The 131,288-nt window shown below is 43.5% G+C and overlaps 15 protein-coding genes, 1 non-coding gene and 3 pseudogenes across 31 annotated transcripts in view; 7 read left to right on the top strand and 12 right to left on the bottom strand.

Annotated features, from left to right (window-relative positions):
* Window positions 1-11,838: 11,838 nt before the first annotated feature.
* Window positions 11,839-35,599, bottom strand: LOC117861118 (uncharacterized). 13 transcript variants are annotated; one of them, XM_034744610.2, is made up of 17 exons: window positions 35,382-35,598; window positions 34,191-34,288; window positions 33,534-33,787; window positions 33,230-33,396; window positions 32,832-33,111; window positions 31,101-31,323; window positions 30,878-30,998; window positions 30,226-30,405; window positions 28,151-28,618; window positions 26,748-27,236; window positions 26,589-26,650; window positions 26,402-26,450; window positions 24,964-25,359; window positions 24,753-24,878; window positions 20,594-20,739; window positions 19,952-20,029; window positions 16,968-17,507 (listed from the first exon to the last, which is right to left on the bottom strand). In XM_034744610.2, exons 4-17 carry the CDS (start codon window positions 33,392-33,394, stop codon window positions 17,252-17,254), a joined length of 3,039 nt encoding a protein of 1,012 aa, XP_034600501.1. In that variant the 5' UTR covers window positions 33,395-33,396; window positions 33,534-33,787; window positions 34,191-34,288; window positions 35,382-35,598; the 3' UTR covers window positions 16,968-17,251. The 13 variants fall into 13 exon arrangements, with proteins under 13 accessions (XP_034600504.1, XP_034600512.1, XP_034600506.1 ...); XM_034744613.2 differs by lacking the exons at window positions 16,968-17,507; window positions 33,534-33,787 and adding an exon at window positions 11,839-12,026 and having other exon boundaries at window positions 35,382-35,599; XM_034744615.2 differs by lacking the exons at window positions 16,968-17,507; window positions 33,534-33,787 and adding an exon at window positions 14,615-14,929 and having other exon boundaries at window positions 35,382-35,599.
* On the top strand, window positions 13,294-16,125 carry LOC117861121 (histone H3.3). Its single transcript, XM_034744623.2, has 6 exons — window positions 13,294-13,728; window positions 14,207-14,418; window positions 15,132-15,209; window positions 15,301-15,380; window positions 15,500-15,590; window positions 15,720-16,125. Exons 3-6 carry the CDS (start codon window positions 15,132-15,134, stop codon window positions 15,888-15,890), a joined length of 420 nt encoding a protein of 139 aa, XP_034600514.1. The 5' UTR covers window positions 13,294-13,728; window positions 14,207-14,418; the 3' UTR covers window positions 15,891-16,125.
* Window positions 35,600-50,835: 15,236 nt separating the features above from the next.
* LOC117861688 (uncharacterized) lies at window positions 50,836-57,336 on the bottom strand (annotated as a pseudogene).
* A 1,584-nt stretch (window positions 57,337-58,920) lies between these two features.
* LOC117859583 (protein STRICTOSIDINE SYNTHASE-LIKE 10-like) lies at window positions 58,921-60,043 on the top strand (annotated as a pseudogene).
* Window positions 60,044-70,305: 10,262 nt separating this feature from the next.
* On the top strand, window positions 70,306-71,253 carry LOC117861687 (protein STRICTOSIDINE SYNTHASE-LIKE 10-like). The gene has a single exon (XM_072294713.1). It carries the CDS (start codon window positions 70,306-70,308, stop codon window positions 71,251-71,253), a length of 948 nt encoding a protein of 315 aa, XP_072150814.1.
* Window positions 71,254-73,075: 1,822 nt separating this feature from the next.
* LOC117859871 (basic blue protein) lies at window positions 73,076-74,079 on the top strand. Its single transcript, XM_034743057.2, has one exon. The coding sequence runs from the start codon at window positions 73,291-73,293 to the stop codon at window positions 73,864-73,866; it is 576 nt and encodes a 191-aa protein (XP_034598948.1). The 5' UTR covers window positions 73,076-73,290; the 3' UTR covers window positions 73,867-74,079.
* Window positions 74,080-74,487: 408 nt separating this feature from the next.
* On the bottom strand, window positions 74,488-77,388 carry LOC117859870 (transcription factor ILR3). Its single transcript, XM_034743056.2, has 5 exons — window positions 77,165-77,388; window positions 76,169-76,231; window positions 75,997-76,074; window positions 75,744-75,906; window positions 74,488-75,063 (listed from the first exon to the last, which is right to left on the bottom strand). The coding sequence occupies exons 1-5, from the start codon at window positions 77,311-77,313 to the stop codon at window positions 74,770-74,772; spliced, it is 747 nt and encodes a 248-aa protein (XP_034598947.1). The 5' UTR covers window positions 77,314-77,388; the 3' UTR covers window positions 74,488-74,769.
* Window positions 77,389-82,057: 4,669 nt separating this feature from the next.
* On the top strand, window positions 82,058-84,165 carry LOC117859868 (pentatricopeptide repeat-containing protein At5g50390, chloroplastic). The gene has a single exon (XM_034743051.2). The coding sequence runs from the start codon at window positions 82,099-82,101 to the stop codon at window positions 84,163-84,165; it is 2,067 nt and encodes a 688-aa protein (XP_034598942.1). The 5' UTR covers window positions 82,058-82,098.
* Window positions 84,166-85,159: 994 nt separating this feature from the next.
* Window positions 85,160-86,345, top strand: LOC117859873 (protein VASCULATURE COMPLEXITY AND CONNECTIVITY). The gene is made up of 3 exons (XM_034743058.2): window positions 85,160-85,300; window positions 85,488-85,693; window positions 85,982-86,345. The coding sequence occupies exons 1-3, from the start codon at window positions 85,199-85,201 to the stop codon at window positions 86,163-86,165; spliced, it is 492 nt and encodes a 163-aa protein (XP_034598949.1). The 5' UTR covers window positions 85,160-85,198; the 3' UTR covers window positions 86,166-86,345.
* Window positions 86,346-86,763: 418 nt separating this feature from the next.
* On the bottom strand, window positions 86,764-91,655 carry LOC117859869 (calcium/calmodulin-regulated receptor-like kinase 1). 4 transcript variants are annotated; one of them, XM_072294677.1, is made up of 9 exons: window positions 91,297-91,655; window positions 90,519-90,936; window positions 90,027-90,431; window positions 88,828-88,981; window positions 88,607-88,733; window positions 87,985-88,070; window positions 87,835-87,906; window positions 87,405-87,608; window positions 86,764-87,316 (listed from the first exon to the last, which is right to left on the bottom strand). In XM_072294677.1, the coding sequence occupies exons 3-9, from the start codon at window positions 90,347-90,349 to the stop codon at window positions 86,978-86,980; spliced, it is 1,305 nt and encodes a 434-aa protein (XP_072150778.1). In that variant the 5' UTR covers window positions 90,350-90,431; window positions 90,519-90,936; window positions 91,297-91,655; the 3' UTR covers window positions 86,764-86,977. The 4 variants fall into 4 exon arrangements, with proteins under 4 accessions (XP_072150778.1, XP_034598945.1, XP_034598943.1 ...); XM_034743054.2 differs by lacking the exon at window positions 90,519-90,936 and having other exon boundaries at window positions 90,027-90,434; XM_034743052.2 differs by lacking the exon at window positions 90,519-90,936 and having other exon boundaries at window positions 91,297-91,653.
* Window positions 91,656-95,330: 3,675 nt separating this feature from the next.
* LOC117860189 (uncharacterized) lies at window positions 95,331-96,293 on the bottom strand. Its single transcript, XM_034743443.2, has 2 exons — window positions 95,739-96,293; window positions 95,331-95,642 (listed from the first exon to the last, which is right to left on the bottom strand). The coding sequence occupies exons 1-2, from the start codon at window positions 96,029-96,031 to the stop codon at window positions 95,585-95,587; spliced, it is 351 nt and encodes a 116-aa protein (XP_034599334.1). The 5' UTR covers window positions 96,032-96,293; the 3' UTR covers window positions 95,331-95,584.
* Window positions 96,294-99,238: 2,945 nt separating this feature from the next.
* Window positions 99,239-103,369, bottom strand: LOC117860625 (organelle RRM domain-containing protein 2, mitochondrial). Its single transcript, XM_034743973.2, has 4 exons — window positions 103,169-103,369; window positions 102,272-102,340; window positions 102,087-102,193; window positions 99,239-99,732 (listed from the first exon to the last, which is right to left on the bottom strand). Exons 1-4 carry the CDS (start codon window positions 103,287-103,289, stop codon window positions 99,607-99,609), a joined length of 423 nt encoding a protein of 140 aa, XP_034599864.1. The 5' UTR covers window positions 103,290-103,369; the 3' UTR covers window positions 99,239-99,606.
* Window positions 101,259-101,389, bottom strand: LOC117862276 (small nucleolar RNA snoR113). Its single transcript, XR_004641932.1, has one exon. It is a non-coding gene; the product is annotated as a small nucleolar RNA snoR113 (small nucleolar RNA).
* Window positions 103,370-104,218: 849 nt separating the features above from the next.
* On the bottom strand, window positions 104,219-106,608 carry LOC117860624 (multiple organellar RNA editing factor 9, chloroplastic). Its single transcript, XM_034743972.2, has 5 exons — window positions 106,227-106,608; window positions 105,146-105,243; window positions 104,992-105,057; window positions 104,721-104,894; window positions 104,219-104,651 (listed from the first exon to the last, which is right to left on the bottom strand). Exons 1-4 carry the CDS (start codon window positions 106,565-106,567, stop codon window positions 104,722-104,724), a joined length of 678 nt encoding a protein of 225 aa, XP_034599863.1. The 5' UTR covers window positions 106,568-106,608; the 3' UTR covers window positions 104,219-104,651; window position 104,721.
* Window positions 106,609-108,332: 1,724 nt separating this feature from the next.
* On the bottom strand, window positions 108,333-109,592 carry LOC117861438 (cationic peroxidase 1). The gene is made up of 3 exons (XM_034744997.2): window positions 109,227-109,592; window positions 108,948-109,148; window positions 108,333-108,848 (listed from the first exon to the last, which is right to left on the bottom strand). Exons 1-3 carry the CDS (start codon window positions 109,491-109,493, stop codon window positions 108,582-108,584), a joined length of 735 nt encoding a protein of 244 aa, XP_034600888.1. The 5' UTR covers window positions 109,494-109,592; the 3' UTR covers window positions 108,333-108,581.
* A 10,182-nt stretch (window positions 109,593-119,774) lies between these two features.
* LOC117861686 (peroxidase 70-like) lies at window positions 119,775-121,129 on the bottom strand (annotated as a pseudogene).
* LOC117861302 (NAD(P)H dehydrogenase (quinone) FQR1) lies at window positions 120,994-122,484 on the bottom strand. Its single transcript, XM_034744834.2, has 4 exons — window positions 122,199-122,484; window positions 121,960-122,053; window positions 121,601-121,866; window positions 120,994-121,530 (listed from the first exon to the last, which is right to left on the bottom strand). The coding sequence occupies exons 1-4, from the start codon at window positions 122,219-122,221 to the stop codon at window positions 121,296-121,298; spliced, it is 618 nt and encodes a 205-aa protein (XP_034600725.1). The 5' UTR covers window positions 122,222-122,484; the 3' UTR covers window positions 120,994-121,295.
* A 5,717-nt stretch (window positions 122,485-128,201) lies between these two features.
* On the bottom strand, window positions 128,202-129,992 carry LOC117862224 (U-box domain-containing protein 8). Its single transcript, XM_034745757.2, has one exon. The coding sequence runs from the start codon at window positions 129,801-129,803 to the stop codon at window positions 128,733-128,735; it is 1,071 nt and encodes a 356-aa protein (XP_034601648.1). The 5' UTR covers window positions 129,804-129,992; the 3' UTR covers window positions 128,202-128,732.
* A 948-nt stretch (window positions 129,993-130,940) lies between these two features.
* Window positions 130,941-131,288, top strand: part of LOC117862223 (LEAF RUST 10 DISEASE-RESISTANCE LOCUS RECEPTOR-LIKE PROTEIN KINASE-like 2.3) — a 2,080-nt gene continuing 1,732 nt past the window's right edge. The window contains exon 1 of the mRNA XM_034745754.2: window positions 130,941-131,288. This exon is cut by the window's right edge and continues 98 nt beyond it. The gene's annotated coding sequence lies outside the window, so the exon portion shown is untranslated.

The following is a 131,288-nucleotide window of genomic DNA, read 5'->3' as shown; positions in this document are numbered from 1 at the left end:
GAAGATTACAAGAAAACATGCTTGCAATCCTTTAGTCGTACCAGAAGCGGGAAGATAGTCAAGAAAGCTCCTCTTCCAATTCCCCGCCACATCACCATCGCTGAGGTTTCGGGAAAGATGTCTGACATGATTCAACAGTCTGTTTACCAGGCTATGATCGACCAATCCTCAGTGATGACCAACACGGTATACAACGCCGTCATCAGTTCCTTGGTCAGTGGAGTCGCTCAGGGGTATTAGGGACCTGCGTACGCCCCGCCCATCGTAGCTCTAGTTAGAGGCTTCTCTGCGTTACCAGGCACATCTCACTCAGCTCCTCAGCCGACACCAACACAACATGGAGGATACAACGCTTCAATGCCCTTAGGGTACAACGGCACGCCATGCTACCAATCGCAAGCGCCGTCTCACTCAATGCCTTGGGGGGCAACAGCAATGGCAGCCGGACTAGATCAACCAATCAGTTATGGGAAGTCTCCGGGCCAAGCATCATTCCAGTCGGCCAGTCAGCCGACGGTCCCACAATATCAGCCGTCTTCGTCAGATTTCAGTAGGGGGGCAGACTCTGCAGAAACACTCAGGGGTGCGACGCCAATGATACTATACAACGGAGCGGCAGACCCCCTGCACCATCAACTATCGGCTACTCAGCCGACTATGCAACCGCAAAATTTGCAGCACGCTCTGATCCAACACCCGGCCATCGCACCACCGGTCCAGCAACATGTGCAGATTCCTCAACCGGTCATACATCAGCAGCAGATGGATTGGACCGCAAGGATAGTAGAGGTGATTCAAGATCAATTCAGTTTGAAACCGAAGGTGCAAACCTATACGTACAAGATGCCATACCCGCCTACCTACGACTTGTTGCCATTTCCCCATCGGTACAAGGTTCCTGACTTCACCAAGTTCTCGGGACTAGATGATACATCAACCGTGGAGCACGTGAATAGATTCATTATCCAGTGTGGGGAAGCCGCTACACAAGATACTCTGCGAGTGCGTTTATTCTCGTCGTCCCTATCTGGATCGGCCTTCTAGTGGTTCACTACGCTGCCGTCCAGTTCCAGCATCACTTGGGCTGATCTGGAGAAGCAATTCCATAAATACTTCTACGCGGGAGTCCACGAGATGAAGCTCTCAGATCTGACTAGTCTCAGGCAGAGGAGCGACGAACCAGTGACCACTTACGTGCAGAGGTTCAGAGAAATCAGAATCAAGTGCTACACCCTTGTCTTGACTGACGCTCAGCTCGCCGATATCGCCTTCCAAGGTCTCCTGCCACACATCAAAGAGAAGTACGCCTCCCAGGAGTTCGAAAGCTTAAGTCAGATCGTCCACTGACTGTCCGGCCAAGAGGTGCGCCCTTTCAACCAACGGAGGAATTTTCAGAAGAAGATGGCATACTTGGAGGGGTCTAAATCAGAGGAAGAGGCGGAAATCAGCCTAGTAGAATGGGTAAAAGGGAAAAAGCTGATATCATGCCCGTTCAGAAAGAAGGAACCAAAAGCATTCGGCTTTGACACATCAAAGGCCGACAAAATCTTCGATTTACTTCTCCAGGAGGGGCAGATCAAGCTTTCACCTTATCACACGATTCCATTGGCCGAGCAGCTCAAAAAGATGAAGTATTGCAAATGGCACAATGCCACGTCCCACGACACGAACGAGTGCAAGATCTTCCGACAGCAGATACAATCGGCCATTGAGCAAGGTAGGCTCAAGTTCGAAGTTTCTGCAAAGCCAGTAAAGCCAATGAAGATCGATCAGCACCCTTTCCCTACTAATATGGTCGATGTGGGAAGAAACGCACTCCAAACCAAGGTGCTAATGTTAGAATCGGCTAAGAGAAGCGGCGCCGTGGACCCCAGAAATCAAGCCACGGTTGAGGATGTCAAAGGAAAAAGACGGGTCGAAGACGAGGGTGAAGGATCAGAGAGATCGCGTAGACCTATCACCTCCCAATTCTTACTTAGCAAGTATCAGTGGCAGCAGGAAAGTTCGAGACACCGCGAAGAGATGATGCGCCGACACGAAGATCACTAGCGGTGCCCGTTCTTCATCCACTGCTGGGAAAACAACCTTAGGTTACCATCAGCCGATAATTGCCCCGAGTGCAACGGTCAGTATTGAAACGGTCACCCGTTTAGGAGGTCATGCTCCAGGGATCGAGGATTAGAACCGATCAGCAGAAACTTGCGCGAACAAGAGGATCGGCACCTTTCAGTGCGTGATCGGCTAGGGGGAAGAGTTGACCAGTATGATCGGCTGGGGGGCAGAGTTGACCAGCGCGAACGACTAGGGGGCAGGGCCAGTGCATGTGATCGGCTAGAGGAGATGGCCGATGCCAGGGTGTTGGATGAAAACCCCCTAGGGCGAAAACCAGACTGGGAGCGCGCAAAACTGCCGGTCAAACCGGTGAACCCCAGATGGTGCCCCGACGGCTTGACCAAATCCTAGAAATAAAGAATCCAATATCTGCGCCAATGGGAACACCAACAAGAAGAACAGAGGCAGATGATGGATAAGAAGGACGACAGGTCTCGAGTCTGGCGCCCCAAAAGAAAAAACAACAAAGAAGACGACGATTAGGGGTCAGCAGCAGACGTCAGCATGGTTTTCATCTTGCCGATGGAGTTTATGGCTCCTGCCGATCGGGATGACGCAACAGGAATAGAGGAGCAAATGGCACAATTGGGTTTGGAGCCAATGATAGCCACTATTGAGAAACTCGAGGATGAAAAACGACAACATCTCAAAGCCCTATTCCTCAAAGGGCACGTCAACGGGCAACCTGTCACTAGGCTACTGGTAGATGGAGGCGCTGCGGTCAATATCATGCCGTATGCTATGTTCTGGAAATTGGGCAAAAGTGATGAAGATCTGACCAAGACGGACATGATGCTCAAGGATTTCGAAGGCAACGTGTCCCCATCGGCAGTAAGACCCTACCCACTATTTTCTTTATCATTAATGGCAAAGGGTCCTACAACATGTTGCTTGATCGCGATTGGATACACGTGAATTGTTGCGTCCCATCTACAATGCACTAGTGCCTCGTCCAGTGGGTCGGTGATAACATCAAGATAGTCACCGCCGATTCTGCCTACAATGTTGCCGCGGCCGATACGCAACAATGGAGCTATGAACACGTCAAGTGCATATCTAGCCGAACCTGGGACACCGATTTCCTAAGGGTGTCCGATTTTGGTCTACAGCTGATCCAAGCAGCCAGCTCTAAAGAATCAGACTAGATGGATCAATTCGTCCGGGAAGATGGGAAGCTTGGGCATGGGTTTACGTCAGCCGATTCATTGGAGATGGTGGACTTAGGAGATGGTAGTAAGCCAAGGCTGACGTATATTAGTGCCAATCTAGACCCCGAGTATAAGCGTGAATTGACAAGTTTGTTAAAGGAATTTAAAGATTGTTTTGCTTGGGAATACCATGAAATGACTGATCTAGACCGGTCCAGGGTATTGGCCGTATCAGCAGCCCGCACGACGGTGCAACCCTAAAATCCTACCTGATATAAAGGCTGAGATTACAAGATTGATTGAAGCAAGATTTATTTGGCAGTGCCATTATGCCGAGTGGATTTCCAATATTGTACCCATATACAAGAAAAATGGGAAGCTGCGTGTGTGCATTGAGTTCAGGAATCTTAATCAAGCTATGCCGATGGATGGGTATCCAATGCCGATAGCCGATGTTTTGATAGATGCCGCCGCAGGACATAAAGTCATCAGTTTCATGGACGGTAATGCTGGGTACAATTAAATATTAATGGCTGAAGAAGACATTTCAAAGACGGCTTTCAGGTGTCCAGGCCACCTCGGTTTGTTCGAGTGGGTGGTGATGACCTTCGGTTTAAAAAACGCCGGTGCTACATATTAATGGGCTATGAATTATATTTTCCACAAGTTTATCGGTGTCCTGGTGGAAATCTACATCGATGACGTTGTGGTCAAGTCAAAAGGATATCAAGAACATCTGGCCGATTTGTGAAAGGTGTTCGAATGCACAAGGAAGCATGGATTGAAAATGAACCCAAACAAATATGCCTTTGGTGTGTCGAGTGGACAATTTCTAGGATTCATGGTCCATGAACGTGGGATAGAGGTCAATCGGAAGATTATAGCCGCTATCAATAAAGTTGTGGCCCCGCAGAACAAAACTGAGCTACAGTCCCTAATCAGCAAAGTCAAATTTATCAGAAGATTCATATCCAATTTGTCCAGGCGTATTCAATCCTTCACCCCTTTGTTGAAATTGAAACCCGACCAGGAATTTGTGTGGGGAGAAGAACAGCAAAAAGCGTTGGAAGACATCAAGCAATACCTGATTTCACCACCAGTGTTGGTCCCGCCGCAGGCTGGCAAGCCGTTCAGACTATACTTGTCAGCCGATGAACAGGCTATCGGATTGTCGCTGGTACAGGAATTCGAGGGAAAGGAACAAGTAATTTATTATGTCAGCAGAAGGCTCCTGGACGCCGAAAGAAGATATTCTCTAGTAGAACGGCTGTGCCTTTGTCTGTATTTCTCATGTACCAAACTCAGGCACTACCTGTTATTGGCAGAGCGCATAGTCGTTTGCAAAGACGACGTGGTAAAGTACATGCTGTCATTGCCAATTTTGAAAGGAAGGATTGGGAAGTGGATTGTAGCTCTGTCAGAATTTGACCTGAGGTACGAAATGGCCAAAGCTGTCAAGGGCCAAGTAATGGCCGATTTCGTGGCTCAGCATTGTGGATCGAAAATCGCTGTTGTTGAGCTAGCTCCATGGACTCTGTACTTCGACGGTTCTTTGTGTGGGGCCGGATCAGGAATCGGCATCGTCCTCATATCGCCTCGGGGGGCAAGTTATGATTTCTCTCTGCCGATAGAGGCGTCCGCTACCAATAATCAGGCAGAATACCGGGCTGTCCTAAAGGGTATCCAATTATTGAGAGAGGTCAAGGCCGATGCAGTGGAAATTTTCGAGGATTCCATGCTCATCGTCGATCAATTGATGGGGAAATCTGAATGTAAAGATGATGTCTTAAGGATTTATTAGAAGATTGCCTTCGGTTGTTAGAAGAATTCAAGTCTGCGGTTATTGAATATATTCCCATAAATTAGAATGAAGAAGCCAACAAGCTTGCTCAACATGCTTCCGGGTATCGGCCGATTCAAGGTGCCATGACTCTGGAGCTTGCGGCCGACGATCGGCGAAAAGAGATCGCCGATTACTTAAAAGATCCATCCAAGAAAGTGGATCGGCGAGTACGTTTTCAGGCCACGAAATATGTGTTACTTGAGGATGATTTGTTTTACCAAATGATTGATTGGGTTCTGCTCAAGTGCCTTGGAACGCAAGAAGCAAAGGTTGTGATGGGAGAAATTCACGAAGGTGTGTGCGGGGCTCACCAATCGGCTCATAAAATGAAATGGATGATCACGAACAACAGTTATTATTGGCCGACGATACTCGAGGATTGCTTTAAATATTATAAAGGATGTCAAGATTGTCAGAAATTCGGCAACATGCAGCGTGCACCAGCCTCGGCTATGAACCGAATAATCAAGCCATGGCCGTTTAGGGGTTGGGGAATAGACCTCATCGGACAGATTTATCCTCCATCAAGCAAGGGACACAAGTTCATACTAGTAGCCACTGACTACTTTACCAAGTGGGTGGAGGCAGTTCCCTTGAAGACCGTGACATCGGCCGCCATGGTCGATTTTGTGAGAGACCACATTGTTTATCAGTTCGGTATCCCTCAAACCATCACAACTGATCAAGGGACAATGTTCACTTCGGGAGAGTTTGAAGAGTTCACCACCGATATGGGGATTAGATTGTTGAATTCTTCTCCGCATTATGCTCAAGCTAATGGTCAGGCTGAATCATCGAATAAGGGGATAATCAAGTTAATCAAGAGAAAAATAGAAGAGCAGCCCGAGAGGTGGCACGCATCCTTGAATGAATATTTATGGGCATACAGGATGACCTGTCATGGAGCTACTAAAATATCTCCTTATCAATTGGTGTACGGCACGAGGCAGTATTGCCTTGGGAATTAAGGATGGGGTCTAGACGCACGTCACTTCAAGATCAGTTGATGGCCGATGATTATTCCCTCCTCATGAAAGGGGAACTCGACGATTTGATGGGTCAGCGATTAAGGGCCCTGATCAGCATCGAAGAAAATAAGAAAAGGGTGGCCAGGTGGTACAACAAGAAGGTCAAAATCAAGCAATTCTCCCAAGAAGATTTGGTATGGAAGTTGGTGCTGCCGATAGGGTCTAAAGATCCCAAATTCGGTAAATGGTCACCTAGTTGGGAAGGGCCGTATAGAATCGGCCGATGCGCTCCGGGAAATGCGTACATACTAGAAACTATCGAAGGAGAGGAATTCACAAGAGCTTTAAATGGGAGGTATCTGAAGAGGTATTACCCTAGCATATGGGTGGATGCGTAACCGATGATATAACATGTCGAGACGCTGTGGCCGACTCCTATGGACTCGTGTTCAAATAGCCGATGCAAGGAGACATCGCCTTGAGGACGGAATCTTTGACCAGTCCGGCCGATTTATTATTCGGTACAGCAATAGGATACATGGCTGACATGGTACAAGTCTCCCTTAGACTAAAAGTACCAATACATTCATTAATCACACTTCAGCTAAGCTTTATTCTTGTTGATCTCTCTCTTGACCCGGCCTAGTTCTATTAGGAGGCGGATGCTCTTTTCCTCCAAATCCTCCATGGCGGCTTCAACAGCAACTTGACGAGGGATTTGATGGCTTCTGTTGAGAGGTGGTTGGGATGTTCCTACCAAGACGTCCTCAAGTACGATCTGACGGGGTAGCTGGTGGCTCTTCTCGATTGGCGGCCGCCTGGAGCAGTTGGCTTCCATATGAACCAAGATCTTCTAGACATGAGCGGGGATATGATCCTTGAGTTCTTCGCGATGGGCCGCAATCAGATCTCTATCCGCCTGCGTCAGTGGTTCCTCTTCGGCTGAGAAGTGACAAACAATTACTCATCGTCAGATTGATGAATGTCGGGTGGAAAAACGAAGGGAGATTTCGTACCTGATTGATGGAGGAAGACGAAGACATCTCGACGCTTGGCCTAAGAGAATGGAAATAACACAACTTGAGGAAGGGAGGCTGGGCGAGATGTGAATGCCCTTAGAAGCGATACGGGGGTCTCATACTTATAGAAGGAAAAGGATGAAGGGTAACGGTTGGTAAAACGCGTCCCATCGGAGTAAAGGATCATTAAATGAAAAGCTGCCACAAGGATGGTCCAAGTTTGAATTCGTACGACAACGACTAAAGAACATTAAATGTTTATACAAAAGCATTCAGTGTTTTTTACAATTCACCCTAGGAGAGCATTAATGGCCATGATCGCTCGCTACTGAACTTGATCGGCCGAATCTAAAATTCTTTGGTCTTCGTCGGCTGATCCAGGGACTTCTGGTATATTGCGGTGAAGTCAGATAGCTTCATGGGCAAGGTTCTACCTCTCCTGCTTTAGATTGGCGATAATAGACGGGAGGTCATGGAGCTTCTTCTCTTCAGCAGCTATAGCTTTGGTCACCTGCTCCATTTCCTTGGTAAGCTCTGCCCTTCGCCGTTTAAGGCGGTCTATGGCATCGACAATGTCCGGGTGAGAATTTTTGAGAACGCTGATCCGCTGGTGCACTTCTTCAGCTCATTGTTTGTAGGAGTCCTCCTCTTCACGTGCCTTTGCTAGTTTGGCACGATCAGTCATGTACCGTAAAGCTCTGAACACTGGGATTTGCATGGACTCAATATATGCGACGGGTGCTAGAGCTTCTGCTGCTTCTTCTGGAACTCAGCCTCTGATTTCGATAAAGAGCTGCCGAATCGGCGAGGCATCTTCCACCAATCTGCTGATATCATCCTAGAGGAGGATCCGTATACTCTGGAGCTTGGTGCGAACTTCATCGGGAAGTGAGCTCAGAGCATCCTAGCACGAGACGACCTCCTCGTCATCGGAGATTGCGACCGCGAAAGAGAAGAGGCTGTTGTTGGGAGAATCCTGCTTCTGAAATAATAAATAATAAAGAGACGGATTAGCCGACGGTAATAGAAAATCGGCCGATTTGGACGTCAAGTCTCTTACCTCTTTAAAACGGATTTTTCTGCTTGTGCCGGTGGGAGTGCTACCCTCATTTCAGGAATCGGTGCGGTTGGCTCGTCGGAGGCAGAAGATTCAACAATTATTGGCGCCGTGCTCGGGCCAGCCTCCTGAAAAGGTACAAGAAACGGATCTCTATAAGTATGAGGTAGATGATTAAGTTTGACGATAGATAATGACTGCTATACTTCTGCGAGTCATCTGGCCGATGGTTGTTGAAAGGGCACAATCGACGTACCCAGAGTAGCCTACATTAGAAATCAGTTAGATTTTGATTAAGGATTAAGAAATTTGAGTTAAATAAATATTCTCTACCTAAGTGGGAGGGATTGCTGGCGTCTCGGTCTCCACCTAGAGTGTGGCCGATTTCTGCGGAGATTGCTCTGGGATTATTTGCGTAGCCTGGCAGAAAGAAGAAGTTAATATTGACAGAATACTTAGAAAAATGCGAGGCGTATGAAGTTACCTGAACGGCTTCTAGCAGCAATGACGCAGCTGCTGCTCTGGCTTGTGTAGCGGCATGGGGGTCGACTTCTTCGATAGTTGGCGGAGTCAGTGCAGCTAAAGATTCAGTCGATGCCACCGCTGATTGATCGGCCGATTCTATACGGGTGCGCACCCGGCGGCTCGTTTTCTTTGAAGAAGTTATCTTCAGCTTCTGTTTCAATCGGCTGGTGGTGATGTCTTCAATGGACGGGGCCTGAAAGCCGATAAGTGGAAATGATGTATACGGATGGCGATTTTCTATCAGCCTACCGCTTCAGCTGCACGTTGGAGGAAGTTGACTTCCAAACTGTAAGGGAAAATGAAAGTTAGCGGTAATCTTGTAGCACAAAAGGAATGATATTGAAATCGGCTAAGAAGAGGGTAGTACTGCTGCATTTGGATCAATGTTGTAAGGATCCAGGTCGTTGCAGTATGTTGCGGGGGATACACAGAAGAGATGTTGCTTCCATTTTCCCCACCATAATTTGAGTTGTTGAACAGCAAAAGGAGCCACCACCCAGTTGTTTAAATCAATGGTACTGGAGTTTGGGACCAAACTGCATAGCCGATTATAATCAAGACCTTTAGTGAGCTCGTCCCGAAACTTTGCGCGGCCGGCAAAGTAAATCTGAATCGGCAATTGACCAAGGCCAAACTGCCATGTTGCAACTGATGGATTATAAAATTCATAAGTTGGAGAATCTTTCCCGAAAAAGAAGTTCGCTGGTAAGACCCCTGGTTTGATCAAGACATCTGTGAGCTCATTGTCGAAAGAGTTGGTCGTCGAGTCGAAGCAGAAGGGATGCTCAAAAACTGGCTCAGCTCTTTGGTATGGGTACCAACTCGTGGTTTTTTCACTAAAGCCGTCGTAGAAGCATCTCAAATACTCGGCTGTCTTGGTGGGAGTAAACTGGCTACCAGGAAAAGCTGATGCTGCTTCACCAAAAGAGGTGCACCGTTGTCGTACTGTTGGGTTTTCCTCTGACTCGATATTGGGGAATGTTTTGGTCTCTATTTGCTACCGGAAAACCTTACTCATGTATAAGTTGAGCCAGAGAGTAATGAACCACCAGGGGCCACCAGGATTACCAACCAGCTCTTCGGTTGACAGTTTGACGGCGATCTGATGCATCATGTGTTAAGCCGATCCTATCAGGTGTTTTCCTAGAGGGATAGTGGATCCTCTTGCCAGGGCTTCGGCCAAAGCTTGTGTATTAGAGGAAGGGCCAACTGCTTTACTGCAAAAGAAGTGCTTCTCTAACCACATTGTTAAGAAGGCTGTATATTCTCTGTCTCCAGTCGGCCCAGTCTTCATGTTTTTATTAATATATCCTTTCCTCCCGCCGATTCCTTTCGTCTCCAACCGATGGGTCGGCTTGATCAAAAAATCAAAAGGTGTATCGGGGGAGGATATGTCGAGGCCGGTCAGCATCAGAACGTCTGCCAGAGTCGGGGTCATGGGTCAGTGTCCAAAAAGAAATGCATTAAGTGCGTCGGACCAAAAATAAGAAGCTGCCATCACCAGAGGTTCATTCTTCTCCATCTGGGACAAGGATAGATTTATGCATTGGCCGATTTTTAGTTCATCCCAGAGAACTCGTTTGGAGTTGGACATTCTTTGAAACCATTCTTTCCAGCCGACAGTTTTGTTCGGCCACGATCTAAATGCGCCTGTCCACTGGTTCAAATCCATGGGCGACTGCTTAAAGGGAATCCTATGGGTTTCTAGATTGATCAGATCAGTGGGGTCTGGATTTCCCATAGGGCCTAGGCCGATGAGGCCGGGTGCATCAGAAATGCGGATGGTGATTTGCTATCTGACCGCCTAAGGAAGATAAAAAGGGAAAACTAAGAATAGATCTAAAAGATGCATGAGCAGTAAAAAGTAAAGGGTAAGGCTTCGGGTGTTTACCTCTGGAATGAAGCTCATGGTCGCCAATGGAGCCACCATTGAAGAGAATAAAGCGGGATGAAAACGAAAGAAAGATCGCCGGAGAAATGCGATCGGGAGGAAAAGGGGTGCTGGGATATGATGGAAGATGATTCGCCGGGGAAAGGAGAGTTACTGAGTTCATGGAGAAGAAGCGGCAGAGAATGCTGGTATTTAAAGACGGTTCGAGAGAAGGGGTAAAGGCGGGATTTTTACCGCGCCGTCTACACGAATTTCGGAGGAGCGGTTGTCTCAGGCACCCAGTTCGAAAAGATTACAATCATCAGGTAGAAGACTGCAAAACCGAAAGGAGTTTTTGCCGCGTTTGTCTCGGAGAGAAAGTTAAAGAGAATTTCGTAGTAAAAGTTATGTTTTACTCCGAAACTGGGGGGCATGTGTTGACGCCGGATTTTGACACATGTTTTGAATCAGCGTCAAGGGAGGAAAAGATTGGCTGACGCGGCAGGCTAAAAGCTACAGTTGGGAATCAGCCGATTGGTGCTACAGTGTTTCGGCCGATTGGCGAACGGAGTTGATGAAGGTCGGCCAATTGGAAGTTGGAGTGGCTTGGCCAGTATGGGCCTAAAGTGCGCCGGAGAAGAAGATTAGTTAAGGGAGAAGGTTGGCCCGTGGAATACGATAACCAACTCCGATACGAGTTGTGTTTGTAAATATTTGTTATCATTTAAAATTGGAGATAGATTCTAGTCGGTTAGGAAATCAGTTGTAACAGGCTATAAATAGCCGTCTCTAGAGATTTGTAAACACATCAATCAATACAACAAATCTACTTATTCCTCGCACTTTAGTTTCAAGTTGGCGACTTTCGCCAAAAACCTTTTTTCTTTTCACGAGTTCATACGGGTTGGCAGGGCTGCATCGACACGATCTCCGGCCGATTTGTAAGTTCCGTTTATCGAGTAATATCTAAGCTTTAACTTCGGGCGCATTGCTATCATTTTATTTAGATTTATTCACCAGTTATTGATATTAACTAGAATTATAGGTTTTATCTATTTTTCTAGTTTTATCACCAGTTATCCAGCTTGAGATTCAAACTGTCGGCTTCATTACTGTTATTCTTATTTATTGCCACATAGCTAATTAGATCTATTTCAAGGTCATATTTGTAGTGTTGTTTAGTTTAGTCTAGTAATTTCTTTACAATTACTACGTGATCATCGGCTGTTCTGTAGCCGGTCATCCTCACAGTAAATCGGTCGATTCGCTGATACGCTTTTTGAGACAGATCGGAACTTTAGCCGATTGAAACCTCTGGAATTTAATATGTTTCTTTCCTTGTCAATCAACAGGTCAGATTGACTGGCACGCCACGCGGACCGCACCAGGGTGATAACCTGAACAGGAGTTAAGCAAATTTTCCGGGGTCGTGTGTCCGACGCTGAAGATCATCGGCCGATTTTTAGCGCCAACAGGTTCAATAGCTGCAAAAACTGTAGGTAATGAGTTTGTGGGGGATTACATTGTTGGTAATTATCAAAACTGTTGGAAAAGATAGAAAATTATACAACTAATACTGTTGGGAACTTAGAAAATACACTAGTGATGCTAACACTGTTGGCCACTAGGAAAAAACTGTCGGGAAAGATGTACACTCTTGTAGTGATAAGCGTTACCTACATATATGACCGGTCCTTGATGAGTTGTTGTGTGTGTGCGTGTACACTGTGACAAGCGATCTGTCCTAATCCACGTGCTCAATGTGGCAAGCGACGTTTATTTGTGGCCGTGTGTCCCTATCACAGATGTTTGTGTTACGGTGATAAATAACAACTTTATACTTGTGACTAACCCGTGTGTTTTGAAGCAGATATATCATTGGTTATCTCATCACGAGTAAATTAGAATGTAGACCCCTAATTTGAATTACAATGACGGACATGGAGCTAATGCGATAAGGCTAAGGACCTTTCTAGAACTAAATATCACAAGGAGATGAAGGGCACTTAGTGTAGTATAGGTTTTGTTAGTTTGTAGCTCATGGACCGTACTATTAAGAGAAATTTCGATGATAGTAGCTTGATCATGTGAAGCTAGCCATGAAAATGATGCACACTCAGTACTCTCTAGCACTTGGTAGCTTAAACAACTCATGCAAGAACTCAAGAAGCGAAGAAATCGATGAAAAACTCAAAGGAGATTGAATTGGATGAGTTATACAGATAAAGGGACCGCCGGATGATCCGACGCCCTATTTTTTAGTTGCATCGGATAAATTTTCTGGGACTGGAATTTCTGAAGGACGACATCCTTTGTTCTGATACTACCATTAGATGAATTGGTACAGAGCATCGGACATAGCATATTTTCAATTCCAGCTGACAGAAGGTTTTTGAGTTTTGGACCTTCAGCACTGGATGATCCGACACCTTGTGGATGGCCGTCGGATGAATGCATCGGAGGAACCATATTTTCAATTGAAGCTGACAGAAGGTTTTGGGCCAACCTCCCTTCAGCGCCGGATGATCCGATACTTAGCTCAAGACTGTTGGAGCAAACGCTGGATGAACTTTTCATTGTTACTTTTCTAACGGCTAGAATTTGGTCATGTGAGTGACTGGATGTTCCGACGCCCCGAGGATGGAGACCATCAGAACATTCGATGATGTGCTTTTTCTGCATCACTTACCTAACAGCTAGCTGGTGTTCCCTAGCCTATTTATACCCTTCCCTGGGTCATTTGAGTTGCTCTTGACACCCTGAAGATTTCAAGAAGCCCATGAGAAAAATGAGAGTATGCTAGAGCAAAAAAAAGTGATTTGTGATTTGCAAGATTAAGGACTTCTCTTAGTGTTTGAGAGTGATAAGTGAGCATCTAGTTCATGGCGGAGCTTAGTGCTGGTCAATTGAATCATTGAGGCTTATTACTCATGGTGTTTGACGTCACCTGGACGGTCTTGGTGATCCAGAGGTTCTTGGTGAGCTCTTGGAGATTGTGGGAGCCCCAAAAGGTTGATCTTGTATATGGTTTGAAGTCCGCTGTTCCGAAGATGGAGAAGGGACATTCTTAGTGAGCACTCAAATCTTGGTGGTTCGAGGCGGAGCAAAACCCTTAGTGGGTGCTCCAACGTGGATTAGGGGGAGCGTCAACTCCTCAATACCACGGGAAAAAAATTCGGTTGTCTTGTATCCTATCTCTTTACATTTGAGCACTTCCTTTGAGCATTTACTTCCTGCAATTTACTTGTTGTTTTGCTCTTGTTCAAGTTGTGCTTGTTTTGCTTATATCTTGTCTTAGGAAATGATGATCATGATAGTTGCTCTCCTAGCTTGGTTCCTTGTTTGCTAGTGTGTTTAGTTTTTAGGTTTGAACCTTGCAGATTAGGCAACACTAGAAATCTAAGTTAAGGTTCGCTTTTACTACTCTAGAAATTTGAAAAAGTCCCAATTCAACCCCCGGGCCACCGTTTCAAGATGCCAAGCTTCACCTTGAATATAGTCACTTTTCTCCGGCTTTGGAGGGACAGCAGGGTTGTCGTTGTAGTCGTTAGCACCAGGCGATGGCTCCAGTGGCGATGGAAAGACTTTTGATCCAACTTCAAGGAAGGAAGGCTATACGTTGTAAATGATGCTCTGGTTAATTCCTTAACGATCCCCGTCACAGGGCCCCCGGCCAATAAGAATCCAGCATTCGCCTACAATGATCCGCAGCACAACGCAATCAAAGCCGTCCGATCATGCAGGAACCGACCTAAATCCGCTGTGCCCTCTCGCGTAGGCGCCTATAAATAGCGCCCCTCCCTACGGCCAAATTGCACCACGGCAGACCAACGAGGCATCAAAGTGAAGGTTACACACACGATCTGTGAAAGCGAGGTAAATAGATCCATCTCCTTCATGTTTACCTTTTCTTCTTAGTGCTTCAATTTGTGCAGTACCAACAGATCAGGTGACCTATATTCTGTACATGCTGGCCATTTTGGCAGGTTTTAATTATAAGTGTACATGGTTAGGGTTTTGATGTTGTGAAATTATGGGTGTGATTATATTGCAAATCTTAATATGGTTAAGGTAGACAGTAATCCCCACTCTCGACTGGCTTTATTCATGATTATTTCGTACAAGTTGATAACTTTCTTTACATGACTTTGTTTGGGGTTCTGTTGTCTCATAAGGGCGCCATTATGCACTGAACTCACTGTACTTCTTTTCATATGAAGCAACTCTATCCTTCTCCGTGTTAAAGCAAGCCCTTTTTCTTTGCATCCCTGTGATGAAATTGTAGCTTATTCTCCCCTCTGAAATCCTTTGTACCCATCCGATGTGGCAATGCCCTAGTCCTCATTAAGCACTTTTGTTTGTCTTTTATTTGCGCTGTAGTCATTATCTGCAAATGAGTAAGCCACATGCCCACATTTCAATTCATATTTTTCTTACATGTTCTCAAATTTTCCTATTACGCGATTTAGTTAGACAACATGTGCACATATCAATTAGATGCAGATTACTGGTTTACACAAGTATTTATTTTCTGTTTCTAAAAGAGTATTTCTATACTGATGATCATGATTTACCATTTTGTTTGTAAGATGGCTCGCACTAAGACGACAGCTCGGAATTCAACTGGAGGAAAAGCCCCTAGGAAGCAACTAGTTGCAAGGATGTTTGTATGTGCATGTAAATTTTGCATGTTACTTATCCTTTAATAATGCATTTGCATGTTAACAGTTGTTTTCTATTATGGTTTTGCGACGATAGGCTGCTGCCCGTAAGACAGCACCGGTAACCGGAGGGGTCAAGAAGCCTCGCCGTTACCGCCCTGGTACCGTAGCTCTTCGGTATGTGCAGCTTTCTATGATTGTATTTCATGCAAATAACTGTGTATGAATTTCATCTCATCTTTATATTTAATTTCCTGTTATTTTCAAATGATCCATTTTCCTCTCTAATGTTCCAGTGAAATTCGCAAGTACCAAAAGGGCACTGAGCTGCTCATTAGGAAGATGCCCTTCCAGAGGCTGGTGAGGGAGATTGCCCAGCTTCACAAAGTATATACCGTTGCTTTAATCACTACATGTTTTTCTTGTTATCTGAAACATTTGTAGGATGTAGATACTAATAACTACTTTTTTTTCGCATTGTTCTTATATTCTATCACTTCATGACTATTCTTGCAGAGTGATTTGCGTTTCCAGAGTCATGCAGTGCTTGCTTTGCAAGAGGCGGCAGAAGCATATCTTGTGGGTCTCTTTGAGGACACCAACCTATGTGCCATCCATGCCAAGCGCGTGACGATCATGCCGAAAGATGTCCATCTGGCTACAAGGATCCGTGGTGAAAGACCATGACTGTATTGAGAAGGGAGCTATACCGGCCACAACCTGCTGCATAATTTCCAAACTGCTGCCTTTATGTCAAGAACTGTTACCTTATTAGTTTGTGCCAAACATTACAACTATCTGTCAAATAATTAGTTAATGTTGGTGGAAGGTACCTTCCTAGGTTTTCTTTTGCTGAATCTGTCAAATAATTAAGTTCTACATGACTGCAATGATATCAATTACGATTTTCTGATTGTTTTCCTGGCTGTTTAACTTTTTTATTATGTGGAAGCTGTGTGATACAATGCAAGAAACAATGTGACCTTTTCAATAATCTTGTATAAATGATCAGCTTTTTATTCAGTCCCCACAAAGTATTTTTAAGAACGAAAAAAGCTAAAAGTTTTTAATGCGTCAGATTAAGATAACTGTTCTATCTTCTGATAAGGAACATACATCAGCGCATCTGCACACGATTTAGGCAAACCTTTGCATTAACCTTAGTCAACTTCATGGTTCATGGTGATATTCTGGCATAGTTAGATTAAGGGAAACCACCAATCAATGGTGAAATGTACAACGTACTACCTCCATTTTTTGTTATTTGACGCCGGTGGTTTCTGGAATATTTAACACTATAGTTTTCTGAAACAACATATAAACAAACATAGAGTAGTAGTTTTTTTTGGGAAAAAATATATGAAATAGATGACCGGACTTCAGTTCTTCAGACAGTTTATTTCAGATTGTTTTGTGCAGGCATCAGCAGTTTATTTTTGTATACTCTGTGCAGACTGCGATGCCCACACCCTGATACCTGAAGGTTTCTCTTACCTGAACCAAATAACACCAAAAATATTTGACTTGAAAAAGTTTGCTTGCAAATTTGGTCAGTGGCTACTAACACAAAAGAGGCATATATGGGCAGAGTCTAAAGCAATAAAATAAAAATGATAATGAGTGAGAATGCATATCAAGGACTGAGTGGTGAACACGTATTTGTGCAGCACACATACGTATATGGGCAGAGTCTAAAGCAATAAAATAAAAATAATAAAGCAAGACTGCTACACACACACATACACACACACACATGCGTTTGAATAAAAAAAAGGAAATGAATACATATAATTGATATTTTTCTAATATTTCTTCCAGTGCTTCAAATGAGCTTCAAACTACAGGACATGAAGTAAGATGCTGACGACTCCGTATAGCTAGGTTTATTATGGAGTTGGTGTTATTTCTGAAGTTTCAACAATAGCTAAACTACTCCTTCCGTTACATTTTCAAAATGTAGGTCGTTTTAGCTTTTCTAGGTACATAGATTTTACTATGTATCTAGACATAATCCTATATTTCGGTGCATAGTAAAATTTATATATCTACTAGAAAAGACAAAACGATCTACATTTTGAAAAGAAGATTGCCTTTGTGGACGCTGATCTGTCACCTACAGCTTTATTGCTTTCCTTGTTCTCGGTGAGGAGGGAGTCTTCAGATAGTTTGGAAGGGTCAATCTTGCATATCTTCTCGCTCTGTTTGGCATTGTTATCGTGCCAGAAGCGTGGCCTATGTGGACTTGCTAATGTTTCCAAATCAATTACCACGTGTGACACCATATTCTTACGTCCGATCATCACGCTACAAAATTAATTAAGATAGTTACTGTTAGAAGACTAAAGTTCGGCAAAAGAAGAGTCTACTATGCATTTGGTTTCCAAAAAGAAAAAAGAGACGGTACTAAGTATAGCTTTGAATAATAATCAGCGGGAAGAGAGCGGACAAGCAGCAGAGGCGAAGTGTGTGGAGCGAGGAGCACTGGCGAGCAACGCTGGCGAGGGCGGATGCAAGCCGACCGACGAATGCCCAAACGGCAATACCTCGGTACGATCGAACCATGCATGTACAATACAAGCCCCCTGAGTTTAGATTAATACTCTATGTCATGTTTGCAACGGGTTGTATTGATCCGTATGAGAATCTAGCCTATTAAAATGGGGTGAGCTTCTTGGCGAGATTGCAACCAAAGAGCATTGTGTATTTTCCTTATGCCTTTATAGTTGAGGATCTCCTTCTTTAATTCTACGTTGAGTATATGTGAGCATACATAGAGTACTCTATGTGAACATACTAATTTTTATATACTATTATCAAGGTATAATTACAATATATTAAAAAATAGGAGTATTTTTTGAATTCTTGGTATAGTTCACGTTGGAGTATCTTAGAACTAGTGTATAAACATATACATGATGGTATAATGACGGTGGAAGTAGCTCCATGCGCATGCACACACATAAACACACTCCTTCATATCCCGCAAGTATGGAGAGTCCTGGCACGGATCGATCCAGGAATATCAAGGCATCTTACTTTATTAATGAGCCAAGCATCTTGGTCCAGGACACACGAATCTAGGTACATATAAAGATTAAATGGTTTAAATTATATTCCCACTATTTTAAAATGAAAGTAATTTTACTTTTTTTCTAAGTTGAACTTCTCTAACTTTAATCATGTTTAGTTTATAGAAAAATACACAACATCTACGAAATCTAGTTAGTTACATTGAATACACCATTAAATATATGACATGGGTTGAAGTTAGAGGAGTTTGACATAGGACAAAACTTAAAGGGGTATTTGTGTTCTGGCCCCTACTTTGATTTGTAATTGTGATTTTGCCCTCATTTTCTCAACTTTGTGATTTTACCTTCAACTATTTACAAGCCAATGCGATTTTGCCCCTAGTCAATGATCAAAACATGGGTAAATACGCAAAGATCAAGGGTAAAATTGCATGGACTTGTGAATAGTTTATGACCTTTTTTGGTTTGATAATGACAAAAAAGAGCATCATAAATTAGTGAAAATAGAAAAATCATCACAAAATTATTGACGAATAACTTGTTTTCATCATAGAATGCCTTTTATTACAGGGTATAGGCAATGGACGAATTTTCGTCATGCGAGCGTCATAGATTATGAAGCATGACGAAAAACCAGTTTTTATGATATAAATGAAATGTCACTGAAGGCCACATGTGTTGTAGTGAAAACAAGGATAAAAACACAATTGCACTTTAAAGTAGGGCAAGATCACAAAAAAGGCAAACTTAAACCATCTACGTTTTGGAATGGTGGGAGTATTTGTTCAAAAATAAGAACTGTATGTGTCAACAAAAGATTCTTAATCTAACTACAACTGTAGCCCTCTAAGAATTTCTATAGTTAGGGATGACCAGTATTGCCAAACAACCCCACAAATGACAAAGATGCAATTAACAATATGTTTCCTTAGTAGTTCACCATATGTTATTCTTCGGGAAAAAATACACAAGTGTAATATATCCGAATAGTACATTTTTATTACCTTTATACTAGAAAATGAGAATAAAAATGCAAATTTCTATTTGCCTCCGAGTTAGTGTTGCGTGGTATATCTCTATTTGCATGTCAAAAATGTTACCCCTCCATCCATAAATATATGACGTTATGACTAACAAGATTGTCCTAAACGTCCTGTATTTATATTATTTATAGACGTAGGGAGTACTTGCTATGGTTCAAAATAGAAGCGGTTTAGGACATCAACATGGTCTATAAAGGAAAATTTGGACCAACAATATATCTATATATATGTTGTCTCAAATATGCATAAGTTATGTATCAGTATCGCTCCCTCCATAAAAAATAAGTGTATTTCCGACTAGATGTCTGTAGTCATAAATGGACTTACTTTTATACGGATCGGAGGGAGTATAAGACTGCTACTTTTCATGATACATCTACTAGTATCAACCTTATACTGTAAATAACATCTATAGACTTTTTAACTTTCGTGGTCAAACTAAAAAGTTATGACTTAAGACAACCTTAGAACAATCTATACTTAAAATCGAAGGGAGTATAGTTTATAAACGTAAAGGACGTTTCTTTCTGTATTTTGTCCACTTTTATAGAAATATTTTGTACTCATGACATGCATGGGAGTTGCGCAAACCATTCCAAAGCTAGCACGCAGTCCAGCCGTAGGTAAACATGCTCGTAGGACTTTAAAAGTAACATGATTATATATTGTTTACCTTTTGTAGCCTGCTATGTCGCTGAATCCCAAAGCAATCAATGGGTCATTGCCAACTGCTGGAATAATGTACTCCACCCTATAAAAGAAGGAAACCGACTCCATTAAACACAATGTACTAAGGAAAAGATGCATTAAACAGGAATTTTGTGAAGAGCAAAATTAAGTCAAATACCATTGATCCAGCATTGTTATGTTTAATTCAAAAATGATTAAAGAGTTTCACAGGCCAATAGTTACAGGGACCTTTTGGAATACATAAGAAAATAGAGATTCGGTAGGATCAGAAAGCGCAAGAAGTTGTATTCTACTGTGAAGAAAATAGGAGGATTTGGTTGTTTAGATGGAACATAGGAAAAAATAAGAATTGGGAAGAAGAGAAAGATTTAATAGAGATTGGACGTCATTTTAAATTTCCGATAAAATTCCTATGTATATATTTAGATATCCTAGCTAGGATAAATTCAAAGGATGCCATAGATTTGAAATTTGACCTAAAAAATCGAACTCAAAGGATTCATCTTAAAATCCCTTGATCCAAAAGGTGAAAGCAAGTGTACAAGAGACGCAAACTTATGTGTCAAAAGCTGGACTGTAGCAAGATGCGGGTAGTAATAAATAAACAAATAGTATGAAGCATTACCTGAACGTATTGAGGTTAATGATACGAGTAACCCCCTTTTCATCGCCCGCAACTACGATTGGAAGCGTCGGGTGACAAGCCACTTGCGTGTGGACGCCAGCACATATAATACTGTGAACGCATCTCTGTTTCTCCATATCCCAAATCTGACGCAAACCAAACAGAAGAATAATACTATATATCTCCATTTCAAAAATAGGTTTTCCTTTTAGATTGCGTGAACTCCAACTTCCAAAAGTTTGGTCATTTGTATACACATAGATTCGACAAATGCCAATGATATAGAAGCAGATTTATTATGAACAACAACCCTCATAAAAGGTACTGACGTTAAAATATCTGAATAGGAGACCATATCTATGCCCTTGTTAGAGGATGAGTAATAAGAAACTAGAATTAGGATATTGTAGTCTGAGTATATCATCTTAACATATGTAATTCAGAATGTACTTTGTAATTATATAGGACTTATATGACCCTGAACTATATAATAAAAGTCCAGGAAACCCTAGAGGTTAAGGTGTTCCCGTATGTTATATGGTGACTCATCAAATCCTACTTGGGGGCAAGGACTCAAAAGGGTGTGCTATTACAACTTATAGCTCTTCTAGGACTTAGCGATGGATCCTACTAGAAGCATGACTCATAATTTTATGTTTGGTGGTTTTGGAGGGGACTATGTAAACAAGAAGGTGGGGGCTCTAGGAAATCAATCAATCCAAGGGCAAACAAAACCAACACAAAGTTCTCATCTAAGACTTGTAAAAGATAATTAGAAATGCTCAAGAGAGATAGGCTCGATATGTCTACATCACTAGATTCTTGTACATGATAAGAATCATAGGGCTCTAGAGGGTTAAGTATAGGGTTGTTGGAGAGCAACAATCACTTGTACACTTGTGGAGTTGTGCTTAAAGAATTTGCGATTGATTTTACTAAAATCCTATATTCTCTTGTCGTGGTTGCTCCAACGCTATCATTTAGGATTTTCTACAAGATTCATTTACATTGTTCTTGATCGGTGCAAGCTTATGTCGTACTTACAAGACCTTTCAAGATTCAAGGGTTCTTGCGGATAATTAGGGTATTAAATTGTAACAAGTGGTGTCAAAGCCAAGTTTGATTGATTTGGTTTTATAAGAAGGTCAACAATGCTAGGGAGCACAAAATCAAGATAATGTTAGGGATGTGGGATCAAGTAGAGAAATTTGAAGGGATTTTCAGTGTGTGGCAGTACATTGTGATTTCCAACAAGGGTTGAGATTGGTACTCTTGAGGGGAGCAAACCAGACAAGATAACTAACAAAGAATAGAAGGTGATGGACCAAAAGGTTGCTAGTACAGTTTGACTATACCTATCCGATCACGCAAAGTACTAGGTAATTAAAGAGAATCCACCGAAGAAATTATAAAAGAGCCTTGATGAACTGTATACGGAAAAGTCACTAACATATCGGTGGGTGCTGTCGTACATACATCTATGGGCCTACCAGAAAGTTTTGGACAGTCCCAAATATGGGGCTGGACACTGAGATGCATCTAACATGGAGACCATGGTGCATAACGGCATAGTCTACATGGAACTAGTCGAGAATTAGGAAAGTACTCATTGTAATAGAGTAGGACTCCTCTAGTCGTATCCAACTAGTTCTCTAGTAACCAACCGACCTGTAACTGTGCTCCTGACTATATAAGGCGAGGCAGGGACCCCCTCCAAAGCAATTCAATCCAACCAACATACAGGATGTAGGGTATTACGCAATCTAGCGGCTCGAACCTGTTTAAATCATGTGTCTGCATTTACCATCGAATTTCTGATCTCGACGAGCCCCATTAACCAAAACACTACCTCGGGCACCCCCCTCAGTAGGTTGCCGGGTCTAAACACCGATACATAGTATATATGATGCTTAAGTGCCAAGATAGGCATTACATATGGGCACCCTACAACTTCCAGTGAGTCTAAATTTCTACCACTTGTTATAATATATACACTTACTCTTTCATGCTTGAAAAAACCTTATACAATATTTTTGCAGGGGTTACTAGATTGCTTTTATGATACAGCCAAAGAACGGAGTTGTGACCGTATTTGATTCATTGGATTATGACCAGTGCACCTACAAAGAATTTATATTCATCCTACAAAAGTTAGTGAATTTCTTGTTGTGTACGCTTATATTGTGCAAATTGTACACTTATAGGGGCGAGCCTTTTACCCACTCCTACAAACAGTTATTTGTAGCTGATAAAGCTAGGAGCAGGTGGCACGTCCGCCCCTTCAAATACCATTTCAACCGTCTCCGAAAACTGTTTTTTAGTAGTGACAGGGAGCATGGTGGCACCGCCTATTGCCTCCTTCCACCCGGTGGCGTGCACTGCAGCGACGCAACCTGAGCATGGGGAATTGAGACACTCTTTCATCTTCTGTTGGAATGCTCGTTTGCACAAGACTGCTGGATCCATTTAGGCCTTTTTGCAGATTTGCAACTGGATCCTTTTTCCATTATGAATTCTTTCAAAACTCAGCTTCAGGTACCCTTCCTCATGGAAATTATCATCATTATGAGCTGGTGCATCTGGATGGCAAGAAATGATTCAATCTTTCGGGACATACCACCAATAACTCAAGGAGCCATCGCACGCTTCAAGACAATTTATTCTTTAGTTTTGCATAGAGTAAAAGAGGTCTGGAAACAACCAATGGTTGAATGGTTGGAGCTGATGTTGTAATCTTCATGATTTTCTTTTTAACCTTTTTTCCTTAGTTTCAAACTGCCTTGTATCTATCCTCTTTCTTTAAATATATAATCAGCAGGGATAAAACCCTCCTATTTCATAAAAAAAATCTAAGCATGGGGAGGACCAGAGGAAAGATGATGTGAGGAGCGGAGGAGGAAGTAGCCATGGGCGAGCTCACGAGAGCTCTCGCTCCGGCAGCCATGGGTGGCCAGCACACCAGGCAGTGGCTGCGGCGGCGACACCAGCCGAGCTGTCGCGAGATGCATTGTCCGACTCGTAAAGAGGCGATGTGAGACGACAGGTGAGGATGACGGCTTGAACAGCCTGCTCTGTTGTGATTTGATTATTTGCTCTATCGGTGGACTGTGCCTATCTTTTTTAGACCATAAACTAAGGGGAGATATTAGAGTATACTAGGTCAGGACTAAGGCCTCCTCCAATGGTATGAGTTAGTACCTAGCTCTAAGCACTTCAGGAGACAATCATTCCAATGATCTAACTCTTAGCATATAGCTCATAATATAAATGACCTCACACGTCATCTCCACGTAATCTTGATGTGCATGTATGAGACTATCTCTTAATCAAGAGATAGCTCTTCTCTCTCCTATTAAAATATGAGAAAATATTTTATGAACTAGCTCATATACAACCATTGGAGGAGGTGTAAGGCTCGGGTGGCCCTAGGTCTAGGTCCTCCAAGCGAGGCAGAGTCCCATATGCAATCACGAAGGAATAAAAATAAAAGGACGACGGCCCCTCCTTGTCCCGGTTTACGCGGCGCTATCGCCATGACGTGCTTCTGGCTTGTGGGCGTATCCGCATGGGTTGCAGAGGTTACACATGCATGTACAGTACACAAGCCACACATCATGATCGGCTACGTCTACAGCAACTCATCAGCAACAGAAATATCTGTAGTCAGAACGTCCCTGTCATCACTTTCATTGAAGACACTCCTGTTATGATTGTGGGAGGGAATGTAGAAGAGATAAGGGACGGCAATAGAAGGGGACTCATCATGCACCTCCAGGTATGGTGCCGGACAATTCATCAGATACGCAGCGGAGAAAATGATGGAAGCATGAGATTTCCAAACCAATCACCTCCCGCTACGACTGATAGGGGATGCTAGAGTATGGGTCGTAATAAACTAGAAATAGAATATTGTGTAGTCCGAGTACAGGTCACCTTAGCTTATGTAATTCAGACTCGACTTTGTAAAAATTATCTAGGACTGATATAAACCTGGACTATATAATGAAAGCTCAAGTGATGTTAGTGGTTAAGCCGTTAAGGTATTTTCCACGTTCCTAAATGAAAAATAAAACAGATTGGGAGATAGTAATACTCCGTGCAGAGAGTAGTAGTAACCATATCAACAATGGAGAAAAAAAAATGGTGAATCCATATATACCTCTGTATATCCACGTTCCACAATGGCAACCAAATACTGGCCATCTTTGACTGGTGCACTCCAATCAATAGCTCTGAATCCGCCATACAAGTCAGTTTCAGGATTGGTGGAATCAATCCTCCAGATCTATAAATTTAATTTCAGGCACTTGTTATCCAGCTTGGAATTGCTATTAGCGACGATAATATAAAGCGGTAAAAGAGAGCCCAACCTTAACGTTTCCAGGGCGGCCACAGTCGTACGACGCACGAGAACAACTAGCAAAACTGTCGGCATTGTCATTCGGGTTAAAGACCACTTGCGTAGCAGGATTCAAGTGCCCTTGGAATTCTCGAGTGCAGGTCCAGGCATTATCCCAGTTCCATAGCTTGATCAGGAGGTCATCAGATGAAGTCAACACATAAGGATGATTTGGGTGAACCGCAATTGATATCACTTGATCACTGTGAGCAGTGAATGTATGGAGTAATTTCAACTCTGTTGTGTACACGTTAACTTTCCCAGTTTTATCCCCTGATAGAACCCATTGCATTCTTGCGATGAACTTAACCACAAAATCCATAGCATCCTTGAAACCGCGAGCGTGCTCCGTAACATGATTCTGCCACTAAAGCAAAGCAAGCTTAATGGGTTAAATGTGCGCAAAAGTGTATTCGTTTTATTCTTTAAAAATAGTAGTAGTATAACGATTGGTCATTTAAAAGAATGAACAAAGAAGGTGCAATAAAACATTGATAAATTTATTAAATCCCACTACATGATCTTCAAGTACCTGAGGGTTCTATAATATAATTTAAACAAAGGGTGCAAACGATTTGGTGGTATCAATTCACCGCCCAATACTCCCCAACAAAAGACTGCAGAAAGTAATGGGTCACTGGAAAACTCAGCATTCGTCCCGAAGCTTAGTACAGGTTAGTTTTTGACCCGGTACTAATGTGAGCATTAGTACCGGGTCTAACAGCTAGTTCCCCAGGAGCCCCCCTGAGCCACTTTAGTACCGGGTGGAGGCTTCAACCGGTACTAATGTGCATGAGGGGCTTTAGTACTAATGTGCAACATTTTAGTAGCCTCCAACCGGTACTAACTTCCCTCCTATAAATCAGGCATCTTCTTCCTCCTGCCCAAGCCATTTCCTCCAGCTCGAGCTTCATCCATTCATGATGAAATAGGGGAGTTGCTGCCGGATTTTTGACCATTTCGTGGGGATTTTACTCATTCAAGTGTTCTAAACGTTAGAAACTTCATCCTCCCTTAATACATGGTTAGTATACTAAGTTTTATACTTTAGAGCTAGAGTAATTTGTGATTTTTAGAATAAGGTACAATGGAGAAATTTTTCATTTATATGCATGTGTTAGAATAATAGTATACTAGTATACGTAAAGGAAACAAATACGAAATACTAATATAGAATAAAGAAACAGAAAAGAAAATGAGAAAAGAAATAGAAAATAAAAAAGAATTTAGTACCGGTTGGGGAGACCAACCGGTACTAAATTAGTACCGATTATTTGAACCAGTAGGACCCCTTTAGTACCGACTTAGCAATACCGGTTGCACAACCGGTATTAAAGGAGGGTTTGGACCCGGTACTGAAGGCGCTTTCCCCAGCAGTGGTGGACTTAGATTTAGAAAGGTTTTGCTACCTTCTCAGTTCTCCAAATGCAAACAAAGTTCTGATGGCCCGTCAAAACCCTAGGTTATGTAAAAAAAGAAGAAGAAGAAGAGAGTTTATAATTTTTTTTGCAGGTAAAGAAGAGCGTTTATATTGAGGGATAATATAACTCAGCAACCATTCTGCACTAATTTAAGAAAGTCAAAATATTTACTCACAGTAGCGTTGTAGGATGCACGTCCATGGATGTAATTTCCCCGAAATATTTTGTCACTAAGACCTGAAGATTTAACAATTACACATGGATATGTAAAATGATGTAATAGCACAAAAAAATCACAAGCAGAATTAAATATCTTTTTATACGTGGTGCTCACACGTTCATATCTATGATAATTCTTGTCCGGGCCACTATTGTTGTCAACAAATAAGCAGGCTCGGTGCGCCTTGCCTCCCTTGTCTCTGGCTGCGTTGAACACTTGTTCATCAAAGTCCCCTGGATAGCCTTTAATTCCTGAGAGATGGCCCACGTCGGTTCTAGTCACCATCAGGATTTCAAATGACTCCGTATTTGTCGGCTTACATTTTTCGTCCCACAAGAGCCAAGAGACAGCATATGTAGATTGTGGCGGCACAAAGCCAAGCTGACGGTCAGGTACCTTTTTGGATCGTTGCGACCCCGTGCCACCCTCATTTGTGTAGTACCTGGCATTGGCAGAAGGCACCATCCAAAACTGAACTGTATCCTCCGTCGTATTGGTTAGGTGTATTGTGCGCGTACAGAACTTCTCTGGTTTGGGCGGGTATCCGACCTCGAAGGGGTAGATGTCTAACAGCTCAGTCATAATGGACTCATCAGGGCATGTCTGAAATAGGAGCACGCAATATTGTTATTTAACATATATCTGTGAGAGAATAATAATGCAATAATATGGTTTAATTCTGGCCACTCGACCCGCCTGGATATATATTTCTTTAAAAGAACCAGTGAAACATTACAAAAACGCTGAGCAACCTTTGATTGAATAAACTCATTGATAGATGCCACTTGTTTTGGATATATAAACTTGTTCCTTTTTGTTGAATGGGTTAGTGAGACAAACTTTGTGCTTCTTCCGTTCTTAAATATACGACGTTTTGGAGTTCTAATTTACTTGCCCTAAACATCATATACGTAAGAATAGAGATGGTATAAGAATATAGGGTGCATATGAGAAGCTCAAAGGTTTTCATATGCAAAAAGTGCCGATCTGAAAACAAAAAGAAAAATCAATTTCAAAGCTGCCAACATTTTAATGTACAAAACACGAATCCAGGAAATTTATGAGTAATTTTTTCCTAAAATATTTTATGAGAATCCAACACGATTTTTCATATTTTGCAGCTTATATAAAGTTGCTTTTTTTTGAAGAAATTGCAACATCATCCAAGATAGAGCCTTTTTTTAGTACCTTAGTGGGCACTTGTTAGTACAACGCGCGGCAAGCGTTGTTAGCCTTCTTTCAAACTTTGATAGTGGTCACTAGTATAAATTAATTGGAACCATAGATCCGAAGGGATATTTGAGGAACTAAAATGTTATTTGACAAATTTTCCGAGTATGCCATCAATTATATTTTTGGTCACTAGTTTTTGCCTCATGCACTTTCAACGTACACATGCATACCTAGTTGGCTAGTTGGGCAAGCTATTCTCGAACCTGATGCCTGATGAACCTTAATACATAGGAGTACGACTCCAAGAGCGCTGTTCTCAAAAGGCATTAAAAAGAGAGACTCACCTGTGTGGTTCCATGGCTTGTTCCCCGGTTTGCATCCAACTGCAGCTTATGATCAAATTCATATAGTTGGAGAGGTTGTGATTGGGGTGGTTCCACAAAAATAACTTCCAACTCGATATCCTGCACACTAAGGTGTCTCTTGAACATGTCCACAGTGATATCGTTACTACGGAAGCCCTTTTCTACAACGGTGCTCCGCACGATGACCATTTCCTTGCCCTGCTTCTCCGATACTGCCGACTCCCCCGCTTGTAGTTGCAAGTGTAGGACAATTCCCCACGTTGATTGGGGTGGAATGACTCCTTTGTTACCTAGTATGGAGCAGGAGGACGCAACCCCGCCGAAATCCAGAAACATAAAAGCAAAATGATCATCTGTGCTCTTGTTGGTCAGATGTAGTGAGAAAGGCATGCTACTGTTTGCCGCCAAGGGCCAGACCAGTTTGCGGGGGTGGACATAAAGAGGCTCCTGCAAAAAATGTGAATTGTCAACCTTGACTGAACTAAAAAAAAAATGCTTTGCTGAGGAAACAATTTTTATGGTAAAAATTAATATCTCCACAACCGTAAAATATATTGTTTGTCGAGTCACAAAAATATGATCGGGAAAATAAACCCTAACAATAAAATTATGGTGTAGTTCTACAGGCCATGTGTCAGTTAAAAAGTCTATAACATAAAAAATAACAATACTTATAGTTGTATGCATGAGTATCTCTAAAATACGAAATGCGGGTTATTCCGTGGGCAGGTAGTGGGTTCACGTCACCCATTAACCCCCCACTACGCTAGCCATTAAATCCAGCAAAGTCATGATCTTAGCTGTTCGATCGTGGTTGGCACGAGCTTCTTGCCCGTTAAGCCGCAAACTGATCACGAATCCACGCGATCCTGGTCATCCCCTCCGTCTGGTTTTGGAATTGGATGGCCAAATTCAAATGAAGGCAATAGTTGGATGGTGAAAATGGACTTATTCTAATTAATTAATATGTTTTTTATGAAACTATGAAATTTATTACTTCTATGTGCGATAAACAAATCAGTGGACTAGCTTTATTCAACAAATTTTAATTTCAAGTTTTTTACGATAACTAGAAATGGCATGTTTAACATTTGTATGGCAACAGTAACATCTCCCGTATGGCCACATACATTCAGCATTTTCTATAAACCTTGATTCAACAATATATAAAAAAGCTAACTTAACATTTCGACTAAGCAAATTTAACATTTTACTTGGAAATGTTGAATTATAGTAGACTAAAAATGTTTACTTTTGAAAAATCACAATATACACTCATGATCTTATTATGTTGGACTAATTCTCAACAACAATGTGGTTAAAATGGATTAAAAAAAGTTCAGGTTTCAGAGAAAAATGTATAAAGTTCCAAATCAAAAAGCCATTTACAACCTCACATCCGACCCGGCCAATATACTGCTTGGGTCCGCGCATGGCGTTTTTTGGTCACTGTTTTGAACCAGCCAGTAATAGCAGCTCCAGTGCAATTCAATATCGAACCATGGCCGAACTTTACACATTGTGGATGTCAACTGCTAGTTGTCATAGGATAAATTGACCTCCAAACACTTGAGGCAAGGGAATAAAAAAATAAACTCAAGCACTCTGATCGTTAATTCCTTCCCGAACGGATTAGCGCACAAGGCGAGGGTGCTGAGGTCGTCATGTCCAGACGAGTTGCCCATCACACGCGGGCAGAATCTTTCCTAATTCTTCCACTGGCTAATCGTATATTTGGCGAGTGTATTAACATACTCTCTCCGTTTCAAATTGTAGGTCGTTTTAGTGTTTTAAGGTTTATAGATATTATTATGCATCTAGATATACTGCCTAGATGCATAATAATATCTATGAAACTATTAAAACCAAAACGACCTACAATTTGGAACGGATATCCAGATACGTCTAGCAACCCGAATCTCATTGCACAACAATCAATAAAACTATCAAGATTAAAGAAATCATTAAAACAATCAATAATCTCATTGCCTGAAATATGCACCACGTAGCGAGATCCCTATGCAAGGTCCATGAGGGAAGAAAAATGGTCGTACCTGGTCTATTGAAGTTCCATTCACTCGAATCACCGTTTCAATCTCGGATTCTATCTCATCCAGCTTACAAAGTAACTCGTTAATATTAGGTCTTTTATGTTGATCATCATCCCCACAACTTTTAGCTAATTCGTCAACACGTTTCATCATATGTTGCAAGTGTTCATGTGATATACTCGACTGCAAAGACAAAGCACACAGTAATAAAGATGACCGCAAGCATATTTACAGGTAGTCTACATCTAGTGGTTCATTCCACTGTGAAGTTAAAGATCATAATAATGAATTTAGTAGTACTATACTACCTCAGTTCGAAAAAGATTGCACCTTTAGGTCGACCAAGTCTATGGAGAAGAATATCAACATTTATAATACCGAATATTATGAAATATATTTCATGATGAATCAAAATTTGGTATCATAAGTGTTGATTTTTTTATAAACTTGGTTAAATTGACTTAGAACAAAATTTTTGGGACGGAGACACAGTATATTGCAAAACAATAGGAAGGATGCAAGTTTAACATATTTTACTAACAATATCAGTAAAAGAAAGACAATTTTCAGAATATTCATCTACGTAAAGGAAGCGTAAGAATTGTAATATTTGGCACATAAAATGGGAAAACATGATTATGTCTATTATCCTTACATAGTTAGCGCCAGGCATGCTACATCCAGTTGATAGTTTTGATATTATGACACCCAGACTGTATATATCTGACTTGTACGATACGTCTCCACAATCTATAATTTCTGGTGCAATATATCCCCTGCAGGCACAATATGGTAGGTTGAAGCATCTTGGCACAATGCATGTTTTTAAGATTTGTTTTCAAAACAAATGCATTGAGTTCTGAAGAGGCAGTGCTTACGGTGTTCCACAAATGTTATTAGTTTGAATTCTACTCTGTTTTTCATCAAAGCACCTTGACAGACCAAAGTCTGTAATTTTAGGCTCCATGTCAATGTCCAGCAGCACATTTTCAGGTTTAAGATCCAAATGATTAATACGGTTTTCGTGAAGATATTGCAAACCCTGACAGATGCCTTTAATTATTTGATAGCGTGTAGTCCAATCCATCGCATGAAAATTTCCTATAAAAGTGAACAGAAGAGAATTCAAATGACATCCATAGTGGAGATGAGCCTTGACATAAAAGGTAATTTTAAGTACATTTCTACTTAAATTTACCTATACTAAACATACACAATACTAGATAATTCGAGAACTCAAATGTTTTACTGGCAAAACATACACAATAGCTGTGCTAATTAGTGAACATTTGAATTCAAATGTACAACTGAACGATGGAAGAGGAGATTTGAAATCGTAAAAAGAATTAAAAGAGTTTTTGCCAGTGGGACCATCACAAAGCAGTTCTAAGCATTCACAAAGCGAGACTCGAGAGCAGAATATAACACAAGAGAGTGATGCTAAAAAAAAAAGTTACTGCAGCTGGAGTAGGAGTGACTGGGAAGAACAAAACAAAATACATTGGGAAAAGGCTAGTTTGATAGAGCTCCTCTTGCTTTTGCCTCCGTGGGAAGTTTTTCTGTAACAAACGTAATTGTGTGACTAAAATTGATTCCCTAAAGATACCGTAAGAGAAACTAGTTTTTTTTTCCAGCTCTCATCCGATCCATTTATAGTTCACTTTATAGAATCAGCCTGGACCACTTCGCTTTCAAATATCGTTTAACAGATGTACCTGTAATTAGTCTAGGAACCGCTAAGCGTGGGCAAAATGAAACTAAAGGTGACACTGGCGGCTGTGATAAAATTCCCTTAGTGCTATAAAATTCACATAGCTTCCCTTAGTGCCATAAAATTTCACGAAATTCCTTCAATGCCGTTAAATCTAAGCTTGAACCCCTTAGTGCCATTCCGTCAATATTTCCATCCATGTGTTGTTAAGTGTGGTTGGAAAAAAAATAGTTTACTCCTCTTAAGTTATGCGGATTGAAAGGAGCACTGACAGGTGGGACCTCACTCGGAAGTTTCTTTTCAGCCCACACCTAACAGCATATGGATAGAAATATGGACGGAACAGTAGTGAGGGGATAAATCTTAAATTCATCAGCACTGAAGGAATTCATAAAATTATATGGCACTGAAGTAAGGTCATGTAAATTTTGATGGCACTAAAGGAATTGGCTTATAAAAGAACACATAACAGTGCACAGATGACTAGGGGAAAAAAAACATGGGTACCGGCGATGAAGAGGGAGGAGAGGAGCCAAGTAGCAAGGATTACCAAGCACTGTATCAGTGGAGATGCGGCAGGGGAAATGGAGCGGTTTGGAGGACGAGGAGATGGAATTGGTGCATTATATGTTGACATTTGGTCTTTTAGTTTTTACCATTGATAACAGTTGTTCATAGGCAGGAGCAGGACTGGTAAAACAAGTGCAAATGCGCCGGCATATGCATTTGTGACTAATTTAATGACCAGTTAATTCGCCTTAGTAACTGACCCGTACATTTTCTATGTAAGATGAACCAGCACTTCTTGTTCAATCTCAAAAAAAAAAAGAAATTCGTGTTCAACGATCCAAGCGCAAACCAAAAAGAAAAACAAAACAAAAGTTTGCAAGCTTTATACCTTTGTTAATAAAATGGTCAAGGCTTCCATTAGGTGCATACTTGAAGCAGAGCAACCGTTGCCGTAGTGCTTCTACCAAAACATGTTTTCCATCGGGGAGCTCCATTACTTCGTTAGCTGTATCTGCGCAATAGCCTAGAAATTGAACTATATTTTTGTGCTTTGCCATTTTCAAGCATCGAACCTCCTTAACAAATTGTTCGTCGTCAAAACTTGGCGATGTCGAATTAAGCTTCTTGATAGCAACCTTCATTGGAGAACCAGCATCCCAAAGAGTTCCCTGCAGTTCAGCTTACCATATTACTCTGTTTATCATTGGCTTGAGCGTGTCTCTCCATGGGCAACTATATGAAAAACTGATAGTATATATAAATGGGTTACTTAAGAGCAAATCGTACCATGTAGACCACCCCAAATCCACCACGACCAATCACACAGTCTTCATCAGAGAAATCTCCTACAAGGTAATCTATAGTTGCATATGATAGTTTGATTGGCTCCCCACTTGTATCAGTCAATATCTTCCGCAGGGCGTCAACTTCTTTGTGGACAAGATCTTCCATTTCTACAATCCAAAAATTCTGAGGGATGAGACAGCTACAATTTTTTACTTTCAATGGAGACTGTTTGACATATGGGGCATACGAAATAAACCACATTTTTAACAAACGAAATACATTGCAAGGAGGATCAGTTTATTACAGCGTTAGTGGTATACTCCTGGGAAAACAGATTCTCCTAGGAGCGAGCAACGAGCAGATGGCTCCTCTTGTATTGACTATGTTCGCTCTAGCAGTAGCAGCGCCGCGTCGTGCGGTTTGCAGGCATGACCTCCCCTCCCCTGCTTGCGCGCGGTCGCCTGCAGGCGCACAGCCAGAGCACGGCACGGCTCTTGGTCCATGAACCATGATGCGTTGGTGCTGCTGCTGCTCTGTCCCCTTTCCCTCCTACCTTTTCTGTCCCAATAGCTCAACCACCGTGTTAATCCAAATGCATACTATGTATGCAACAAGCCGGCACGAGATCTTCTCAAGATCGGTATTTGACCCATGAATGGATGAATCTAGACCATCTAATATCTGAAACATGCTTATACTTAAGGTAATTTGTATGTTTCTCTGAAAAACAAAAACCTGTCTTCGGGGCCTTTGCCTCTGGGATGCACTAGAATAATTTGAACTCACAGAACAAGGATTAGCAAATCAAGTGTCTAGATTCGGTTTAAAACAAATTTCTGTTCGATGGACACAGGCATCAAAGAAATTATTACTGTATACAGATATAGAACGACGGTTAACAAATGAATCAAAAGTATATACATGACAAAGGGCTGGCTGATGGTTCTAACACAGCACTGACCTGGATTCCTGGAACACACTTGCTGGGATGGAGCTAGTTGATGCTAACTTTATCGTCTATAAGGCCCGGGCAGGAATGGGACCTGCTATCTATACCCGCTGCGTTGCAGAGAGAGAGATGAAACAAGGGGTAAGTTTTGTTGACTCGACGCAGATCTAGACCATTCAAAGCAAGATAATCGGCACAAACGCAACCATATTAAATTAATAGTACTTCCCATGTCAGTTGAAGTTTTATTTTTTTTGAACGGCATCTCAGTTGAAGTTGGTGCAGGCTCTGGCATGTCTTGTCACATGCCTTGTACATTTTGTTACTCCTAGCTCTAGGATCAATGTAGGACCCCGCTTGCAAGGTTAGGTGGCCGGGCAAAACCCCCCTCAGTCTTTTAACCGGCAGCCCGGCACCATTGCTTGCAGCTAATAAACTACCCGCTTATTGCTTTATCAAAAAAAAAACACCCGCTTATTCCCACCACTGGACTTGTTTACAGCTACAACTACAAATATATATAGAGAGAGATGAAACAAGGGAAAGTTTTGTTGACTCGTATATATGAGCTCCTTCGGTGGAACGCCATCATGCTCCGACTCCTCCTGAAATTGATACAGAGGAGTCGGAGCTGGTAAAGCTAGAATCTGGGGCTCATCTAGTTACCTCGATTTTCATTTTACTCCTTGCCATAGTAGTAAAATAGTACAGTAACAGGCATGTGCAAGAGGCGCATATACCGATGAAACAATGGGGAAGTTTGTTGACTTGACTCAGATCTAGACCATTCAAAGCAAGATAATCGGCACAAACGCAACCATATTAAAGTAACTTCCCATGTCAGTTGAAGTTTTATTTTTTTTGAACGGCATCTCAAGATCGGGATTTGACCCATGAATGGATGAATCTAGACCATCTAATATCTGAAACATGCTTATACTTAAGGTAATTTGTATGTTTCTCTGAAAAACAAAAACCTGTCTTCGGGGCCTTTGCCTCTGGGATGCACTAGGATAATTTGAACTCACAGAACAAGGATCAGCAAATCAAGTGTCTAGATTCGGTTTAAAACAAATTTCTGTTCGATAGACACACGCATCAAAGAAATTATTACTGTATACAGATATAGAACGACGGTTAACAAATGAATCAAAAGTATATACATGACAAAGGGCTGGCTGATGGTTCTAACACAGCACTGACCTGGATTCCTGGAACACACTTGCTGGGATGGGGCTAGTTGATGCTAACTGTATCGTCTATAAGGCCCGGGCAGGAATGAGATCTGCTCCATCTATACCCGCTGCGTTTCTTATATAGAGAGAGAGATGAAACAAGGGATATACGAGCTCCTTTGGCGGAGCTTCGTCACAGTCCGACTCCACCTGAAATGGATACTGTAGCACTAGAGGAGTCGGAGCTGGTGAAGCTAGAATTTGGAGCTCATCTAGTTACCTCGATTTTCATTTTACTCCTTGCCATAGTAGTAAAATCGTACAGTTAAGGCATGTGCAAGGTACAGTCGGAATCACCCGAAGCTCCACCAAAGAGGCGCATCTAGTGTTTGGTTTCTTGAGCTAAAGTTTAGTCCGTGTCACATCAAATCTTCGGAGGCTAATTAGGAGGACTAAATATGATTTAATTATAAAATTAATTGCACATATGAAAGCTAAATGGCGAGACGAATCTGTTAAGCCTAATTAATCCATCATTAGCAAATGGTTACTGTAGCAGTCAAATCATAGACTAATTAGGCTTAATTCGTCTTGCTGTTTAGCCTCCATCTATGCAATGGGTTTTGTAAATACTCTATATTTAATACTTCTAATTAGTATTTAAACATTTGATGTCAGGTGTGCTAAAGTCTAGCGTGGGAACCAAACACCCCCACAGCTGAAACAACGGGGAAGTTTGTTGACTTGACTCAGGGGATGTTTGGATACGAGGTACTAAACTTTATGAGGGTCACATCGGATGTTCGGACGCTAATTAGGAGGACTAAACATGAGCTAATTATAAAATTAACTGCAGAACCCCTATACTAATTCACGAGATGAATCTATTAAGCCTAATTAATCCATCATTAGCTAATGGTTACTGTAGCACCACATTGCCAAATTATAGACTAATTAGGTTTAATAGATTCGTCTCGCGAATTAGACTCTATCTGTGCAATTAGTTTTATAATTAGACTATATTTAATACTCCTAATTAGTATCTAAATATCCGATGTGACAGGTACTAAAGTTTAAAGTTTATGGGTGTGTCGCCAAACAGGACCTCATATCTACGACCCCATGCACGTGATCCGCGCCAGGGCTTGCAGGATTGCAGGAGGACGGACGGGCCAGCAATTTACGGAGCCATGTGAGAGCCACTCCCCTCGACCGCCATTTACAGCGCCTGTGGCTCCCCCCGCTGCGTCGCTCCGTCGGCGGAGGACGTGGGCCAGGCGGCGTCAATGCCTCCGGACCTACTCTCGCCGTCTCGCGCCAATCTCTCTACCACTAGTAGCAGCAGCAGCTTCTGATAGCCTGCCGGCCTATCCTTCGTTTATTACTGTAATAGTACTTCCCATGTCAGTTGAAGTTTTTTTTTTCGAACGGCAAGTCAATTGAGGGGCCTTCGGTTCCTTTGCTTATTTTTAGCACGTGTCACATCGAATATTTAGATACTAATTAGGAGTATTAAACGTAGACTATTTACAAAACCCATTACATAAGTGGAGGCTAAACGGCGAGACGAATCTATTAAGCTTAATTAATCCATCATTAGCAAATATTTACTGTAGCAACACATTGTCAAATCATGGACTAATTAGGCTTAATAGATTCGTCTTGCCGTTTAGCCTCCACTTATGTAATGGGTTTTGTAAATAGTCTATGTTTAATACTTCTAATTAGTATCTAAACATTCGATGTGACGGGTGCTAAAAATAAGCAAGAGGAATCAAACCAGGCCTGAAGTTGGTGCAGGCTCTAGCATGTCTTGTCACATGCCTTGTACATTAGCACTAGGATCAATGTAGGACCCCACTTGCATGTTAGGGGGCCAACCTCCCTTAGTCTTAACCGGCAGATGTGTATGTGTTGTATATGTTGTAGGTGTACATAGGCTTTGGCTGCTTTGCCGTGCCCTAGATGGATTAGGATGGGCAGTTTTATCCCTTGGTCAGTTGTGTTTCTATAAACCTCACCAAGAGCTGCCTATATATTTGTACATGTTGTATACCCTAATTAATCTATTATCCCATGCAATCTCTAGTGTTTTCATGGTATCACGAGTCCACGAGTTTGGGTTATCCCCGATTCCTTACCTTCCGCATCCTAGCACGCTGCCGGCGCAGCTCCCAGCGCGCCTCCGTCGGCGCAGCTCTCAGCACGCCCGCCCGCGGCGCTGCTCCTACCCCGGCTCTCCACCGCCGCTGCCCTCCATGGCCGGCACTCTGCCGCCCGAGTCCTCCACCGCCAAGCGCGCGGTTGATGGTAGCACCACCGCCCTCGCTCGCGCTGTCATGAGTTGAGGTCGAGGCCGCCACTGCCGCGTAGGAGCGCGACGCCGCCAATGCCCACCTCTGTGAGGCCCTGGCGCGTTCCATCCAGGAGCGCAAGGGCACCTCACCTGACTCCGACGAGGAGGACCCCAGCCACAACCTCTTCGACCAGGGGCCTGACGCTCACCAGGACATGATGCTCCACGAGGCCGCCGCCGTCCTCAACCTGCATGCCCAAGCCGTCGCCGTGCAGAACATTCGGAGCCTCATCCCCGTCATCCTCGACACCGCTATCGACAACTACTCACGATGGCGTGAGCAGTTTCTCCTCACCATCAGCAAGTACTCGCTGCAGGATCACGTTCTCCGTGACGTTCCCGCCTTGGCCTCTCTTGATTGGGGCCGGATGGACTGCGTCGTCCGGTCTTGGCTCTACGGCACCATCGCCACCGACGTCATCATGGATCGTGGGGAGCGCGACACCACCGCCCGCGCCACCTGGCTCGCCATTGACACGCAGTTTCTCGGCAACCTGGGAGACGCGGGCCCTCTACCTCGATGCCAAGTTCCGGACCTTCATCCAGGGCGACTTGTCCATTACAGACTACTGCCGCCGCTTCAAGAGCATGGCGGACGCCCTCAGTGATCTCGGCGAGCAAGTCTCCGACCGCACCCTCGTCCTCAACATCATTCGCGGACTCAATGACAAATTCGCCGCCGTCGGCCATGACATCCGGCGCTTTTGTCGTCTTCCCTCCTTCCTGGAGGCCCGCGACGATCTGCTTCTCGAGGAGCTCACGATGGCGCCTCCTTCCTCGACTCCATCCACAGCGTTGCTCACCGGCGTCAACACTGGCTCCTCCTCTCGCCCCTCTGCGCCTCCCCACCAGTCTGCTTGGCGTTCCTGCTCCGGGGGCGGCAAGGGGGGCCCTCCTCCAAGCAGAAGCGGGATAGGGGCCAGCGTGGTGGTCAGCAGCGGTAGGGCCGTGGCAACGACAGCAAGGCCTGTGCCGCCGGTGCCTAGACCCCTGCCCCCGGCACCACCCAGGTGTCCGGTGGTCCCTGGCCCTCCTTCTGGAACCCCTGGTCCAGTACAATTTAGATGTACCCGGGCCCTCGGCAGCAGGCCACCGTTCCTCCCCGTCCAGCCGTGCCCACACTAGTGTTTCAGTAGTAGGCGCAGCAGGCCCTCCTTGCCCAGCAGCAGGCGCAGCTCTAGAACCTTCAGGCCCCCCTAGGGCAGCACGCACCCTACCTAGGGCAGCAAGCACCACAGGTGCCCCCGGGGTTCTACAATCCCATGACGGGCCTGCCCTCCTCCTAGGATCAGCCAGTCCCTCGCCTCGACGTTCAGCACCATGACTCTCAACCAACCGCAGACGAATGACTAGTATCTTGATTCAGGTGCCACCTCACACATGACTTCAGACGCTGGTACTCTTTCACATTGTTCTCATCCGCGGTATCCCTTTCCTTCATCAATTGTTGTCGGTGACGGTTCCTTGCTTCCTATCACGGCTACTGGCGCCGCTCACTTTCTGGGTTCCTTGTCCCTTAACAATGTTCTAGTTTTACCTAAACTTATTAAGAACCTTATTTCAATTCGCCAGTTTGCTTCTGATAACAATTGTTCTATTAAATTTGATCCCGCTGGCTGCTCTGTGAAGGATCTAGCGTCTTGGAGGCTGATCGTCAAGTGCAATAGCTCCGGGCCACTCTATCCCCTGCCGTTTCCTGCTGCCCACGTTGTCGTTGTTGTCTCCACCTCCTCTATGCGCATTGCCGTCTCTAACATCCCAGCCATGAAGTTTTGTCCAAAGTCGCTTTGGTCATTCCTTTTTGTAATAAGGACATTCATACCATCTGTCATGCGTGTCAGTTAGGGCGGCACACTCGCCTCCCTTTTCAATTATCTGCTTCTAGAGCGTTTAGTAATTTTGACCTTATTCACTGCGATTTGTGGACGTCTCCTGTTCCTAGTGTGTCTGGTTATAAATGCTACTTGCTCATTCTTGATGATTATTCTCATTATTTGTGGATGTTCCCTTTACGTCTCAAATCTGACAGTTTTGTGACTCTGGCTAACTTCTTCTCCTCTGTGCGTACTCAGTTCGCCACTGTGAAGGCCGTTCAGTGTGACAACGGCCGTGAGTTCAATAACTCCAACACACACACCTTCTTCCTCACGCACGGGATCCATCTTCGCATGTCCTGCCCCTATACATTGCTCCAGAATGGCCGAGTCGAGCGTATGATTTGGAGCGTCAACAATGTTGTCCGCTCCTTTCTCTTTCAGGCTAGTATGCCTCCCTCCTATTGGGTTGAGCCTCAACACACTGCCACACACTAACTGAACATTCTACCTACTAAAACTCTGTTTTGCGTCTCGCCGTCTTATGGTCATCTCCGGGTTTTTGGTTGCACTTGCTATCCGAATCTTTCCGCTACTACGCCACACAAACTCGCTCCTTGCTCCACCTTGTGCGTTTTTCTTGGCTATTCTGCTCATCATATGCGATACTGCTGCCTTGATCTCTCATCCAACCGGGTCATCATCTCTCACCATGTCGTGTTTGATGAGACTACCTTTTCCTTTTGTTAGCAACAACCACCCCCAGCTAACGAGGACTTTGATTTTTTGTTGGAGCCTTCTTATTTGGTGTTGCCTCCTATTGGCTCGGCACCATCTATGTTGCCTGAAGGACTTTCACCCAGCGCACCTTCGACTTCTCCGTTGCGGCAGCCTACCGCATCGCCGGACCCTGCTGGGGCCATGCCATCGCCGACCACGACCATAGCCCTCCTGACTGCGACCGCGCCATGCGCAAGTACGTCCCCGACCGGTCCGATCGGTCGGGCGAGCACCCTAACCGCACTGGCGAGCACTCTGATCAGTCCGGCGAACGTCCTGACCGCACCGGCAAGCTCTCCGATCGGTAAGTTGCGCGCCTCGACCGCACCGGTGACCACTCCGCTCAGTCGGGCGAGCGCCCCGACCGCACTGGCGAGCTCTCCGATCAGTCGGCTCAGCACCCCGACAGCATCGGCGACTGCTCCGCTCGGTCATCTGAGCGCCCCGACCGCACCGGCGAGCGCTACACATGGTTGGGCGACCGTACTGACCGCACCGGCGAGCTCTCCGATCAGTCGATTGCGCGCCCCGACGACACCGGCGCCCGCTCCGCTCGGTCAGGTGAATGCCCTAACCGCACCGGCGACCACTCTGCTCGGTCGGGCGAGCGCCCCGACCGCACCGGCGAATGCCCTCGGTTCTCTCCCCATGCAACCTCCTGGTCCAGCCGTTCTTCCTCGTGGTGCGGTTCCCGTGCGTCCCGTCGCCAATCAGCACCCCATGATGACGCGCGGGAAGCTGGGATTCCGTCTGCCAACACTTTTTCATTCCTCCCAGCTGTCCCCAGTGCCTCGCACTTACCAGGGCGCTCTTGCTGATCCCAATTGGCGTCGAGCCATGCAAGAGGAGTTCGACGCACTACTGGCCAATCACACGTGGAATCTTGTACCACGTCCTACTCGGGCCAATGTTGTTACTGGATAATGGGTTTTCAAGCACAAGTTTCATGCCAACGGTTCTCTGGAGTGCTACAAAGCGTGATGGGTACTTCACGGGTTTACTCAGTGCCCTGGGATTGATTTTTCTGAGACTTTCAGTCCTATCGTCAAGCTAGCCACCGTCCGTATAGTGTTGTCCCTAGCTCTTTCTCATCATTGGCCGATTCATCAGTTGGATGTGAAGAATGCTTTTCTGCACGGGATGCTTTTAGAGACAGTCTACTGTGCTCAGCCTGCTGATTTTGATGATACCGCCCGTCCTGATCATGTTTGTCGGTTGAATCGCTCTCTGTATGGACTTAAGCGGGCTCCTCGTGCTTGGTACAGCTGCTACAGCTTGGCTTTGTGGAAGCCAAGACCGACACTTTCCTGTTTGTGTACCACCGCGGCGACAACATGGTCTATCTTCTTCTTTATGTGGATGATATTGTTCTCATGGCATTCTCAACACCTCTTCTTTGTTGCACTATTGATGCCTTACTACGGGAGTTTTCGATGAAGGATCTTGGTGAACTTATCATTTTCTAGGTATGCATGTTCAGTGGTCTGGTGATGGTCTTCTTCTGTCTCAGCGCCAGTTTATGTTGAAGATTCTGGAGCGTGCTGGTATGACTGATTGCAAACCTTGTTCCACACCGGTTGATACAAATTTGAAGCTGTCTGCTACTGACGGTGCCCCACTTGTCAATGGGACTGATTTTTGGAGCCTTGCTGGTGCTCTACAGTATCTCACCTTCACTCATCCCGATATTGCTTATGCCGAAGCAGGTTCGTCTACACATGCATGATCCTCGTGAGCCACATCTTGCCGCCTTAAGCACATTCTGCGGTATATTCGTGGCACTCTTCACTTGGGTTTGCATCTCCGGCCCTCTACTCAGTCGGATTTGCTAGTTTACTCCGACACTGATTGGGCTGGTTGCCCAGACACCCGGAAGTCCACTTCCGGGTATGACGTCTTTTTGGGTGACAATTTGGTCTCTTGGTCTTCAAAGCGACAGACTACAGTCTTTTGCTCGAGTGCCGAGGCTGAGTATCAGGCAGTTGCCAATGCCGTTGCTGAGGTCTTCTGGTTGCGCCAACTTCTAGTTGAGATGCATGTTCCTCTGCGTTGCACCACCTTGGTTTATTGCGATAACATCAGCACTGTCTACATGTCTTCGAACCTCGTTCAGCATCAGCGCATAAAACATGTGGAGATTGATCTACACTTTGTTCGTGAGTGCGTTGCTACTGATGATGTCCGCGTGTTTCATGTTCCGATGAGCTCTCAGGACGCTGATATTTTCACCAAAGGCCTGCCTTCTTTAGTGTTCACGGAGTTCAGGTCCAATCTGAACGTTCAAGTTGCCGATGATCAGACTGTGGGGGCGTGTTAGAAGATGTGTATGTACTGTATGTGTTGTGCGTGTACATGAGCCCTGGCTGCCCTGCCGTGCCCTAAATGGATTAGGATGGGTAGTCTTATCCCTTGGTCGGTTGTGTTTCTATAAACCTCATCAAAAGCTGCCTATATATTTGTACATGTTGTATACCCTAATTAATCTATTATCCCACGCAATCTCTGTTGCTTTCACTTGCAGCTAATAAACTACCCGCTTATTGCTTTATCAAAAAATAAAACAGCCGCTTCCCACCACTGGACTTGTTTACAGCAAACAGCTACAACTACAAATATATATATAACCAAGCCCGCATAAAACACACGAACACTTTAAGGTGAGAACAAAAATGGTTATCGCACAAGCAATCAACCATAGAGTTTAACTGCCAATTACTACAAACAATAATTGCTCTAAATATATTACTTAATAAAACACAGGACACGGGCCTATCTCTGGGCATTAAATTGATCCATAAGAAGAGGAGGGGCCTTGCTTATTTTTAGTCTTAGGTATTTGGTTTGATGGGCTAAACAGCATTGAATGGGGTTGATATTGACATGTTTGCCCCTAAAGAGCATTGAATGAGGGGGAGAGAGGGAGAGACAACCAGACATAAATGAGAGCAGGGGTATAAAGATCACCTTTTAGCTCTAATACAACCCAAGTGTTGCTTATGGACTTATGATAAGAAATCCAACTTTAGCTCCAATAAATAAGGGTGTTTGGTTTTTTTACTAAAAGTTGGTTATTTTAGCTGCTTATGCAAACCAAACACCCCCGAGATTACCTCGGAGGAACGGAGCTATGCCCATCACCACCGACCGTTTGCCAGCAATGTCCAAAATTGACGGATGCCATTTTTGGGCCAGCGGTGATAGGGACTTCTGTAGCAGTGTGTTTTCATTAAAACACCTTTTTCTGATTTTTGGGAAACTCATTTTCCAAGTACCGGATTCTGTTAGGTTATCCAAACAAAGATTTAGAGTTCTTTATGTGAAAACAGGTTCATGGAAACGTGTTTCCACAAAGTGATCCAAACAATCCAAAAAATCGGTTCAAGGAGTCATGCAAACGGAAGACGGCATCCCTGCACCCTGCAATTAGCACTAATTAAGTCCACAATTTTGTATGGTACTAGTATTTTTCTAAACTTATTATAAGATTTTAAGTGGTACTATTTTTTATGGTAAGAGCAACTTTAAAAGACCGCTAATTTTACCCCCAATATCCTTTTTAGGGAGAAAAAGAGAAAAAATGAACTCCAACAGTCCACCAAAACCTTCCCCAACTTTTTAGCAATGCTAAAAACAGCCTGCCACCACGTCTATTTTAGTGTTGGCGGTCCTCCCCCAATCCTAATTCCCGCACGCCCGCACGTCCCTCCTGATGGACCCAATACGATGACGTGGCCTGTTTTGAAATATTAGGGGCAATTTATTAGCGATCTACTGTGGATTGATATGTTTTTGGAGGAAATTTTTTTAGAAGAATCCCCAATACATAGTTTTTAGAATTTTTTCATGTACTCTTGGAGTTGCTCGCAATGTACTCGTAGATAACGAGCCACGTGTGTGGTGGCAGAATAAGAAAAAAGATTAAAAAATTGTGTGACCGCCAAACTAATAAACTTATAAACCTTTGTTTCGATGTTGATATTAGTGCGGCAGAACCCTTTGTTAGGTGGCTGTATAAATAGTTGCTTGTGGTGGGCAACTGGTCATTAGCACCGCATAGATATCCGAGCAACCCTGGCAGCTTTAACAGGCCTAAACAAACCCTTTGGTTTAAACTATCATTTAGATGATGATTGGTGAGGCCCTCAGTCTCTGTCGAGAGGACATAATTAATCCATGTGATATTCTATATATAAAAAAGGCTCATGCAATCTGATATCAGCAAGGATATTCTGTACCTTTAGATGATCATGAGTCGTTTCTGAGGCGTGTTCCTGTAAAGCGCCGATTATTCCTCCGTCTAACGTCTCCACGTTGAAAAACCGCGTCAGGACCAAAGCACGTTCTGCGGCCTTAAAAGGGCCCATGCATGGTAGCGAATGTAAAGTAGCTCGTCGTTATTCCACTAGGATATAGTCCGATCCATATGGGTTTGTTTGGTTGCCTGACCCTCCGGAGAGCAGTCAATTTTTAGTTGTTTGGTTAGGCCCTTAGCAATGTTTCACGAATGCAACTAACCTCTTATTAGTCAAGTCCCCATTTTCAGCAAGCTAGGTGTTGACGTTTGTTATCGACACACTTTTAGTGTCATTTAACTAGTATTTTCATGCCTAATTTTATACTAACCCGCCATTTGGCACCTGAAATAATCCATTATTGTATATGTGTTGTATTTTGAAGTATATTGCATTATGACATGAAATACGACATAATCAAGAGGGTTTGCTAAAGAGTTTAATGGATATTTGGACATGGGTCATCAAAGAAAGCCAGCACTTTGGGTTGCTTATTTGCTTACCTAGAATGATCATCAAGCCGTGTTCTTATCGTTCAATATTTGAGTACCCTCGTGTAGTGACAACGTGCGAGAGGGAAGGTGTTGGGCATGGTTCACATCCACTCATGATAACACTTAGATCTAATTCTTTGATGCATGGTGATTACATCTACAAGTGATCCTAGATCCCTAGGACAAGCATTTTATCTATCTTGTCTACATCCATGCTCTCTATCTGGTTTAATCTAAGTCACTAGTTCTTTTGTTAGATCAATTTTATCATATACAAAGAACCTTTGGTTACATAGATTAGTGCTTAGTTAAGCGTGCAAATCCACTTGTTCCACGGATTGGTAAACCTTGGGGGATAGTCTTCGGAAAGAGTACAACTGATCCGTATGTTTGCGGTTCATAAATTGACGTGGTAACTGCCGTCAACAAGCTTTCCTAGCACCATTGCCGGGGAACAAGTCAGTTTTGCTACGTTTAACTTTGTATGAATTTTTGTATCCTCTAACATCTAACTTTTTCTCTAGAAAAGAAAACCTTTTATTTTTGGTGTCTAGATGGCTCTGATTGATCACTACAAGGAGGAAGGAGAAAAGTCACTGAGGGACTATTGAATTCCATTAACTGATCAATTCGACATGCAGAAATTTAACTCAGTGCTTGCAGTCAAGGAGTACATCTTGGATAAAGGAATAATTGACATGGCTGGAAGCAATCCTTTCCAAGGAGTGGAGACTGATAATCCATATAGACACATTGAGCGATTCATGATGCTATGCAATACGCTACAATAAGAAGGAATTCTGCTAGCTTGGTTCAGGTGGAATCTATTCCCGTTTTCACTTGCAAGTGAAGCAAGACGATGGTATGTAGAAGCTTCTTTCGACGCGAAGCGGAATTGGGAGACACTAATGACAAAATTTTGTGGGAGATTTTTCTCTATTAGCAAACTTTAGAACCTTTGGAAGGAAATGATCATGTTCATGCAAGGAGAAGATGAAGGAATAGATCAAGCTTGGGACATATTTAACAGACTACTCGAATAAGGACCTAAGCTTGGATTCTCAGGTGATGTATTGTTGCATACATTTTATTTTTTACTAACCCAAAAATACCAGGAATTTGTTCAAATGTGTGCAGGAGGAGACCTTATGGAAAAGATACTCAGGGAGGCTATACAACTTCTACAGAAAATCATCAGAGGAGCAGCCGTAAACAGAGAATGGGATAACTATCAAGCTGGGGTACAAAAGTAAGGAAATCACGGACATATACTTGCTGGAATTTTCAGAAAAGAAGTCCAGAAGGAAGAGAAGGAAGAACCTGTGGTGCAAAAAGAAGAAGAACCAGCACACATAAAGGAGGAACCTACCCAGTGAATCAAAGACGATAAACTAGAAACATCAGAAGCTCAAAGCTTGGCAAATGCAAAACCCCTGCGGAAGTTTGAACAAACGGATTGGGTTCCTATCGATTTCAACGAGATATTTGATAAATATAGGCCATATCCAAATCAAAAGGGGTCAACCAGTGCCATAGACACGGATTTTCCACCAGAGAAACACACTGGGTATGTGCTTGATAAGGAAACAACTAGTTTTCAGCGAAGAAGTAGACCCAAAATTTGTTGCTGAAGTAAAAAGAGTCATGGGAGTAAAACCTGAAGCATCACCTTTCACCAGCCTAGCGCAAATATACGCAATTGTGATCAATCAACATGAGGGAGCACATTTGCCTACAGCGCATATCGACTGCATAATCAATGGGAAGATTATCAACAAAGCACTTTGTGATATTTGAGCACATGTAAGTGTCATGTCTTTGAAACTTTATGATAAAGTTTTTAGTAAGACTTTGCAACTTGCTCCAACACCAATTAAATTGATCATGGGAGATGGTAGAACAACCGAACCTTTGGGTGTGCTTAGAAATCTAAAAGTTAATATCTCAAATAAATCTATACCAATTGATTTCTTTGTTATTGATGCTTGCCATGTTAAACATGATGGTATAATCCTTGGCAGACCTTTTCTTAAGTTGGTAAATGCTATGCTTGATGCGGGAGAAGGAAAAGTAACAATTAATCTTGATGGTGCCAAATATACTTATGATTTTTTGCCTGCATCTCGAAAAAATTTGCATCCATCTCCTAATAACAAGAAGGTAGAAAGTGTATACTTTGCTGAAAGTTCCAGGGATCCTTTACTAAGAGCAATGGAAAATAATGAGGATGACCAAGATAACGAATTGGGAGAAGCAACTGAAGCATTGTCACCTCAATATGAAACTCTGGGGGAAGGAAAATTCAAAGATATTAATTGGAGAATTGGTGCAATAAGAACCAGAAGCACTAGATGTTGAGCAGAAGCTGTTACCCAAGGGATTAAAATATGAATATTTGGGGAATAACAATACGTATCCAGTCATTGTTAGCGATGAGTTAAGCAAAGAAGAAACTAAGTTGTTGAATTTATTGAAAAGACATCAAAAAGTGATTGGGTACACAATCAAAGACTTAAAAGGAATCAGTCCAGCCTTGTGCACTTACCAGATACAGTTAGAAGATCAACATAAGCCAGCTGTGGAGGGCCAAGGAAGACTAAGCCATGCTATGCGCGACGTGGTAAAGAAGGAGGTAATCAAATTGCTTAATGTTGGGATTATTTATCCAGTACCACACAGTGAATGGTTGAGCCCAGTGCATTGTGTAACTAAGAAAGGAGGACTTGTTGTCATGACAAACGAGAAGAATGAACTGATCCCTCAAAGAATGGTGACAAGGTGGAGGATGTGTATCGACTACCAGAAGCTGAATAAAGGCAACTAGGAAGGATCACTTCCCTTTGCCTTTCATTTATGAAATGCTCGAAAGATTAGCAAAGCATTCTCACTTTTGCTATCATTATACATATTCTGGGCTCTTTCAGATTCCTATACACCCAGATGATTAGCATAAGACCACGTTCACTTGTCCATATGGAAATTTCACTTATAGAAGGATGCTTTGTGGATTGTGCAATGCACCTGCATCTTTTCAACACTACATGATGGCTATATTTTCGGATTTCATTGAAGATATCATGGAGGTATTTATGGATGATTTTTCAGTTCATGGTACAAGTTTCGACAACTATCTGGAAAATCTTGATAAAGTTCTTAAGCAATGTGGATAACTTCATCTCGTCCTAAACTGGGAGAAGTGCCACTTTATGGGAAAACAAGGAATAGTACTTTGGCATGTAATCTTAGAAAGAGGGATAGAGGTTGATAAAGCAAAAATTAAAACTATGGAAAAGTTGCCTCCGCCCACAGATATCAAGTCATTGGGAAGCTTTCTTGGACATGCTGGATTTAACAAGAGATTCATTAAGGATTTTTTGAAGATCACCAAACCATTGACACTACTCCTGTAAAAGGATGTCAATTTCGAGTTTGATAAAAACCGCCTCCAAGCTTTCAAAACTTTAAAACAATCGCTCATCAGTGTGCCCATCATTCAGCCTCCAGATTGGAATCTACTTTCGAAATAATATGCGATGCAAGTGATTATGTTGTTGGGGCAGTCCTTGGACAAAGAAAAGAAGGAAAGGTACATGTAATTTACTATGCTAGCAAGACTTTAAGTGAGGTTCAAATAAATTAGACAACTATGGAGAAAGAATTTCTTGCGGTAGTGTTCGCTTTTGAAAAATTCAGATCTTATATTGTGAACTCCAAGGTGATTGTGTACACCGACCACGCTATGATTAAATATCTTTTGTGCAAGAAAGATGCTAAACCATGTCTGATTCGCTGGATATTGCTGCTACAAGAATTTGATGTGGAGGTCAGAGATAAAAAGGGATCAAAAAATGTGGTGGCTAACCATTTGTCGAGAATGTATCAACAAGATGATGGAAAAGAGCCTATTGAAGATCGCATGAGGGATGATCATCTATATAGAATCCTCGACAAGGATACATGGATTGAATGATATTATTAGAGCAACAAAAAGAGCTCCCTTGAATCACTTACAAAGGAATGAAAGGAGAAAAGTGGTTGCTGAAAGCAAGAAATACTATTGGTCTGCACCTTACCTATATAGATATGGAGTAGATGGAGTATTAAGAAGATGCATTCCAAGAGAAGAGGGAGGTGGTACTTTGAAAATATCATTCATCAGAATATGGAGGACGTTATGGATACTTTAAAACTCAAGAAAAAGTCTGGGCAAGTAGATTTTATTGGCCAAAGATGCATGAAGATGCAAAGAGATTCATTGCTACTTGCCTGGAATGCCAAAGAACAAGAAATATTTTAGCTAGAAATTCTATGCTATTGAACTACAACTTGTAGGTGGATTTATTTGACGTTGGGGTATAGATTTCATGGGACCATTCTTAAACTCGCATGGGTATGAGCACATCTTGGTCATGGTTGATTATATGTCTAAATGGGTAGAAGCTATTCCATGTCGGAAGGCATCAACAGAAGAATCAATTCACATGATTAAGACTATAATATTTCCTAGGTATGGAGTGCCAAGAATTTTGATCAGGGATGGATGATCACATTTCACACGAAAAGATTTTTGCAAATGTCTATCAAAATTGGTGATTGAACATAGAGTATCTACAGCCTATCATCCTCAAACAAATGGATAACTAGAAACTTCTAATAAACCTATCATCCTCAAACAAATGGATAACCAGAAACTTCAAATAAACAACTGAAGGATATCCTAAAGAAGACGGTGATCAAAGGATGAAAGGATTGGTCAAAGAGGTTAGATGGAGCATTATGGGCATACAGGACGGCTCACAAAACACCTATAGGTATGACCCCATATCAATTCGTCTATGGAAAAACATGCCACCTTCCTGTTGAACTCGAACATAAAGATTATTGGGCTATAAAGGAAATAGACCTTGATGTTGATGCTGCAAGAGTAAAAAGAAGAATTCAAATAAGTGAATTAGAAGAGACGAGACTTAAAACTTACCACAGTGCAAGCATTTATAAGGAAAGAATAAAGAGGTAGTTTGATAAATGGCTTTACAAGAAAGAATTCAAAGAAGGAGACAAAGTGCTACTGTTCAAACTCTAGAATCAAACTCTTTGGTAAAGGAAAATTGATGAGCTAGTGGGACAGACCATGCGTGGTTCATTCTGTATCACCTATTGGAGTGGTAACGATTATGGATGTCAAAGGAGATCAAAATTTTGTGAATGGACAGCGACTAAAGGCATTCTTGGAACCTGATGTCGTGCCTGTCAATTATGTTGATGTTTACACCATAGAGGAAGAACAAACATGTCAAGCCTGACAACACTAAAATAGGTACCTTGTACATACTGTCGGTGTTTAGACCCAGCAACCTATCGAGGGGGTACCCGAGGTAGTGTTTTATGCGTGGAGCTCGCCAAGATCAAGAACTCGAAGGTGAACTTGAACACACGATTTAGACAGGTTCGGGTTGCTTATGTCGCATAATACCCTACGTCCTGTGTGTTGGTTGGATTGTATTGGTTAGACTTGTTTGGAGGGGATCCCTGCCTCGCCTTATATTGCCGGAGGCAGGGTTACAAGTCGGTTGTTTACAAGAATACTAATTGGCAGGTCCAAGCTGTTAAAAATTGAGACCCTGTGCCAAACTCTAAAATGAGGCCTACCTCCCTAAAAAAATAGGACTACAAATAAGATATATGATATATATCACAATAAGATTTATCAAAAACCGTACCTATTCGACTCTTGCTTTCATAATCTTTACTCGAAGTGCTTCATTCTTTTAGTGTTCCTTGAAATGAAATCTTCAATGATACGCTCATAAGCAATCTTCTCTAGCACTTCACTCTCAAGTGCTATTGTGGCCAAATCATTAAGTCTTTGTTGTGTCATTCTCGAACACAAATATGACTTCAATAGTTTCAATTTAGAAAAGCTTCGCTCTGCCCATGCAGCGGTCACAGGAATGGTCAATAGAACTCTATATGCAATACTTGCATTGGAAAAACCTTGAAGAATGAAACCTTGAAGAAACTTCAACTCCACATACAAATCATTAGCATCAACATCAGATTTTCCATCTTTTGTAAGGACAGCCCCAAGATTAACACAAGAAGATTTCAAACTCATGTCATCCAATGACTGTAACGTTTCAGAGGTAAATAAGAAACCAAAATTTTTTTTGGTAACTCTGATATTGTGCAAATCTTGATGTAAGTGAGGAAATTGGTTGATCAACAATAGGTACAAAATAGTTAATTCTAAATAGGTCCTCTGCAGACTGTGTAGTAGCATTTGTGTCATCTAGGTTATCATCAAAATGTCTCTTTCTTTTAATTTCTCTTCTTTTATGAAACGTTGTACCAATATCCATCTCAAGTGCAATTCCTTTGGCAATCTCTAATGCTTCTAAGAAACGAGTTTCCCTATAACCCTTGAAGAAAGAAATCAGCCCTTCCACTTTCTCAATAGCAACATCAATAAGCATATCCTTTGCTTGCAAGTGTTTGCTTACTAAATTAACGACATATAATACCTCATACCAAATTAATATTGCCACTATAAATTCATACTCTCCAAGTTCATTGTTTCCAAGCCCTTAGCCTCATTGTTTGTTTTTGGATCATTATCAACATCAGATACCTGAAATTGAAAGGAAGAAAATATGTGTTATAGTTGGAGATAGCCAAAATAAGTACATCATTATCAAATATCAATACAACAATATTGGGTACCTGAAGTAGAGCCTCTCGAATGTCTGTGCACTGAAATCTAATAGCTTTAACACTTTCAACACGACTCTCCCAATGTGTAGCTGATACTGACTTGAGAGTCAATCCTGATATGTTATCTTTCAGAATCTGCCATTTCTTAGTAGAATTAGCAAAAGATGTATAGATGCGCTGGATGATTCCAAAGAAGTCCTTAGCTTTACCACAAGTCTTACCCATATCACAAAGTGTTAAATTAAGGCTATGGCAACCACAAGTAGAATAGAAAGCACGAGGATTTACATCCAAAAATTTCTTTTTTACCCCTTTATGTTTTCCTTTCATATTTGACCCATTGTCATAACCTTGTCCTCTCACATCATCTATATCAAGACCAAGGAGCTTTAGTTCATTCTCTAGCACATCAAAAATTCCTTGCCCAGTTGTATCATTGACATCCAAAAATCCTAGAAAGGATTCTTCTATGCGAACATCACTTGAAGATGAGTCAACATATCTTATAATTAAGGACATTTGTTCTTGGTGGCTTGCATTAGGAGTACAATCAAGTATGACATAGAAGTACTTTACACTCTTTATTTTCTTAATAATTTCAGACTTAATAGCAAAAGCAAGCAAGTGTATCAACTCATTTTGAATCTTAAAATCAAGATAATGAGATTGACTTTCCTCACTTGTAATACAACGAACATTTTCTTGAATAATTGGGTCAAATTCAACCAACATCTCTACCAATCCCAAGAAATTCCCATTGCTATCTTCATATAGTCTGCTATTAGTCCCACGAAAAGCTAGATTATGCTTGGCAAGAAATTTAACAATGCTAACAATTCCAAACAAAACTTTTCTCCAATGGTCCTCTTCTTTCTTGAGTTTTCGTTGAGCGGCTTTATCAATAGTTTGATCCTTTTGCAATCTACTACGCAACTCATACCAAGTTGTCATACTCGATACATGATCTGCACTTGTCTCATGCTCTTTAAGTCTATTAGCAAGATGTCTCCAATCATTAAACCCCTCATTTGCCAACTAACCTTTTCGATGGCCTTTTGTAAATAATTTACAACCAAAGCAAAAGATCCTATCAAATTCCTTAGAGTAGACAAGCTAATCCCTATCACAGTGCTCTCCATTTGATAAAATTCTTGTATAGAATAATGTAGAAAACCTTCTAGAATATCTATCCTTAGGACCTTTCTGAATTGATAAATCTCTTCTAGGGTCCTTTTGTGCTAAAATATCAATTTGTTTATCATCAAGGGAATCCCAATATCTAGGATCAAATATCCATTTCAATGTTATTAGCATTGTTATCCATTTCAATGTTGTGTTATCGATAAGAACTTTCTCGACCCCAACAATATTTTCTGACTCTATTTGACCATCTCTAGAATCATTGTCATCATTATCAAGTGCAGTTCCTTGTCCCTGACCAAGTGACTGATTATCGATTATCGGTGGACACTTGTGACTCTTTTCTAACAAATTTATCCATAGCCCCCTTTTCAGATTGAGTTAAATCCTCTATTCTTTGTTTTTTCTTACGCTTTTGGTAACCAGATTCATACTTTCTAGACCGGTTTGTAGAAGACATGACTAGAACCTTGGAACACTAGATAATCCAGAACCAGAATAAAGATAATTGAACACCTAGATGGATCAATATTATATTAGTCATTAGTTATCACCCATCAACATTGATTAAAATATTGAAAATTAACTGGATGAAATTATTAGTACACCTGGAGACTCGATCGATCACAATTCACAAAGCAATCGGTTGGCGAGCGAAAAGCAATTAGCCGGTGAAAAACAATCTGCGCCTGAGTGCCTGACGTGGGTCGTGGTGAGTCAACGCCCGGCGGTGACCAACTTGGCGGTGACGCTTGGAGCCGACGCCCTGGCCTGACCCTGATGCTTGGTTGCCTGATGCTTGCCTGGAGTCCCGCTGTCCCAGCCAATTGATTTCACACCGCCCGCCCTATCCTGGAGTCCCATGATGCCTGGAGTCCCGTGACCCATCACCCGTGGAACTGGAATGTGGATCGGCGGATCAGCGGATGGACAGACTTGCCGTGCGCCCGTGCCGTGGCCTGACGGACTATAGGTCTACGGTCTCCTGTGCCCTGCTCTGGTGGGCCCCCAGAATTTGGAGGCCCTGTGCGATTGCACAGGTCGCATCTGCCTGGGCTCAGCCCTGCTAATTGGATTTGACTAGAGAGTCCTACTCTAATTGCTATGAGTAGTTTCCTAATCCTCGACTAGTTCTTGTCCTCCACATAGACCACACCATCCTGCACTGTAGTCTCCATGTCTGACACATCTCGGTATACAGCCCCATATCTAGGACTGTCCAAGTCTCTCGGTGAGCCTATAGATGTATGGTCGACAAGCCCCTGAGTACTTTTTAGTCAAATGTAGCAGTCCCGAGTACTTTTGTAGATGTCTCCAACTAGTTTGTGGTGCTCCTTTTGAGTACTTCATCGGATTGGGTCTTCGAATGTACTTGAGTACTGCCATGTGTCGGCCATACACCTATGGGCCCACTAGAAGACTTGTACGGACCCACACCAGGAGACGTGCACCGAATCGTATCAAGACATGGAGACTATGGTACAGGGTGGCGTAGTCTACATGGACTCCAGGGGATTAGTCGAAGACATGGAAACTACTCCTCTGAGTTAGAGTAGAACCCTCTTGTCTAATCCGACTAGTACTCCTGTATGACAACTACCCTGTAATCCTACTCCCCCGGTATATAAGGGAGGGTAGGGACCCCCTCAAGATAGGTTCAATCGAATACAAGCAAACAACATACAGGACGTAGGGTATTACGCGATCTAGTGGCCCGAACCTGTCAAAATCGCGTGCCTACGTACACCATCGAGCTCTTGATTTCGGTGACACCCACTAACCAAAAACTCTACCTTGGGTACTCCCTAGGCAAGTTGCCGGGTTAAAACACCGATAGCTGGCGTGCCAGGTAGGGGAAGTCGCCAAAATCCTCCACACGAGTTCGATGGATCAAGTCATCATCAAGCCTATGATCGCGTTCGAAGCCGGCACGACTTTCATCTTCGGCTCCTGGGTCTGCAATTCCAATGGTGATGGAAGTTTCCATTGCTACATCACAGAGGCCCCGGAGAAGAAGCAACTTGACGTCACCCTTCGTCGACAAGCTACGGAGGATTTTGTCGAGAAATTCAACAAAATTTTTAATCTGACAAACAGCGAGCTCGAGTACAACTCGGACTCTACAATAACTCGGACTGGCTCCCACAAGCAGGCAAATAGGCCATCGCTCAAACCGAATCAAACTTCGAGTCAATTTCCATTTGGACTCCAAGACATGGCTTTGGTTTATCAAGCAACCTTATTCAAGTCACAATCTGGATCAGAGATAATTGAAGACCACAATCGCGATTTCTACTCGAATTTCATCAAAGAAACTCCTTTATCAGGTGCACACACACAATAGCCCGTCCAGGCAAAATATCTATCTCCTGAGCATGGCCCATGGTGGCAAGCCAAAACCAACCAAAAGTCGCCTAAAAAGACACACCCTTTTGTCCCTGTTGGAATTACCAATTGGGACTAACTCTTTTGTCCCGGTTTGTAACTCCAACCGGGACAAAAGGGGGGATATTTTGTCCCGGTTGGAGCTTCCAACCGGGATAAAACGAGGGCGGCGTCGGTGCATTTTTTTCGACCATTACAATCAGGACTAAAGGGGGGCTTTAGTCCCGATTGGTATTTACATCTGGGACTAAAGCTCCCACTTTAGTCACGGGCCTAATGTTAACCGGGATAAAAGGGGTAGATGAAAGGTCAGTTCTATTGAGAGAGGGGTGCATAACTTTTCCTCGAGTGTCATTAGTTGGAGGTTGCCTCGGGCCTAGGATGCAACACTTCTAGAGTTTGACTTTGGTCAATGCATTTTGTTATATGCTGTAATTCCTTTTTCTATAGTGTTACCTGGTGCTTATGCCCAATCATGTGATGGGTATTATAAAAACACCTCCAACAACTCAGCAGATCCCTTCCAATTTTTATTCCATGTGGCATTTGCGCGAAATGGTTTTGACATTTTAGCTGCCCGTTCTGAAATGAAGGTTGAAAAATAGAAATTTCATACTAGTTGGAGGTCCACTATGCAATTGGCGCACAAAAAAGGTGGCAATGATACTGGTTGTCTCTGTGCCCGCGGCACCAGCTGGTTATTGAAAGTATTTTTGGACTAACATTATACGTGATCAAATTCGTCTCTTCGCTCGGCTAGAAACCTAGAAGACTTCATGTTAGCATATTTTTTTTTTGAAACGAGCCAGCAGGAGAGCTGCTGCTATATTAAAAGAGAGGAAAAGCCTGACGAGCCGTATACAAACGTACTATACAAGCTGTACACTCGCATCCCCGAAACAGGGAGGCAGAACTCCACTATGACAACTAGTACAAAACGGAACACTCAACCTGAGAGAAAGTCCCCCAAGTGTTTAGCTCCCGCAGCGACCCACATCGCAGCTTGGTTCTTGATGCTGTCGGTTATCTTGGTAACCGTCTTGTCTTTACGTTGGAAGACCCTCCGATTTCTCTCTAGCCAGATCTCCCAAAGAACGAGGATAATGAGGGTCCGCAACCCTTTCCCCCCGTTTCCCTCGGCCATCGGGCTAGCCAGCATAGCTGTCCACCAATTATGTATGGAGTCGTGCCTATCCCAGCGGCTTGGATCAATATTAGGGCATTGCGTCCATGTGTTAATTTCCATCCAGATTAGCCGTGTGAAACTGCAGTCGGCGAAAAGGTGATACCCTGTCTCCTACGCTGTGCTGCAAAGGGGGCAGGTTGGGTTACTGGTCCATCCCCGACGCTGGAGTCTGTCCGCTGTCCAAATTCTATCTTGCACGGCCAACCAGCTAAAGAATTTGCATTTTGGTGGCGCCCATGTTTTCCAGATTAGGTTCTCGAGATTAGTTGTCATGGATCCTATGAATTGTACTCTGTATGCCGATTGTGTGCTATATTTCCCATTCGGCGTGAATTTCGATGTGATGGTGTCCGGGATGCCTGGCATAAGGTGTAGGCGGTTGGTCTCAACCCATAGTCGGTAGTACTCAATGAAATATGTGGCGGTAAATCCTTAATGAAGAAGGTTTAAATCTCTTATCCACGTGCGATTTGTGACTGCATCATATAGTGTCCTGTTCTTCCTTCTGGAGATATGATATAGATTTGGCGCAATGTCCCTTGGCCTTTGTCCACTTACCCAGCCACTGTCCCAGAAGGAAGTCTTGTTGCCATCTCCCACTGTGATCTTAGTTGCCGCCGCAAAGAGTTTGCGGTCTGTTTGGGAGCAAGGGATGTCCTGGCTCTCCCAGGAAGGTCCATCATTCATCCAGTCCTGCCAGAGCCACCGTAACCGCAAGGCCCAGAAGAATTTTCCAAGGTGTAACACACCTAGTCCTCCTCCCCTCCTAGGCCTTGCAGATCGTGTCCAATTCACTTTGCATTTCCCACCTGTGAGCAGCTCCATCCCCGCCGATAGGAATTTCCTTCGCTTAGCATCGATAATCTTCAATATCTCTTTGGGCGCTTTGAGGGCCGACAGTAAGTAAACCGGCTGAGCAGTTAGTACCGATTTGACCAAAGTGAGTCTGCCAGCTATCGTCATGTTTCTACCACTCCAACTATTTAACTTGGCCACGACCTTGTCTAACAAGGGTTGGAAATCTACAGCTTTCAGTCTTAGTGTGGATAGTGGTAGCCCAAGGTATTTGATTGGAAAGGCTCCCCTCCTCGCCGGTAGATTTTCCAGTACCGCGTCCAATTGCATGCCTTCGCAACAGATAGGGACGATAGTCGATTTGTGGAAGTTTGTTTTGAGACATGTTGCTTCCCCGAAATTTTCCAAGATGTTAGTTAGTGCATCAATTTCCTCTTTTCTTGGTGCTATGAATAATGTCGCATCGTCCGCGTACATCGAAATACGGCATGTGGGCGCCCTTCCACGTAGTCTGGTAAGGATGTTCATATTTGTCCCTAATTGCAGGATTCTTTGTTGGGGATCGATCGCTATAACGAATAGCAGCGGTGATAATGGGTCACCTTGCCTCAACCCACGGCCATGTTTTATTGGTGGGTTCGGGACTCCATTTAGGAGGACGCGTGAGGAAGAAGTAAACAGAATGGCCGCAGTCCAATCGCACCAGCGCGCAGGGAATCCCAAGTGACGGTGAAGTAGGAGAAGGTAGTCCCATCGTATGGAGTCGAAGGCTTTAGCGATGTCCAATTTGAGGAAAATAGCCGGCACTTTGTTTCTACGATATCTTCTTGCCGTACTTCGCACTGTCATAAAGTTGTCATGGATACTCCGCATCTTAATAAACGCGCTTTGGCATTTGGAGACAATTGCATTCATGTGGGGTTGCAATCTCAGTGCCATAGCCTTCGTGATGATCTTGATGAATGAGTGAATGAGGCTTATAAGCCTGAAGTCCTACACGGTGTTCGCCCCCTCTTTCTTCAGGATGAGTATGATGGTAGTTGTGTTAATTAGCTGGAGGCTGTTGCATCGGAGACCGTAGAATGCGTTTACTGCTGCCATTACATCCTGTTTTATGGTGCTCCAGCATGATTTTAGGAATAACCCCGTAAACCCGTCCGGACCAGGTGCTTTTATCCCCTGGCATGCTAAGGATTGAATGATTGATTTCCTCTTCGGAGAACGGTGAGTCTAGAAATGACAGATCATGCTGGTTGAGGCGAAGAAGGTTCCAATTGAGGTCCACTATGCGGGGTTGGGGCTGCTGCATGGCTGCCGTAAAAAAATATTGTAAGCCGCTTTTTCTTGGTGTGTGCACGCCCAGCCATTTTCTCTTTTAAGCTTCGGTATGTAGCATATTCGAAATTCATGAATTCTACTGCTTATGAAAATTGCATGTAACATAGTACTTCTTTTATACGGGAACTGGTTCGGATTCGGAGTCCGTTTCTATTCCCTTGCCGAGGGAGAATCCGATACAGTCCTTCTCTGTGCTGAGCGCTGAAGCCGAGTCGGATTTATCACCTGAAGCCTGAAGGAGCCGCCAAATAAAACGCCAGACGGAGGGTACGCCCTTTCCATCAAAGCCAAACAACAGAAGTAGCGTCAACAGCCAACAACAGCAAGACAGAACCACCGCGACGACCATGGGGCGGAGGGCGTCGAAGCTGCCTCAGCTCGCGACGATCCTGTTCGCCGTCCTACTGGTCCTGCCCTCGGCCGCCGTAGCCGAGGCCATCGACGCCACCAACACCCAGCGCCTGGAACTGCCCGACGGGCTCATCGGCCCCGAGAGCGTCGCGTTCGACCGCCACGGCGCCGGGCCCTACGTCAGCATCTCCGACGGCCGCGTGCTCAAGTATGCCGGCGAGGGCGCCGGGTGGACGACGTTCGCCTACAGCCCGAGCTACACCAAGAACGACTGCGGCGTGACGTCTGAGCTCCCGGCCGTCGCCAGGGAGAGCTCCTGCGGCCGGCCGCTGGGCCTTCGGTTCCACAACAACTCCGGCAACCTATACATCGCGGACGCATACATGGGGTTGATGCGCGTCGGGCCGAACGGTGGGGAGGCGACCGTGCTTGCCACTGAGGCCGGCGGTGCGCCGCTGCGCTTCACCAACGGGGTGGATGTTGATCAGGTCACCGGCGACGTCTACTTCACCGATAGTAGCACGACGTACACGCGGGCATAGCATCAGATGGTGACCTCGTCAGGAGACTCCACGGGACGGATCATGAGATACAACCGACGGACTAACAAGGTCACCGTGCTTCAGTCCGGCGTGACCTATCCTAATGGCATCGCCATCAGTGCCGACAGGAGTCACCTCATCGTCGCTCTCACGGGACCATGCAAGCTAATGAGGTACTGGATCAGAGGGCCTAAGGCCGGTACATCTGAGCTATTTACCGACCTGCAGGGATACCCGGATAATGTGAGACCCGATGGAAAGGGAGGGTATTGGGTGGCGCTGCACCGTGAGAAGTATGAGCTCCCGTTTGGAAAGGACAGTCACTTGGTCGCTATTAGGATCGGCTCTCAAGGCGAGAAGCTGCAAGAGATGACGGGTCCGAAGGATGTCAGGCCAACAGAGGTGGTCGAACGAGAGGACGGCAAAATATATCTTGGGTCCGTAGAGTTGTCCTATGTGAGCATCGTCAAGAGTAGCTAGGTCTAGGATAGATTTTAGGTACATCACATAAGCTTTATCTTATTAATGTCTAGGATCGGCTCTCAAGGCGAGAAGCTGCAACAGATGAGGGGTCCAAAGGATGTCAGGCCAACAGAGATGGTGGAAGGACAAGATGACAAAATATATTTTGGATCCGTGGAGTTGTCATGCGTAAGCATTGTTAAGAGTAACTAGGTCTGGAATAAATTTTAGTTATATTAGATAAGCTTTGTCTTCTATTATTGTAAGGGTTAAAGTTCTTCAAAAATAAGTTATTGGTCATAGTTGTTACTAAATATCCATGTAATAATTTGTCTTGATTTCAGAGATTTACTGCTTCTACGTTTGAGCAACCTGCTTGCAGTTGGCACTTGGAGGAGCCTCAACCCCTTTTCCTTGTGCCTAGAGTTTAGTGAGGATATATTTGAGATGTGTTTGATCTTTCATATATTTTATAATCATGTAGTAAGTTGAAGAGCCTGCGGTGAACTATTTGCCGTATAAACGAACCTGCCGATGGTGTTCATAAAAGGTCGTGAAAACGAACAGTTCAAAGCTTTTATTTTTGGAAACACGAACAGTTCAAAGTTTTCATATATAGTGAGTCAAGTTGCTTCCCTCAAATATTTTCTCCTTCAGGCACACTTTTTTTTCGAGAGATAGAGCCGTACAAACAGTTCTAGAATCCTTTTTCTACTTCACAGCAGCTCAGGAACTCTTTATTTTTGCACAATTAGTGCTTTCACGAGGGACAGCTTTGTCACTAGATTGGTTTTGCAGCAACCAGCTGGGAATTGGCTAGTTGCTGAAGATGCCTGTATTACTGATACAATCATACATGTAGGAAAGGCAATGGGCCTAGGGCAACTGTAACACCCAAATTTTCAACTTTGCAATTTAATAAATTTATTAGAATTTTATCTTTAGTATTTTAAATCCGTGTTGAGTGATTCTTTCGCTCATGTGTTCGTCTTAATGCATAGAATAGTTTTATGATATTGTTTTTCTCTATTGCTACTTTTTGGTGTATTATTTTCTTATTTTATTCTTTTGTGTGTTTGTACGTACTTATTTGATGCGAGTAGAAAGATCACAGTTCGAGGGATTCGAAGATCAAGCTTCCGAATGCTTTGAGCAGCAAGAGCACATTCAGGAAGGCAAGTGTTGTCCTTGATCACAATTTGAATCCCTATGCCTTGTTCACCTAGGTTTTACTTTATGTTGGGTAGTACTTGCTTAGTTGCTCAACTTGGATATGGTGATTTTAATGAACCAATGATTAAACTTGTTTTACTTATGCTATACCTTTCACTTAATACAAGAGCATCATGTAATTGGAACATGGAGCGACCACCTACCTGGGTTTTACTTTATGTTGGGTAGTACTTGCTTAGTTGCTCAACTTGGATATGGTGATTTTAATGAACCAATGATTAAACTTGTTTTACTTATGCTATACCTTTCACTTAATACAAGAACATCATGTAATTGGAACATGGAGCGACCACCTAGGAAAACAGTGCAACCACAAGGCTATATGGATTTGGCTTGGCTAATTAATTCGAAACTCTAGTGGGTGATAATCTTACCGAAAGGGCAATAAGGGAGGCGTTGATGTAGTATAACCGGCCCTTGAACAGATCTGGTCGATGGTAGCTTCGCAGATTGAGAGAGGTTTATGCTTTGCTTCGACCTGAATCCTTAGCGAGCTGTTATCTACTAGGGAATCTTTGTAAAGTTCTCGTAGTGAATCCATAGCCACTCACCTTGGAAGTGTTTAAGAGGCTAGTTACCTCGGGCGATATGGGGAAACACGACTTGTGGGTAAAGATGTACAACCTCTGCAGAGTGTCTAAAACTGATCGATCAGCCGTGCTTATGGTTAGAGCGGTCTGGACCATCAATTGATTAATTTTAACAGAAGTTGAATTAAATTGATGTTATTTGTTGCTGTTTTATTTATTTATGTTCATGCTTAATGTGGGTATACTTAGTAATTGCTAATAAAACTTGACCAACCAATTAAAATGCTGACATGCTGTTAAACCTTAGCCTATCCCATGCATAGCCTTACACTACACTAAATGGAATCGGTGCTCATAGCCTAAGAGGGGGAGGGTGTGAATTAGGCAACTTAAAAACTAAACCTATGGCTTCCACTAGATTTAACAAAACATAAACTAGATCATGCTATCTAAATGTGCAATCTATAATTGATCTAGTGTGAAACCCTCATCCTAAAACAAATTTTGCAACCTATAGCCAATCCTATCAAGATACTACTCTAGGAAACTAAAGGCACACAAGTTGCAATTATGAACTGCGGAAACGTAAGAAGGGGATGAGGGGAAGCAAACTCTTGACACAAGGATTTATCCCGTGGTATTGGTAGGCACTAAGACACAACTAGTCCATATTGTAAAAGCACTCACACAAGAATATTTCTTCCTGGGCACCAAGTCTCTCCCAAGGTGCTACTTGACTTGCCACAAAGGCTCGGCCACAAAGGATCACGCCAAGTCCCTCAGTCACATTGATGTCGCCTTCACTAAGGAGCTTCTCCATGAAGGATAGGGGTCTCCACGTGTCTCGCACAAGGTCGTCGACGCCGCTCCACACCAAGCCGGAGGGTCGAATACTTGCTGGCGAGCCACCAAGGCTCCAAGGTGCCAGAACACCTCTTGTACAGCGGTGGTTCACTCTAGAACCTGATCACAAGGTCAGCACACCTTGCACTCACTCCTGTCTAGACCTATCCTAGCACTAATCACTCTTCTAAGCTTGTGCTAAGCCTTTGATGGATCACTTAAGCACTTTTGGTGGCATGGATGTGTTCTTGATGAGTCTTGGTCTTCAATGCATCCATGTACACTTCAGCAACTCCAAATGTGTGAGTGGTGGGGGTATAAATAGATCCAAGGGCTTAAAGAGCTGCTGCTCCAATGGCTAGTGAAAAAAGGGTACCATCCGATGTTCCAATGGTCTATTTTTGGCCTGCATCGGAACATCCGGTTCAACTAGCCGTTGACCTCCCGGTGCCTAAGTTCTTTACTAACACATCCAAAATTCATCCGACGCTTCATCTGATGATACCGTTGTTTCATCCACTGCTGAACGGTTTTTTCCCCAAAACCTATCTGGAAGTTTGTGAAGTAAATTTACTTCATCCGACGCTTCCCTTGGCCTGCCATCTGATCATCCGATGCTATTGGATTTCCTCCTTCCAAGCCTGTCCCTCAGAATTCGTCCGACACTAAAAGTGACCATCGGAACATCCGATGGTTGACTCTGCCTGGTCTTCTTTGCAGCGTAGCAATTACTCTGACACCTTCTTGGGGACCATCAGAACATCCGATGGTGCCTATTTCCTTCGTTTTCTTCACTTTGATTGTGGTTGCTTCCTTGGGACCTAGAATACCTTCACAACATGTTCTGAACACTTTGTTAGTCCTAATGACCATATTGTCATTGAATCACCAAAATCATGAACAAATGACTTATCAAGGCCATGTTTGCTACAATCTCCCTATTTTTTGGTGATTTATGACAACACACTAAAAGCAAGCATAATTTTGCAAAAATTGACCAATTGAACCACTTACACTTGCTTGGATGCTTACCATCACCCAACCTCCGCCTTTGAACATCTTCATATGACTCCCCCTTGATGTACTTCTCCCTTTTTCTTGTATTTCTCCCCGTATGTATGTTTACGCATAGGTTCTTCCATTGGCTCTTGCTTTGATTCCACATTTCTCCCCCTTTGGAATCAAATCGCCAAAAAGGCAACCTCTTCCATTTATAAGCCTACAAGACCTTGCAAACATAGCTCAAAGGAAATCATTAGTAGCCTAGGGAGATAGCTTCATGAACCATGATCCACATGTGATGGTACCAATGAAGATACCACTTAAAAAATGACTAGGATGGATACATAATTCATGAAACTAGCATGACATTAGCGAAGCTCCCCCTATGTGTGTGCACAACATGATGGTGTGAAAAAAAGTGCACAACTAAACGGCATGAAATACTAGGAAGCTTAGAACATATCATGCATGGAGGTAGCTCATAAGAAGAGGGGTTTGAGAAGAAGACCACTTGGAAGATTAAGCAATGCATATCTCCAGGGGACTTGGGCATATATGTCCAATGTCGTGAGCTTGGCTTCTTAGACTTGAACCATCATCTTCTTGTGAGCTAAGCCTCCAAATCCCCCTTAGCCGATCATGGACTTCACGTGTCTTTTGGAACCCGAACCTTTTGAGGCCCTTTCATGTTGGTGATCACTTCCTTGGGCACCCAAATGGGTCGGTTCCAACCCCACTCCTTCTTCATCTTCCCAACCTTATGTGCAATCACCTTGCCATTGGTCTTCCTCTTAATGACGTAGGTGTTGCTCTTGGCCTTGTTCTCGCAGTTGGGCTTAGTGTAGATGAGGGAGCTCTTGATGGTGAAGTTCATATTTTTGTTCTCATCTTTTCTCATCTTCTTCACTTGAGAGCATTGGTAGGACTTGTGGCCTTCTTCATGACACTTGAAGCAAGTCACGGTTGCTCCCTTCTCAAGGTTCTTCACCATGTGATCACGGTTATCTTGACAAGGTTGGACGTTGCTCTTCTTGTCTTGAGAAGCTTGTACATTGTCCGCCTTGTCCTTGCTCTTCAACTTTGCCAATTTTCCCATGAGCCAGCCATTGCACTTCTTGCTTGAGCTCATCAAGGCCATGTTCGCTACATACACATTCCTCACGCTTGCTGAGTACCAACCATAAGTGTACTCACCCTTGCTAAAACCGCTGCTCAAACCAAGACTACTTTGAGGAGGTTCCTGAAGACTTCGTGGATTTGTATGCGTACATGTGCCACTAGTAAACTGCATGTGGAGTCATCATCATCGTTGGAGTTTCGCTGCTAGAATTGAGACTCATTTTGCTATTCAATTTAAAGACTTTCGGTCATGTAATAAATTTAATACTCTCTTTACGCTTTGGCTCTATTTATGGTATTTACTGAAGGTGTTACATGTGTGGAACTTGATCCTAATGCACATGTAATTTATCATCTGTTTATGCATTTAAAATTGAGCATGACAGTAACTCTTGACATGAAGTTTTTGGATGAAATGAAGCTAATTATACAATTGCACCAAGATGTCACCGGCGCCGGCCCCGCCCGGCACGCCGTCAGGCGTCACGATCTGCACGTTAACCCCTTCACCATCAGGGCTGCGCCAGGGTCTTCAGCTAACCTCAGCTTTGTGCATGTCACCATGGTGTCGCTCTTGCTTGTTGGCCTCATCATGGTCTAGCTGATTGTTTCATTCTTCATGCGACAACCCCTAGGCAATTCTCATTGTTGTTGAAATAAATGAAGTACCGGTTGGGTTTTTTTACACCTAATAAAAGTTCAAAATGGTTGGAATTGATTTTTACGCATGGAAGTGTGAAGGACTAAAATGGTGACCAGAGTGGAGGTGAATGTGAGGCGACAAAAAATTTCTTTGACGAAAGAGTGACTTGGCCAATATCCCATTTTTAATCTAACACATCTCTCTTCTAACAATCATTGAACTCAAAATATCAGAGCGGACCCAAACAATTGAAACAAGTTTGAAGCAACACCAAGAACACCACAAAAACCGGTCTGGCTAATTTAATAATGGACCTGGTGGGTTTAAAATTGGCCTTTCCATTTTCTTTCAAATATGCTGTGGAGACTTCGAGGAAAAATAGCAAAACTAGAGATAACGAGCTCAAAAACTTATAAATTTTATCTATATGCACCTAGGTGTATCATAAGTCTATTTCTATGAGCCCTCAAAAAAGTCTATTTCTATGAGATCAGCTCACAACGGGAAACTGAGGAATGAAACTAGTTAGACTAGGTTTCTCAAGAGTGTCACACTCGGTTTTAAAACAAAACCAAGTGCTACCTATATGTATGCCAGGATCTAGATTCATACATATAGTAACATCATTAGTGAATAACAGTAACAGTATCATGTAAAGGAATATAAATAAAAACTTACGAGTCTATCAAAGATATACAGCTTAATCCAACGAAGGCTCCAAATTTCACAGGCAATCGACTAGGGGTTGCGTACGCGTAGAACTCAGCATCATCTTCAGAAAAGCTTCACACACCTTCCTCTTCTGAGCAGAAGTAAGCAAGGGTGAGTACACTTACGGCTGGTACTCAGCAAGGTCACAAAAAATAACTAAAATAACGATTTAAGTCCATCTTCAAGTTTATTAATCATATGAGGTCCAGGCCACTCCTGACCTTGAGCACGGCTGATATATCAGTTTTACACTCTGCAGAAGTTGTACATCTTTACCCACAAGTCATGTAAAAGTTCAGAAGAACTTTGGACCCAACTATACTGTGCTAATCAGGCACTCATCACACTACCGAGGTGTGACTGCATAGGGACACTACAAGGTCTTTACAAAGGTTTCGGTGTCTGGTGTACATAAACCTCCCTAATAGGCATAGTGTCTTAGCAAAGCCCACTTTCCAAGAGGACCGAGTTATACAATGACTCAGTCCCCCCTCTTGCCCTTTCGGTAAGATTACCCCAAACTAGAGTCTCTAATTAATTAGCCAAGACTAGAGCCATATAGTTCTTGTGGTTGCACTATTTTCCTGGGTGGTTCTCCACGTTTCAATTAACATTATCAGGATATTATAAATAAGTATAGATAGAAAGGTGGTTAGGGACACTTGCCTTTCTCCAACGAAAAGTTACTCTTACTGCTGTTCAGCTCTTGGTCTCTTGAAACTCTTAATCTTCAAATCTTGCGAACAACAATCCTTCTACTCGAAGCAATAATTGGCACAAACGTACAAACAAACAAACAAGTACAACTAAGAACAATACACCAAAATAAAAGGAAAAGAGCTTACTAAAGGACAAAAGAGCAAGAAACACTAAAGACAACTATGGTTGAAAAGACAAAGCTATTGATAGGTTTGAATTATAAGAGGGAATAAAAAGACTATACACTTGATCCTTTTTAATTAAATAAAACATGCATATAGGTTATTTCAGAGAAATACCCTATTTGGAATTAAGCAACTTATATATCTAATCATTAAAAATATGATAAACTTAATCATATTTTATTTGTAAATATTCAAGCACAAGTTATGCCAATTTAACAATTAACTTTAGAAACTCAGAGCATGTATAAGATATCTAATCGAATAACTTTGTATTTCGGGTTCAACTAAACATGTTAATGTGGAAAAGACATTTATAATATTATTAAGCATATCAACTTTATTTATGAAAACCCATCTATAACATTAGATATCTTTTATTTAGAAAAGCTGGTTATAAATAAGAATTAACCATTTAAATTTAGTTTATGAAAACCGGGATAGAACCTAATCAATTTTTATTTAGAAAGGTAATTGAATAAGAATTAGTCAAGCTCACGCATAAGTTAAGGTGAAACGAACTAGAACAACAAAAATAAACTATTCTAGAGAGTAGAAGAAAAGCTTAAACTATGGTTTAGGAAAGACTAGTCTACAATGAGAGCAACTAGGTTGCAAGGATAACAAACTAGTCAAAGCTAAACTGAACTAGTCAGCAAATAAACAACTAACAAGATGGCTGCGAAAGGTTTGGCCATAAAGAACATAGCTGACTCACAAAGAGACAACTAGGATATAGGACAGCTATGAACTGGACATAGGATTGTAAGAGAAACAGACACAAGCATGATCAGACTAGTAGGCAGAATAGAAACTCTAAGATAAACTATTGAGCTCACTAAGCGCAAAAATCGTGCTTTGAAAAGGAAAGGCTTGGTTAGATTTATAAAAGAAACTGGATCTAAGCTGGAACTGGAACTGGAAAGATCTACAGCTTTACAGAAGACTAGATCTTCAGAAGAGATACAGAGCTAAAGCTGATCAAGAACGGCTATCGAACGATTTTCATTTATGATAGCACCAAAGACTATATGCTAGGTCTATTTTAATTAGAAAAACATACGTAAAAGATATTTCAGAAAGTTAATACCCTCAGTTGGAATTAATGTAAATTATACTTTATTAGCAAAGACCGAGGTAAAAACCTAGTCAAGTTTTATTTATAAATGTTCATATATAAATTACACCAATCACTCACTTAACTTTAGGAAAGCTAAACTATGTGAAATATCTAAACGTATATTTTATGATTCAAGTCGGTCAAATTGTTATGGAAAACATATTTCCATTGGCATTATTCAAGTTAATATTTATTTATAAAAGCCGGTATAAAAACCTAATCAACTTTTTAGAAAAGTTGATTCAATGCTGAACATTAATAAAATTAAGTTTGATTAAGAAAAGCCGAGCTACAAGTCTACATTAATTTGATTCAGAAAACTCAATTAAATAGCTAGCATTAGTGATTATGAAAAACCAATGTAAACCCTACTTAAATTCTCATTAAGAAAAGGCATTCAAATAGGTATAATCAAATTAATATTATTATTTTTAAAGACCTGCATGATGGAAAATATCACCACTAACGTGTAATTTATGTTGTTATAAATCTAACGCAACTTGAATGGATAGAAACGGAGCTAAAACGTGAAAGATATAGCCTACACAAGATAAAGGGTTTAACTACGAGAAAACTAAACTTCCAGGGGCCTATCTACAAAAACCGAGGGCTTAAATAGATTGGACTGGATCTCAGGATTCCAGTTTTCTTTGGGGGTAAAACACAAAAGCGTCTTTCTTCTTCCTTCGGCCGACACTATCCACTCGCCGGCGGCGCCCGGGTCGACAAAAGGGGGCGCTCGGCGGCGGCGCGCAGCAACGGCTGGCAGCAGCGCGGTCGGGCGGTGGCGCGTAGGGCGAGGGCGAGCAGGAGCTCAACCATGGCCATGGTCGCACAGGAACATAGGGAAAAGGGAGATCGCTGGAGATGAACCCTGAACTCGCGCATGAATGGCAAAAACGGAACAAGGACGATGAGATGAATGTGTTGGTGCGTTCGCCTTTAGCCGAGGATTGATGGTTTCACCGGATTTTCTCGCCAGAAAGTTCGCCGGAGTTCTCGTCAGAAAGTTCGCTAGAGTTTAACACATCCGTATGTTCGGCGTTGAACTGTGGGAGTTGTCAAAATGAGGTGGGGTTTGCGGTGTTGGAACGAGGATATCAAGGAGATCACCGAAAAGTATATATTGGTCGGGTTGGAGTCTAGATTTATTTTCATCCTTTTTCTAATTTTAGGAATTAATTTCAGATTTGAAAACAATTTCATAAAATCCTAAAATAGTAATTAACTCGCGAAAAATACTCAAAAACTTCAAAAAAAATTAGAAAAATAACTGGAGGTTATTTGAGAAATGAGGAACCTAAATAAAATACTTGGAGCTCCTGGAAAGACTTGTAGAACCCTCCAAAATTTTGATTAAGTTCTAGAAAAATGAGAATAAATTCTAGAAAAATCTGGAAAAATTCTAAGAAGAATCTATTCGCAATCTAAGCGCATTTTAAAACCTTTTTCAAGATGCATCGGCATGAATGCAACACACACAGAAACATTTTATTTAATTCAAAAACGATCAATTGTTTCTCCCATACTAGATTTCCTATCAAGAAAAATAGTTGGAAATCTTTTTAAAATTATGAGAAAATTTTTGTTTAATTATTCCTTTTAATCACATCATGAAATCTAAAAATTTCAGGATGTGACAAAGAGCAAGGTAAAAAAATAGAGAAAAATCACAAAATTTTCTTCAGGATTCCTTGTAAAAACGCATGCATTTACTTGTATTTGCATATGTTTACGCCTCTGTTCCTAAATGTATGTGCCAACGTTCTCTGTGATTTAGCACACTCTTCTGTGTCAAAATTCTCGGTTCTTCAACGACAATTAGCCTAGAATTGACGACTGCACCTCTGCATATATGAAATTCATGAATTCTCTTGCTTCTGAAAATTGTACGGTAGCACACAGCACTAGTTCTCCTTGGGTGAAACTCCGAGTCCGTTTCTGTTCCTTTGCCGAGGGAAAATCCTGTCGAGTCCGATTTTGTGCTGGAGTTCTGAAACCGATTCGGAGTTGACACCTGAAGAGAACCCCCAAATAAAACGAGAGGCCAGGGTACGCCCTCTCCATCAACCCAAACACCACGATCAGAGCTCAGCTGATCGACAACAGCAAACCAGAACCACCGCCTACTCGAAGCAACAGCAACCATGGCACGGAGGACGTCGAAGCTGCCTCAGATCGCGACGATCCTGCTCGCCGTCCTGCTGTCCTGCCGTCGGCCGCCATGGGCAAGGCCATCGACGCCACCAAGACCCAGCGCCTCGACCTGCCCGACGGGCTGATCGGCCCCGAGAGCGTCGCCTTCGACCGCCGTGGCGCCGGGCCCTATGTCAGCATCTCTGACGGCCGCATCCTCAAGTACGCCGGCAAGAGCGTCGGGTTTACCACTTTCGCGTACAGCCCTAGCTACATCAAGAACAACTGCGACGCACCGTCTGAGCTCCCATCGGTCGCCACCGAGAGCTCGTGCGGCCGGCCGCTTGGCCTTCGGTTCCACAACAACTCTGGCGATCTGTACATCGCGGACGCATACATGGGGCTGATGCGCGTCGGGCCGAACGGTGGGGAGGCGACCGTGCTTGCCACCGAGGCCGGCGGCGTGCCGTTACGCTTCACCAACGGGGTAGACGTCGACCAGGTCACCGGGGATGTCTACTTTACCGATAGTAGCACGACATACTCTCGGGCGCAGCATCAGATGGTCACCGCGTCGGGAGACTCGACGGGACGGATCATGAGATACAATCGACGGACTAACAAGGTCACCGTGCTCCAGTCCGGCGTGACATACCCCAATGGTATCGCCATTAGTGCCGACAGGAGCCACCTCATCGTCGCCCTTACTGGACCATGCAAGCTGATGAGGTATTGGATCCGGGGGCCTAAGGCAGGGACATCCGAGTTGTTCGCTGACCTGCCGGGATACCCGGACAATGTGAGGCCTGATAGAAAGGGAGGGTATTGGGTGGCGTTGCACCGTGAGAAGTATGAGCTCCCGTTTGGAAAGGACAGCCACTTGGTCGCTATTAGGATCGGCGCTGAAGGTGAGAAGTTACAAGAGATGAGGGGTCCCAAGGATGTTCGACCAACAGAGGCAGTGGAACGAGGGGACGGCAAAATTTATCTTGGATCCGTAGAGTTGTCATATGTTAGCATTGTTAGTAGTGTTTAGTTCTAGAAATAGAGTTTAATTGTATCGTATAAGCTTTGTCTTCTATTAAATGTTCTTTTGCAAGGATTATTCAAGTTCTACGAGAAATAAGTTAATGGTCATGGTTGTTACTGTACCTATAGTTTAGTCGAGCTACATTGCAGATGTACCTGGTCTTTCATAAATGTTATATTTATATATTAATTTTAAGAACCTGAAGTGAACTATTTGATGTAACAAGGAAGCTGGTGATAGACTTCTTAAAAGGGTCTACGAAAACCTTGAACAAATTCTAGTTACGAACAGTTCAAACTATTTATGTTTTTAGAAACACGAACAATTCAAAGTTTTATAGTGAATCAAGTTGTTTCCCTCAATTCTTTCTCCCTTATCAGGCACACTTTTGTTTCAAGGGACAGAGAAGTACAAACAATTTTAAAATTATCTTCTACTTGACAGCAGCTCAGGAGCAGTTCGTTTCTGAACCGAGATCAGTGCAAGAATTCTTTGTTCTGGCCTTCCTCGATTTCTTCAGTACTTGGATCAGTCCATCAGATGGGTGTTCCTCGATTTCTTCAGTACTTGGATACGTGAGCAATCCCTGCTTGTACAGGGACAGGGAGAGAACAGCTCAAATGGCGGCATCACTGACTAAAGAGCATATGGAGAGAGCCTGTGGAAGAACAAATTCAGTTCAACACTTGGCGGCATTACTGATGCAAGTAGGAAAGGTTTGAGCTCCAAGCCCTTGACATGAAGTTTGGAAGGAAGTTAATTGTATACTGTAGTTGCTAATGAAAATTCAAATGGTCTCTGGTCGACCTGACCCTTGCTAATTGAGGCCAGTGTGGATCATACGCGAGTTCCATACCATTCATCACAAGACCAAGTCCAGTGTCCTCCATCAATGGTCTTTTGAAATAATTTAATGGTCATGGTTGTCTCTATTTTTTCCACGGAGTATTTTTTTATATTCAGAGATTTACTTGCTTGCTCCAACAGTCGAGCCCGGCCTTCTCCCAAAAATCAATGACCTTCGTCACAAGACCAAGTCCAGTCCTCTGCTTCTTTCATACACGCCAACGTGCTTCAAGTAAATTTGATTAAGTACATACTTGAGTGTATGAAAACGTCGCGTTTCTATTTGATTCAGTGATGCTTTCTGTCAGCAGCTGCAGGTAAGTTTCTTTGTTTTGATGCAAAACGGAGGGAAGTTGATGGCGTCAGAATTTAAAATTTAATCCATAGTCGGAAACCACGTGCCATTTGAGTCGTCTCAAGCTCTTGACTTAACATTTAATCCATAGCCTGGGCGTCAGTTTGCTCCAGTGACCAAAGTGGCAAAGTCCCTAACGCTGACCGGATCAACATGAATGGTTGATAGACGCATTTATTAACGGTTCATCCCGCTAGGCCATGGATAACTGATTGATTGGACATTGGTTAGAGATGGATGATATTGACATTTGAGAGTTCTATGGGTAATTTTTCCTTGAAATGATCCAAATACCTTTATAGTTTTGCACTAACTTTCAAGTTCCAAATTGCAACTTGTTTCTTATTCTCAAGCTTTAAGAAATTTGAATGAGATTGATATTGGTAACATCATTAATCACTTGGCATCTATAAATGTTTGTAGAAATTATAGATAATAATGTTATGTGTAAATTACATGAAATAAATAATTTTTATGCTATTCTTGGTAACATTACTGCTACTGCAATAGGGTCCCATTTTCAGTTTCATCCCGGATCGGACCTCTAAATTCTCAAATCTCATGACCAGCCCTGAATTACCATATATAGTAGGTGAGTCCAGTGAATCAGTATGTCATCACGGGAGACCAAGTTCAGTGTTTCATTTCTTTAAGCTAAGCCATGCAAAAACTAAGCTAAGTTAGTAGACCAGCTTCTTCTTCCTCCCTTTATATTCACCTCCATGCACAATCACTCGACCACCAAATACACCATCTCAGCTCCCAACTAGCTGATCATCAATTCATCACCATTATCTCATCATTGAGCATTGATTCCAAGATCCGTTAGCAGAGCCTAGAAAATGGTGGCGATCCTACAAGCATCTCTGCTCGCCGTGGCGGTGGCGGTGTTGGCGACGGCGGCGTCCGGCGCCACCTACACCGTCGGCGGGCCCGGGGGCTCCTGGGACCTCCAGACCAACCTCACCGCCTGGGCGTCCTCCATCGACTTCCGCTCCGGTGACGAGCTCGTGTTCAAGTACGACGCGTCGGCGCACAACGTCGTGGAGGTGAGCAGTGACGACTACCGCTCCTGCTCGGCGGCGAGCCCGCGGTCGGACGTCCTACGGACCGGCAGCGACGTCGTCCAGCTCGGCGGCGTCAGCCGCTACTTCATCTGCGGCGTGCCGGGGCACTGCGCCGCCGGGATGAAGCTGGAGGTCGACCCCGGGTGCACCACGACGCTGCCGCCGCCGGCCCCGCCAGGCGCGCCGGGCGGCATCACGATCTGCTCAGGCGGCTCGGGCTCGCCGACGGTCATCATGACACCTGGTGTTGTCTCCTACGGCTCCGGCGCGGCGCCGGTGTCTTCAGCCAGCCTCAGCTCTGTGCTTACCACCATGGCGTCGCTGCTGCTTGCTGGCCTCACCATTGCCTAGCAGACCAGCAGGGGGTGAAAACAGAGACTAAGGGAGTATTTGGTTGCATGAATCACTTGATGCATGTATGGATGTTACTGGATGGTAGGGTTCAACCAATTTGCTTATACTCTAATTAGTAGAATAATGTATTAGGTGGGATGGCTTCATCCTGGATGGGTTGATATAATTCACCCAACCAAATTAAAGGATCATTATTATTTTGAACCATTTCATACATGAACCAAATGATACAATATTTTGAACAATTTTATACATAAACCAAATGATACAAGCAACCAAACACAACCTAAATAGATAATACGTAGCCGAATCCAAGTATTTTCCCATACCGTATCTGTATCCACGTATTCAAAGTTGCACATCTTATATACGAATAAGATATTAGATATATATCAATATCCAACATATTTAGCACTATTTGTATCCCAGTCAAGAAAAGAATAACTATATGTATTCGTATCCGTGCGTATCTATCCGAATCCAATCCATTTTCATCCCTAGATCTAGCTGATTGTTTCGATCATTCATGCTGCAACAGATCAGCAATAACCACAGCACCGTTGAACATATAATGTCTATTCCAAAGATTCATGCCACATAGTAACTTGTATCACAAAATGACTGAATTTACGACTGCCAAATATATATATGTGACACATAATTAATTTGACATTGTTGCTATGGAGAACGAGAACGAACATTCTTCTCTTCTCCGCAAAAAATTGTACAGCCATTGAAGGGGGTAGTAGTAGCCTCTATAGGGCGGCACAAATGTCAGCTTACTCAGTCACCGACGAACTACCACATACAAGAACAATAGTTATACCCAATCAATGGATCGACAGCTAGGGGGCTTCAGTTGAGATTAATTCACATAGCACGACCAGTCGCTCGAAGCGATTATGCGACAGGAGGGCACGCTTCGCTGTCCTTGGAGGTGTCGACTTCAGAAGGTGGCATGAACTGCCACATCGGGTATCCCGGGTAGCTAACAAAGGGCATCATCAGCTTCTGTCCTGCAGCTTGCCCCTGGGGATGGAACGGTGCTAACGGCGCCTGCGGGAAGGGCGCTGGCATCAGGGTCGGATGAGGCATGTAGGCTGGAGCTGAGGTCATAAGTTTCATCTGGTGCTCTAAACTCTCCTTCTCTAATTTCAGCTTCTGCTTCTCATCACGAAGCTCATCCTTCTCTGCCTGAAATTTAGAGAAAGAGTGACTGGTTCATGATCATTGCAGAAAAAAGGATTAAAAAACATTAGAAATGGAGCAAGTTCTGCAGCCCCCAAGCAAACTTTTCCACCACCAGTGTAGCACAATATGAGAAACCATATTATATCGTACATTTTAATCGATAGTCTAATCAAATCCCTGATGGGTCCTACAATAAAGTGGTACGGTGGGCTGTGAATTCCCTAGAATTATAAATGGTTGGAAAGCTTGGTAGTTAATTGCATCATCTAAGAATATGAAAGGCTTTATGGGATCAATACATGCTAGAGCATTGTGGTACACAGCATCACCATATATGTAAACCAGTTACATAGTTGGTGGTCAGCCAATGTCTGATTTGACACCTGTGGACAATTCACATTCAAAAGAACAAGTTTGCGGCGATAATTCAAGCTGGTAACCAGAAATGTCTTGGATGAGCTACGCAAGAGCTGTCAGCAGTGTGTTCATGTGTAGAGTATCATATTCTATCATGCAGCATTGACAGCCTTAGATAAAGGTCTCATTGTGGTGATGAACATAAAAATACTACTGGATATTGATTGGGAATATCAACCAAATTGTAGTCCACTCATGGACTCCTAAATAGTGTAGGAAGAATAATTGAATTATATCCTAGTGTTAACAGGGAGTAGGTTAATAACCTTTAGTTCTTTAATCTTTTCTTCAAGACTACCATTAGTGTCCTTCAGCTGTTGTGCTTCAGAGCGAAGTTGAATAACCATGCGAGTAGCATCACTTAGAATGGCAGCTTTGTCAGCTTTTATGGGTTTCCCTGGTTCCAAAGTAGAGCCCAATTCAAGAAACCTAGCAATCATAAATTCATAAGCAACATTCAGAAAGTCAACAACATGGCAATCCATCTTCCATACTCTAGAGTCGGTGTTCATCATTTACCTGTCATTGAGCTTGTCCCTTCTCTGTTTTTCCCTAGAAGCTTTAGATGTTGGCCTACCAGAAGATCCCGACCTTAAACTGCAACTTGCAACAGATTGACAATTACAGAACTGATGACTGGATTCAATGAGGTAATATGCATCTAAGTTGTGGGGTGAAATAACAGCCTAACCGTTTATTACTGCCAGGCTCCTTGAAGACATCGTTGGTGTTCACATAGCTGCCCACTTCCACACTGTCAAAACAAGGGGTAAAATGATTAGCGATTCTTGCTCTGCATATGAAAAATTTCCCGGTTGCTACCTTGTTTGAACCCAAAACCGGAAATCATTCCCCCAAACAAATTTAATCAGAGGATTAGCTACATGGAAGGCCTCTGCTCCTGCCCGTATGCAGTAAACTGTCCTTTAGCAAAAGGGTCAAAATCCAGTATCACTGCAAATCACCCCAAAGTAAAGACTACCAATTTCCACGCTACAATAATCTCACAGCAGCACATCCATGACTGATGGGAAATTATACGTGTGACTCTAATCCGGTCCAGAATCACGATTCCAGCCATGACCTAGCAGCAGCACATCCTATCACACATTCCCTCCGTCCCAAATCGTTAAGACGGGTAATCCGATCCCAATCAATTACTTAAACAAATAAATCATTACTAGACATGAATTTATCCATTTCACAATCATAAACACAGCCACTGCAACACGAGAACAAATCTACCAAAAGGAATCATCTTGCAGCGTGGAAAGTCACCAATCTGTACTTTTAGGAACCTACTAATTCTTTTTAGGAACTCCCGACCTACAACAAAAGCAGCCTCGGCAAGTTTATATCAGAAATAACACACTACAAGATCTGTAGTCTAAAGCAACCGCCTTTACGGATCTGATGCCTCCTGGCACATGCATGAACTACCCAAAAAATCAGCCCTAGAATCCCAATAAATAATTTATCCACCCTTCTCTTCTTTAGTCAGGCAATCAGATGCCTAGCCAGAAGAACTAAGCAATTATCCGCAATCATCACCGCCCAGGCGCAGAACGCCGCGTTCACGGAATCGATCGCCAGAAACCAAGAGGAAACGGGAGAAGAACCCTATATACATCCGGAACTAGCAGGGGGGTGTGGGGGTAGGGAGGAATCGATCGGTCACCGGGCTGACCTGGGGTTGGAGGACGACGGGGACGCGTCCCACGGGAAGGCCCCGCAGGCCGCCGCCGGTAGGTCGTCCAGGATGCCGCAGTCGAGGAACCAGTCGTCGCCTGCGGAACCGCCGCCGCCGCCTTCCGCCGGAGCCGGAGGGAGAGACATCGCCGCCGAGCAAAGGCGAGAGCTTTTTTCCTGTCCCCTTGTTTTCTCTTTTCCAATTCGTGGATCTTTTTGGTCGCTGGCGTCGCGGAGGGGAGATTAGGGAGGGCTCGCCGTTGTCGATGACAGGTGGGCCCAGGCGTGTGGGGGCGGGTGGGTGGCAATTCGTTACGGGGTTTCTACTTTTCTGTGTGGCTGCGGGAGGAGATAGGAGTAGGTGAGGAGGTGGCGTGTGCGGGTGGTGACATGGCGCCGCGTGGTTGGAGGAAGATCCCGTCAGGATGAAGGGTGCGACCCCCCTTCCCTCCTTTGGTCCTTGCCAATGTTAGTAAGCTATTGTAGGCTTGTAATGTAGCCTCATTAGCCTATGATAATCGATGAGCTAATGAGTTTGGTATATTCTCCGGTATCCCTAGGGTAAGTAAAGTAAATGGACCCATGGTGATGGCGACTTTTTTTTAAATAATACAATATGATGTAGGAGCCATTGGATATGATGGTAATCCTAATCTCTCGTCAACATCATCCATGAACCTTGTTTCGTTCCTATCATAGTTTTTGACATCACCCTTCAAAAATTTATCACCGGGATAACCCACGACCTGTCGTGCTATAAAAAACCGCGCGACCCCACTGTCCTAACGCCCCGTGCCCAGCAATACTATGGTCAGACCACAGGCTGCATGCATGGCTGTACATGAAAAAAAAGAGACTATATTTATCTTAAAATTGCCATAACTTTTGAATGAGATTTCTGTTTCAAATTTCATTTGTACCTTTGTATTCCACGTGGCGAGACGAACAAAATTAGATCCCAATTGCATATGTTTTGAAGATATTTATATTAGTAGCAACTTATGTGTAAAGGTGTGATGGGGTTATCAAAGAAGTTGCTACCATGTATATGTATATATTAAAGTTGCTGTCACAAAAATATAGTAAAGTTATCACATGGTATGCATATTAGTTGCTATCTCAAAACTATATTAAATTTGTGACCTGGTATGCATATAAGTTGCGACCGTAAAAACTATATAATAAACCTTTTACATAGTACCAAATATGCATAACTTGCTATTAGCATAAATATACTAAATTCGATACATAGTGTGCACATTTCTATCATATAAACTATATCAACTTTGTAAATATACGTAACAACTTGTGTACATACAGTATAATAACTTATCTAATATGTCCGGTAGTAACTTATGTATAGACCATGTGGTGACTGAATATAGATAAATAATATGAAGTTAAAATTTATTTGTATAGCAATTTATATATAACAGGTTTGCACATAAGTCATTACACACTTAATATATATATAAGTAGTTACTCCACACTTAGTATAAGTTGCTAGTATATAAAAAAATATTTCAAAATATATCAATCATGGGTCTTGTTTTGTAGATCTCAACATAAGAAACACAATGGTGCAAACGAAAATAAAAATGAACACTTCGTAGAGTAGTTATCGTATTTTTTAAGGCAAAACGGGAAAATGATTGCGGGCCATAGTAGCCCACGTTACATCCCGCAGGGCTGCAGCAGGCTGTGTTAGTCGGACGCTCATGCATGCCGCGATCCGCGTGTGGTCAGCCCAGCCCCTTACCTGCAGGCTACAGGCCGCGTGTGGTCGCGAACTAGCAATCTGGCGCGGCCGGTCCGCTAGTAGCTTTTTCCCTTCTACAACTTTATCATGTGATTGCCGTTGCCACATATGCACTCCCCATATCATTTACAAATTGGCACTGCTAGCACCTGGATGTCCGATGAGAATTTTCCCATTGGACGCTTCGTTGCACATCGAAACAAAACATCTGCAACATCGAAAATCTATATGCAACGTTGCACATCGAAACAAAACATCTGCAACATCAAAAATCTATAGTTGCAATAGTGTAAAATATGTGAAAAAATGACTACGTCGTTCGACTCTGGATAGAAAATTCTCACCGCAACATGAACACTATGTTTCATGCAACATTCACTATGAAACATGCGGGAATAATAGCTGCAACATCAATATTTCTATTGGAACATATGTTGAGGCGTCCGATTTTTTCTAAGATTCCGAACGTGTGTTCTGTAGCATTACGTTTACAAATCTCTAGTATATGGTATTGTAATCGCCTCAAACCGTCACCCTAGTGTAGCTAACTAGGTATCCAGCGGACCACTACTTATGTGTTATGCTTGATGGTCTCTTCAAAGCGGGGTTCGCTAATACATTAACAATTTCATGTTGCTGGTTCGAACCGGATCTAAGTAATTCTGATACTAAAATACATGTTCAGCAACATGCCTACTCCCTTCGTCCCGCAAAGAGTGTCCTTTTAGGCTCTAAAATTTGTCCCACAAAGAGAGTCCATTTAGCTTAGGCCAGTCTCAATGCACAATTTAATGACACGTACATTTATAACTGTGCCAGCTAGGTTTCTTGGTGATGAAATTCCTCTCACATATGATGAAACTCTCTCTCCTCTCTCCTCATAATGACTATGCTACGTCAGCAAAATTGCTGACGTGGCATGTTATTTAATGGTCATGAAACTCTTGATCGAACCTCCCACTGAGATTGGCATTCATCTAATTAAAACAACACCTATACCAATAAAAAGGATGTATGGAGAAGCGTGTAGTGCCAATCAATTGATTAGTTGATGTTATTTTTCTAGCTTCAATGTATGTTCATTTATTTAGAATGTAGAAAACTAAAAATACAGCGCAACTTTCAATAACAACTAATATGAGTAATTAAGGGTAACATGATCATTTCTTATGACTACATGAGTAATTAAGGGCAACATGATCATTTGTTATGACTACTACTATGTCTGAAATTTTCTAAAAAGACACTATTTGCATGCCGGAGGGAGTAAGTTTAAATTTTTAGTATTCATAATTGGTTATAGCATCACAAAATACTAATTGTATAACAAATAGAATGTATAACTCAGAGTTGAGCATTATATATATAAATTCATAGACTTGAGATCATAACTTCAAACTGTTCAACACGCATACAAATTGTTTGGCAAAAAATAATGGGCATTCAACTGAATACCCGCTAGGCCCGCCTTACTCTCGCTTGATCGTCGATTGGTGGGTTTCATGAATAGTCTCTCGAGCAAGACCTCTATCCCGCTCACTCAAGTTTAGTTTCTTAAATTTAGTTGATTGTCCTTATATTAGCTTCTTTTCCGAAAAGACAACATAAGCCTTGTCATCCCAGTATTTACTTACTCCCTCTGTTTCAAATTATAGGTCACCAAAATGGTCTACAATTTGGAACGGAAGGAGCACATTATAAACTCGTCTTTCCCTCGCCACCAACCTTATCACCTTGTCTAATTGCCTTGCATCTTACAATTTCTAGTCCACTGCTCATTATTGCACGTGCTCCTTACTAGTCCACAAGCAACTTCTCCTAAGCTTCTTCCTTTATTTTCATCTACCGTCTTCCATCCATGGGCAGCTGAAAAAGCGTGGACACCTAGGCAGCAGTGCAATTTTTCTACACCTCATGTTTGAACCGAACGTTTGAAAATTCCAAAATCCGTGGAATTTTGACGTGCTATAAGACTACTACTAGACTTGGTGATTTTGTCGCCTATGTCTTCCGGCGTTCATGACGTGTTGACACGCATCCCTATCTATGAGAGGGAGCACTACTAGAACTACAGTAGTCCATGCTAGCTGTTCGATGCCACTTCGCAGCATGGTTGTTTGATCTTTACCGCTCCTGCATCGTTATCCAATGACCGCGTGCCTACGTTAGCACCCAGTCCACCTCCTCTCGCTGCATCCCATGTTCCCCTTCGGTGTAGCCGACGTGCGCCATGCACCGTGCCCTGCACCATTCCTCCCTCTCCCACCTGTTGGCCGGCCATGCCCTACTGCCGAGTGCCGTCGAGGATTCATCCTACTGTTGTCGCCCGACCACCACCGACCTTCGACCCACCCATACCACAGCGGCTCTTTCTCCGTGGCACGTGACACTCTGGCTACAGAATTAAGAAAACATCCAAGTTAAGTACCTTCAGTAAATACTATATTTAAGAAATCTTATTATGCAAAATGGCATATATGTACATATTTGTACTATGTACTAGCCTGACGTTAAGAACAAGTTTAACAATTAACGGATCAATTTAAATCCTTCTATTCCCTGATATAGATTGCATCTCCCACCCACGCAACGCGCGGGGGTTCCTACTGGTTTCTTTTGATTTCGTGCCTTTCAAAATCCAAATCGTCTTTCTTCTTCAAGTGGGTGCCCGAGTAAGGCCTGTTTGATACAGGTTCATAAATTTTAGTCCTGTCACATCGGATGTTTGATACTAATTAAAAGTATTAAATATAGTCTAATTACAAAACTAATTACACAGATGGAGTCTAATTCGCGAGACGAATCTATTAAGCCTAATTAGTCCATGATTTGACAATGTGGTGCTACAGTAACCATTTGCTAATGATGGATTAATTAGATTTAATAGATTCGTCTCGCGAATTAGTATAGGGGTTCTGCAGTTAGTTTTATAATTAGCTCACGTTTAATCCTTCTAATTAGCGTCCGAACATCTGATGTGACCCCTCCTAAAGTTTAGTACCCGCATCCAAACACCCCCACCTCGCTTCAACCGAACGCCCGGTCCCTGTAAACCTGGCCCCACATGTCAGTGAAACCGTATCACTGCTCACCCCACCTCCTTCCCCGAGCTCAGCTCAGCTCAGCTCGCTGCGGAGCCCAATCTGCAAAACCCAGCCAAAACCCCGCCCGCCATGGAGCTGCAGCTCGCCCCGCCCCTCGGCAGCCTCCGCCCCTTCGCCTCCATCCACCACCGCCCCAAGGCCTCCACCTCCGCCACCGCCGCTCCCTCCACCTCCTCTTCCTCCGAGACCCTCAAGCCCCGCCCGCGCCTCCCGCGCCAGAGCCCCGCCACCGCCGTCCACAGGCCCCGGCCCAGCCCCGCGCGCCTCCCCTCCCTCTGCACCGCCATCGAGCGGCACGCCGCGGCGGGCCGACACGCGGAGGCCCTCGACGCGTTCCGCCTCGCCCGCGCGGCGTCGCCCTTCGCGCCGCTCCCGCCCGCCACCTACCACGCCCTGCTCGCCGCCGCCGCCGCGCTGCGGGAGCCCGGCGCGGTCGCGGCGGTGGCCTGGCACATGGAGGGCTCGGGGGCCGAGGCGGACGCCTACACGCACAACCGCGTCCTCGGGGCGTACCTCAGCTGCGGGATGCTCGGGGAGGCGCGGCGGGTGTTCGAGGGAATGCCGGAGCGGAACGGCGTCACGTGGGGGATCATGATGGGCGGGCTCGTCGACCGGGGACGCCCCCGCGCCGCGCTCGCGCTGTTCCGGGAGATGTGGGAGGAGGAGGAGGGCAGCGGCGGCAGGGAGGCTCGGCCAAGGGTGGTCGTGGTGGCCGTCCGCACGGCCACGGCGTCCGGGTCGTTGCGAGCCGGGCGGCAGCTGCACTGCTGCGTCGTCAAGATGGGTCCGTGCGAGGATGATGAAAGCGGCCAGTACCTCTCGTGCGCGCTGCTCGACATGTACAGCAAGTGCGGGCGGGTCGACGAGGCGAGGCGGGTGTTTGAGGGAATGGAACCTCGTCAGAGGACCATCGTGGCATGGAACTCCATGTTGGCGGGATACGTGCTCCACGGGCACATCGAGGACGCGTTGGATCTGTACAACGAGATGCGCAGGAGCGGTGTTGACACGGACCAGTTCACGTTCTCCACGATGCTGGGGGTGTTCTCTAGGCTGGGGCTGCTGGAGCACGCGAAGCAGGCGCATGCTGGCCTGATACAGAAAGGGTTGCCTTTGGACATTGTAGGGAACACAGCGCTCGTTGACTTGTATTGCAAGTGGGGGAGGATGGAGGACGCGAGGAATGTCTTTGAGAGGATGCCTAAGAGGAACTTGATCTCTTGGAATGCTCTGATAGCAGGATACGGCTACCATGGCATGGGGGATAAGGCGATCGAGATGTTCGAGAGGCTGGTAGCTGAAGGTGTTGTGCCAAACCATGTGACGTTTCTAGCGGTACTGAATGCATGCCGGTTCTCTGGTCTTGTTGACAAAGGGAAGAGGATTTTCCAGTTGATGACTCGAAATCCAAAAACGAAACCACGGGCTATGCACTATGCATGTGTTATTGAGCTTTTTGGTAGAGAAGGCCTGCTAGATGAAGCCTATTCAATGATAAGGAGAGCACCGTTCACCCCAACTGCTAACATGTGGGGTGCCTTGCTCACTGCTAGCAGGGTCCATAAGAATATGCATCTTGCAAAATTAGCTGCTGAGCAGCTATTGGCGATGGAGCCTGAGAAAATAAACAATTATGCTGTGCTCCTCAACTTGTATATTAGCTCTGGTAGACAGGATGATGCTTGCAAGGTAGTTGAAACACTGAAGAGGAAAGGTCTATGTATCAGTAATGCTTGTAGCTGGGTCACAGTCAAGAAAAAAGATCATAGGTTTTTCTTTAAAGATAGTTTGCACCCACAATGTGCTGAAATATACAGGAAGTTAGATACATTAATGATGGAGGTAAAAGAAGCTGGTTATTTTGCTGAGGAGAATGAGTTGCTCCCTGATATTCATCCTGATGAGCAGAACATACCGAGAGCTTACCACAGTGAAAGACTGGCAGTTGCTTTTGGCCTTATCAGCACGTCGCCTTGTACTCCCTTGCGGATCACTCAAAGCCATCGTTTGTGTCGTGACTGTCACAAGATAATCAAGTTTTTGACAAAAGTTACCAAGAGGGAAATTGTTGTAAGGGATGGTAGCAGATTCCATCACTTCAAACTGGGAACCTGCTCTTGCGGCGACTACTGGTAATTGGGTATGTTCAACTATCTAGTATTTGATATTGGGTTGACCTAATTGCATATTAATTTACTGTAGTTTACTGGCATTAAAACTAAGCAAGGGTTATGCCATTAATTAGCAGATGTGCCCTTCTTTTTCACCTTGAAGACTACCAAAACGTGAAATAGTATATGTTTCGTATCAGTTTTAACTTGAATAATCAATTTCAGTATATGCATAATTTTATGTATGTTCTGATCAAATATGTTTTGCTTAGGCACGAGAAGAAGTACATATGCTGCAGTTTGTTAAATTAATGCATATTTTGCTGACAGCTAATCACTCAAGATATTCTGAAGCCAATTCTTTACTGGAAATAACTTTGATTAATGGGGAGAAAGCAGTTTGGCCGGTCATGAATTCATGATGCTTCTGTTTTCTATTTCTCTGCTACATGTGAGTTCAGAGTTCTATAGTACTTCAAGATTTTGAAGGAGTAATCTACAAGCTTAATTCGCATTGATGTGTCCATTTGCCCCTTTCTTTTCCCCTTCCCCTTTAACTGTCGGCAGAACTTTTGTTTATCTTGGTAAGCACCATCTGTATGCCTTTATCTCTGTAGAAAAGCTGGCTGTTGTGATCTACCATGTAAAAATCATTTTCTTTTGAGGAAAATAAGATCTATAGTTTTCCCTGTGTTTCCACTAGCTTTACAAACCATGTGTAAAAGCAGATCCTTAAAAGTAGGCTGAATATGTTTTGGTTGGCTTTCACATTCAAGATGCCAATCTTGTGCCCTGTAAGGAAGGAATAAAGCTGAGATGTAACAAAGGATCAAAGGAAAGTATAGCACTTTGAGCACCTTGGGACAGCTAGTTTCTTCTTGCTTCATAACTGCATCCTAGTTGGAGAACAAATACCTTTCTGTTCTTCTGCCTTCACCACTTTATTCACTGATGAGTAATAAAAGGGGGTCACCGCTTGCAACTCACAACTCCATTGTAAACAGGTAATCTTCCTTCAACAGCTCTCTCAGCTGACACAAATCTGAGAGCGTGCTACAATGGCTAAGATAGGAGCTGCTATTTTGGTCTGCATAGTGGTTTTGGCCCTGGATGTAACTGCTGGCATACTAGGGATTGAGGCGCAGGCTGCTCAGAACAAGGTAAAATTTAAAGAAACTTCTAATTTCTTTCTGATTTCACGAGGGCTTTCCAAAATGAAATGGGTGTGAACTATATGTTTTTACTTCATGCGTGGTTGATGGTATGGGATCTTCTTGCAGGTTAAAAAGGGTGCCTGATATGATAATTTATGACTGACACATGTTGGGTATTTTCATCTTATTGCAGGTTAAAAAGGTGACAATTCTCTTCATTGAATGTGAGAAACCATCATACAAAGCATACCAGCTTGGCCTCGCTGCTGCAGTTCTCCTGGTAGTTGCCCACTCAATCGCCAACTTCCTTGGTGGCTGTGCCTGCATCTGCTCCCAGCTTGAGTTCATCCGGGCATCCATTAACAGGAAACTGGCAGCTACTACCATAGTTCTCTCATGGTAATAACTTTGCTTGTCTATAAAATCCTTTTGCACATCTGGAAGATGAACCTTTACTCTAGATGGAATATTTAATGACACTATTTGACCTAAGTTATTATTATGGTGACTGGGAAGACATGCAACTACTGCACAAGAACACAACCCTGTTATCCCTGCACACATCAGGAAATGAAACCATGTTGTGATCATGTAGCAATGAACAAATGATCGAACTAACCTAGCTTTCTTCATTCAGTATGATGTTTTTTCATCACTACTAAATTCAATTGCTCTGCAATTTCATAGGATTGCCCTGATTGCCGGATTCTCGCTGCTGCTCGCCGGTGCCATGTCCAACTCCAAGTCCAAGACATCATGCGGGTTCACGCACGGACACACCCTAGCCCTCGGCGGGATCATGTGCTTCGTCCATGGCGGGATCACCGTCGCCTACTATGTCACCGCCACCGCTGCTGCCCACGAGGGTTAGCTAGCGGCTGAGTTGATCGGGGTGCTCAGCGCAATGCTTTTGGCCTGGAGATCATCATTATTATTTCCTTATTTTCGTTGCTTCGTCTTTTCTGTTTGTGATTTGGCAGTTTCAGAACATACACTTGTCTTTGTACCGGAGTTAAAGGAAAATATATGCTTGTGATTTGATTTGTTTTCATAGTGACATCAATGTATGTTGTATGTTAAAAAAAATAAAAAAAAAAGAAGCCATAAAACGAAGTTTTATTTTCTTTTTAAAAGATTTTTGTTTTTTCTTCCCGATGTGTCTGGGCTTACCAGTTACCAGTCACGTGTAGCTGCTACCTGGGCCCACGTGTCAAGAAACTAACCGTCATGTTACAAAAAAGGTTGATCCAGCGGCCCCAAGGGTAGTGGGGGAGCAAATCCCAGTTCGGGGTATATATTATATAAATACCCCTGTAAAATATGAAAAATCTGAATTCAAGTTGATGGGCAGTGATCTGGTTGGGATCGGGTCAAATTTAAAATTTTCATTTAAATTAAACAAATTCAAACTGCTAGGAAACTACACATCCACCTGATCTCTTTGAGGAAGGCAATAACAAAGGTGGAAATTGGTAACAATCAGCTTCTATTCATCAAGTAGACACAATGCATTCTATACAACACACTTACAATTGTCAGATCTTCACACCACTCACCCCTACTGCTCAAAACTGCATCTACCCAACAACTTCATCCTCGGTCGCAGTATTTTTCATATCAACAAAACGAAAGAAAGCCAAAAAAAAAAGGAACAACTATAGTCGAAAGTTTGGTTAATTTCCGTCAAACATCTGGTAGATCAGAGACGCTGCCAACTGATTCTTCTCTCTGAAGGCCAGAGAACGATGACTGAACCTCGGAGCCCTCCAAGTCAACAGATTCATCATCTGCCCTTGCTTGCGGATGCCTCTTGCTGTGATGCTTCCTGCTGCGGCTGTGCTTCAACACACGGGTCAGAGCCTGGGCAACGTCTCGCATCGCTGGGCGTTTGCGGGACACACGGCTTACGCATCTGTAAGCAACAGCAGCCATGTCGTTGAGCTCTTCCACGTCAAATGCACCTTCTAACCGAGAATCTGCAATTTCCTCCCACCCAGTTTTTCCATCAGCATTGATTGCAGCCTGTTCATAGATTGCATTATAGTCAGCATTTGAAAATGTTAGTGTCCTCAGAAACTGAAGCCTGTGAAGAGCAAGGGGAAAGGCTTACAAGCTCAACATATTCCATTAGACCCTGTTGTGGATTTCTGCCAGCAATCAGTTCAAATAGCAAAACACCGTAGCTGTACACATCACTCTTCTTTGTGAATGATCGTGTGGATACATACTCTGGATCAAGATATCCATAAGTTCCTCGAATGTTGGCTCCATTTCGAGTAACCATTTCCTCTCTTGATAATCCAAAGTCTGCAACCTAGCCAGCAGAGGTTCATTATGTCAGAGAGCATAACTTTTAAACAACATGCAACATTAGAAGTGGTGGGCAAGAAACTCTGGTGTGAGCAAACTACAATTTCAGAAATCCTTTCATTTTCTGTTTTTTAAAAGAAAGAACCACTTGGACAGTTGAACATTCAGTTAAAGGTTTGTGAAGAAACGTTGGATGATTAATACCAGTATACCACAGATGTTTAACATACCCTAGCCTGCATGGACTGATCCAGCAAAATGTTTGGCGATTTGATGTCACGGTGAACTACAGGAGGAACAGCCTGCGCTAAAATTAAACAACATTAAGGAATATCATGGCATCATGGTTCATGCTTTGAATTCTGCATACAAAAGCCTACCCCATCATGCAAGTACTCCAAACCCCTAGCAACATCCAGAGCTATGTTTACTCTCAAATCCCACTTCAGCGGTGCACTGTTTTCACCTGAACCACAAAAGGAATATTCAGTTAGTTAAAAGTTTATGAATTATATTTACAGGTAAATGCTAAATGCTGGCTCCAGATTGAACTTTGAGATAAGATGTGTTGGCAAGTATATATGTTCCATTTCTTTTCGAAAAACATGGTGTGTGGACTAAAAATCAATGACTCAAGTAGTCTGTGTACTTAATTACTACAAGAATAATGAGACTATGGGTGTTTTGATAAAAGCAGCTGAAATGCCGTGGTTATGTTTATTGGTAACCAAGGTCTTCAAGGTTCAAGATATAAAGCCTCAAATTTTAACACATTAATCCATTACACCTCTGATAAAAATCTTAGTTGAGCTTTAAGGATTTCTTATTATCTTTTACTCAGATGATTACCGTACCAGTCCAGTTGCCCCTTCAAATTATTTTAAAATTCACCCTACTTGAATTGGTTTAGTTATATCACAAAGCCAACCATCATCCAAGCATAGATATGCCATAATAATACTATCATGAGAGATGACATGGGATCACATGAAGAGAACATGCCATATAAGTGTGATGCAAGGCTCCCGTTAGGCATGTATGCATACAATAACATATGTTGCCCTTTATCAGCACAATAGCCAACCAAATTCACCAGATTCCTGTGGTGCAATCGCCCAAGAAGTAAGACCTGAAGTCAAGAAGTAGTCAAATGTTAAGAATGCCAGATTTCTAGTGAGGTCAGATCCAAAGCAAACAATACAAGTGTACAAATGTTAACTTACCTCATTATGAAACTCCTTTTCACCTTGCTTTGAATTGTTAGAAAGCACTTTAACAGCCAGTATCTCACCAGAAGACATATCTGCTTTGTAAACAGGGCCGAAGGCTCCTTGGCCTAATACTGTTGTGAAATTGCTGGTAGCTTTCTGTAGTTCCCTAGAGATGAGGCAAAATTCTGGATCAGCAAGAGTCTGTGCTATTCAGAATTGACAATTTGAAGTACCACAAGAATTCTGTGAGTGGTACACAGTTATGTAAAAGACATGATGTCTCAAGAAAACATAAACATGGTAAAAACCAACTGACATGTGTAGCAGTAATGTTTAAATTATAAATAAAATACTAAATTCTCATTGAAAATATCGGGTGTGGTTGATCCTTTTGGCCTGTTGCTCCTAGGAGTGGCAATTCGCCCCACAGGGAGGGAATTTGAGTTTCAGGTTCATGAAATTGTCATGACAGGGCATTGGTCCACTAAAACATGATATATTATGAATGTTTGTGCGCAATATGAATTATTTTTATTTTTTAACAAACTTGCATTAATACTTTTCAAACCAAATAAAAATACTTAATACTCATAATTAACGGATGAAGTCATATCTGAACTTTTGACCTTATTGTTTGGGGGTGGAAAACTGATACTTTTCAATTTTCATAACGTTGCAATGTTGGTTCCTACCACCTACCTTTGATTCACCCAAACATCCCCATGTGGTTGGATGCTTTGGTCAACACTGAAGCACATGTCCTCCATGTATGCAGTTCAATCAAATTGGATTTGGCCTCAGTGAAATCCACATGAATGTTTTACTTTGACATATATAACATAATTTTAAATTGTGACCGATGTTCCCATCCTTCAATCTTGCTTCTCACCATCTATTTAACTAGAGATAAATCTGGCAAATTCTCACCCTGCATCACTAATTTCTCCATATCGAACATTATGATGCAAACCTCTACACTGCCATGTCAGAGTATAACAATAAAAGAAGAGATCCTAAAAGTTGGTAGGAAATCAAGAAGGGTACTGGCCTTTCATGAAGCAATTCTCAAAGGTCCCAAGGATTTAAAACCAAGAAGTAACCGACTTACCAAGACAACAAAACATAGACCAGTTTCTAATTTTCTAAGCAAATTAATCAAACAAAAACGAATCATGCAACAATGAGAATACATAAGAATTCAGAAAACATACTTGTATGCATATTTGGGTATTCCAGAAGCTGAAATCATGCTCTTTCTACCAGGCCCTTCAATCCACAGAGAACTCCCACGGTCCTCAAGCTCCCTTGGAGACTCCTGCCCTGTGGTCGAGTTTGAGAGCATGGCACACGCATTAACACCATTGGTGCGGATGGGGACTGTTGATGCCCTCCTTGAGCTGCTACTCCTTATCTGCGCCCGGGAACGCCGGTACCTAAAGCACAGCAGGATTCCAACTGCCAGCAGAACTCCTATCACCACCCCAACTGTGATTCCGATGATCAGACCTTCTGATACCCCTTTCATTCTCCCCATTTAGCCGCAGATCCTAACGCTAGGGATGCTGCATCCACCTCATGGACACTCCACCGAGGAAGAAGAGCAATAGCTATATGTCCTGCTAAGAAGTAAAATAAAGAATAGTAAGTAAGTTGGAAGCGTTGAATTGTGAGAACATGTGGCTCTATTCGTTAGGTGGCTGTACAAGGACAAGTCGCACTGCAGGTTAAGCCAATCTTTGATCCGAAAAAAAAAAGAGTCACAGTAACATTTGGTCAAACTTTGCCATCTCAGCTCATATCACATCAGAACTGAAAAAAAAATGATAACCGCGGTGATGAGATTGTCAGATACATGATCACAGTTGGACAGGGACACGAGTTGGATATATTTGGTGAACAAACATCCAAACTGAGACATCGCTTTCCTTATTCATGGAAGCGTAAGAGAGACAAACAGTTTCTTAGATGAACCACCTAGACTCTAATGCCACCCAAATATCAATTGGGCTTACAGAGCAGATCAAAATCTCCATCTTCCATAAATGGTAGAAACATATACATAATAAAATTTGCTTTCTTTTCAGTATCTTCGACTGAAAATACCAAAAAATTGGAATTTTCCTGCAAAAGAACAGTAGTACAACACAAATTCAGTTTAGTGGCAACGAAAAATGGTACAAACAACTCGCAGTTTCCACATCATCAGAACGACTCGACAAAAACTAAAATCACCATCACAAAATGCAAAGTGCCCCCTTTTCCCTTCCACTGATGAATCCAGAACCCTTCTGACCAAAAACACCATCAGAAGTTTCAGAACAGGGGGTGGACCCAGTATAATTTTTGCCAAAACAATAAAAAAAATCGAAGTTCGTAGATAGAAGTAGAATACAAGTTCAGATCCGAATACAAATAACACACATTACGGTTTGGGGTGTTCGATTCCGCACAGCAGGAAGGGGAGGGAATGGTCGGGCATACCTGGCGGATGGTCGTCGCCGGCGAAGACCTGTCCAAGAACGGCGCCGCCCGCCCTATGGTCGCCTCTGGGAAAGAAAGGCCAAGAGAGAGGAAGAGGGAGGGAGGTGAAGGCGTGGAGCGGAGAAAGAAAAAGGAGAGGGCGAACGCGCCCGGATTCGTAATCGGGCAGTAGGTTGCCTTCTTTTTCTCAAGTTTCTTATTCCTTGCCACCACGGCTGTGCGCACAACTGCACAAGCAGATGACTCCCATGCTGCGGATTTACCCGACATTTAAAATTTGGTTTTTAAAATTTCAGATGTTTGGAAATAACATCCAAGATTTGCCAAAAGGAAAAAACTTGATTTCATGGCTCGTGGCCAGGGATGCAGATGGATTGGAGAGGAAAGGCCTGGCTTTCACGTGCATTTCGAGAGAGGCGACGACTTATGGGATCCTGTTGAGAATAAAGCAGACATGGAAAACAAAGGCAGGGAAAAGAAGGTTTCCAAAAAGAGGAAGGAATTGAGGGTAGTTTGGTAAATGGGTCCAACTTCGAAATTCAGCAGACTTTTTGAAGAAGAAAAAGAAACCGAAAAAAAATCAAAGTAAAGGAAAACAGTTTGTTGGTTTGGTCAAGTTCCATGATTTCAAAGAAATCTCATGGGAAAGAAATGACCAATTGGAGTTTGTAACAACGCACATGAATTTGGTACGGTCAAAACCTAGGCGAGGTAAGAAAATTTGTAGAGCGTGTGCAATGGTCGTGTTTGTAGAAGGTTTTTAGCAAAAAAAAAAATCTTATTTTTGGCACTACTATGTCATTTGCACCAGGTGCTTATATGAGGACCATGACGCTAAAGTTTATTCCTAGTGCTTAAGGTGCTGAACAAGGCAAGCTTATTTAATTAAGCATCATTTTGCATGGAAGAGATTAACTTTTATGAAGTGTTCGATGTTGTACATGTGCATGCCGCCTGCCAACAGGCAGTCATTTTTGCTAACTTATTATCCGGCCCTCAGATTTGATTGCCTGCAATGTTTGATTTAATTTGTTGCCTTCAATCTTTTACTGCATTTGCCATGGTTTGTTTCATGCAGGAGCACACAAAATTAACTTAAATGTACATAGCCCGAGATATATTCTGACATTAAATTCTTTATTACTGCTCCCTCCATTCCAAATTTTAGATCGTTTTGACTTCTTTAGGTACGTAGTTTGTAACATTCTAAGTGTATATCTAGATGATCAAAACGACATATAATTTAGAACGGAGAGAGTAGCTTGTAACACAAGATGGATGCCGTCGTGGGTGCTGCTCGATGGCCAAACTCTTGCCTTTCGCTTGAACAACCAAGTACTACTAAATTAGTAGCAAATTAAATTAAACGCGTATGAATCGAGGCAAAATCATTTATTAAATCCCACAGAAAATGGTAAAGCTATATGAAATGTGCTAAAGCAGCAACCCACTGAAGAAAGCAGCCATGAAGAAGCGCCCTTTTCCGGCTTCGAGACGTGCGCCCGCCTCATGCTTGATGCTCCTCCTCCACATTGAACACTGCTACTTAAATGACGAAACTGCCCTTCTCCCTCTCCATTGGTAAAAGAAAAAGAAACCATGCATGTTCACCAAGACATGACTCAGTCCACGCAAAAAAAAAAGGAGACATGACTCAGTGAAAAATTCTTTGGCCAAATACGGTTTACTCCCTCTACCCTAAAACACAAGACATTTTGGAAGTCAAACTATTTGAAGTTTGGACCAAATTCATGGAAAAAACAATACTATTTAGGATGTCAAATGAGTGTAACTACATCCATTCTGAAATATATTTTCGTAATTTATTTATTTAATGTGTTAGATGTTAATATTTTCTCTATATTTTTTTTATCAAACTTAGACCAATTTGAGCTAAGATAAATCTAAATGACTCGTATTTCAGGACGAGGGGGTAAGATGATAAGGAAAAAGAAACTTGTTGGAAGTACTTGTTTGGTCACTGAAACACGATGAGTCCGTGAGCAATGCAATCAGCTGATCGACCAATGACACGAGATCGATGAAGACCGGACACAGCAAAGTCACATGGTAGTTAGACGTACTCCTGCATGTGTACGTTCAGTGGGTGAGTATGAGTATAATAGGCATGCCCACGTGGATGCATGGGCCGTGCAAGCACGTACACGCGACTTCCTGTGGCACGGCATGTTCCCGTACATGGTCATTCTCGGTACATGTACATGCTTGTCATTACACTGCACATGTTGTGCATACATAGGATGGTACTTCATGAGATATTGTAGATCTGGTACTGCTTGCCTGCTTGTTTATCCGATGAGAGAAATGCTAATTCTGTTTTAGTTTTATCTTAAATCAAAAAAAATTTAATTTCAACTGAGTTTTGTAAAAAGAAGTCAGCATCTGCAATATCAAATTATTTGTATTAAATCCACCAAACAAATATATCTTGGGAATGCATTTATTTGGTATTACATATGTTATTAATTTGTTGTATATATGAAGCCTGATTAAAATTAAAACAAATTTGACATGTAAAAAAACTAAAACAAACCATGAGGGTGAGTGCGCGCGTATGTAAACTTCTGAGTCTCTATTCGAAAAAAGTGAATTACGATTTGGAATGGAACGAGTATTAGTTAAAGTTTAGTAGTGGCCTAGCTAGGCAATGTTTAATGGAAACCTGCAGGGGCATCGCATCTTGCTACTTTTGTGTGTGCGACCAATAACTCAAGAAACAAATGAAGCCACAGCAACTGTAGTGCGTCTTGTCTTCTGGGGGGTTGGATCTAAGGCCATCTTTTTGTTTGCAGACGGCAGTGGTTACTCGACAAAATTAAAGGTCACCAATGATATCTGAACTCCATATATACTTGTACTTTAATGTCCATCCGGCTCCTTTTAATGAGATATGTGCTCAGACACGTTCGCGAAAAATGAAAAGCGGTGGCTCCTTTTAGTGAGATATGTGCTGGCACGTTTTCGAAGAATGAGGAGTGGCTGGTGCTGACTGGCCAACCACAATTATAGTATGGATATGAGGTGGATATATGCATAATAAATGTTTATATGTGCGCATCGTATTGTTCAACAGCTAGCTAATCCGTGTTGGCCACAGCTGCATGAGCGTTCCAATCATACACACACTTCTCCTTAGCTTGCTTAGTAATTAGAGCTAGCTAGTTCCGGTTGGCCACCATAACAATAATTACGCTATTCGCCCTGAACTCTGTTATTCTCTCGCATGAACAGAGTCTGAGCAGCAGTAATTTAACTGCAGTTTTTTTTCTGACGATCAGAGCTGCAGTTCGTCTGAGAGTGTCTCGATCGGAGCCTGTCCTTTCTGAAAAAAAAAGTGAGATTACATATCATGCATGGTAGTTCTAAAGATGGGTCTCAATGCAAGTTCACTATTTCATCATATTTCTTGCAAAAACAAATGTTTCTATGCTGCGACAACTTGTATTTTGTTCTTTTTCTCACTCTGTTTAGCTATCATAAACTTAAAGAACGCAGGCTGCTACGTGGCCCAAATTTACTAAAGTGCATCAGCACATGGCCCGGCCCATAGATTGCTTCTCGTTTATAGGAAATGGCCCACACGTTTCAAAAAACAAAATTAACGCTTCAAAAAAAAAAAGGAAATGGCCCACATGTTACTTCCCATCTCACTGACTGACTGACGTTGGGCTTCTTGGTTCGGCCAACCTTCTGAACGAATGATGTGACATAATCATCGAAGGAATAATCTAACCCACACAAAACTTTTATTGTTTTTTCCCATATCCATGTTCCATTCAAAAATATTTTTTGAAAACGACATCCACCAGGTCTCTGAAGACTACAGTTGTGCGAAGCAAAGTTAAAAGTCAAATCTTTCATCTCCTTGTGAGTAGTGTTCCTTATTTGCATTCCATAACAAATTAAACGCGCCCATTGAATATAATTTATATAAACTTTGAAATTTCTCTTAATTATATATCACCACTCTGTATATTAATTACATAGTAATTATGTGCATGACTACACCATGAGAAGATTTTACAAGCAGCTAGATCATGCATGGTGATGCATGCCACGTATATACATAGATATTTACACACACGCTGCTATCTCTATTCTCTCACGAGGAAGAAGAGACAACTTTTTTTATTTCCTGATGGATGCGTAAAGATCCTTGGTCCTGCAATACGTGGATAATAATCTGTATACATGCTTCAGACAATAATAATACTTCTGGTGGCAGGTACTCGTCGCCGGTTGGAGGTCGATGCCGACGCCGCCATGATCAGAACAGGTACGCCGTCGGCGCGAACGCCGGCATGGACGACGAGCTCTCAAGGTGCCTGCAAACATGGTATAAATCGCACGTCAGGGCTTACACATGGAAGGGAGGGAGGGAGGGAGGGAGAGGGGGGTGACACGCGTAGGCGTAGCTATACCTGGATTCATCGCTGCGGGGGAGCACCCTGGCGACGTCCCAGGACGCCGCCTTCCTGGTCCTCGCCGGGCCGCCGGCGGCAGCCTTGGCCGCGTCGGTGCTGTGCTCCTCGTAGATGTCCCCGAGCGAGGGGCGCCACTGGTGGGCGGCGGCGGCGGCGGCGGCGGCGGCCCTTCTCCTCCGGCGCCTCCTCCTCGCGGCGGCGGCGGCGTCTCCGGCGTGGTCGGCAGCAGGCGGCGCGTCGTCGATGGGTCCAGCACGGCAGCCGCAGGGCACGAACGACAGGAGCCTCATCAGCTTCCTGCGCACGCTCCCCTCTATCTTTCCCCCCCGGCCTCCCCCTCTCTCTCTCTAAAACCCCCTCTACTTTCTCTCTCTATCCTAATCCTCTCTCTCTCTCTTGATCTGTTTCTCTCTCTAGGCCGGCGGCGAGACCTCGGCGCCTATTGACCGGAATGCCACTGGCTATGAGTAGCCAGCCGAGACCGAGAGAGCAACCAACCAACCAGCGAGCCGAGCGGCTGTGTGAGAGAAGATCACGTGCTCAGGTGCTGCTTTATAGAGCTCGCGAGGTGGGGTTGAAGATGATCAGGACGACCGAAATGCCCTCGGATCATGTGGGGCCGGCAGGGGTAGTTCTGGGATCATGAGATCGGCTGGACATGACGAAGACGACGACGGGTATGGATGCCATGCAGGGCAGGGCAAAGATTAATTTTGGAGGGAAACGTTTATGTACGTGAATCTCTAGGTGCTTCGCTTTCCTGATCGTGTGATGCAAACAGTGTTACACGCGGACCGTGGGGCCCACGATATGCGCTGGGTGGGTCCATGCGTTATGTGTAAGTGAAGGTGCTGACTAGGACATATTGTACCTTCATAAACATGTGCCTTCATGGTAGCATGGGGCATGTCCTCCCTTGTCAATTCTTATTAAAAATGCCTTTGTTTTTGAAAGGAAATGCCTTAATTTGTTTTTATGCAAATTAAATAATTATTATAACCATAGGCTTAGACTTTGATCATTAGCATTCATCGAAATACTACTGAGATTTTTTGTCTCATATAACAACATCATACTTTCAAAGCATTCATACTATGAAAAGTACTCCCACCGTCCCAAATACTATTCGTTATGACTTTTCTAGATACACTTTTGATATACACCTAGATATATACTATGTCTAGATACATAGTAAAAGTGATGTATCTAGAAAAAGCCAAAACGAATAGTAATAGTCTAGGTGCATATCAAAAGATGTGTATCTAGAAAGCCAAAACGAATAGTAATTTGGGAAAGAATGCAATCGTTTTCCTATGGTCTTGTTTGGATACCCTAATCTCCGCTCCAGTCCCTTCAAATACATATGAATTGAAGGGGATTGCTTTGTTTCCAAACAAGACCTAAATAAGAAAGTAAAAAAAGAAGTGGAACGAAAGCTTTACTTTATTTGCTGTGACAGTTCTTCTAGAAGCATTTGCGGAAGAGGTTGGTCTCTTCTCTTCTTTTAGCATAAAGGACAGGAAGAGGTTGGTTGATTATGTGCAGGAGTTCAAGTTCAGGGATTGAGAAGATCCATTAAATTGTTGATGTTAATATCAACAACTTGTGCACAAAACAAACCCAGAGTTTTAATTTGGAACGAGTGATCAATCAATTTGAAGTTCGATATGATCTACACCATCCTCCACGTGTTTTAGCCATGTGAAAAGTCAAGTGTAGGCTAAGGATCTTGATAATAACAACTTCGCAACACAAAGAGTAATTAAATTCCACATAATCACTACTATTTTGACACATAATACAATACTATTGTCAATTTTGGTGGTAAGAGCATCTCCAGCAGTCTACCTTTCCCCAATCCAACTACCATATTGGGAGAGCTGATAAGAAAATAGTGTTTTAGCAGTCTCCCTTTAGCTTTCCCTTTTCCCAACAATTATTGGCACAACCCAATAAGTCACCCCAACTCTCCCTGAATAAAGGAGGAGTTGTGACTCTCCCAATACAGTAATTAGATTGGGATGAGATTATTAGGAGACCGCAAAAACAACTCTACCAATAACGGTAAAAGTGATATTGGGATATCCCTATTAACTAGTTATTAGAAAATATTTATTGGAGGCTGCTAGAGATGCTCTAAGTTAGAACTACAGCTATATTGAAACTTGGAATTGCAGCAGAACTAGTTGTACTTTTATGGTGAAATTGTATTTCTATGGTACCATGTGTCAAAATAGTTGCAGATACAAAAACTAGTCAAAATAGTTGTAGTTACATGGCTATGTAGTTGTAATTCTACGAAATTTACTTTAAAACTTACTCCTGAATATAACCAAAATATGATGGCTATATTTCATCAAAAAGACAAAAAAGCATAACCATACGAAAGGACATCAGTCTTTTCCCTTTTACTGTACGAGTACGTGTGGATTAGCTTCAGTTAACCCCCTCAATTACGCAGTTCCTGAGTCCCAATCCCATTTGGATTTGGTTCAAGTCACTGTTGACGCATTCAAATCCCAATTTAAGATTTGGATAACAGGCGGATGGACAGCCGTGGTCAGGATTGCCACCGCACGGCCACGTGGCTGGGCGACGCGATTGCCCTGCGTCGCCGGGCACCTCTCGCCGTCACTTGATCTCCCTCTGCCCGTATCTCCAGTGCACGATCTCTGAAAGGCACCCCTGAGGCGCCCGTCGTCCCTGCAGCCCGGCCACCTCAATTTCAGGCCGTGTTCAGGATCCTCCGGCGGGATCGTCTGGATCACGGCGCGACATGTCGTCATCGCCAGCGACGAACCGTTTATCGATCATGTGGCGCCCATGGCCGGATTCGGCGGAGACAGACACACGGCATTGAGAAGCATCTACTGGAGATGCAGAGACAGGCTAAGCACGGCGCCAGGGCATCAGGGTGTACCAATTGGGAACAGCAGGTTCAGGCACACGGCATCAACCATATCAGGCAACACTACCTCCAAAAAAAACCATATCCGGGGCCAGATCAGATCCAGGACAATAACAGCACGAAGGTTGATCATGCACTGTCGATCACAGATGAGTTAAGGATCAGCTCCGCCGTCGCCATCGACCGACGGGTTGATCAGGAAGGACACGGCCTTCTCACCAGAGGTGTTCTTGTTCGGTGATACCGGGTCGTTATCAGGTACAGGAGCACTCTGGAGCAGCTAGCACAAGCCACCATCTGATAAGCGCGGCGACAACTCAAATAAAATGACGTCCTTGCATAACAACATCCCAAGACAAGCACCACGGCAGACATTATTCAGGGCATTCACACCTAGGATAGCACACACAATACAGAGCACTCTGGAGCAGCTAGCACAAGCCACCAGCTGATAAGCGCAGCGACAACTCAAATAAAATGACGTCCTTGCATAACAACATCCCAAGACAAGCACCACAACAGACATTATTCAGGGCATTCACACCTGGGATAGCGCACACACAATATCTTGTACAGGAGCACTCTGGAGTAGCAGAAACCACCAGCTGATAAGCGCGGCGACAATTCAAATAAAACGACGTCCTTGCATAACAACATCCCAAGACAAGCACGACAGCAGACATTATTCGCAATGGTTTTCAACTGTTTCTCACCTGTTGCACATCGACAGAAATACATGTTTTGGTCCGTATTCGGATTGACAACTACCTCTACGTGTGGATACCATGGACGCGAGTAAACGACCACTCCAACACGGTAAGAATATCGGAACGCCAAGGGCATTCACACCTGGGACAGCACACACAATATCTAGTATAAATTAGATGCAGAATTGGCAGCCTTTCAATCTGCTGTGAGTCCAAGGCCGGATGGAGGGTTCCGTGAGCTTTTCTTCATCTACTGCGAACCCCAGGAACCTGATGGAGGGCCCCATGATTGCTGTGGCTGTGAATTCATCTCTGCTTGCTGGGGTGGCGGCCTGGGTTTAGCGTATTCGGCAAAAATAACCCATCCATCAAGGAACTGCACCAAAAATGGAGCTGTCAGCAGGAGAAAATAATTGCATATCTACACGCAATGCAGCATGACTGCACAAAAAAACAGAAAAAAAAAGACCTTGGGCTTCTGCTCATCAATATCTTTCAAATAGGGATGAAAAGAAATGCTAGCAAGACAGAACCCAACAAGAAACCAAACCAATTTAAATTCTTTTTCTTGGTTGATATGCAAAAGCTTCTGCAGGCTGATAGTTCAAAAATAATAAAAAGCCAAATACATAAGCTGATAAGCAAAGTTGCATATCATCTGGGGCAACAAGGCAACATAAGAATAGTGATCCACAAAATGACAGAACAAGGCAACATCAGAGACTACAATGAGAATTTGAAGAGCGATAAAAGATGCTACTTGTAGAAGATGCTACTCTGCAAGCTGACAGATTCAAGAGCGCGATAAAAGAGCTCCTTTTCTAGCTGCATAGACTCCTTATGCTAAATAACTCACATGCTCTCTTTTTCTTAGATGTCGTTTTCACCTTTCTTCTTGTAGATCTTTTCTAACCTCTTTTCTAACTTGCTGTACAGTTTTTTAACATATTTTAATATATTTACCACAGTAGGGGCCTCCCCTACTGTATTTACCTCAAAAAACAATGAGAATCTGAAATCTGTTTTATATAATTAAGAAATCTGCACACCATTTGTGACTTATTCACACATCCTTATGAGCCCAGTAATGATGTACGCAGGAGCAGTAGCAACTAAAAAGCATCAGTTGTGTGTGGAAAAAAAAACTAAAAACCGAGTTCTACAAATTTTACTTCGCTTTTTAATAGTACAATCACAGCATAGTTTCATTTATGTGTCAGCCATGTGTCAGGTCATGCAAGATTAAGCAGAAACAGTAGTTGCTAACTTTCACACAGAAATAGTGAGCACCATATACCTGTGAGCCAAACTGACACAAAAGCCAGTCTGATGGAAAGGCAAGATGTCAATAAAATTGTGGTTAGGCCATCTACAGTAGACACATGACTAGCCCGGTTATCATTTATCAAGGGTGCAAAGGTACGGTCCAGCCAATCTTTGCCTGGTCCAGAATGCAATCAAAGGCTTAAGGTTCTAGGGTCAATCATAATATTCTATTGATGGCAACAGGACCAACCAGTGGGCCTTACAGTTACAGGACAGAATAAATTTGTGAGCTTGTGGGAAAATGGGACTGAGGTTGCACTCTTGAGGAATGGAGCACTGCTCCAAAGATTTATGTTCCTTTCTTCTGCAGTTGTCACTAACAAATAATGTTCCTGCTCTACACTGGTATTTTAATTCACATATTAAACAAATCTGGCTCTCTGTTTTTCAAAAAAGACACTAAAGCCAAAAACAACTAGACCACACAATGCTAAATGCCTATTTAGACAGACAAGCCACGTACATTTCAGGGGAAGAAGTGAGATACAAAGAGATCCATTTTAGAGGACTTAAAGGCAACAGTCAACCAAAGCCAATCACGAAATTTACAAAAAAGAAGATAGAAATTCTGAGTATATGGCTCAGAGAACCTTTCGCCGAATAACATCATGCTACTACCATCCCACTCCTAGAAGACAAGTGACTTGTCATATCTGGGAAACTGGGAAGCAGCCGTAAGACCGGCCTTTCAGATCTCCTCACTGCCATATCATCATAATTAAAAAACAAAGCAGACACAAAAACCAGAAATGCCTCCCAATTGCCAATGGGATGGATATACAGCCAGATCAGGGTCATCTTCTTGGATAGCAGAGAACATGCCGAAGGGATATAAGCAAAAGATGTGGCAGCATAGAATGAATGCTTATGGTTGACGGACATGTCAGCCTGGTGGAAGTGCCACACCAGAGCGGTCATGTGACCACGAGCAGGTGAAATAATAGCCAACTGGGAAGGAGGCTATGAACAGGTTAATTCAAAAAAGGTTATGGACTGGGTCCACCCATACAGCCACATGCCATCTATATTCAGACCACAGTTCGCCCTAATGCTTCAAGAAACAAAAACTTTTGGGTAGGGCCAGTGGCCCGCTGACAGAACTCATTTGCACCGCAGCGCCTCTGTATTAGTTAATGCGAATAGCGTCAATTCATAAAAACCATCTACAAGCTATAGCACGTAGGATATCACAAAATCATTCTTAACCAGAAATGGGTGTTGAGAACTGTGTCTAAGGGAGATGGGGAGGACCACATATCACATATGCATATACTGAAAAGATAATGGAAATAGACTACCTAATGATGAGCAACGCTGCACCATGTCCAGAAATTGACAGCACCAAGCATTATAAACAATAGCACTTCTTCAATATCAGACAGAGAAAAGGTTAAGCGACCCTACCTTTCCATCCATTCCTTCTATTCCTTTAGCTGCGTCTTCAACTGTAGCATACCTTACAAAGCCAAACCCCTTAGAAAAACCACTGACACGATCCGTCACAACTCGGGCTGCGATTGGAAAAGAAATGAGAAGGTTGAAATTCATAGCCTGAAAAGAATGGGAAGGGAAGGAGAAAAACCATATACCGTGCACAACTTCCCCGAACGCTGCAAAAGCTTCTCGAAGTCCTTCTGTTGTGGTACGCTTGCTTAATCCTACAAGTCATAGATGTTAATATCTGAATGAACATCTAATTTCTGTAATGGAGAAAGTGAGCTCACTACCGCCATCTTTCATCTGTTAAGACTGTAAGAAATTGGCAACATTCATAACAATTTGATGGCCTTTCCTATCACGACTTCTAGTGAACTCAGGAGTCAAGCGCTGCCATACTACATTCAAGTTGTGTTTCTTTGTCATTTTCAAGTTTTTCGCTAGTTTGCGACTATAAAGTTCCTGGTATGTTCAATAATCACAAACCAAGGTGGCTAACATTTCAACTCCAAGTGTAGACCGCTGAAAGTTGAGACATTGGGGCATTGGGCTAACTGAAAAATGGGCAGGGGTCTCAATTGGGCTCCCCCATTCTCCCAACGCTCAATTCTCTAATTGCTTGTAGGCAAGGTCACTGCTCAAGTTTTTCTGCCAACCTACTAGTTAATAGTAGGCAGTAAAATCTACTGTTGATGGGATAATGAAATGAGAACTAAGCCAAATTGCCAATCACCAACAGTATAAGAAACCCTATGTGCGGAATGAAGGGAACCTACAGGTTGAATTGTGGTTCCATTCACCATGAGCGTACACCTCAAAATTTCCACAATTCCCGAGGAGCGCGCTAATAATTAATCCATTTCTAAACATAAACCACGACGAGATCCAGAGCTACCAGACCTAACCGACAGGTAAAATCAAGACCGCATGACCACCCACCGGCGTCACTGATTCAACATTCGAGCTAAATCAACAGAGCAGATCGCCTCCATAGGTCTCACCAGAAAAGGGGAACGAACAGGAACGGGGAGGAGGAGGAGGGACCGTACCGGAGACGAAGAGGTTCGGGGAGGGGTCGGCCTGGGGTCGCGGGACGGGTGGCTTCGGCGGCGCGAAGGCCGATATGGAGAACATGCGCCGGAAGCCGGACCTCGCCACAGCCGCCGCCATCGCCGCCGCCGCCGCCGCCGCCGGAGTCCTGGTGCCGAAGACTGGAGGGGGAATTAGGGATTCGCCGCCTCTGCTAAACCTGGGGTTTAAGAGCTTTCTAGGGCTTGGGGCGAAATGACCGTACTGCCCCCCGTGTGGCGGCGGCAGGGTTCATATCTGGATTGACCAGAATACCCTTCGCTCTTTTTCTTTCCTTTTCCAGTTAGTAATGTCGTGGCCGTCGGATTGGTAAATGGACGGATGCGATCTTCACGACAGCCGTTTGGTGTAGTGTTCATGGTTTGGCAGAGCAGGAATTTTACAGTGTATATTTGCATTTCTGCCAAATTCGTGCAAAAAAAAACATATGTGAGAAGTGAGATGCGATCGCATTGAAAGGCTGCTGTAACTATTGCTCGTCAGATCTCACTGACGCACTACAAATCGGGTGACTTTTCTTTTCTTGTTTTGCCATTAATTCTGAAACTTCTCTTGTATCACTTACTTTCATTTTGTTCTACCACTGGATTCTCACTAATTTGTGGAACAAAACTTGCAAAAACGAAAGAATCAACAATACTTCTGGAAAGAAAAAAATAGACTTCAACAGATGAAATCATTCTTTCAAAAAAACAGATGAAATCCAGGAATTTGCTCCATATAACAGGTGAGGGCAGCTAAATTGCAAATTACAACCGACGTAGGGTTCATTTCATTTGTTTTCTTATATGATTATGCAAATTCAACTAAAAACCAACACCGTCCATAGATTCACATAATCAGATGAACAATCAATGGTTTACCACAACATGGTCATGTCCTCCAATCTTGAGCTATCCCAACCATACCCCAGTCAAACTGTCTTGGGGTGAAAGAGCACCTCAAGGTTCTCATTTCACATCTAACAATCAAGCACACAGTACAATCCAGAGAGCAAAAAACGCATCACATTAACAAGGACGAATAAATCTCACTTCCTTCAATGACCCAATATGCAAACTCAAGCAGAACATGCAAGTATAATACTATGGCAAAAGGCCAACTGTTCAAGCAAAGCTCAAAAGGGGAACTGGAGCACATTTAGAATTCCGTGATACAGCTAGGCCAGTCGACATCCAATATCATGAGGATAGTTCCCTAGGAGTTGGGAGAATAGTAACACTTTAGATGAATCAGGGTTTTCAGTCATGTGTCACACTGAGATGTCATAGTCTGCTCAAAATATCAGCACCCATCCACATGATCCAAATCCAAGCTGTGCGGGTCACTTGCACAGCTCTGCATGATATTTTGGGCTGAGGATGGATTTGCCTGCTTGTCCGTACATGGTGCCAACGCGCGTGCTCTGTTGTTTCAGTAGTATGTGGATAAATGCCTGCAATACTGTGATAAGGAGGGGGTTCAGTTTAGGCGACAAGCTGTGCAAATGGACTGATTCAGATGTGTTTCTACCTCATGAAGATGCTGACTCAGTCTGGGGGGCCTGTTGCCTTGGTCTCCTGTTGGCTGGGGGGCCATCTCTTCGCCTCTCATACCGTCTACTCTCATACTTAGATGTTCTCCGTTCCTTTGGCTGGTAGGTTGGGTACGTGCAGGGAATTATCTCACCGTTTATGTATTTGTCACCTGAATGGAGGAAAGAGAAATTGTTGAGCATCTTGTGATGAAAGAAGCAAGACATATATAAAAGCACCGCTGCAGAGGTTGGTAGTGTTGCAATGACCTCCATAGTCCTTGTTTTTTACATCAATGTAGGAATCAGGAAGCACCCACAGAACACCAGGCAAACCTACAGGAAGCAGAAAAACAGTATGAGCCAGGGCCATCCAAAATATTTGGAACAATCGGTTAGTTAATTTAGTCAATTGAGGATTCACCCTTGAACTTCTCTGATGTCTCTTCATCAACAGTGCACTGGAACCCTGTGTAGGTGGTTGTGCTGAATGCATACATGTTCTTCTTGGCTTCCTCCATACTGCCAATGCAACAAAATATCCAGTTTAGAGTCATATGCGCACAATTATTTAATTAACTGTTAGCCTCTAGCACCTCCCAGGATCACACCACCCACTCACAGATGAGAATCACACAGACTATTTTGCGGCACCACACAACAGCACCCTCTTTTGCACTATATCACCACACTACAACACGATTACACAGATTTTAACACCACAAACACGCACGCACTAAGCTGCATCTCAGCTGCACAACCTGGCAAGAAAACTCACGCAGCTAGCACCACTAACAAAGCCACAGGCTGCATCCAACACAGCCACTATTGCTGTATACTAATCATGCTTCACCATGCCCGCACTCCGTGCTTCACGAACTGATCAACTTGCTTCACTTGCAAACTGATCAACATTAACAAAAAAAAAACATTGCATTGCAGCTCTTTTATCAGGTCAATGAACTAGAGGATGAATCTTCATATGGCATCGAAAAATGTTGATGCTAAACAATGCAGCAGGTTACATCAGGTGACACAATGTCAGTCATCAAATATGTGGGGTAACGATGGAAATGAAATGTTGCTCTATGTTCTAACTTCTAAGTGCTATCCAACAGCCATTTCCTGTGTGCACAATAGACATTTCTCAATCTTATCGACAAGGAGGCAGTAGCTGTGTTATCTTGCATATCTATCAACCAAGTACCTCTTCGTGCAAGTACACAATATGCGCAAAAATCCCGGAGACAGTTGTCTAAAAAATTGATGAACTCAGCGGTTAATATGTGAGAATTGTGGGTTTCCGACACCCATCCCTATCCAAACTGGAACGCTCTCCATCTTTTCCCCATCACAGGCTGACAGCTACTATTAAAACATCATTTCGTTCCCCAACTATTTTGCCTCGCAATTTAGCAAATTAGCAAGGGGATTCGGAAAGGCGGCGACATTTGATCCTCGCACAACCGGCCCACGTGTAAGTATCGTTGAGTGAGTGAGGTTACCTTCCGAGGACGGTGGCGAGGGTGTTGAGGTAGGTGTCGATCATCTGCTCGCGGGTGGGGGCGGGGTCCTTGGGGAACTCCATGACGATCAGCCAGTGGTTGTAGTCGCACCCGGGGAGCAGTATCGTCTCCCTCTGCTCGCCCCCAGCGGCCCCCGCCGCGGCCGGAGGCTTCAGCTGCTGCGCTCGCCGGGGCCTCACCGCCGCGACGGCGATTGCGGGGAAGGCGGCGCGCGGGAGGGCGGCGGAGGCGGTGGCGGAGGAAGGCCTCGGCGACGGGAAGGCGAAGGCCTGCGCCGCGAGGCGCGCGGCGGCGGCGGTGGTCGGGAGGGAGGTTGCCATTGGAGGAGCGCGCGAGGTTTTGCCGGAAGGGGATAAGGTGAGCGGAGGAAGAGAGAGAGTGCGTGCGCGTTCGCTTTAAAGAAGGGTGAGGACCAAGAAGATATTTTGCGAGGGTTTTAGCCGGCCCATTCCAGCGTTAGTGGGCCGGGCCGGATGATGGCTGAATATTTCTGCTCGTTTAGTGGGCCAACCCCTGTCTTACTTAAACATCTATAATTCAGCTCAACATTTTAGATGAACTATCTCAACATTTTTTCGGTAAAAAGGTTGATGAATGTCAAAAAAATATTAAAAAAATAATGTTGGTGAGTGCAAAAAAAATTGGTGCATGTAAAAAATTGTTGGAAGACACATAGGAGCTCCCTTGAAAAGATTCAAGCAAGATTCAAACCAAGTTCAAGCATTCCTGCATCAGTAGAAATATTTGCAAAAAAAAGGTTCTTAATTTTCTAACAGGGAAGGGAAGCAACTAATATTTGCATCAGTAGAACACAGCCCCATTCCTGCTTTCAATTTCATAGGACAGAGAAACGGCTCATGGATTCAAGTGAGGAACAGCTACCAAATAGACAAAGTTCACAGCTAATCAAACTTTATTCCGTTGCAACTGAAAACATCTCTAGCTAGCTTTTGACGACACAAAATGCAAGAGTTTTTATCTAGGCGATCATGCGGAGGAGTCTCCCAGCACCTCGCGTTCTTCCCCTGCTCCTGATCTGGGACGCGCTGTTCCATCACGCGCCAATGTCCAAGAGGATTATCTGCCATTGACGGACTTTACCACGCAACTTAAGAGCAGCAGCAGCTAATGGTAAATAAGCTATCTTCAATAAAATTAAGAGCATATGAGAGAAGAGGAGTCCATGGACCATCGATTTTACCCGTGCTTGTTGCAAATTGTTGACCGGCGGTGATTGATTTGGCCGGCGGCGTGCTGGTTGCATGAGCGAGCAGTGAGAGAAAGCAAGGAAATCGCTGGCTTGGCCAGCGTGGCTCCCTGCCGCGGCTGCTAGCTCCAGCTTCCACCGCGAGTCGTGCCACCGTTGCGAGCCCTGCGGCCGCGAGGTCCTGCTCCGCCGCAAGTCTTGCCCCCGCCGCTCGCCTTGCTCCATGGCCTACGTGGACAGGCGGCGCAGGGAGCTGCTTGGCCAGGCGCACGAACGGGCGGCGCAGGGAGCCGGGTGGCTAGGGCCGCGGACGAGTCAATTGCAGCAGGTGGAGAAGGGGTGGGTAGAAGAAAGATAGAAGTGGGCTCACGCCAGCGTGGCATGCCACAGTGGCAAAACCGTCATGCGAAACCACCCAGGGGATAATTTGAGTGGTATTGCATAGTTTAAGGTCTACAAAGTCCGGTTTTGTAGTTTAGGGGTGAAGTAGTCCGCTTGTAATGGGTTGGGGGTTATATAAACTTTTTTCCAATTAGGATAGATAATTAGGGACCATTGGGAGGGCTTCATCAGTGAAGCAAATAAAAAAAACTTCTAGTTTACTTTTGTTTTGAGTTGTGGAACGACTTGACGATATTGTACCTTATTTTGAGTTGTGGAACGACTTGACGATATTGTACCTCAAGGTGGGTAAACATGTGAAGTTGAAGTCACTATAAACCCTCCTAAATAGGATGTCAGAACATGTGAAGTTGAAGCCACTATAAACTCTCCTAAATGGGATGTCAGATATGCTATACGAAACACTATTTTTACAGCCCACTTATTTGATGCGGTAAATTTTAGTACTCTTTTTATGAATATTTATAAATTTAAAGTAGTTTAACTTAAAACTCTTACTCATAAAAGAGGAAGGAAGAGCGTGGTAAACTGCAATTACACGATCCACGCACTCGAAACACTTGAAGTCACCGAGAGACTCGTGCTGGCATATGGAACTGCTGTCCCTTTGCAAACACGACGACTCACCGCACACAGACGCAAAAATTAAATTAAATCGGTACGCATAGTAGACGGTAGACCAGATCGTTGTACTCAGCAGCTAGCACCGGTCAACGGCAACACAGCTAGTTGACCCTCCCGCAGTTAGCCCTGACCTGGCCGTTCGATCCGGTGAGGACCCCCAACTCCGATATCTTCTTCATCGCGCTCCCGAAGTCGTCGAAGCCGGAGAGCGCCACCAGCTCGCTAGCGTTGAAGCCCTTCTTGTCGAACGCCGCGATGAGGTTGTCGAGGTCGGAGCCGGGCGACGGGAGGTCGGTGTTCGCTTCGTCCTGGTTCGCCGTCGTCGAGTCGCGACGGCCGAGCAACAGCGGCCAGGTTGGTCCGTTGAGCTGCAAACGCCGCAACGACGATTGAAATATGCATGGATGTGTTAATATAAGCAGCTACACGTTTTTGCATGGTAGGTATATGTCATGTTAAGCTCTTACGGCGACGACGGCTGCCCGCGTGGCGAGGGCGAGGATGTCGGCGCAGGAGACGACGCCGGGGCAAGCCTTCTCGACCTCGCCCTTGATCCGGTCGATGACCTCGAAACCGCGTAGGGAGTTGAGGTTGGGGCCGGCTTGCTTCTCGCTCAACATTTTTCCCTTTTTCACGTCCTCGTTCAGAAGAACAGAGGCGTCGCAGCCCTACATTATTCACAACCAAATAAGTGAATGTCATATATGATACCTCGAGTGGTTTTTAGGATCGCGCACGGTATATACCTGAACGAAGCAGTCGTGGAAGAAGAGCCGGAGGAGGGAGCCGCCTATCAGGGTACCGCCTTGGGGTGGTGGGTCGGCGAACAAGCGGCGACCGCCTTGGGGTGGTGGGTTGGTGAACAAGACACGAGACACCTCCCTTGTAATGATTGTATCCAACGTCGAGCAATTTGTGGTGTAGAAGTTCTGCGAGAGCTGCCCATAGGCGGCGGAGGTGAGAAGGAGAAGAGCAAGAAGGAAGCAATGGCCGCCGGCGGTGGACGAAGCCATGGTGCTCGCACGGAGTCGGGTAAGCCCTGCTAGCTAGCTAGGCGACTGCCTTCGTTTGCTGGGACTGGCACGTGCTCAGATGTCTGTATGGTGGCCTTATTTATAGTGCCGTTTCGTTGCATATACCTGATTATTGGACTGATTTGCCTAATTCTCCCCCCAATGTCCATGTGGAAGAGATCTGGTAAAGTTATAAAAAAAAATGTGTGATCATTATGTCCTGAATGTTCTGCATCCGTTAGTTGTTGCGTAGGGTACAACTACAAGCAGTTTGCCGGCCTGCAGATTGATCAAATATTAGGATGTTATAATCTTTTGCTCCCACTTTGCTCGCCATTGTATTATGAATGCACTGACCTCTCAAATTATGATCCAACCATGTATACTTATTCACCTCATTTGATGACCACTATCTTTACGCATCTAGCCACAGCAATGGTAAGTCAGAAATTACCAAACAAGACTACTTTTCCCCAACAACAAATAAAACACGCGATAGACTAAAACGCTATATAGCTCGTGCACGCATGTCATAATGACCCAAGAAACCCAACAACAGTCCGACGTGCCTGTAGAGCGGCCAGCATCCTCATCATATGCTGGCAACTCGCAGGTCGTCGCTTCCAGCTTCAATGTGCTAGCATGTTGCCAAGGCTCGTGTGACACGCGATTTACTAAACTACTCCTGAGAAGCTGACCTGACAATAAGCTAATCTGCTATATGCCAAATTGCCAAGCCAACCTCAGTTATATATACATGCACAATGCCAAGTACCTTGAGCAACTTACAGTAATTTTAGGTGATGTTTGGTTATTAACTCAAATGTAACATAATCTGGTTACCAAAGGTAACGAATCCCATTACATACGTTTGATTGTGGTGGTTTGTAATCAATTGACACTGTAATCGAATCCCTTACCTAAATAATATCTATACAAACTTGTTACACCTCCTCCCCCACCGTAATCAGATACAACACCCACACCGTAATCTGATTACGTTACCAGAGTGCAACCAAACAAAGAGGGTAATCACTTATTCCGCCACCAAATACACTGTAATCTGATTCACTTTGCGTTTATGTTATCTTAGCACGAACCAAACACTATCCTATACATCTGTCCACTCCAGCTAGCCTGGCCACCCGGAGAAGCACTTGTTGCACGCAACTAACATTCATATAGATGCAATTGCTCGTGGGTTGATGACTATGAAAAAGAAAATGTAGCTAAATTAGACAACTCAACGTAATCCTTCATATCCATTTGTTTAATACTATTCATAATGAACTGCCTGTGCATTATTTGCTAGGACCAGTCAAGTTCTTTTTTTATTTTGCAGCAAGCAGAGAATTGCACAGCCAGCCAAATGTATACACATAAAAAGCCACTAGTTACTCTTTTTTTCAATCTACATATACGAACCTTACTGTTTACGAGAGGTCAGGGCTGATTTCTAGCATCCTGGGCATCTTTTGTAGTTTTGTTGATAACATAAATATGGTTTCCATGCACACCAAAATATCAAATTCCTTTTTCTACTTCTGTAAAACAACAGTGAATAGCACTTCTAATCCAAAGTTGATGTTGTCCAAGAAACACAAATCAAATTTTAATGATCTTGGCCACTATTTTATACAACAAATTACTTATATTTTTTAATATGCAATGATATTGTTTCCTCAGTGTTACATACATATGTATCGTTAATTACAATTTCATCATTTTTGTTAATATATATGTTGAAAAGCTAAGTAGCTAAAGTGTACAAGGAGACCGATCGACCTATCTATTTACATAATAAAATATCTGCAAAATATGAACAAGTGTTGCCTATGAAAAGAACAAATTTATTTGATAAAATAAAATATAAAAAATATTTCTATGTTGACATATTACAAAAATTTTACATACTTTAATTAGTTTTACAATTATTCATTTTCCATGTTCTCTCTAATGCAAAGAGCAAATTTCCTAGATCTAGCTAGAAATTTTGGGACAAGGGTATGTGTGTCAACCTTTTGAGAGGACTAGTCACAACGCCCGCACAGCACGCGCGTGCTTTTGTTGATAATACACACCCAACCCACGATAATGAGTAAATTAGAAAAGCTAACAAATTTTGTTGAGGATGGCAAAATATTCATTCCTGACCTAATTTAAAAGATAGTCTGTTTATAATTCCTTTCACTTGTGAGTATTGCTCCTTCCACAGCTCAATTCATCGAAAGAAAAGGACAAACTCATGAATGCTTTACAATGGGAATCCAAGCAATTTGTAGAAAAGATATGTTGATCCACTCCAAGCCAAACAGGTCCTTGAATCACTGTTTCATTGTCCTTGATGTCAATGAGTACATGTCCCAGTTGCAGATGTTGCAGATGTCTGAGTTTTTACACGCCATGTTTTGCAGCAAGTACAGCAGAAATGTCTTCATGGCATTGTGTGTGAGACCCGAACCGGAAACTTGCCTATGCAGCTAGAGAACATGAACGATGGGCTCGAGCTGCAGCAAAAACCATAGCTGTCTTTCAGCCGTTGTTAAGCTGAAGCCAAGGCAATATTCGTACGGGTGTTCAGGCGAACAAAATGATTTATCTTTGGGGGTTCTTACTGTCCAATCTCCTCTATCTGCCATAAAAACAACAAAAACATTCTTCTGTAACAGATATAAATGTATCACAAGTACTTCATGTCGAACCTGCTCCCTGTCTAAATACTTACTTCATAAGCCCAAAGCTTGCATTAGCACATCATCAGTATATGAGCTAATAAATTATGATCAACACCTGAACATTTGAGATGAATTGCAGGTTTTAACAGATACAATTATTCGAAGAGGTAAATGCTACAAATCCACGACTACGCATGGTCTCTATATTCACCTCTTAGGAAGCTCATGAAATACATCTTGGGAGAACCAGAGAGAGCTAACATCAATGACAATCACCAGTGACAACTAAATGTACGTCTTTAAGAACAAATGGCCAAGATTAGTGTCCATTCAACTATAATAAAAACTATTTGTCCAACAGGATTCACACACACGTGCAGCATCTACACAGCAAAGGACGTAACTGCACTGTTTATCCCAGTTTTCAACACATGTTTCCCTCATGAAGCTAGCCTAGTTTTTTGTTCTTGGAGTAAGATCAATTTGTGTTAATCATCAAAAAATAAGATTGGTTGATAACATAGCACAGAAACCAAAGAGATTGGGTGCAGAGGAAGTCAGACACCTTTTCACACTTGCTAGCATCATGCGGATTGCAGTAGTTTTTCTCCGGGTTCTTTCTTCTTTCCTAAATTCATCAGTCCCCTTTACAATGGTCAACAAGTCCAGATGAGGACATCACATACAGCTTGATCAAGCTGTATCATTCAGATAATGCAGTGGTTACCAATACATCTAATAGCAACAAGTTTGAAAGGTTAAGTTCTGAAGCCGGCTTCTCTTAAATAGTGCACCCATGGCATTATTCCTGTCTACTGAAATCTAGATGAGAAATGCCATGCTACAGCCAGAAATTCTAAACCAACTAATTTGTCAGTTATCAAAAACTGAAAAACAGAGATATGCACAATATTTTTTGAAATGAAATGAATTAAATTTGGAAGGGTAGACCAAACCTACAAATTTGAGCATTTTAACCTCTTGCAAGATCAGTCATACCGTATTAATAATATGAACATATGAGTCACAAAGGCACAACTTGGTGTACAATGAGGGATTACACAGAACTTAATCATCACAAAAGAAAAATATAGGCGCCAAAACAATGGTTCAGTCCAAATTGACACAATGAATTCCGTCCAAACCTGGACTGGATGTGGTACAGGAACAAAACTAAGTATTTGTATTTGGTCACCAATAAAGGAATTATGGAGCTTACCATTGAGCAGTGGAGATTACAGGTTGCATGGCCGGGTCTGTGACAGAGGCATCACGGAGAAGAAAGCTTCGGTGGCAAGGGGAGCTTGATTGCTTAGCACTAAGCTCCAAACCAATCTGATCCTGCACAAAAACCACGTGGCAGTGATGCCTCATCCAGCGAGAACCTGAGCTAGAGACGGATGGCCGGATGAGGAGGAGTGGAGAAGAAAAGGCGGCTACCATCATGAGGCTCAACACCAGCCACCGCCATCGTCATTACCGCGGAGGGGGGTCGCTTCTTCAAAGGCTCAAAGCCATGCATCGGCTAGAGAAGCCGGCCACGTGGGCTTGATCATGGTGGTGTGGGCCGCCGTCTCCACCGCATCAACCTCCTCCCTGTAGAGGAGGAGCTGAGGCAGGCCACCGCCAGCGGCGCGTCCACGTACTTCAGCCACGCTGCCAGGCGTGGGCCACTACTGTCTTGACATCCTAGATCCTTGAGGGCATTTCAACGAACACGCGATGGGCGTCTCGCATGTCAACCTCGACGCTGGCATCAGGGGCGATGACGGCTCCATCCAGTGCGGGAACGTGCGGAAAAGGAGGCCGTGGACGACGTGCCCTTCAGGTCCGCCGCTGCCGGCAGTGCCAATCGTAAGAGCTCGTGGCTTGCATCCTTGCGCATCTGGCCGAGCCGCAGTGCCACGCGCCGCCGATGATGCAAACCCCTGGCGTCGCCGCCACGCAAGGAGAGGCCGCGGACGGGGAAGGGCATCCACGGGGAGAAAGGGGAGAACCGAGCGGATGGGGACGGCGCGTGGGGTGAGGATGGAAGGGAATGCGTCATTTGATGCCGAGGGCGAGGCGGAGCCGAGGTCGACAATGGCAAAATTGGCAAGTTAGGCGGGGGCGGGAATTTTGCCAACCAAAGAGCTACGCGGCCGAAATTGACAGGCGTGATTAGAGGTGGGTAGTGGGTACCGAGGGCGGATAAGGCCGAGCATGCCGTGAGAAAAAACACAGAATTGGCAGTCCAGTTTTTTTTGTCCCTCCCCTCTTCATCGTACCTTTTCATCACCCTCCTAGCCTCGTAGGTGGGTCCTCTGAGAGGAGTATAGGGGTGTAACCCTAAGTAGGAATTGCTTTCAATTATTTTGGATCCTTATAGTATAGATATATGATAGTTTTGTAGATACATACTCTACTCTTAGTGAGCTTACTATAGACCCAGTCCGGGAAGCAAAGGGCTACCAAGTATGGCCCACTAGCAGGAGGTTTGGTCACTTTTCCCTTTCCATTTTCTTTCAACTTCGTGTGTCATACTACCATTATTAATCCATCATTCATGAAGGTGTAATATTTCAAAAAATAGTAAGTAAAAGAATTGCTACTCACTCTGAATGGATATTTAGGTAGACCTATTATGGATTTTTGCTAGTGTATGGAAAGAGAATCGTGTGCCACATACATAGGAAAGATAGATCTCCATTCCTTCTCTGGTCCTTTCATGGTCCATAATGTACAAAGGCTAATACAGATATAGAATTACTTAGGAGCTGGGATGGGATGTAGAGTATAGCCTAGAGTTTCTTGGTAGGAATACAACATTAATAGAATTTGGAATGGGACTTCAGCATTTTCCTCCAGCGGCGTTTTGTTTGGGGATGGTTGATTGCTTTTTGATTCTCTAAATCCATGAATAGAAGGCACACTTCTTTTTTATTTTTTTATTTCCTTTTCCCATTTGCGTCGGGTAGTTGATCCACAACCTTACTTATATGTTGGCTTTCTTTAACAACGGAACTAAAATATGCTATAGGCACCTCAATCACAGCGTGCCTAAGACTTTCCTTCTTCTTTCTCTCACATTTCAAGATCATATGCACATTTTCTCCTCTTACAATGCAACAACCAAAGCACTAGCCAAATTCCGAAACTTAATTTAGAAATTTTTATCAAATTTTCACAAAGGAAGTTGTTTAAATACCTTTCAACATTCTCCAAAACTTTATCCAATAGTTTGGACAAATATTTTAGTCTAAGAATAAACTTTTGTATATAATATATGCAAAATATTTCTATCATAGTTTTTAAAATCTTTGTAAAATTTGTCATATAATGTTCTGGGCGAAAAAATTAATCCCCCAGTAAATAAAAATGTGCTAGTTAGGCAAATTGAATCCCCTAGAAGCAAATAATATGAAACTTTCTTCATTTCTCCCACTTAGCCACTATGAAACAAAAAATGATGGTAGGAAACGGGATAACTAAAAAAATGTTCCAAGCAAAGAAAAAGTGTTTTGAGCAAGAAAAAAATGTTTTGATTAGTAGAAGAAATTGTTATGAGCAACAAGAAACATGTTGAGCAAAAAAAAGGTTTTAAGAAAGGAAAAGATTAGTCCCATCTACATGAAAAAGTTGAATATCTCAAAATTTGAAATATATTCACATACGATCTTATTTTGTTGCATCAGTTGTGAGTACATCATGGTGCAAAAATATTTCAAAAAATTGTTTGATTGGAAGAAAATTACATTCAAAGTCTAAAAACACCCTAAAATTCACATTTGGAACCTTGAAAATACAAATGTCCTGATATGAGGGTGTTGAGAGTTTGGATTCAGTGAGGATGTTGAGGTTGTAGGGGCTCACGATAGTTTGAGACCGGGATGATTAGCATCAGGGGGGACTTGTATGAGGGCTATGGTGCACCAACGATGGCATGTAGATCGAGAGGTTGGGTTTGTGGTGGGGTACACAAAGCAAGAGTGCTCAATCCTCGTGCGGTGGTAGTTCATTTGGGTTTTTGTTTTTAAAACATAAGGTGAATTTATAGAGATGTGAATTTTATAATGAGTAAAATGGATCCACCATACAACAACTTGCAACATTGTATTATTTTTTTCCCATCAAGTTGCAAATAGTGCAATACAGTGCATGAATTTGTCATCTACATGAATGTACAGTGAAAATTGTCTCGTTGGTAGACTTTGTGGATACATTCACACGGGTCACACATTAGGCAAATCGTACTCTCCCATATTTTTTCCACATGGCCCCCTATGTTGTTTCGTTTGGGTCTTTGGTGATCGTGGTGCATGAGGCGGAGGTCGAGCGTTGATTGTAAGAAAATAGCAGCGGGAGAGAAGACGCTTCCCTCTCCTTCAAACTAGATGGAACCACACCAGCAAAACCAGGCGACCTCCCTCCCAACTACGGTAAATCTCCATTTTACGAAGCAATCTGTTAGCTCCAAGCCTACGGTACATAGCAGTTTGCCTAATGCTGAATTGTAATCGATGAGTATGCTGGTAGGAATAGGAAGCGAGATGAGGGAGAAGGGACCCACTGCGATCTACCCTGAATCCTTATGGCAATAGTTGGCCTAGGCTGCACCACACTGTTTATGAGGTCGCAACCTCACATGGCAATCTATGTCTAGCCACGATTCGTAGATGAGTGTTGCCGAAGCTCCACTATGTATTCAGGTGATCGATCTGCGATTGCTAGCTGCTGCAGCTCTACTATGCTAGGCTCCCATTGCAATTTAGTCCTTATGTACCAATGCATGACAACCAATTGCACTTTAGTCTACAACATCAAGGCTACCTGAATTTACAAATTAGATAAGACATTATTGTGTATAATGCCTACCGCTTGGTCCCCGTATTGGTTAGTGCCTCTCAAGAGAGATGAATCGTTCCCCTTATCCCAAAACTTGTCCAAGAGAGATGATGCCCTTCAGTTACAAAGCTTTTTTTTTAATTTTGTTACAGACGGCAACCAAACGATGGCAGTGTTTGCTTACATTATTTCAGATCAATGTGTCCTTAGATAACATACTATTTGCGTTTGCATCTCCATATCCAAACCAAACAACAATTGAATTCCTTTTTTGTTTTGATTCAGTCATATATGGATATGGTGTGTGTTGTCTAGTCAAATTATAGCACAGTGAAATCAAGTGAATTTTACTAACTTTTTTATTTGGATTCATTATGAATTTTGCTAACTTTTCTCAAGAAAGCATGTCCCTAATATGCTTCATGTTCATGATCAACTAAGAAACATCTCGAGGCAGCTACCACATCTACTTCCGGACTCAAGTTTCGTTGAACATCACAAGGATACAATGCCACCTCCAAGAGTATTGCCCACTGCAATGGCAAGAGGCAGTATAAAGAGGTCTAGGGCACTAGATGAGGTGATGGCTCAAGAGTGACCAAGAATGACATAGGAGGGCATGGTGGGAGGGCAAGCAGTGCAATATGACATGGTGGGAGGGTTAGCAGCAGAAGAGAATGTGGTAACCCGATGCAAAATCCATACATTGAGGAGATGGAAATAACACAAAAAATCATTACATAAACTCATTTATCATTGTTTTAGCCGCAGAACTTTTAGACCTTGCAGTCATGTGACATTAAACCCTTCGGCGGTCCATGTCATGCTGCCACCATGGCAAAATATACTAACTTAGTGTATTTAGGACCGTATATGCAAACACTTAAAACTTGTTGCACGTGAAACAACGTTACAAGTTGTTGTATGGTGGTGCAATTTACTCTTTTATAATTTTGAACTATGCTTTGGAAGATATTGATATATGTATGTTTGGAAGTTATGACCAGAAGCTTAGGCAAAAACTTCGCATTTATAACTCAATATTCCCACATGTCACCTAAACAGAAAAACAATTTGAACATGCAGCAACGAGGAGGTTGTGGGGCCGGTTGATAGCAAGTGATTCAATGTTCATTCATATTTCATCGTACAATACTTACTGGTTTTACTATAAAAAAGGTATGAAACAATGTCTCTTCAGACGCCTAAACATTCACACTCTATATATTTACAATATTCTATTTGATTTGACTCAATATAGTTTTCAACCGAAAGTAGTATATCCACATAGACGGTAGCGGTAGGATATTCTGTCCTCCATTGTCTCAAAAATATTATTTGACCTCTTATTTCTCCTATATTACACTATCCATGATAGTGAATCATGATTGCAATCAATTACTTTTAAACATAAATCAAATATAAAAATTTTAAATCAAAACATGTCAGAATATACATATTGGTTACAACTCCAGAACAACATTAGTGATGGTAGATCATCATGTCATGAAATTTTCAATGTGATGAGGAAAAATTGTTACTAACTTAAGTATTCAGAGACAGTTCTAAACTACCACATCATTAATAACACCAATCAGAGACGCAGTAAAAATTCGTAGTGATGCGTTGCATCTTCGGTTATCTCTAATCTTACACTAATGACTCATTTTATTTTAGAGTCACTAATATAGGTGTCTCCTTTATCTGCTTCTGACATAGTGGTATCTATAGATTTTTAAGGTAATTGCTAGTCAAATTCATGATGTTTAAACCTTCAAGTGCTTGGACACCACTACTTGTGAAACCCTCGTTACTGCCTGCTCGTAAACAGCTTAACGATCAGTTCGAAACTAGGCTGAAAATCAAACCCATGTGATTTTTCATGCGAAGGTATCTATGTGTGCAATTTGTGGGACTCGAACAAATAACCCCTAGCCTCACCCATTATGTCCTTGAGGTCCCATATATATAAGGTTCATTGTTGATAGCAGCATGAGTTTTACTTATTTTGATATTTGTTGGCCCAAACTTTTGATAGTACTTTGATCATCTGAATGACTTCAAATTTAAAATTTCTCAACTATAAAATTATAAATATCATCGTGAGCTACCCATGCTTCAGCATGGGCTAGTAATTTCGAGATACATAAGTACAATTTATGAAAAAATAGGACCCGTACCTAATAATCAAAATTGCTTATGTTGCTTTCTCTATTGTACTCATAAGATACATACATATCTTTATCCAATTATAATAGATTCTATTTACAAAGGCTTTATCCAGTTTTTCACCAATATTAATAATTTTCCTGCTTTGCATCACAACTCTATATGTGTTTGACATACGTTTAATTGAACCATTTGGGCTATGCGTTTAACTTACAATCGGTATTCTCATCATTTCTTCCCCATACATGTATGCATAGTCTACATGGTGACACACATAAATTGCACATCTACCTTAAGTTAGTATTTTCCATATTAACAATGGTAAAAAAGGTCAATTAGAATCATATTTGGTTTACTTTGAGATATTTTTTATAATGACAAACGTAGATAAATTTGATCCAGATTTGTGATTACTTTAGGTTATCTCTAATAATGACATATGTTGGTAATTATATGTAAATTTAAGGGTTATTGTAGATAACTTCTTGTGATGACATATAAGGGTAATTTAGAAGAATTTTAAGGGGTTACTTTGTTTTTTCATATGGAAAAGTTGGATAAATTAGATATAGATTTAGGGGGTACTATTCTTCATAATGGCAAATGCAATGACTATGATGATTAGAATCTGCTGAATCGATGACCACATGTTTTTTTTTATTTCTCTTATTCAGCTATTATTCTAGCACGTACCGCGAGGATTAATCGCGGAGACTTGAAAAGAAGCCTACAATTACTAATTAGTAATATTTTTCTTGGTGACTTATGAATAAATTATACTTTTTGAAAACTGTGAAATACGAACCAACTTTAATCTGTATATCTATTACTTTGGCAACTTGACATGAGCAGACTTGGTGCATGGTTGGCTACCTTTTGAAGCCAACCAAGCGACTGCCAGTCTGCGACACACATACTTCTCCACCACAAAGTACTCGTACTGTTGGAGCACATATGAAGGGGCCAAGGGGGTGTCTTGTACACTGACTGTCTGACACATCAATCGTACACGTAATAGTTCGCTGGCACAGCAATCAGCGGCTGTTGACCACCCTGCAGTTGGCCCTGATCTGGCCGGCGCTCCCGGTGAGCGGGCTGATGCTCCCCATCTTTATCATGGCGGTGACGAAGTCGGCGGCGAAGAGGGCCCGGGTTGGCGCTGTACTGCTGCACCAGCGCGTCCTGCGACCCGCCGTTGAAAAGCTCCTGGTCCGAGTGCAGCAGGCCGCGCCTGACGAGGAGGTTCCCGTAGTAGGCGTTGTCGAAGTGCAGCTGCGTCGTCACGTCGAGCGGCGCCAGGTTGCCGTCGCCGCTGCCCGCCGCCGCGGGGCAGCCGGGCAGGTGCGCCGGCGCAGCGGCGCGAACGCCGGGTTGATGTCGGTGTCGTTGTAGATGTGGTCGCGGAACTTCTGGCACTGCGAGAAGCCGATGGTGTGCGCGCCGGAGAGCGCCGTCATGTCGCGCGCGCTCAGGCCCTTGTTGCCGAACGACGTGATGAGGGTGGCGAGGTCGGAGGCCGGCGACGGGAGGTCGCTGTTCGCCAGGCTCTGGCTCGCCGTCGTCGAGTCGCGGCGGCCGAGCGGCACCGCCCAGCTTGGCCCTCCGAGCTGTGCAGTATTGATCGTGTTAGATTTCGCTTAGCGTGAGTGCATTGTGTACTTTGATAGTGCACGTTCGCCTGTGTCTATATATGCACGTGTCCGAAGATGTCAACAAATATTGATGGATGTTAAAAAAAATGTTGTATATGGACTTAATATGGACTTTAAAGATGAGTTGCTTATCTACTTCTGGAAGGCACATACTGGAAGACACATAGGAGCTCCCTTGGATAGATTCAAGCGAGATTCAAACCAAGTTCAAGCATTCAGGCCTCTTCTGGATTTTATCCTCTACAAAAAAAGGTTCTGAATTTTCTAACAGGGAAGGGAAGCAACTAATATTTGCATCAGTAGAACACAGCCCCATTCCTGCTTTCAATTTCATAGGACAGAGAAACGGCTCATGGATTCCAGTGAGGAACAGCTACCAAATAGACAAAGTTCACAGCTAATCAAACTTTATTCCGTTGCAACTGAAAACATCTCTAGCTAGCTTTTGACGACACAAAATGCAAGAGTTTTTATCTAGGCGATCATGCGGAGGAGCCCTTGAGCTTCTTGGCGATCCCCGCGAAGTACTTCCCCTGGTGGAAGGCCTGCTGCAGCTCGAGCTGAGTAGGCACTCTGGACCCGTCCCCGGCGACGGTGCCGGCTCCGTACGGGCTCCCGCCCTTCACCTCCCCCATCTCGAACATCCCGGCGCCGAACGTGTACCCTACCGGCACGAAGATCATGCCGTGATGCACCAGCTGGGTGATCGCAGTCAGCCTACACAATAATCAAGATCAAGTTATGACACGTCAGAGATCACACACTAAATTTGGTGCCATGAACTTACGCGGTGGTTTCCTGGCCGCCACCCTGGCAGCCGGTGGAGCAGAAGATGCCGGCGGGCTTTCCGGCGAGCCTCTGCTCGCACCAGAGGTCGCTGGTGCCGTCCATGAACGCCTTGAACTGCGCGGGGAGCATGCCGAACCTGGTCGGGAACCCGAAGAGGAGGCCGTCGGCGTCCACGAGCTCCGCGGGGGTGATCACCGGCACGTCCTCCCGCTTCGGAGGGGCGCTCATCTTCGCCAGCGCCTCGCCGGAGAGCGTCTCCGGGACCTGTTCGATCGTTTTAGTCGCTCAGATATGACGGTTCTGTCAGGTTTTCAGGGATTGTTAACAGGTGTAAAATCATGGGAAAAAATCATGTACCTGCCACAGCTTGACCTCGACGCCGTCGACGGACGCGGCGCCTTTCTTGATCTCCTCCGCGAGCGTCGCGACGTGGCCATAGGTGGAGTAGTACCTGCAGAATTCATAACAAAAAGACGATACATGCTTCTGTTTTGGCAAAGCAACTGAAGTTCAGACAGGAAAGGCGTGGACAATAATGTCAATGTGAGGAGGAAGGAGCAGCAATGGTAACCCAAGAGGGGAGGGGAGCTCAGTACACGATGTAGATCTTGGTCGCCATGGCGAGAGACGGCCTTGGCAGCTTGTTGGAGAAGAACAGGAGGAGATTGGATCGGCGGTAGCTTTGAGCAGGCAGGCAAGAGCTACTAGAAGAGTACTAGTGGTAGTAGCTTCGAGCAGTGGTGTGCTGAGGAAGATTGGGAGAGGGCAGGCCGTCAAAGCATCTGGTCGTGGAGGTGGAGTGGCCTCGTCTCGTGTCGTGTGTCACGCACGAGGGCAGGGCTCGCTCGGGGTCGGGGCACACGGGCCCGCATTTTTTTTTATTCCACTCCACCTCGGCACTCGGCAGAGTCACCTCGGCGCACGAGAACAGGTTTGCTCTGGATTTCGAATTAAATCAGACCATATTTGTTCGATTAAAGAATTTTTGTTTTATAAGCATAGCTTTTAAAAAGTATTTAAGCATGCGCAAACCAAAATTGAAACGATATGTATTCCTGAGGTGCTTTTGTGAGCTGCTGGTAGCCAGACTAGGCTCATGGTGACTCAGGGCCCATGGGCTGGCCCGGCAGCAATGAACGTGGATCCGGAAATCCTATCCATTTCCGGAAGGTGGATAGGGTCGGTAATTTTAACTTTCAATGTTTAAGATCTGTGAAAAAATGAGGTCCGTCGGATCTACATCAAATCCTAGCTCCTGTTGCTGCCTCCCACCGTACGCTAGCTCCTGTTGCTGCCCGCCATGGTCGGCCGATGTGTCGCCCCATGCCGCCGCCCTAGCCGCCCCCCGCGTGCAGGCTCGCCAGCGCGTGCCGCCGCTGACCATCGGAGCCGGAGAAGAAGGTGCGAAAAAAATATTGAAACATTTTTTTTTAATATTGGATCAACTTTTCTTAAAAAGATGTTGGTTCAACTTTTTTCAAGATTTCTTGAAAAATGTTGAGGTTCAATATTTTTGAAAAAATGTTGCTCAACATTTAATGTTGAGGTTCAACATTTTCAAAAAAAATATAGGTTCAACTTTTTCGAAAAATGTTAGTAACATTTTTTATTCGTTGAAAATGTTGAATGGGCCATTACCAGTTAGGCCTCGTGACTTTGGAACAGAAATATAAAGTTGGATCTTGCTGAGCTTTATAGTTAAATCGCTTAACCATCTTTCTGTAGAGGAGGCCCAGGTGGATCACTGAGCCCTTCAAGTTTCACCTGTTCTTCCTCTTGCTTGCACGTATGTAACAAGAAGGTCCGAAAGACGGAATTTCTAGATAACGCTCGGTTGATTTTGCGTTCTATTTCCACACACTTTTCTATGGTTGTGGTAATGTGTCACCACCAAGGTACCTGACCAACCTGATGCTCTCGAGAAGACGCCACGCAGGCTAGGAAGACAGGAAACTGGAAGGCGCCAAAGGAAGCCAAACCCGTCGGACCTGACTGGGACACCTGAGCTCGGCCCATGTAATGGGATAGGTTCATTCCGGCCTAGTGGCCGGAGGGTTATCTATTGCCCTCCGTATGTGGAGAGGGAGAATAAGCTCCTGTTCTAAAATTTGCTAAACTTGAGTTGCTAAACTTTAGCAAAAACTGTTTGGATACTCTTGCTAAAAAGTATTTAATGAACTGTAAAAAAATCTATCTACCCTTATTAAAGGTGCGCAGGAGGGAGGAGACAAGCAATAAATAAGAGGTATAGGTTATCCAGCCCACCTTTTAGCAAGTTTTAGCAACCAAAAACTTGCTAAAGTGCTAAACTTTAGCAACTCAACTTTAATAAGTTTTAGCAAGGATGTTTGGCAGTTTAGCAGCTAAAAGTTGCTAAACTAGCCACTAAAGTTTAGCAACACCCCTGAATCTCGAACCTGAACCGTTCGCGAGTCGCCGACGTTGGCAGGGACAGTCGTCGCCGTTGCCTGAGTTCCAGAGAAATTACCCAGTTCCTGTGCTATCTATCGATCTACGGGAGTACGATAACATAATGTTAAGATTTGTGCTTGTTATAATGAAATGATGAAGCGTGTGTCGTGCAGCTGTTCCTTGGTCAGTTTTATGTTTCCTCGGTTGGCCCATGACTGAATGTGTTTGTGTCGCATAGCCTGCTACCACAGTGGCCAGTGGCGTAGCTAGGGGGGCCAGTACTTCTACAGCCTACATACACCTGTATTTTTCTTCTTGAATTTGCACCCCTGTTAATTCCATTCTACCTCTATTTGGTCATGTCTTCTGGAAGTTGAAATAGAAAGTATGACTCTGGTTATGAAAAGCATAGAAAGAAGAAAAAAAGAATAAAGCAGCTGACACGATTTCATAAATGTGTTCAAGCAACAAGTATTTGAAGCGGTTATGCAATGATTTATAGTATAAAAAATACTATATATTGAACTTTGGCAACTAGGTTGAGGGCCACGCTATAATTTAGTACAGGGTTCATATATTTTGCAGACAGTTCTAAGTATACTTTTCCAGCAGACTTGCTAAATTTTATCTTAGAGAATAGGATAACCATTCTCTTGGAGACTTGCCGGATAGTGCAGTTTGAGTTTTGAGCTCTGCCACTACTGGTGACAGAGAGAGAGGAGAGGCGCGGTATTGGTGCGTGGGTGGTGCTGGTGGCAATTTTAGGAATGATAGGGAGGCTCACTTTTCTGTGTCGATTTCAAGCTACTCATTTGTTTCTTCTTTGGCGTTGTGATTTTATTTGTATTGGAGCACATACATCCGAGTTTTTGTTATCAGAATATTTCTGCTGTAGTCATATTTACTAGCCCCGTTTTCTTCCACTGACTTATTTTTAGCACCCGTCACATCGAATGTTTAGATACTAATTAGGAGTATTAAACGTAGACTATTTACAAAATCCATTACATAAGACGAATCTAAACGGCGAGACGAATCTATTAAGCCTAATTAGTCCATGATTTGACAATGTGTTGCTACAGTAAACATTTGCTAATGATTGATTAATTAGGCATAATTAGGCTTAATAGATTCGTCTCGCCGTTTAGATTCGTCTTATGTAATGGGTTTTGTAAATAGTCTACATTTAATACTCCTAATTAGTATCTAAATATTCGATGTGGCACGTGCTAAAAATAAGTCAGTGGAAGAAAACGTCCAATTAGTTTTCGTTGTTCCGTCATGGCGTGAACTAGTTATCAGATTGTTTCTGTCATAGTCAGATTTAGTTTTCATTGTTCAGTTACGTCCACTCGTGTAGCATTACCACCGACACGGGTCATCTAGTTCAACTACCGGCCGGTTTGACCATTCAGTACCTAACCCGGTGGTTTTGAGTCACACGGATTCCTCATCTTCTAGAGAATTGGTTTCCCCTCGATCCGCCGGTCTTTGCGAGTCCTAACTTGGTCAAGTCCCTCTTTCGCAAGTTAGGGGCCAGGAAAGGAGGAGTCATTGACCAGCAGGTATAATCTCTTTTTTTTTGTTTTTTTTTCCTGTTTGAGGGCAGCAGGTATAATCTCATGGAAGAATAATTATGATACATGAGCCCCCACTAGACAGACAGGGTCGTAGCAATCATCGACGGCAAGTCGACAAGTGGCGCGGTGGGCAGAAGAGATCAAGAAGATCCCAAACGGATTGGGCCCGAGCAACTAGCCCACCACCACCAAAGTCCCCCCCACCGTCCTCCGTCCGTCCGTCCGTCTCGATGCAAAAAGCCTTTTCCCCTCACTCATCTGATGACGACGATGAGAGATGGTGGTGTAATCATGTTGTGTTGCTCTTCTTGGCCTACTTTCATCGATTTGGCAGCATTCCACTTGCCCTACTGGCTGTGTTTGGCCACCAAAATGCTCTGACTCCAAATTCCAATCCATGATCATGGTCATTGTTCATGAGTTCAGAGATCAAAATTTCAACACACATGCAGAGAGATCAGACGAGAGAGATGAACGTGCAGCTGCTACTGCAGCACCAATTGCCATTGGTTGGATTCGGTTGCTCCGTTGATAATGGACATGCGATGCGCCAAACGGGGAGGGGCCTCTGACTGTTTCCGGCCACGCGCACTGTAGACGCGGACTCTTCGAAGGCGCCTCTTTTGACAGCATCTGCTGCTAGTGATCTCTGAAACGGCATGCGACAGATCCTATTTACAGTCGCTGGCTCAGGGGGGCCCACTTCCCAGCCAAGGCAGCGCGGCCCCACATGTCAGCAAGGGCCGACCATCAAGATGTGACGGGTGTTTGTCGTCTTGCACTTAGGGTTCATGATCAGAAAGCAGTTCAGTACATGCCCCCTCAGCCAAGGACGCTTCAATTTCGTTTCTTTGTTTTTCCCCCCACAATGGACCACCTTATTGTCATCTGCATTTCTACTTAACCTGTCTGTGTTATATGATTCCTGAAGCTGAAGGAGCAGAGACCAGCAGCTTTGCACAAGTTTCATCAGAAGAGGCTTAAATTACAATGATGATGCTAATGACCTAATCCAAGTATAATCTGCATTTCTACTTAATTACCTGTGCCATAATTCTTAATGGAGTACTATGTGCTTGAGACACTGTACTATTTTTCACCACAATTACGGAACAGATGAACTTTTTTTTTTCGAACTGTCAGACAGGCACGTCAGGGAGCAAGCAGACATGCATAGATCAGGATTCAGGAGCCAAATGGTTGGCAGGGAAAGAAGCAAGCGTATTTCAGGAAACAGCTGCCGCTGCCGTTTCTGCATCATCATCAACAACACCCGGATGGAGCATCCACAGATCCATCACATCCATCACACACCGAAATGGAGCTACGAGGGGAAAAGCCCCTTTTTTTTTTTCTGAAAGATGTTATCACAATTCTTCACACACACTCATTCAGTTCCCTGCTAAAAATGTGCATGAGGGCATCAGGATGGGTCACCCCAATCAGAGGAGCTGACGACTGCCCGATTTGCGTGATCTAACCCAGGGTCACCGGTCAGATTAGATCCCTGCGTTTCAGCTTTTAGTAATGGCGCCAACAGGCTTTTGTTGGTTTAGAACAGGCCATGCGATCAAAATGGACATGCCAACAACCACCCCCACAGGAAAAGCTTGTGGTCAAGGTCAACCCTCATCTTACGGCTGCTAGGTTTCCATTCAGTCATTGTCAACATCACCGCCACATCAGCACTGCATATACCCTCACTAAGTTTTGTACTGATGCAGTTTTGCTAAAGCTAATCAGATAATTGAGGGCTGGTTATCTTTATGGCAAATCAGAGAGAAATAAGATATTTTCCCATTGTTCATACTAGTAAAAGTGTAAAACAAAAGTAGGATGGCAACAACTCCCTGAAAGGAATATATGAAGAAAAACCAGCCACAAACAAAAGCCATTAAATTTCCTGGGTGTTTCTTGATCCGTCCGGATCTCAAGAAATCCCCACTGCTTTGTCGCCGACTAATGGGACAAAAGCGTGTTTAGACCTCTCCATATTCAATTCGACGTAGAGATTGTAAGTTTGTTGACGTAGCAAAAACTAGACCATCTAAAAAACTAAGGTGTCCTTGTCAAACAAAACGATAATCAAAGGTGAGCGATAACCACTCAGCTTACCTCATGGACAAAAGTGACACAAGCAATCCGGAATGATTCACATGGCTTTGGCTGCAAGAGGCCCTTCTTAATCGTATAAAACGTTTCCACATAAGAGCACTCTGAAAGTTTATTGGGGACTGATACAGAATATCGTATAATTTATAGCACAAAGTTAGCCTATCTCAAATCTATGGCCCTGCTCAAATTTAAATAAGGAACATCAGTTGCACAATCTGCTGAGTAATTTAAGCTCTAGGATGATGCAAGAGATACTGAGGGTCCTACATGAGTTTCATCAGGATCTCTATTGGCTATAATATATGCCCAGCAGTAAGCTCACCCTGGTTTTTGAATTCCAACATGGAAAACTTAGGACAAATCACAAGCTTTCAATGCACTACATGAAAATAATATTAGCATCAAATGTCAAACCTAATATAGCAGATAGCTGATGAAGTGCATATCAAGTTAACAAGCACAGAAAATTTTCTGAGCAGACAGGAAGTCACAGACTCTATATACTTCTGGGGAATTTCATTTCTTATAAAAAGTCACAAGGAGATGATAGGCGATACACACAATCCAATTCTCCTCATGTAACAATGTAAAACTATGGAACACAGCAAAGGAAGAAGGAAAAAAAAACTAGTAGCGACCACACTCGATCAACCCACTTCAAGTATATGTTCACTGTCACTAGATCATCAGATGTACCATATACTTGAGATTTGTGAACAACATTTCAGATTTGCTGATCTGGTGATTCTCCGAAACACGGAAGCAGTTCAAGCTGATAAGTCCAGGAACCATGTTCTTTTTTTTTTGTTCTAACCATATGAACAGAAACTAAATTCTACTGATCTGTCCCCCTTTCGGCACTGCTACAACATGAAAACAGAAGGGGAAATGAACAGAACGAGAGAAGAAGATGAAAAGGTTCACCTTTGCTGTTTCTACCTCTGTACAGTGAGGCCAACACCCAATCGAGCAGGTGCCAAATCAAAATCATGACAAATTTCATCTCCGGACAGCCCCCAATCTTCACGCTGTCTCGAGCGTCCGGGCCAATTCGAGCGCGTTCTTGGCGATCTTGCAGTTGTCGTCGTTCACCAGGGTCTCACAGAGCTGGAAAGCTCCCAGCTTTATTGCTTCCAATGCCAATTCGTTGCTCTCCGAGCAAATCCAGTTGAGGACGAGCAAGGCCTGCTCGATTGCCCGGGAGTTGCCGCTTCCGGCGACGCCGGAGAGCACGGCAACGATGCCGGGGATCTTGCACAGCTCCTGGCGCCCCTCGCGGCACTTGGCGAGGAGGCCGAGCACCTCGACGGCGCGGGCGGAGCCGGCGGCGGCTAAGGTGGCGAGCGCGGGCGCCGCGCCCTCGCGCACCGCGCGGCGGCGGTTCTCCGGCAGCTTGCAGAGCTCGTACAGGGCCGTGGCCGCCTCGCGGCGCTCCCGCGGGCCTCCGCGGCGGAGGAGCCCCACCAGCTCCGGGATGACCAAGGGGTGCGCCCCGATGGTGCATTTGTTGACGTCGACGGTGGCGAGGCTGGTGAGCGCCGTGGCCGCGAGCGCGGCGACGGCGCCGCCGCGGCGCACCGCGGAGGAGAGCGCGTCGACGGCGCCGTCCGCCACGAGCCCGACGCGCGTGTCGTCGCCGTCCAGGGTGAGGAGCAGAAGCGCCCGAGCCGCCGCCTCGTCCCCGGCCGCCGCGTGCCGCAGCAGCACCGCCGCGTTGCCGGACTCCAGTACCTCCCTCCGCCCGGCGGCGCCGGACTTGGCCAGCCTCAGCAGCGTCGGCACGGGCGACGAGGGCTGGACCGCTGCCGCAGACGCCGCCGCTTCTTGCCTCCCCTGCGCACCCCCTTCCGATGGGACGGGGGCGGCCACCGCTGAAGGCGCGACGGTGGCTATGAGGCGGCGCAGCGCGTGGTTGGGGATGAGCGGCGGGGAGGGCGGCAGCGGGAGGTTGGTGACGGGGCAGGTGAGGTGCCCCCCGTCGAGCCAGCGCTGGATGCTGCGGCGCTCGAAGGTGTGGCCGGAGGGGAGGATGACGGGGTCCGTCATGACCTCCAGCGTGATGGGGCACCGGAAGTCGTCCGGCCACGCCTCCATTCCTGGTGGCAGGATCCGCGGCGCCGGCGCGTTCACGCGGAAGGGGAAGAGTGGAATGGGAAGCGTGTGGGACTCTGGTCTGGAGGGAGACGAAGCCGAAGAAGAAGAGGAGGTCAGGAGGGGTTGGGAGCGAGTGGGGAAAGTCCGGCACTTCCGGTGGACGGGAACGGGCTACCGTGGGAGCGAGTGAGGAGACCACCCGGTGGGTTTAAGTGCGTCTCACACACTATGCAAGTTTCGCGCGCGATGGCTTTTGCGCGTGGCATCCTTCCACATTTTTGGTAATATGTTTATCTTAGTCATAAAGGATCTGAGGTCCTCAAATAGTGATGAATAGATATGTTTATCTATTTTCCTTTTAAAGTTGATCAGGATATACTTATTAGCGCCAAACCGATAAGTTTAAGTGTCATGAACACATTGTGCACGTTTCGTATGCAATAGCTTTTACATGTGTGGTGTCCTATCGTATTATTCGTCAATATGTCCATCCGTTTTTATTTTAGAGCTAGCTAGAAAGTAGCTTCCGACGTATTCATTAGCGTCAGCTGATATTTTTAATTGGTTTTCTTTTTAAAGTAGGCTAGGCAGCTTCGGACATACTACTCATTAGCGTAGAGCCAATATATTCATGGGCTTTCTTTTTAAAGTTGGTTAGGAAATTTCGGCATAATCCTTGGCGCTGAACCAATATATTTATCCGTGTTATTTCTAAAGTTGGCTACGGAGCTTGTAACATACTAGTCTATTTTATTTTTAAAAATTGTCTAGGAAGCTTGGCATATTCGAGCGCCGAGCCAATATGTTCATCTATTTTGAAATAATCTGATTTCACAGTTCTAAACGACACATATAAATTGCACCATAAAAAAGACCGGTCGAAAAAACTTATCTCTTTTACTATGGTTACAAAGATTGTGCTATGCTATCTAGTAGTATCTGGTTATGAATGTTGGTAAAATAAATCATGTATATTTTGGTAACTATTATATGGAGGATTAGTGCCTTTCTAATGAAAAGATATGGTTGAAATAGTCGACGTGGACCACAATTAATGTTAGCGCTGTTGACAAGGATATATGCTCCTCGTGCCAAAATGGGATGGACAGTTGTCGCAACCTCAATGTTTGGAGGCATAGTGCCATCCTGTTTTTGTAGTATGTAATCAATGCTCAAATTTTGAAGTGGGAGCAGGGGATTTTACTATTTTGCTATTGTGCCATGATATGATGTGTGTTTTTTCATGTGTTTTGCATGGCATGGGAGTTAAAAAATAATATATGATTTGGAGGGCTAGTAGGATTTGGACTTGATGGGCATGGTGATGGCTTTTTGTTGGGTTTGAAATTATCATAGAAGAAAGTATGTCTATTAACCTACTAGTATTCATCAAACGAATATTCCACCTAGAAAATTCAATTGTTTTGTTCTTGAAGTCATTTTGTTTGACTTTGTGGTTTCTAGAACAAGTGTGAAAAGGTTGAT

Source organism: Setaria viridis, chromosome 6 (genome assembly GCF_005286985.2).
Source record: "Setaria viridis chromosome 6, Setaria_viridis_v4.0, whole genome shotgun sequence".
Lineage (NCBI taxonomy): Eukaryota > Viridiplantae > Streptophyta > Magnoliopsida > Poales > Poaceae > Setaria > Setaria viridis.
This window is presented reverse-complemented; position numbering and strand designations above follow the sequence as displayed.

What these genes read in the sequence shown, in the direction of transcription:
- LOC117862224 (XM_034745757.2), bottom strand. Translation starts at nt 129,803, where the DNA reads ATGGAGGCGTGGCCGGACGACTTCCGGTGCCCCATCACGCTGGAGGTC.
- LOC117859870 (XM_034743056.2), bottom strand. Translation starts at nt 77,313, where the DNA reads ATGTCTCTCCCTCCGGCTCCGGCGGAAGGCGGCGGCGGCGGTTCCGCA. An exon ending in AGGGACAAGCTCAATGACAG is followed by an intron (nt 75,907 to 75,996) that starts GTAAATGATGAA and finishes TATGATTGCTAG; the next exon opens with GTTTCTTGAATTGGGCTCTA. An exon ending in AAAAGATTAAAGAACTAAAG is followed by an intron (nt 75,064 to 75,743) that starts GTTATTAACCTA and finishes TCTAAATTTCAG; the next exon opens with GCAGAGAAGGATGAGCTTCG.
- LOC117859873 (XM_034743058.2), top strand. Translation starts at nt 85,199, where the DNA reads ATGGCTAAGATAGGAGCTGCTATTTTGGTCTGCATAGTGGTTTTGGCC. An exon ending in CGCAGGCTGCTCAGAACAAG is followed by an intron (nt 85,301 to 85,487) that starts GTAAAATTTAAA and finishes ATCTTATTGCAG; the next exon opens with GTTAAAAAGGTGACAATTCT. An exon ending in ACTACCATAGTTCTCTCATG is followed by an intron (nt 85,694 to 85,981) that starts GTAATAACTTTG and finishes GCAATTTCATAG; the next exon opens with GATTGCCCTGATTGCCGGAT.
- LOC117860625 (XM_034743973.2), bottom strand. Translation starts at nt 103,289, where the DNA reads ATGGCGGCGGCTGTGGCGAGGTCCGGCTTCCGGCGCATGTTCTCCATA. An exon ending in GTTCGGGGAAGTTGTGCACG is followed by an intron (nt 102,194 to 102,271) that starts GTATATGGTTTT and finishes TTCCAATCGCAG; the next exon opens with CCCGAGTTGTGACGGATCGT. An exon ending in TAGAAGGAATGGATGGAAAG is followed by an intron (nt 99,733 to 102,086) that starts GTAGGGTCGCTT and finishes TTTTTGGTGCAG; the next exon opens with TTCCTTGATGGATGGGTTAT.
- LOC117860624 (XM_034743972.2), bottom strand. Translation starts at nt 106,567, where the DNA reads ATGGCAACCTCCCTCCCGACCACCGCCGCCGCCGCGCGCCTCGCGGCG. An exon ending in CTCGCCACCGTCCTCGGAAG is followed by an intron (nt 105,244 to 106,226) that starts GTAACCTCACTC and finishes TTGCATTGGCAG; the next exon opens with TATGGAGGAAGCCAAGAAGA. An exon ending in GACATCAGAGAAGTTCAAGG is followed by an intron (nt 105,058 to 105,145) that starts GTGAATCCTCAA and finishes TGCTTCCTGTAG; the next exon opens with GTTTGCCTGGTGTTCTGTGG.
- LOC117861687 (XM_072294713.1), top strand. Translation starts at nt 70,306, where the DNA reads ATGGGCAAGGCCATCGACGCCACCAAGACCCAGCGCCTCGACCTGCCC.
- LOC117861302 (XM_034744834.2), bottom strand. Translation starts at nt 122,221, where the DNA reads ATGGCGACCAAGATCTACATCGT. An exon ending in GCGACCAAGATCTACATCGT is followed by an intron (nt 122,054 to 122,198) that starts GTACTGAGCTCC and finishes TGAATTCTGCAG; the next exon opens with GTACTACTCCACCTATGGCC. An exon ending in GGCGGCCAGGAAACCACCGC is followed by an intron (nt 121,531 to 121,600) that starts GTAAGTTCATGG and finishes ATTATTGTGTAG; the next exon opens with GCTGACTGCGATCACCCAGC.
- LOC117861121 (XM_034744623.2), top strand. Translation starts at nt 15,132, where the DNA reads ATGGCTCGCACTAAGACGACAGCTCGGAATTCAACTGGAGGAAAAGCC. An exon ending in CCTGGTACCGTAGCTCTTCG is followed by an intron (nt 15,381 to 15,499) that starts GTATGTGCAGCT and finishes CTAATGTTCCAG; the next exon opens with TGAAATTCGCAAGTACCAAA. An exon ending in AGATTGCCCAGCTTCACAAA is followed by an intron (nt 15,591 to 15,719) that starts GTATATACCGTT and finishes CTATTCTTGCAG; the next exon opens with AGTGATTTGCGTTTCCAGAG.
- LOC117859871 (XM_034743057.2), top strand. Translation starts at nt 73,291, where the DNA reads ATGGTGGCGATCCTACAAGCATCTCTGCTCGCCGTGGCGGTGGCGGTG.
- LOC117860189 (XM_034743443.2), bottom strand. Translation starts at nt 96,031, where the DNA reads ATGAGGCTCCTGTCGTTCGTGCCCTGCGGCTGCCGTGCTGGACCCATC. An exon ending in CCCCGCAGCGATGAATCCAG is followed by an intron (nt 95,643 to 95,738) that starts GTATAGCTACGC and finishes CCATGTTTGCAG; the next exon opens with GCACCTTGAGAGCTCGTCGT.
- LOC117859869 (XM_072294677.1), bottom strand. Translation starts at nt 90,349, where the DNA reads ATGGGGAGAATGAAAGGGGTATCAGAAGGTCTGATCATCGGAATCACA. An exon ending in TGGAGTACTTGCATGATGGG is followed by an intron (nt 87,907 to 87,984) that starts GTAGGCTTTTGT and finishes ATTTTAGCGCAG; the next exon opens with GCTGTTCCTCCTGTAGTTCA. An exon ending in ATCAGTCCATGCAGGCTAGG is followed by an intron (nt 87,609 to 87,834) that starts GTATGTTAAACA and finishes TCTGCTGGCTAG; the next exon opens with GTTGCAGACTTTGGATTATC.
- LOC117859868 (XM_034743051.2), top strand. Translation starts at nt 82,099, where the DNA reads ATGGAGCTGCAGCTCGCCCCGCCCCTCGGCAGCCTCCGCCCCTTCGCC.
- LOC117861438 (XM_034744997.2), bottom strand. Translation starts at nt 109,493, where the DNA reads ATGGCTTCGTCCACCGCCGGCGGCCATTGCTTCCTTCTTGCTCTTCTC. An exon ending in TCCACGACTGCTTCGTTCAG is followed by an intron (nt 109,149 to 109,226) that starts GTATATACCGTG and finishes TGAATAATGTAG; the next exon opens with GGCTGCGACGCCTCTGTTCT. An exon ending in CGCGGGCAGCCGTCGTCGCC is followed by an intron (nt 108,849 to 108,947) that starts GTAAGAGCTTAA and finishes CGGCGTTTGCAG; the next exon opens with CTCAACGGACCAACCTGGCC.
- LOC117861118 (XM_034744611.2), bottom strand. Translation starts at nt 33,394, where the DNA reads ATGGAAGATCTTGTCCACAAAGAAGTTGACGCCCTGCGGAAGATATTG. An exon ending in AATAACATTTGTGGAACACC is followed by an intron (nt 30,999 to 31,100) that starts GTAAGCACTGCC and finishes TTGTGCCTGCAG; the next exon opens with GGGATATATTGCACCAGAAA. An exon ending in ATTATCATAGATATGAACGT is followed by an intron (nt 26,651 to 26,747) that starts GTGAGCACCACG and finishes TTAAATCTTCAG; the next exon opens with GTCTTAGTGACAAAATATTT.